Genomic DNA, 144,179 nt, shown 5'->3' with positions numbered 1-144,179 from the left:
AAAATTAAAGAAATGCAGTCTGGAAGTAGACAGCGTGGATAAGGAAACAAACGCTCCAAACAGAATATGGTTACATCCTGTTATCGTTCATGCAGGTCAGTATTATATATGATAATAGATTCAGGCTTTGTGCTGTAATATATGCAGAAACGAACAATTTGCATGATGTATGGAGTTTAAATCATTTGATTCACATTATTTCATCCACAGTATATTACATATCTTTGCACTGTATGCTCCCAGTAACTAGCAATGATATGGTAGGCTTGGAAGCTGGGCACACTTAATCCTGGCATATATTTAAAGGTGGTCTTTTTCAAAAGGGGATAGGGAAGCTGTGCCCCTCCAGGGGTTGTGGGGCTCTCACGCCCCCCCCCCTGCCTCAGCAGGCCTGGCCAGTGGTCTGTGACAATAGGTGCTGGAGTCTAGAAACATCTGGAGGGCCACAGGTTATTCTACCCTTGTTTTAAAATAGAATAGACTGGAATATCAGAGTGATTTTTTTCTTGGAGCTGCTAAACACACTCTAAACTACCAAACAGGATAATTTTGAACATTGTAAGCAGATACAGTGGTACCTCAGGTTAAGTACTTAATTCGTTCCGGAGGTCTGTACTTAACCTGAAACTGTTCTTAACCTGAAGCACCACTTTAGCTAATGGGGCCTCCTGCTGCTGCCGCGCCGCCAGAGCACGATTTCTGTTCTCATCCTGAAGCAAAGTTCTTAACCTGAAGCACTATTTCTGGGTTAGCGGAGTCTGTAACCTGAAGTGTATGTAACCTGAAGCATATGTAACCCGAGGTACCACTGTGTATACCGAGACCTGCGGGTATAGAGCAATATATAAATTAAATTAATAATAATTATAAGTGTTTTTCTTCTAGAAAAAAAGGTGCCAGCACCCTTGAGTACCCCCAGAAAAAAGCACTCATCATCATCATCATCACATCATCATCATCATCATCACCTTGCATAGATGTTAGCTGATATGGGAGCAAAAGTCGGTTTGGGGCATTTTTATAAATTCCAGAGCCCTAATCATCATGTAAGGGACGCAGGTGGCGCTGTGGGTTAAACCACAGTGCCTAGGACTTGCCCATCAGAAGGTCGGCGGTTCGAATCCCCACAATGGGGTGAGCTCCCGTTGCTTGGTCCCTGCTCCTGCCAACCTAGCAGTTCAAAAGCACGTCAAAGTGCAAGTAGATAAATAGGTACCACTCCAGCGGGAAGGTAAACAGCATTTCCGTGTGCTGCTCTGGTTCGCCAGAAGCAGCTTAGTCATGCTGGCCCCATGACCCAGAAGCTGTACGCCGGCTCCCTCGGCCAATAAAGCGAGATGAGCGCCGCAACCCCAGAGTCGGCCACGACTGGACCTAATGGTTAGGGGTCCCTTTACCTTTAATCATCATGTATATATTGAGGAGGAAGCTTCCCAAGGGGGTTCACTGGCTAGATTCCCCCCCTTCATCCAGCCAGTCCATGATATACATAAAAAACACATCTTCTAGATGACATCCTGGCCTGCATTCCAAGTTCTTGGATCCTTCAACCGATCACCAGTTAAGCAAGCACTTCATCATCATAACCGTACTTCATTGTTAAAACCAAAGTTACAGTGGTACCTCAGGTTAAGTACTTAATTCATTCCAGAGGTCCGTTCTTAACCTGAAACTGTTCTTAACCTGAAGCACCACTTTAGCTAATGGGGCCTCCTGCTGCCACTGCACCACTGGAGCACGATTTCTGTTGTTATTCTGAAGCAAAGTTCTTAACCTGAAGCACTATTTCTGGGTTAGCAGAGTGTGTAACCTGAAGCGTATGTAACCTGAAGCGTATGTAACCCGAGGTACCACTGTATAATGAAAAGCATGAACCTTAGATTACGAAGAGGTACCGTATTTTTCGCTCTATAACACGCACCAGACCATAACACGCACATAGTTTTTAGAGGAGGAAAACAAGAAAAAAAATATTCTAAACAAAATAGTGGATATATGATTTTTGTGGTTCATGCTGTGGCCACAGACATGTGATCTGACAGTGAGTTTGGAGTAGCCCAGTGCAAAAATCCTGAGGATCCATGTGGATCCATGCTTTGTAACCACAGAGGAGGGAAGGAAGGGGAACCATGGATCCTCTGCTCATGACTGCAGCAGATCCCCCCTGCCACCCGCAGGCATTCGCTCCATAACACGCACAGACATTTCCCCTTACTTTCTAGGAGGAAAAAAGTGAGTGTTATGGTGCAAAAAATACGGTAACCATTCCCAGCATAAACGGCAATAGTACATCTTCAGCATTTGGACAGCAGCTGGAGGTCAAAGGTGAAAACCAAGAGCAAAGTGCTAAAACCAAACAGATGCAATAATGTCCCAGTGTCTCGTGAAAATATTGTCCGAATAAACTCGTTTGGAATGAAGCAGCCATTTAGCCAGTGCTGGGAAGGGCCAGCTTAACTTTCCTCCACTCCTGTTGCAAGGATAAGTCGCAACTTAACAGCTGCCCTGTGGTGATCTCCCTTAATCTCCAAGAGAAGCCGTGAGAGCCAAGACGTTGAATAAATATATAGATGATCTATGATTCGCTCTTCATTCGGTAAAGCCAGTCAAGTTAATTAGGAGTAGGGGAAGGATTGATTAATGGCCGTCACATAACATCGAGTTGGCCTTTCCTGCATAAATGCGGCATTGCATTTAAGCAGCGGGTCCACTTTTGACGTTTAAAAGGGGGGAAGCTCAGTGCTATAGTAGCTGTGGTGGAGAACAGGCGTTCTGCCAACCTTCTATGATCTGGTAGCTGCCATGTTTGCCCAGCAGTGTATAGACTGCAAGTGACCTCCAGCCTTAGCTGTGCTCAGAGCAGACCCACTGTCCATTAATTTCAGCAGGTCTACTCAGCATATTTTGCAGCCTTTAGTCAATGGACTTAAAAGTCCATTAATTTAGTGAGTATGACTTAGTTGGGAATCACCCGTCATCACTTCTGAATCCCATTTTGGGGCACTCGGCGGGTCTGGGGCATAGCAAACACCTGCAGCAGACAGCCACAAAGTCTGGAGATGCAGAGGGATAAACTGGTGGTGTCCTGCAGTGACAAGTGAGGGATAGAAGCTTTAATAGCAAGCCTTGGCAGATGATTGGCTCCTGGCTGTCACCTGATCATAGCTGTGACCCTCCAGGTGTATTGTTTTCCCCAACACAGGCGTATCTATCTGATCCCGCCTCAAGCGTATTGATTTGGATCCCGCTGCTGCCGTCGCTTTTGTGATGGCTAGTTAGCAACAATCTAAATATCCCACCACAGGGTATTGATTGGATCCCACCGGCGTATAGGTGTGATCCCAACACTTGCATACCACTTTTGTGGTGGCAGGTATTGATGTTATCCCACCGCTGCTGACACTTTTGTGGCGATCACACAGGGTCCCTGGATGTTTGACAGTCTATTGATCCCTGTGCCACCACTGTGATTGCTTCCCCGCTGCCACCAACCCGTTTCTCTCGGGTACACACAGAGTCCAGACAGTTGTTAACATTAAATCAAATAAGCAAGTTTATTTTATAAGCCTTAACAAGTTTATGGTTTCAGATAATTTTTCTTGTCAGTTTCTTAATCTTAGTTTCTATACCGGCCTATACCTTTCCTAATAACTGCTAACTGGTTATCCCAACTGTCTATCTGACTCCTCCTATCAGTTTCTCTCACTCTCTCACAACACAACTCGACCAACCCACAGACTTATCCTCCCTCTTCCTTCTCCAACTCCCAACTGACTTTCCAACACCTCCAACTCTCTCTCTAACTCCTCCCCTTGGGTTCCCACTGGCCAATCACTACACACTCATTTAACCCTTTCCTTATGACCCACCTAGGAGGGCAAACGCCACAATGGGATGCTTCCATCCTGCTATTATTATAATTTTGTAATGTATGAAGCTCAAATGTGGATCACCATGCGTTGGTTTGTACATCTGGTGCAATGGCCAACTGCAACTTCTCTCCATAGTGTGAAACATACTATGTTCTGGTATTGAAATAAATGCAGGTTTTCTGTGCAGGAAAGACATGTCAGGTGTGAGGCACCCTGAGCTGGGAGGGCACTTGGCACCAAATGCAATTGCACTCTGCAGACTGTATCCTATTAAAAATATTGCATTTAGTGGGGTGCAGTAAATATTTATTTGTAACTTTCAGAGAACATTAAGCTGGGAGTAAACATTTTGTTGATGGCTACACTCTGCTTTTATTGGTAATTTTCACATAAATCAACTTATATATATGGAAAATGTATTCATAATCTGAGTTTTCTCTATAGTGATAAAATGTTTCTGCTTCTGGGGTAGAAAATAGCTTATTATGCAAACAGCATTGCCTGTCTTACATTATGCATGGAATTCACCTGGCGAACATCAGAAAGCTTCAACCCAAATGTGTGTGTGTGAAGAAAAAATAGTGAGTTGCATTTACTGAACCACTTGGCAGTTATAATTAGTAGAAAATGAGTTGATAGCTCTATTTTGAAATGTATTTCATATTTGCCTTAGTAAAGTCACAGGAAAAACAAAAATGAAAACAGATATCACAATGCATGCCTATGGATTTTGAAATGATAGCCTCCAGAATGTCATTCCCAAATAAAACAAAGTAAAATGCAGGTGACACAGTTTTAATTGCTTTTAGTAATTTTTACTTACAGAGTGGCTCAAGGCTATGATTGTGTTCACTCATTATTGCATTATCTTCTCTGTCGCTCACTTGATTTAATTAAGGGATTTGTGCATGTATTCTGGATTATCAGTAAAAAGAATAGCGTTGTTAAGGAAGGTGGCCAGTTCTAAATAAACCTAAACTAAATAAGACATATGGTACTGGTTCAGATATGAAACAGTGGTCCTCAAAGGGTCAGTGCCCACAACTGAGTAGATGTATTCAGGCCTGGCAAAAGACGATGAATAACTCATGATGTGATGTTCAGCTGCGATGTGTCTCAGTGGCCATAAATGAGATATTTTATTCAGAGTTTCTTTGACAAGTTATCCAACACCCCTTTCCTGCCTTGGCTATGCAAAAGGCCAACAAACAGAACGAAAACTGCAATCCCTGGGAACACAAGCAGTGTCAACGCACAGCTGTCCTGCAAGCTCTGCCTCACACTTCCTCAAAGTCTCAAGATGCAAAATGCCATTGCATCCCCCAAAACAATATGCACGCCGTTGCACAATGCACGGGCACTTTTTATATTTTTGCAAGGAACTTGCTGCTGAGACATCTCTCCCTCTCCTTTGATCTTCTTGCAGGGAATCTTGCGGAAGAAGGAGCTCCAATTGCACACCAGAGCCCTTTCCCCTCCACTGCATCCTGCAGTCTGCCTTGCACCATAAGGAATCCTACAGAGGAAAAAGTGAATCAGAAAGGCTTGGAGATCCATAGACAGCCCTTCAGTAGGGACATAGGAAAGGGGGGGGGCAGACTGCCCTGAGTGCCCTCACTGAGTGGGGTGACATTCGGCATGCTGCCCACCAGTGACTCCCAAGCCTACCCCGAGCCGTTGGGGTATGGGGCAGGAGTTGCACCGCTTTGCCAGCAGCATTCCCTCCCTTCCCCCTTCATTTTGGCAGCCTGGGGGAGGCTTGGGAGTCGCGGGGGTGTGTGTGCATTGAACGTTCATCATGGGCGGCTCGCTCCGCTCCCGGCTGCAGGGTGCACGCGCCGCTCCAGGCACCCAAGCGCCTATCCCGTGCCTGGAGGGCAGTGTGATGGCCTGGGATTTGGACTCGGATGCTGAACTTGAGGGATCCCAGCCTGCACAGGATTCCCCGCCTCCAGAACCAGCTGAGCCGGGGCTGGGGCATGAGCCTGAAGGGTCCTCACCTGTGCTGGATCCTCAGGTGCAGGCATCAGCTGAGTCTGCTCTTGCTCCTGAGGTGATGGAGGACCCATTGCCTGCAGGTGCTCCACTCTCAGCCCCGTCAGGGGAAGCTGAGGTTGCCTCTGGGTCCGGTAACCCTCCAGCCTCTCCTGAGTTGCAGAGGCTCAGGGCAGAGAGGCGGGGGGAACTAAGTTCCCGCAGGAGGAGTGCTCGCCTCCAGGCCAGGAGAGGCGAGTCACCAGAGGACCGGGGCTGCCCCATGCCTCGGGGCAGATAAAAGCCAGCCAGCCCCAGTCCCAAGTTGCGGGAGCAACATTGTTGGTTGCTAGTTCCTGCCTGAACCCTGTTCTGCTTTGCTGCCTGAGCTCCTGACCCACCCTGGCTCCCTGCTTGCAAGCCTGTTCCTGACTTCACCCGACTCCCTGCCCTGTACCCAGCTTCAGCTACTACAGACTGCCTCCATGTTGCACCTTTGACCACAAACCGGACTTGGACCTCGTCTCTCGGGTAGCCCACGGGACCAGCACAGGCACCCTCCATGCCACGCACCCCTTGGGAGCATGCCTGCCCTGAGAAGTGCGGGCATATGTTCCGCCACTGCCCTTCAGTGGCAGGTTGCTTGCTTCCCTTCAGCCCAAATACCAAGCCCCTGTGGCTGTGAGCTCATGCCTATGTGCTGATCTCCACTTTCAGAGTTCATGATCAGCATAAGGGGAGCATTCATGCCTAGCCTCAATCCCCATGGGTTTGGGGAGGGGGTTGTGTATGTTAGGATATTCTGTTCCACCTTAAGTACAGGCATGACCGTTGTGCGTCACATGCCTGTTTACACCCCAGCACAGCTTGCTGGGAACTTCCGTTTGTGTATAAAAAGGTAAAGGGACCCCTGACCATTAGGTCCAGTCGTGACCAACTGTGGGGTTGCGGTGCTCATCTCGCTTTATTGGCCGAGGGAGCTGGCGTACAGCTTCTGGGTCATGTGGCCAGCATAACTAAGCCGCTTCTGGTGAACCAGAGCAGCGCATGGAAATGTCGTTTACGTTCCCGCCGCAGCGGTACCTATTTATCTACTTGCACTTTGATGTGCTTTCGAATGGCTAGGTTGGCAGGAACAGGGACCGAGCAACGGGAGCTCACCCTGCCGCGGGGATTTGAACCGCCGACCTTCTGATCGGCAAGTCTGTGGTTTAACCCACAGCGCCACCCGCGTCCCACCCGTTTGTGTATAGCTTTCGCTTTTAGCTGCTTGCTTGGACCCGAAGAAGAGAAGACATGTTTACCTCTTGTCCCGATGTATGCTGAATAAACTGCTTGTAAATATGCTCATCACAGCCTCTCCCTGCCACTTCTGTTGCGTAGTGTTTACTCTGCTGAGTAGCGTGCTCTAGCTTCTGACGCTCGAGTCACTGATGCTGCACCAAGGACTGGAGATCGCCCGGCGCACTGGCCAGTGGGCTGGAGCCAGCTGGGGGTCTGCCATTTGCCCCCAATTCCTTGGCTGCATCCCAACCGTGCATGCACAGACAACGCTGTAGACTCCTCCTGCCCTTCCCTGCCCCCCAGTTACCTAAGAGAGATAGCAACAACAGTAGCCTACCTTACAGGACTGCTGTCAGGATTACTTAGATAATGTGAGTAAAGCACTTGCAGCATTTGAAATGTGCTATACAAACACTAAGTACTCTTCTTATTGCGACTTTGCCAAGAATTTAAACCAGACGGCTCGGTTTGAAAATATCTGAAAATGCTATGCAAACCAGTGTATGGAGATTGATTGCTGCTGTCTGGCTTGATCATCAGCAATTCTATTTCTTTGGCATTTCTGATGCGATACCAAGGTGCGGAAAAATTGATAGTCGGGAAACGTCCTTGAAAATGGATCTACTGGGTCATTCATTGCCTCTGAAATGTTGGGTTTTTAAAAATGCCGGCTAGGATGAAGTTTGGCATGGTATGCGTTAGAAGAAAGGCTAACACAGGGTAGTCCTGCTCAGAAAAGATCCACTGAAATGAATGAACATGACTAACTTAGCTCCATTCATTTCAATTTTATCTACTCTGAGTGAAAATTCGTTGGCATACCACCCGTTGCTCTCATGGAGCCACATTTTAGCTATGCCTGTTAAGAGTCCAAGCTGCATCTGTTTGTCGCCCACGTTTCCTTTCCTGTGGATCCAGTGCAGGGTTGCCAACCTTTTTGGGCCACTGGGCATGTGTGCAAAGTGGAGAAATTGTTTTGGGTGCTACACACATGGTGGCTGCTGCTGGTAGGTCAGAAGCCAGGCAGGCCAACAGTAGATTAAGCCAGAAACAATGACAGGCAGAACCACCCCCTGACTGCTTATAAGTAAGAAAGCAGCAGGTGGGGGTTAATCGGAGAGCAAACTAAGGTTGGTGGGGCAATCAAAGGAGCCAGCCTACACTGTCTGTAACCAAGCACACACCACAACCTATTATATTAGGTTGCTTCTTTCTGGTATGGACCCAATAAGTGACAGGGAATGTTTCTATGGGCTGATGCGCAAACATGGGCACCATGTTTGTGACAGCATTGGACTAAGCATGGTTTAGCAGCTATTCTCTCTCCACAAGACATCCTGGAACTGTAGCATGGGTGGGAGACTAGGGAACGTGGCTCCCTCAACAGACTTCAATTCCTAGACTTCCTTGGATATATCAAAATTATCTAAAAGGCAGGAAGAAGAAGAAGAGAAGAGTTTGGATTTGATATCCCGCTTTATCACTACCTGAAGGAGTCTCAAAGCGGCCAACATTCTCCTTTCCCTTCCTCCCCCACAACAAACACTCTGTGAGGTGTGTGGGGCTGAGAGACTTCAAAGAAGTGTGACTGGCCCAAGGTCACCCAGCAGCTGCATGTGGAGGAGCGGGGAAGCGAACCCGGTTCACCAGATTACGAGACTACCGCTCTTAACCACTACACCACACTGGCTCCCTGCTCTTCCACATATAAGTATAATTATAAGGATATAAGTATAATTAAATAACATACCGTAAATATTCCCTTTGGATGCAATTTGCGGCCACTAAAATTGATGAAAGTCTGCCAGCGACGTCCGTGAGGTTCATCCTCTGATATTCATGATCAGATTAGTGTACTGATCTCTTGCCTCCATTGAGGTGAATAAAGCAATGGACACACAGCTTTGTGTCCTCTGTAGTAGGTTCCCAAAGAAGCCAAAGGAAAATAACAAACACAGACGGCTGTTAGAAGAGGCAGGAGAAGTCATCCATCCCATGGAGACTGGCCACCTCTCCGGCTGGAGCAAATTGAAGCACAACCATCCCCTGGGAACAAGAACTTAGTTTAGCTGTTTTTCAAAACCAATGGTGAACTCTTCCTTTTCAAAAAATAAAAAAATTGTCCAGTAGCACCTTAGAGATCAACTAAGTTCTTCAGAAGAAGTGTGCATGCACATGAAAGCTTATACCAAGAACAAACTTAGTTGGTCTCTAAGGTGCTACTGGACAATTTTTTTATTTTTTTGATATATTTTGACTGCGTCAGATCAGACCAACACGGCTACCTACCTGAATCTTCCTTTTCAAGTTTAACTCATACTGATGAGGATACCTAGTGTAAGCTTCCTCTCTCATGCTTGCAAAAGCCCTGTACCTTGCACAATTGCCTGTAGGATGCAGCCCAGGGAATTAAGGAATTAAGGGACACGGTCTGAGTGCCAGGAAGAATAAAGGTAAAGGTAAAGGGACCCCTGACCATTAGGTCCAGTCGTGGCTGACTCTGGGGTTGTGGCACTCATCTCTCTTTATTGGCCGAGGGAGCCGGTGTACAGCTTCCGGGTCATGTGGCCAGCATGACTAAGCTGCTTCTGGCGAACCAGAGCAGCGCACGGAAACACCGTTTACCTTCCCGCCGGAGCAGTACCTATTTATCTACTTGCACTTTGACATGCTTTCGAACTGCTAGGTTGGCAGGAGCAGGGACCGAGCAACGGGAGCTCACCCCGTTGGGTGATTCGAACTGCTGACCTTCTGATTGGCAAGTCCTAGGCTCTGTGGTTTAACCCACAGCGCCACCCGCGCTAGGAAGAATACAGGGCGTTAAATGAGGCTGCAATCCTAGGCAGACTTGCTTGGCTGTTAAAGCCACTGGGATTTATTTCTGAGCAGATGTGCTTCAGACTGCACTGTTAATAGTGTTATGAGTTTTTGGGGGGAGGTAGGCTGTATTCCTGAGCACTACTTCTAATTCCTAGTTCCAGCACAGATTCAATTTCTGGAATAGCCAAGTCAGCCTGGTAATGGCCTGCTAAATATGGGTCGTTAAGGGAACAAAAGGAGTGGCTGTGTGCCAGAGGGCCAATGGGTAAGCCTTCCCTCCTCAATGGTCTGTTACTTAGAAAGACAAAAGACCAGAATTGAGTTATGTGGGCTAGAAGCTGGATGCAAAAGTAGCAAGCAGGGAAGGGAGAGAGTCAGAGCCATGCCTGTTATTTGCTGAGATCCAGGACTGCAGCTGTGGGAGAAGCAAGACCCTCTTGGGGGTGTTTAATGCTGTGAACCCCTCCATTGTAGGCTCAGGCTGTCTATATGTGTAAATAAACCATATATTATAAAGACGCCACACTCCCTGCTGTGCCTCATTTCCAAAAGGAATCACAAACTCTGGGTAAGCATGTCTGGAATCTTGTACCACCTGGAGATTGGGCTGGTGTGCAAGAGTAAGTTTGCATGAACATAAACTACATAATCTTAGCTCTGAGATGGTCTTAACTTCTACTGTACTCTCAGTGCAGCTGGTAAGCTTCCAGCTGAATATAACCCTATCCCAGTTAAGAGTTCCGTCATTTCTCCTCCTCCACTGATGTAAAAGCCCTTCATCATACAAATCACTTTGTTAAAGTGCAGCAGAAAAATAATTCTAAGCTGCAGACCACATAAGTGATAGCCATAAAAAGCCAATAAGAGTTTCGAGATTCACTACTTACCACTGTAATATGGTCTTTATGCTTGATATTATACCTCATGCCAGCCTCAACGTTGCTTTGACTTTCTCTTGTATTATATTGAGGCCTGGTGTAGCATATTGGGTAAGGCTGCAATCCTATGCATGCTTACACGGGAGTAAGTTCCAAAGAACATAGTGGCATTTACCGTATAGACTCGAGTAGAAGCCGACTTTTTCAGCACATTTTTTATGCTGAAAAAACCCCCTTCGGCTTATACTCGAGTGAGGGTTCTTTTGGGCTGCTCCTTCTTCCTCCTCTGCCTTTGCTGCTGTCGGTGGCGGAGGAACGAGCAGCCCTCCGCCGCTGCCGCCACCACCAGGTTTGTGGTGTGGTGAACCAGCTTATACTTGAGTCAATAAGTTTTCCCAGTTTTTTGTGGTAAAATTAGGTGCCTCGGCTTATATTCGGGTCGGCTTATACTTGAGTTTATGGTACTTCTGCGTAGACAGGCAAAGGATTGCCCTTTAAGACACTGAGAAAGTCCCTTTTCTTTGAAAGTTGCCACTGTCACAAGCTAACTAACACCTCAGTCCTGTTCATTTTTACTTGGGAGCAAGTCTTACTGTGTTCATGACCCTTAACAAGGTTTAAAATTTCAGCTGCCAGGGCAAGTCTCTACATCAGTGGTGGCCAGACTCCAGATGTTTTGAGACAACAACTCCCATTACCCCTAGCTAACAGAACCAGTAGTCAGGGATGATGGGAATTGTAGTCCCAAAATATCTGGAGGGCCGAGTTTGGCCACCATTGCTCTACATGCTAGCTCAGAGGGAAGCCCCATTGCCTTAAATATGACTTTCTCCCAAGTGAGTGTATACAGGAATGCAGTCTAGCAGTGCACCCCTATGCAAGTCTATTCAAATGTAAGTCCTGCTGAAGGCAAGTGGATAGGTTGGTATAGGATTGCAGCCTAGGTGCCCTTTGACAACCTCAGTTTTCCATCTGTAATATGGGTATAAAAATATTGGCCCACCTTATAGCAATGGGGCCTGTTTCAGCAAAAACCAACAAAAAATGTGCTTGTTACTCAAAGTAGTTTCCTCTGTTCCATTAGGTGCATGTAACTTATTTTAACACCTGTTAACTGATCAAGATTCTCAGGAGTAGGCAGTTAGCAGGCAAAAGCACTCATGATCCGACTAGCAATGGAAGAACGCATGTTTTTTGAGCGCTAGAAGAAGGAACATAGCGCTGGTGTTGCACACACAAGGTCAGGCGGATAATAGCCCACAGAAGTCAAACTGCAGGCAAATACATTGTAATGCTGCTAGATAAGAGTGATTTGCAGTTGTTAAGAGAGCCAATAATTTATATCTTTGTTATGTGGAGGGCGTTTTACAATCAGAGTTAATCACATTGCTTTATGGTTCCTCTGCTGGCTCAAAACTCGAAATACAAGGGAGAGGTTGCTAGATCATTATAGTAATTGCAACAAGGCCATTTCCATACTGAATGCCCCAAAACAACAAAACCTGTTACATGATGAAGGTACCCTCGAATGGGATGAAACACCTCCAAATTTTGCAGTCGGTACACAGAAACAAACAAGCAAATCACTCTCCCAGCCTGATAGTGAAACATTTCTTGTAGCCAAAGTATCTGTGTGACTCTAGCTTTAATATAATACTGTTTTCAGCATGGACCACAAGTTCATTATTCATAATGTTGGGCTTCTGGAAACATATTGCATCATTGGCTCCAGTTGTTTCTCAGACAGAACTGTAAAGGTAAAGGTAAAGGGACCCCTGACCATTAGGTCCAGTCGTGGCCAACTCTGGGGTTGCGGCGCTCATCTCGCTTTATTGGCCGAGGGAGCCGGCGTACAGCTTCTGGGTCATGACTAAGCCACTTCTGGCAAACCAGAGCAGTGCACAGAAATGCCGTTTACCTTCCAGCCGGAGCGGTACCTATTTATCTACTTGCACTTTGACATGCTTTCGAACTGCTAGGTTGGCAGGAGCAGGGACCGAGCAACGGGAGCTCACCCCGTCGTGGGAATTCGAACCGCCGACCTTCTGATCGGCAAGCCCTAGGCTCTATGGTTTAACCCACAGCACCACCCGTGTCCCGACAGAACTGTAGATACTGTTAAATGCCACCCCAATCTCTGTGTGGTGAGAGACTCTACGGCAGGCATGGCCAAACTTGGCCCTCCAGATGTTTTGGGACTACAACTCCCATCATCCCTAGCTAACAGGACCAGTGGTCAGGGATGATGGGAATTGTAGTCCCAAAACATCTGGAGGTCCGAGTTTGGCCATGCCTGCTCTATGGGTTTCAAGTGCTTACCTCGGGTTTGGTTTCCTTGGAATAAAGGTCAGCAGAGACTGTGGTGCTTTTAGGATATATTGCTTTATTTACACATATATACAACCTGAGCATTGGATGGAGGAGCTCATGACACTGACCCTCTCATAGATCTTGCTTCCCCTTTAGGTTTCCAGGGGAGCCCAAAAAGTCCAGCACAGAGCAAACATGTCATTGCATCTCTAGCTTCCAGCCTCCCTTTGGCTTCTTGTTCTTGTAGCTATTGCAGCCTAGCTCATCCGTTGAGCTGCTGATGAGAGCACTTAAGTGGCCAGCTAAGGCCATTGACTTACAAAGAAACTTGTCATTCAGTATCTTCTTCTACTAGGCATGTCCAAAGTCCGTTTCAGGGGCCTAATCTGATTTAATCCGGCCCCCGTGGCAGTATAAGTCCTGGGGTAAAATCCTAAAAAAAGCTCAGCAAGTTAAATCCTAGAAAAAGCTCAACAACTTTGGTTGGCCCTCACATATGTTCACTTCATCAAATCTGGCCCTCTTTGAAAAAAGTTTGGACGCCCTGGTACTAGATTCTAACCCTCACTGGATACAAGATCACAGGCCAGGCAGAGTTCTGAATGTGTCATTCAGACCAGAAGTGCCAAGATCTGCCTAACATGGGGAGGGCGACTGCGCGTGCTTATGATGTCATGCGCGCAACTCTGACCTGGAAGTGACCTAAAAACATCACAAAAAGTCACAAAAACGGGTGGAATGGGGCAGGGCAGAGGCGGGACGTTGGCAGGTTTTTTCAATGGTGTTTCAAATATACGCAATTTCACTGACGTGCACGGCGCCTTGGAACATAACCCCTGTGTAAATGGGGAGTTGCCTGCATATGAACTAAATACTGAGAACATCTAACCCCGAAAAACCAGACTACGTATTGGGAGATTCTTAGCTGTTTATGTCGGTTATCTGGTTTGCCTATGCAGCTATCAAGCTATCACTGGCTGGAATCTATGGGGCTATTACTTGGTTTGTGGTTGGACACACAGCCAGAGATGCTAGCAGGGCAGGACTTTGGGGGCAAAGGGTAGGGTCCCACACAGGGGGATGAGCAGTGCAATTTTAACCAGCAGCCTGACATTACATTTCGAGCTATGCAAGCAATGCTATCTAAAGAAGTGCCCCCTGTAAGACCATTAAGTCTTATAGTACTGTTTCTCAATCTTGGGTCTCCAGTTGTTGTTAGACGACAAATCCTATTATCCCTAGCTGGCAGGGACAGTGGTCAGGGATGATGGGTGCAGTCGTCCAACAACAGATGGCGACCCAAGGCTGAGAAACACCGTTATAGGAAGGGCCACAGCTCTGTGCTTTGATTGCAGAAGGTCTCAGAGTCATTTCCAGTTAGAACTGGGAGGGCTGGGAGAAGCTTCCTGTCTGAAATCCTGGAAAACTATGGCCTATCAGCACTGACAATACTAGGCCTTGGTCCAGTATATCTGAAGGAGCGTCTCCACCCCCATCGTTCTGCCAGGACACTGAGGTCCAGTGCCGAGGGCCTTCTGGCGGTTCCCTCATTGCAAGAAGCCAAGTTACAGGGAACCAGGCAGAGGGCCTTTTCGGTAGTGGCACCTGCCCTGTGGAACACTCTCCCACCAAATGTCAAAGAGAAAAACAACTACCAGACTTTTAGAAGACATCTGAAGGCAGCCCTGTTCAGGGAAGCTTTTAATGTTTAATAGGTTATTGTGTTTTAATATTCTGTTGGAAGCCGCCCAGAGTGGCTGGGGAAACCCAGCCAGATGGGCGGGGTATAAATAAATTATTATTATTATTAGGCGGACCCATGGTTCTGACTTGGTATAAGGCACCTTACTATGTTCCTAAATCCAGGGTTTAACAAAATCTAACTGGACCACTGCACACACAAGTGTCATTTGATTGAACTGGGCCTCCCATTTAATGAGCCTCCAAGTTGGGAGCACCCATGTATCTGCCATGATGCTCCTTTTTCTAAGCCACCATATTTATGCAAATCTCAGTGGTCACAATGGGGGAATTAGTTCCTACCAGCTGTGACCCTGGTGACCTGGAATAATATTGGGGACAGTAGTGTGGAAGCTACTGGGTACACGAACCAGCCCCAAATCCAATGTCTAGCAGGCTTTAGGCTGAAATTAGTATGAACGTGTGAATACTTGTCATTTTCCTCCCTTCAAAATTTGACAGCTAGAGATGAGAAGAGGTTATTTTTGCATCACTCCTCCCAACAATGGATGCGGCTGCCTTTTCTCCTCCCGTAATGCGGTGTTTTCTTTGGTGAGAGAGTTGATTTCCAGTCACTCTCTTTCGGCCAAGGTGAATGCTCAGAGATAAGGGTCGCCTGATTCCCCTTTTATTTTGCGCATAGGGAAAACTCTTGTGCAAGAGTGAGCTGCTGGGGGAAATTCATTCACATCGGGAGAGTAAATCCTGTGGCAATTGGCATGGTAAGTGGTTAAAATGAATATGGACCCATTGCCTGCTAATAGCACGTCAACCTTGGGACATATTGATTATAAATGTAGATGAAAGTGGCTTAGAAGTACTGTACTGATAAAACGGTCCTTGCACATTTCAAAATATTAGCTACATCCAGCTAAAAAGGGCAGGGAGGAGGGGGTGAGAAACGAAACCCACCGCACCTATCTATTGTGTATGCTAGACTAGATTTGTTCTGATAGATTGGGTTCCCTTTCCATAACTCTTTGCCTGGTTTAATATGCATGACAGAGAAAATGCGTCTCTGCACCAACATTGCAAAGATAACCTTGAAGAGTATAAATGAATGCACGTATTGATGGAGCAATTTGTGTTTTTATTGATTTCTTACTGCGTCTCACTGAATTCTTAGTACGAAGACTAGGCAATGGCGATTTTGCTATCAGGGATGTGCAGAATAATATTTTCTTTCACAGGTTTTTAACAGCCTTAGAGAATGTACTTTTTCTATTAAAACAAAACAAAACCTGACAGACACTCTCTGATATAAAATGCATGATGCCAAATGTGGAAACAGTAAAAATTCATCAGTAGATAGGAACCCAGAGAACATCAAGTGGCAGCTTAGGAACATACTAAGGACCCCATTCCAATTAAAGATGTATTTCTTGTTGCAGGAATTTAGAGTTACTGTCACAAATTTTGGTATGTTTCCTGTGCTGATTCTGATCACCCATATCGACAAGCAGCTATTGGAAGGGGAGCGGTCCTTTTCCAAGCAAGCAAACATTTATATATTACTATTCAGATGTAGGCAACCTCTCAAAGCAGTTTACAGTAATCTTACAACAAAGCATGAACGGTCAGGCCAGAGGCTGAACTACGTCAGGGGCAACTTAGTCATTGCTGAACTACTAATCCCATCTTCCCTGCCCATTGGGTATGCTAGATGGGGCTCATGGGAGTTATGGTCCTGCGGACCTGGAGAGCAACATGTTGGCTACTTCTGAACCAAGTGGTTAGACCAGAGAGCTAAGTTTTATGAGGGGAAATCTGTCCCACGCCAAGTATGAAGAATTTGACAGCCTTGCCAAATCATGGGGCTAATGACATTTCAGGAGCAGATGTCCCAGGAACCACAGGCAAGCCACCACAAGGAGATTGTGGTTTCCCCTTCTTAACAATCTTCTGGCTTTTCTTTAATGTCTTAGGGGCAAACTGCATGTTGCATGATTGATGTTTATTAAAAAACTGTCTTAACTGGCTCCATTTATTCTTAAGAAAAAGCAACTGCAGGATCCCAATCCAGAAACATGCTCCTTGTCTAGGTTGAGGTCTTGCACCAATTTCCTGTTGAGGAGCACCCCCCTGACTCTTGTCCCTGAGGGTGCTGTTGATGGTCAGCAAATCTGGGGAGAAATTGCAGCAGGGACAATTTTCAGAAGGAAATTGGTGCAGATCCTGTCTGGACTGGCAATACAGTGGTACCTCGGGTTAAGTACTTAATTCGCTCCGGAGGCCTGTTCTTAACCTGAAACTGTTCTTAACTTGAAGCACCGCTTTAGCTAATGGGGCCTCCTGCTGCCACCGTGCAATTTCTGTTCTCATCCTGAAGCTAAGTTCTTAACCTGAGGTACTATTTCTGGGTTAGCGGAGTCTGTAACCTGAAGCGTCAGTAACCTGAAACGTATGTAACCCGAGGTACCACTGTATGTACTTGAACAGAGCCTCTGAGCTGCTTTTTCTTTTTCTTTTAAAGGCCCATTGGGTACTGCTGAATGATGCCCAAAGGGCTATCACATGGAAGATGGCTTCAGACTTCAAGAAAGGAGATTCTGACTAAACATCAGAAAGTAAGACCTGATCGACAGTGGAACAGTCTCCCTCAGGAGGTCGCGGACTCTCCTTCTCTGGAGGTTTTTAAGCAGAGGTTGGATGGCCATCTGTCATGGATGCTTTAGCTGAGATTCCTGCATTGGAGGGCATTGGACTCGTTGACCCTTGACTCTACAATTCTATGATCATAAAGACACTACAGTCTGTCTACAGGCTGTGCCTCATTTTCTAAAAGGAAAATACAAACCCAGGGCAAAGCATGCCAGGAACCCCTGTGGAGACTGGGCTGGTGTGCAACAATATCATATGGTTGGGTCCTTATTGGGGGGGGGGGAGTAATTGGCACTCTGATTATCCACAAACCTGTTTTTGTGAAAGTATCGCTAGATCATATCTCAGCTATGAATCCATATCAGTTTTGTGTCTTTGCTTCCCCCAAATAATCTTGCAGACAGTGCTAGGAACTGTCTGTCGTCCCTCAAAGAAGAACTACAATAGGAAGATTTCACGGGGAGAGGACACGACTGTTAAAATGCTAAAAGGCTGTAGTGTAGCCATGCTGCTAACAGTCTCAGTTATTCAGGGCACACTGTCTGCATATCATACATGAATAAACCCTGAAGAGGCTAATATATGCCTGTGCATAGTGAGTCTCTGTGCAACATGTAAGAGAGAAAAAGTCAATATCGTTTGATTTCTCCCAAGACAGTGTGAGATCGCTAAAATTTAAACAGACACCACCTTTTTTTTAGCAGCTCGGACTAGTCTCTTTCCTCTTATGCTATCTGCTTGAAATCAAGGCTTAATTTAAGCAATTCTATTACAAATCAAATTTCTATGCCTAGGCGATGCTTGCGGGGAACGGGAAACGTTTGCAGAGTATTTTTATGTGGGTAAATGCTGTTGATTCTCACCTCCTTATTTGTTCTATTAAAAGTATATTCTATGACAACTCATCTGTATTTGCTTTAATCAAAACAGGATTTCTGAAAAGCAGCCTATACAAATACATGAAAGAAGATCGCCTGATACCCCCCTTCTCCTTGCCATCGAGCTACACATCTGACTCTGGCGTTCTGCAAAAGGAGACATTTCTAACAGCACAAATGTTTGGCTAGGAAACCTTTCCCCCCCTTTTGGTCTCTTAAAGATTGATTTTCAAAGGGACTCTGTACTCACTGTGCACCCAAGATTCTGGATTCATTAGAAAATCAGGTTTTTGCAGATTTTTTTCTTTTTAACCTTCAGACTACCTTGCCACACTCCTGCAAAGAATGACACATGAATGTTGATACAGCACACTTTTTTTTCCTCCTAGAGACAAAATCATGCTATGTATAAATAGTGGATGCACTCCCTGAGCACCTATTCTTACGTAGACAAAATTGGACTGCCTATGGACATGAGGGACGTATCAACATGCTCAGGGGAATCTTAAATTTGCAGAAGTACCAAAAATCTTGGGTGAGCGGAATGAAGAGAACCTCTTCTCCCCTCAAATACTCCAATGAGGAATGAGCATGTTTCCATGGTCACGGAATGTTGATTGACAGTTGGGGTGGTTGTGGAATGGAGTATTCCGGAAGAGGAAGGCATGGCTGATTGGCAGCAACACTGAACAAGGGCATTGCATGCTGGAACATTCTGTGGCAGGTTGCAGTTGAATTAAAAACCATGCGTTGTCTATTGGATGCACCTTTTGTCAACGCTCACAAAGGCCAACTCTGTTAAATAACGTGTTTAGAAGAGAAGGGTTTCACTCAGAATAGAAAGTAGAAAGTTGGGGAGTATTTTAAGGATAAGGTAAAGGTAAAGGGACCCCTGACCATTAGGTCCAGTCATGGCTGACCCTGGGGTTGCGGCGCTCATCTCGCTTTATTGGCCGAGGGAGCCGGCGTACAGCTTCCGGGTCATGCGGCCAGCATGACTAAGCTGCTTCTGGTGAACCAGAGCAGCGCACGGAAACGCCGTTTACCTTCCCGCCGGAGCGGTCCCTATTTATCTTCTTGCACTTTGACGTGCTTTCGAACTGCTAGGTTGGCAGGAACTGGGACCGAGCAATGGGAGCTCACACTGTCGCGGGGATTCGAACCACCGACCTTCTGATCGGCAAGTCCTAGGCTCTGTGGTTTAACCCATAGCGCCACCCACGTCCCATTTTAAGGATAGGTGATTGCAATAGATGAAATGTTAGCCGGGGATACTATGCGGTTTGTTTTATATGCTGCTGTGTCCATCATGTTCCATATCATATTAAAGCTCATGAAGTTCTGAAGAGGTTTTTCAGGAAGGCACTGGAGAAGGGATGGATGGATAAAGGCAACCTTTTTTTTTTTTTGATTGGTACTTCCCCTGCCCTCTGCATTTTCTTCATTTGTAGCTACAAAGCTCCTTTTTATGTGAGGGAAAAGAGAACTGGAATCCATCTAACTAAACCGGGGGTCCCAAATTCTGTTTTCTAAATCCTTCTATTCCAAGTGATGATCTGTGTGAGTGACTGATTTTCACACTGGTCTCCCTTGATATGAGCAACTTTCTACAGAGGAACCTGCCTGCCTACGAACCAACCAACATTTTAACTTTTTGATTGTCAGTTTATACCAAGTATTTAACAATGTCTGGATTGGAGTATGTGGCAGAATTAAAACCAGAAGAGCAATTATCTATTTTTTTAAAAATGGTAAACCTCCTGGATGCAATACAAATGCTAATTGCTTGAAGGGCTGGGTCTCCTTTGCATGCTTATTAATAATATAGTTCCTTATTGCAGGATACATCATTTATTTAGATTGTATTATAGTTGCAGATTTGTCTCCCCTTCCCTGCATCGCTTTCTGCCATCTATTCATAGGCCTGTATTCTTAAAACTGTATAAAACTATTAAAGAAAAGTAAATACACAAGAGAAGATTGAGAATTAAATATTGCAATGAGCACAAGAGGTAAATACAGACAAATGGAAGATAACCAAGGGAAATTAAGTTGTGGATGGTTTTTGGGAAAAGAAAATTGATATTGTTAGCAAAAGCATCGGAGAATTCTGAACAAATATCATGAATTAAACAAAAAAAGACAAATGCCTATTATATTTTCAAAATGGTCAGACAGAGAGGGCCACTTTCCCTAGGATAGCTTGCCTCTTGTTTCTTTGGCAGCTATCTGCAGGGAAGATTTTGGGTACCACATAGGAGGATGGAGTTTCGAACAAAGATGTGCTCTCCCAAGCCCACAATCCTAGCATGTTTGCACTCCTGTCTCAGCGACGTCTATGCCCTGGCTCGGTCATGACAGTAGAATGGAAGATGGCAGGATCCCCAAGGATATGCTGTTATGGGGAACTGTCTTCAAGCACCAGGCCCGTTGGCAGACCAACTCTGCTACAAAGATATATGCAAAGGGACATGAAGGCTGACAACACTGACCTTGCCCTGTGAGAATCCCTTGTAGATGACTGCAGTGACAGTCGGGTTGTGCATCCATAGCAGTGACCGGAGGAGGAATGACTGCTGGGACACATGCACCAGCACAACTGGACACCTTCACTTGCCCCAGCTGCAGAAAAACATGTCTCTCCCATATCGGTCTCTACAGCCACAGCAGGCGCTGCAACCTTCCAACAGTTTGACTTCACCCCCCAAAGGCGTACTCTTCCATTGTCTCCTGAGACAGATGGACGCCAACAACAGTTATCTGTTGGGATTGTGGAAATGAGATACGGAGAGCCAGTTACATAGCAACCAAAACCTTAGTAGTAGTAGTAGTAGTAATAATAATAATAATAATAATAATAATAATAATAATTTATTATTTATACCCCGCTCACCTGGCTGAGTTTCCTCAGCCACTCTGGGCAGCTTCCAATCGAGTGTTAAAAACAATACAGCATTAAATATTAAAAAGTTCCCTAAACAGGGCTGCCTTCGGATGTCTTTTAAAGATAAGATAGCTACTTATTTCCTTCACATCTGAAGGGTGGGTGCCACTACCGAGAAGGCCCTCTGTCTGGTTCCCTGTAGCCTCACTTCTCGCAATGAGGGAACCGCCAGAAGGCCCTCGGCGCTGGATCTCAGTGTCCGGGCTGAACAATGGGGGTGACCTGGTCCCCCTAAATAAAATATTTGAGAGGGCTTCCAAAGTTGATGGGTATTGCCATTCAAATGGCTTACCTGCCCCCCCCCCCAATATTGACACACCTGGTCAGCTACATCCTTTATCTAATTCTGGGGCCTTCTGCCTCCAGCCCCACTGAAGATGGCAATGTGATGTTTTTATGCTTGCGTTAGGAGACAGCTGTCTCTTGCTATTATAGGTGTATATGAATCACTGCACAACACTGGGGAAACAGCATCCAACCTTTTTTTACTTCAAAGCCCTATTGAAGTACTGGGAAGTGCTTACAATGTTTTCCTTTGGGAGTGTTTGGTTTGGGCATTTTCTCACCATGGTTCTGTTTGAAAGACAGTGACATTAATTGTTATTTTAAAAGGTTAAAAGTAATTTTGCACATTTGGCAGTAAAAGCAACAAGAACCAGCGGGCAACTCTACTTCATGCCTTAGTTTGTGAAGAACATGAAAAACATTGTCCTCACCAGCACAACTTGTTCAACATGCAGAGCAATCACAGGGGCAGGATAATTTTCAAAACTAAGGTGTTTTCAAAACAGCAGGTATGTCGCTGAAGACAAAACGTTCTGGCTCTTGAACAGGCGCTTCAAGGAACGAAGAAGAGGATTCCTCGTTGCAAAGCAAACGGCCAAAACAGGATTTATGTTCCTAATTCAGATTAGAAATTAAGTGATAGCCATTATTCTCATTGTCAATAAGAAATCAATACGAATTCTGTTCCTCTAGAGGGCACCATTAGATTCCACTTGAAACCTGTCAAAAAAGCCGGCGGCTGTGCTGGCCCGTTTGCGGAATGGGTGAAATCTGCCATAATACATAAAAACAGTGAGATAGCTTTTAAGTTTCACTGTTCAAGCAGTTTTATTCTAGGGCAACGTAGACATTTTCGTGGCATGACGCAAGTGACGGAAAGTGAACCGTGCAGGTTTCCTACACAACATAGCTCAGTCAGTAGAGCACGGGACTCTTAATATCAGGGGTGGGGGAACTTATTGTGTGGCACAGAACACTTTCTCCAGCTGTATTTATTTTTCCTACTGTGTGCCGTTTCTAGTATTGGACCTTAACCAGAAGAAAAAGCAGCAGCTTCAGGGAGAGAAGCATGAATGAGGGAGGGCTTAGCATTTTCCTCTCTTCCACCTGCTCTTCCTGGCAGTGGTGTAGGAGTAGATTTTGAAGGACAGGAGCTCATCATTGAACACCACCCCTGGCCATGCCCCAAAGAAAGTCCACAGCCACACTCCCAGGGAGAGGCCAAAAATTCAGGCAGCCATGTGGGTTCATCATATATTATACACCGTCAAACACACGTACACAACAGCACAGTGGTGTAGCATGGGTTGCCACAGCCCCGGGGCAAGGCAAGAATCCTTAGCACTGCCTGCCAATAGGCTGGAACAAAGGGGTAAGAGTTTGGTGACCTACCCAAGTGGCAGCCACGGTGCCCCATGAGCGTTGCATATGGCAGGATGGGGGATTGGTTGAGAGCAGGTATTTTTCTAAAGCATGTGCAGAGTGCGCCCTAGCCAATTTAGAACACTGCCAAACCAAGCCAGACCACACCATTACACCGGTGGACAGCAGCTTTCTGGAATTTCATGGTATGAACGTGTTCCATGCAAAACGTATGTTCTAATGCTGACTGAGCTATTGCCCTCCCACCCCATAAGAATCTGAAAGAACCCTAATGCTTCCCTGAAACTTTTTAGACCTGGTGTGCATCCTTGCAGAACCCCATATGTATGTTTGAGCTGTGAGCAGGAGCTAATAACTCAATTACCCCAAAGAATCCTTTTTACCAGCTATGCTGCAAAGGTGAGATCAACGCATTTAAAAGATGTACTAATATCTCATTGAAGCTGCCAGAGCAGTTTCATTTTCTTAAAACACGTTGGAATTGTTTGCACACATCAACAGTACAGACGGTATGCTCTAATGAGCGATAAGTGCAGGTCGTTTTAGTAAATTCTAAGATTTGCACATGCTGTTTCTCCTAAAAGGAAGCACATCTCCTCCACCTAATAAATTTTGCATGCAAATATAGGCTTGTTCATTTCATCAGAAGATTCTAATTCATTTCATTTTTTATTCATTTTGCAGCGTATGCGAACTTGCATGTGTAATTCATCAAGCGTGGAAGCAATCTTTTACATTCTCATCACTTGTGACATTTTTAATCAATGAGCCCCTGCCTAGCAGTGATTAAACTTCTCTTTGAATGGAAAAGGCTATAAGGCTTTGAATGGAAAGTCAGGAGGACGTGGGCAGTAAAAAAATACCCTCATGGATTGTAAGGTATCTACAGCACCCAGGTATTTCTACAGTGAAAGCTCTTTAAGAAATCCAGGTGGGGATTAAAATGAAGCAACTGGGCAATGGTGGGGTGCAACTAAGGCTGAGTACACATGACCAGTGCTCTTTTTCTACAAAAAGAGGTGCTGGAACTCACCATGAATTCACTCATTCTCTTAGAATGGCAATGGCACCCACCTGAGAGGTGCCGGAACTCAGTTCTGGTGAGCTTTGGCTGGGGAAAAAAGGCCTGTACAGTGGTATCTCGGGTTAAGTACTTAATTCATTCTGGAGGTCCATTCTTAACCTGAAACTGTTCTTAACCTGAAGCACCACTTGAGCTAATGGGGCCTCCCGCTGCCGCCACACGATTTCTGTTCTCATCCTGAAGCAAAGTTCTTAACCTGAGGTACTATTTCTGGGTTAGTGGAGTCTGTAACCTGAAGCGTCTGTAAGCTGAGGTACCACTGTACATAGCCAACTTAAAACGCAGTTAAGGCTGTGTTATATTACCATTTCAAACTCTCCAAGTGCCCCGATTTTCCAGGAAGAGTCCTGGTTTTACAGAAGCTGTCCCGGTTTCTGATTTGATCCCAGAATGTCCAGCTTTTATTTCAGATGTCCCTATTTTCACTGGAGAAAGGGTAACGGAGCTATGTGACTCCCAATCGCAGGAGATAAGTAACTATACAACCTTTAGAAGACTTCTGAAGGCAGCCCTGTGTAGAGAAGCTTTTTTAATGTTCAATGTTTAATTCTGTTTTTATATATGTTGGAAGCTGCCCTAAGTGGCTGGGGCAACCCAGTCAGATGGGCAGGGTATAATAATAATAATAATAATAATAATAATAATAATAGTGGTGTGGGAATGTTCAGGGATGCAGGAGAGGATATATTGTTTGATTATAGCCTTTCCAACTTGTGTTAACAAGTTCACAATTTAGCAGAGTAACATCCCCCTTTTTAAACTCACAGCGGATGTGTTTGCTCAGGCTCGCTAAAGCCTCTATAATAACTGTCCTGGTATTTCCCCCTTATTCCCTCATAAAAGATAAGACACGACACAGTCTTCTATAAAAGTATAAAAAGATTTTACTCACATTCTGTTCACAATTCAATCACAGAAGCAGACTTATCTTAGAAAAGTAACATACACCTGGAAACTATCTCATAAGGAGACAGTCCCTCTGTCCTCTCTTGGCTGGAAGACAGCAACTTTGGCTAAGCAGATGTTGCTTCTTCGATGCATGTAGTCAAAGAGAGAGAGATGGCTGCCCTGCCCTGTGCTTTTGTTGTTACCTGCACAGGTGAGGCCACACCCACCTCTAGTCACATGCAGAGGAAGTCTGTCCCAGCCCAGAAGGAAACAGGAAGTTTACCTGCTGGCTGGACAACATTCCTCCCTATGTGTAAACATGTTCACTCTAGGAATGTTTTACTTGACTGCTCTTGTGTTTCACATCCCACAAATGGAATAGGATGTTCCTATTTTCATCAGAGATATGTTGGAGGGTATGCAATTTACTCTGGCTCCTGTGTAGTCCCGCTACTGGTGTTTGAAGCCGAGTACACATGGCGTTAGCCACAACCGATACTGCTAATTGACTTGTTTCCCTTCCAACCAGTTTCCATCTGATTTGAAAACAGAAGCCACAGTTATGGGCATCTGAGACAGCTGCTGCACATGTGCAGGCGACAGTTTCACTGAAGAGGACTTTGGTGCAGTGAAACAAGTCAGGTAATGCCTTTCTGGAGTTTGTAGCAACGTCAAGGCAAGCGACTTGGAAACACAGAGGGAAGGAAATGGCCTCGTGGCCTTTTAAGCACTAATGTGTACCTAGTCTAGGTCATTCTTCTTCTCACTTCCAATCAAAGCTAGTTTTCAAGGGAAATGCAGGAAAACACAGTGTTTCGTAAGAAGCGACCGGATGGATGCAGGATAAATAGGGGTTGTGGCTAATGTTGTATGGACAACGCTTCTCAAATGCAGCTGTGGGAGGGCACTGGGTGCAGAGTAAACAGGAGTGCAACCCAGTTTCCTGGAAGTAAGCCCTATTTACCTCCCAAGCCAGGAGTGGAGGCAGTATGACTAGTGCCACCAGACCAAGGTCAGCATAGCTGCCCAGAACACACAGTGTTAAGCATTGCTAAATGCCATTAATTCTGACGGGGGAGATACTTTCCATGTGCCAAGTCATCCCACCGAAATTAAGGCCATTTCAAACTGCTTAACTATGGTTTGATTATACACATAATTTATTTTACTGAAGGCTGTTATTAAGGAAGTGCTTCCTTATCACACGGTAATGACATCTACTGAGTATTTTAAGTGTTGATACTGGCTATTAATAATTACCCTAACCATATTCTCTTTTTGGAGTCCAGTTCCCCCTCCCCCTCCCTGCATTTGATATATTTACCATCGTGCATGCCAGTTTCCTGTTTTATTCAACTTCATAAATATTATTTGAGGTTATTTAAGGATTATTATTTTTTTGCAAAGATAAGGACCACAGACGGACTGGATTTAGGTCACATTTCTTTCACATTAAACATTGTGTCCCTTGGGCTAAGACTTACTCTAGGCACACAAAAACTATGAGACTTATGCTAGGCTGAGGGTGCCAAATTAGGCCGTATTGCTTATGTTACCAGAAGAAAATGGCAAATGCATTGAGACCATTGAACCAAGGTGAAGGAAAATAATGACTTAGTCAGGTCTCATATGGGAAAAGACAGATAACCGACTGTGGCGTTTGCCCTCCTAGGTGTGTGACATCATACTGGGTCATAAGGAACGGGTTAACTAATTGTAAAATGACTAACCAATAGGAACCCAAGGGGAGGAGTTAGAGTTAGAGTTGTTGAGAAGTCAGTCTGGAGTTAGAGAAGGGACAGAGAATAAGTCTGTGGGTTGGGCTACTCTGATGTGGGAGAGTGAGAGAATCTGTTAAGAGGAGTCAGTCAAACAGTTGAGATAATCAGTCAGAAGGTATTAGGAAGGTATAGGCTGGTAAAGAAACTAAAGTTAAGAAACTGACAAGAATATTATCTGAGAAACCATAAACTTGTTAATACTTATAAAATAAACTTGTTTATTTGATTCAATTTAAACAACTGTCTGGATTCAGTGTGTACCCGAGAGTAACGGGTTGGTGGCAGCGGGGAAGCGGGCACAGTGGTGGCACAGGGATCAATAGACCGTTAAACGTCCGGGGACCCTGTGTGATCGCCACACCGACCCACAGTTTTGTCCTCAGTGATACGTCATTTCATATACCTTTGTCAGCATTTGAAAAGATCTCACTTTCGCAACTTCAGAGCTGTTTCCCTTGCATTCAGTTCTGTGCAGGCTCAGTTTCTGCACTTGGGCAAGCGTGGCTCTTAACGCACGCAGAGTACACACAAACCTGATGCAGCCAAAGATCTCAAGAGAAGTTCATGGAAGTGGTGGACCTTGGGGGGGTCTCAAATTTCGGCAGTGCCCTGTGCGACGCCCAAATTTGGTGCCCCTCCCCCCTTGCCTTCCATCCTACAACAGTCCATTCTACCAAACCAGTCGTCCTTCCCTAAATCCGCCTCTGTTCAAGGAATAGATGGCGAGTTCCAAAGAAAGTTACTTTAGTCGATGGAAAGATATCCTGGGTGAAACCATGCTGGCCTTATGGGGATGGCACAAGAATTTCCTTGTTACAGAATCCTCTCCATACTGCTTCTTTCAAAGAAACTGGGTCTGACTGGTTCAAGCGGCCTCTCTCTTCCACTAGATCAGGGGATGTCCAACAGGTCGATCGGGATCGACTGGTCGATCCCCGGGAGGTTGCAGTCGATCGCTGTCGATCGCGTGCTCATTTTCCTTTGCTTTTGCCTAAGAGCACCTGGCCCCAGCCCCTCTCACCTGCCTGGATTTTCTCCTGACATCTGTAACAGAAGACAGAGATTTTGATGTGAGGCAAAATGCTTTCACAACGCTGTTTTTGTGAGCGACTAATCCCCTTCCCCCTTAAAATCCCCCCCCAATGGAACCCCAACAAACACCTCCCAAAAAAGTGCAACAACTTTGACCTGAACCCCTAAAAAATGAGGGTAGATCACTGGCAGATGTTAATTCTGAAAGTAGATCACAATCATGGGTAGGCAAACTAAGGCCCGGGGGCCAGATCCGGCCCAATTGCCTTCTAAAACTGGCCTGTGGACGGTCCAGGAATCAGCGTGTTTTTACATGAGTAGAATGTGTCCTTTTATTTAAAATGCATCTCTAGGTTATTTGTGGGGCCTGCCTGGTGTTTTTACATGAGTAGAACGTGTGCTTTTATTTAAAATGCATCTCTGGGTTATTGGTGGGGCCTAGGAATTCATTCACACACACACCCCCAATATAAACCTCCTTGATACACGATCACAGGTCTGGAAGCAAGTCATGTGATACCGCTCTCCCAAACTGATAGATGAGTAAAGTACAGCTATCTGTGGAAACGTGCGCTTCTTTCAGTTTTGTGATTCAGTTTGCCATAGGAAGCTGCATTAAACCAAGGCAGACTATTGACCCAACTAGCTTGGTGCTGTCTGCACTGACTGCCAGTGGCACTCCAGGATTTCAGACAGGGCCTCACCTGGAGACACTGGGCACTGAACCTCACACCTTCTGCCCGCAGATGCTCTGTCACTGAGCTATGGACCGTCTAGTCCGGCTTCCTGTTCTCACGGTAGCAAACTAGGTGCCTCTGGGAAACCCACAAACAGGAACTGAGCATCACAGAGATCTCCCCACTTGTGCCCCCCCAAAAAACTGGAATCCAGTGGTGTTCAGTTTCTGGCACTGGAGCAGCCTTATCCTACCTGGGCTGCTGCACCTTGTCAAGCAAGGTTTGGTGTTAAGCCGAAACCAAATTGTTTTTGACAACGAAATAATTTGTAAGTGCTCCCTCATTAGTTGGTAATTGGCTTTTGAAGGCGACGCAACCGAAGCTTTGATTACAAGCTAAAAGAAAACATATCTGTGAAAATGAAGGCTTACTCTTTGCTGAACTAAATGCTGATTAGCAGAAGAATGACTGAAGTGCTTCACAGGAAGCTGAGCAAAAGTGGCATTGTGTCAGCACTGGCAAGTTGAGAAGCTGCGTTTGGTGCTAAGAGGTAGCCTATTCTTCTGATGGATGATGTTGTTGTTGTATAGTCGTTTAGTCATGTCCAACTCTTCGTGACCCCATGGACCAGAGCACGCCAGGCACCCCTGTCTTCCACTGCCTCCCGCAGCTTGGTCAGACTCATGTTTGTCGCTTCAAGAACCCTGTCCAACCATCTCGTCCTCTGTCGTCCCCTTCTCCTTGTGCCCTCCATCTTTCCCAACATCAGGGTCTTTTCCAGGGAGTCTTCTCTTCTCATGAGGTGGCCAAAGTATTGGAGCCTCAGCTTCATGATCTGTCCTCCCAGGGCTAATTTCCTTAAGAATGGATGTGTTTGATCTTCTTGCAGTCCATGGGACTCTCAAGAGTCTCCTCCAGCACCATAATTCAAAAGCATCAATTCTTCGGCGATCAGCCTTCTTTATGGTCCAGCTCTCACTTCCATACATTACTACTGGGAAAACCATGGCTTTAACTATACAGACCTTTGTTGGCAAGGTGATGTCTCTGCTTTTTAAGATGCTGTCTAGGTTTGCCATCGCCTTTCTCCCAAGGAGCGAGGCGTCTTTTAATTTCGTGACTGCTGTCACCATCTGAGGTGATCAAGGAGCCCAAGAAAGTAAAATCTCTCACTGCCTCCAATTCTTCCCCTTCTATTTGCCAGGAGGTGATGGGACCAGTGGCCATGATCTTCGTTTTTTTGATGCTGAGCTTCAGACCATATTTTGCACTCTCCTCTTTCACCCTCATTAAAAGGTTCTTTAATTCCTCCTCACTTTCCACCATCAAGGTTGTGTCATTTGCATATCTGAGGTTGTTGATATTTCTTCCGGCGATCTTAATTCCAGCTTGGGATTCATCCAGCCCAGCCTTTCGCATGATGAATTCTGCATATAAGTTAAATAAGCAGGGAGACAATATACAGCCTTGTCGTACTCCTTTCCCAATTTTGAACCAATCAGTTGTTCCATATCCAGTTCTAACTGTAGCTTCTTGTCCCACATAGAGATTTCTCAGGAGACAGATGAGGTGATCAGGCACTCCCATTTCTTTAAGAACTTGCCATAGTTTGCTGTGGTCGACACAGTCAAAGGCTTTTGCATAGTCAATGAAGCAGAAGTAGATGTCTTTCTGGAACTCTCTAGCTTTCTCCATAATCCAGCGCATGTTTGCAATTTGGTCTCTGGTTCCTCTGCCCCTTCGAAATCCAGCTTGCACTTCTGGGAGTTCTCGGTCCATATACTGCTTGAGCCTTCCTTGTAGAATTTTAAGCATAACCTTGCTAGCGTGTGAAATGAGTGCAATTGTGCGGTAGTTGGAGCATTCTTTGGCATTGCCCTTCTTTGGGATTGGGATGTAGACTGATCTTCTCCAATCCTCTGGCCACTGCTGAGTTTTCCAAATTTGCTGGCATATTGAGTGTAGCACCTTAACAGCATCATCGTTTAAAATTTAAAATAGCTCAGCTGGAATATCATCACTTCCACTGGCCTTGTTATTAGCAGTGCTTTCTAAGGCCCATTTGACTTCACTCTCCAGTATGTCTGGCTCAAGGTCAGCAACCACACTATCTGGGGTGTACGAGTCATCCATATCTTTCTGGTATAATTCCTCTGTGTATTCTTGCCACCTCTTCTTGATGTCTTCTGCTTCTGTTAGGTCCTTACCACTTTTGTCCTTTATTATGGTAATCTTTGTACGAAATGTCCCTTTCATATTTCCGATTTTCTTGAACAGATCTCTGGTTCTTCCCATTCTGTTGTTTTCCTCTATTTCTTTGCATTGCTCGTTTAAGAAGGCCTTCTTGTCTCTCCTTGCTATTCTTTGGAAATCTGCATTCAATTTCCTGTATCTTTCACTATCTCCCTCACATTTTGCTTGCCTTCTCTCCCCCGCTATTTGTAAGGCTTCGTTGGACAGCCACTTTGCTTTCTTGCATTTCTTTTTCATTGGGATGGTTTTCGTTGCTGCCTCCTGTATAATGTCGCGAGCCTCCATCCATAGTTCTTCAGGCACTCTGTCCAGCAAATCGAAATCCTTAAACCTGTTCCTCACTTCCACTGTGTATTCATAAGGGATTTGGTTTAGATTGTATCTTACCGGTCCAGTGGTTTTTCCTACTTTCTTCAGTTTAAGCTTGAATTTTGCTATAAGAAGCTGATGATCTGAGCCACAGTCAGCTCCAGGTCTTGTTTTTGCTGACTGTATAGAGCTTCTCCATCTTTGGCTGCAGAGAATATAATCAATCTGATTTCGATGCTGCCCATCTGGTGATGTCCATGTGTAGAGTCGTCTCTTGTGTTGTTGGAAAAGAGTGTTTGCGATGACCAGCTTGTTCTCTTGACAGAACTCTATTAGCCTTTGCGCTGCTTCGTTTTGATCTCCAAAGCCAAACTTGCCAGTTGTTCCTTTTATCTCTTGATTCCCTACTTTAGCATTCCAATCCCCTATAATGAGAAGAACATCCTTCTTTGGTGTCACTTCTATAAGGTCTTGTAAGTCTTCATAGAATTGGTCAATTTCAGTTTCTTCAGCACCAGTAGTTGGTGCATAAACTTGGATTACTGTGATATTAAAAGGTCTGCCTTGGATTCGTATCGAGATCATTCTATCATTTTTGAGATTGCATCCCAGTACAGCTTTCGCCACTCTTTTGTTGACTATGAGGGCCACTCCATTTCTTTTATGGGTTTCTTGCCCACAGTAGTAGATATGATAGTCATCCAAACTGAATTCGCCCATTCCCGTCCATTTTAGTTCACTGATGCCCAGGATGTCAATGGATGGATGATGGATGATAGCTTCACATTAAAAACAGATGTACTAACTAGATCAGGGACATCATCATCATCATTATTATTATTATTATTATTATTATTATTATTATTATTTTCAGGGCTTTTTTCAGCTGTATCTCAGTGGAACTTAGTTCTGGTACCTCTCAGGTGGACACCACTGCAATTCTAAGAGAATGAGGGAGGCGTTTGTGGTGTGTTCCAGCACCTCTTTTTCTAGAAAAATACCACTGATTTTATTATTTATATGCTACCCATCTGCCTGGGTTGCCCCAGCCGCTCAGGACGGCTTCCAACAAAATATTAAAACACAAAAAAACCTCACTATTAAAACACCATTAAAAACCTCCCTGTACAGGGCTGCCTTCAGATGTCTTCTAAAAGTCAGGTAGTTGTTTATTTTCTTGACATCTGACGGGAGGGCATTCCACAGGGAACTACTGAGAAGGCCCTCTGCCTGGTTCCCTGTAACCTCACTTCTCAGTGAGGGAACCGCCAGAAGACCCTCAAACCTGGACCTCAGTGTGGGATGATGGGGATGGAGTATACAGGGCCAAGGTCATTTAAGGTTTTAAAGGTCAGCACAAACACTTTGAATTGTGCTTGGAAATGTACTGGGAGCCAGTGTAGATCCTTTAGGACCAGTGTCCTGGCAGCCACTCCCAGTCATCAGTCTGCGTTCTGGATTAGTTGTAGTTTCCGAGTCACCTTCAAAGGTAGCTTCACATAGAACACATTTCAGTAGTTCAAACAAGAGATAACCACATCATGTACCACTCTGGTGAGACAGAGTGCAGTCAGGCAGGGATTCAGCTGTTGTACCCTGGATACAGAATTCACCTGTGCCTCCATGGACAGCCATGAGTCCAAAATGACTCCCAGGCTGCACACCTGGTCCTTTAGGGGCACCTTTACTTCCATCTGCTCAGCTCAGAGATCACGTGTACAGTGGTACCTTGGGTTACATACGCTTCAGGTTACATAAGCTTCAGGTTACAGACTCCGCTAACCCAGAAATATTACCTCAGGTTAAGAACTTTGCTTCAGGATGAGAACAGGAATCGTGCTCCGGCGGTGTGGCAGCAGCAGGAGGCCCCATTAGCTAAAGTGGTGCTTCAGGTTAAGAACAGTTTCAGGTTAAGTACGGACCTCTGGAACGAATTAAGTACTTAACCTGAGGTACCGCTGTATTTGGTTCCTCCTCTCCCTAAACACTCTCCATTCCCACCGGCCATTATAAGAAATACTATATCACTTTTTAATATGCTGCCTGTGTTTTCTCCTTTTCCTCCTCTATCCTCACACCTTCTTCCTTTTCTGCCACATCCTTTAGGTTATAAGCCTATAGGTAAGGACTCTCTTGAGCCTAGGACCACAGAGCCTAGGACTTGCCGATCAGAAGGTTGGCGGTTCAAATCCCCGTGACGGGATGAGCTCCCGTTGCTCGGTCCCTGCTCCTGCCAACCTAGCAGTTCGAAAGCACGTCAAAGTGCAAGTAGATAAATAGGTACCGCTCCAGCGGGAAGGTAAACGGTGTTTCCGTGCGCTGCTCTGGTTCGCCAGAAGCGGTTTAGTCATGCTGGCCACATGACCCGGAAGCTGTACACCGGCTCCCTCGGCCAATAAAGCGAGATGAGCGCCGCAACCCTAGAGTCGGTCATGACTGGACCTAATGGTCAGGGGTCCCTTTACCTTTATGGACTCTCTTGCTTTTATGAGTTTTATGTAATACAATTAGCTGGAAAAATGCTTTAGGGAAAGAAATTATGTGCTGCACAGAACCCAAATTTGGCATTGACTAGGTTCATCCACGCTTCTGCTTGCCCTATACCCCCCCCGAAAACCCGCTGTTTACTGCAGAATCAGCGCAAACATCAATAATATTTTCTCCACACTGATGTTTGCTCCAGTTTAGAGCTAAAGGGTGGGTTTTCCAGGGGAAAGCGGAGGGGCAAACTGCTCACATCTGTGCCTAGAAAGCACCGGATGAACAAAAAACCACTTGGAATTGTGCTTTCTAGGCACTGGGAAAGCAGGAGTGCGGCTGAGCCCTCAGAGGCACCATTGTGGTATGGAAATCACCTTACCAATCTTTTATTAAGCATTGGTTGCAATGACACAAACGGAGCACTGGATGGCAATATCCAATTACTTTTACTAGCTTCCTTACTTCTAAACTAGAATCCTGTTGCATTTAAAGAGCTCCCTAATGGAAGAAAAACAACAACTCGGGGACCATCGGTTCGCTGAAACTCTTAGTCATAACCAAGCCAACTTTCTAAAGCACAATCTGATCCTGGCTAGTTCGAACTACAGCTGTACCTTGGTTTTCGAACTGGTTAGTTCTCAAACATTTTGGCTCCCAAACATGGCAAGTCTGGAAGTGACTGTTCTAATTTATGAACTATTTTTGGAAGCCGAATGTCCAATGGGGCTTCCGCGGCTTCCGAATGGCTGCAGGAGCTTCCTACAGCCAATCAGAAGCCATGCTTTTGTTTCTGAACGTTTTGGAAGTCGAACGGACTTCCGGAACGGATTCCATTCGACTTGCAAGGTACGACTGTGCTAGATTTTAAACTATAACAAGAAGCGGTGATCGTGTGTGTAGCGGGTAGTGTGTAGCAGCTGCTCCCCCCAATCATCAATAAAAATACATTGTTAACTAATATTCTGCCCCCCTAAAACACCTGGCTACACCCATGGCGGCGACTGAATTTAAACTATAAGTAAAACTAAGTAAAGCAAGATGTTTAATATAAAGGAAACATGGAGATGGTGGGAAGTCAGATTCATGTAGAAAGCACATAGTTGAAACTGTATGTGTCTCTTGTGATATTATTACTGGATTGATCAAAATGAAGATGACTGCCTGTTGTGTATATATATGGAAAATGAATAATAAAGCATTATTATTATTATTTTTAAAAAGAAGTGTGTGCCTCCAGTTTCTTTCTCAGTCACATAGTAAAGGAAGAGGGGGTCAGGGAAGGTGTAAACTAAAAGCTTGCTCATGGCTGGTGCAGAGGAAGAGCTTGGTGGCCTCTTTTACGATAAACTATCCCCCCAAAAGAAGGAAGGAAGCAGATCTGGGTGTGTGCATAACGTCCATTAGAATCAGATCAGCCATCCAGTGTCACCTAGGAGAAGGGAGTGGGTGAGGTTAAGGCTTGTCATGGGTCATGCACATGGGTATGTTGTTGTTGTTGTTTAGTCGTTTAGTCGTGTCTGACTCTTCGTGACCCCATGGACCAGAGCATGCCAGGCACTCCTGTCTTCCAGTGCCTCCCGCAGTTTGGTCAGACTCATGTTGGTAGCTTCGAGAACACTGTCCAACCATCTCGTCCTCTGTCGTCCCCTTCTCCTTGTGCCCTCCATCTTTCCCAACATCAGGGTCTTTTCCAGGGAGTCTTCTCTTCTCATGAGGTGGCCAAAGTATTGGAGCCTCAACTTCACGATCTGTCCTTCCAGTGAGCACTCAGGGCTGATTTCCTTAAGAATGGATACGTTTGATCTTCTTGCAGTCCATGGGACTCTCAAGAGTCTCCTCCAGCACCATAATTCAAAAGCATCAATTCTTCGGCGATCAGCCTTCTTGATGGTCCAGCTCTCACTTCCAAACATCTCTACTGGGAAAACCATGGCTTTAACTATACGGACCTTTGTTGGCAAGGTGATGTCTCTGCTTTTTAAGATGCTGTCTAGGTTTGCCATCGCCTTTCTCCCAAGGAGCAGGCGTCTTTTAATTTCGTGACTGCTGTCACCATCTGCAGTGATCATGGAGCCCAAGAAAGTAAAATCTCTCACTGCCTCCATTTCTTCCCCTTCTATTTGCCAGGAGGTGATGGGACCAGTAGCCATGATCTTCATGGCACATGGGTATAGCCAGGATTTTTGTTGGGGGGGGTGCATGACTTTGTTAGAGGGGGCAGAACTGATGTGATTGGTCAGTTAGTTAAGTATTTCTATTGTTTTACTTTACGGGGGGGGGGGGGCAGTTGCCCCTCCCCAGCTATAACCATGGTCATGCACATAGCAGAAAAGGATGGCTTCCCACTGCATAGTGTCACAAGCACACACAGACACACACTCCATGCAAGTGAGTTTAACCAAAGGCACGATCAGCTCATTAGGTTAAGACACTTTTCAAACAAGCAGTTTTGTCCCTCTGTATATCGCAGGAACTAGGGATGCGGGTGGCGCTGGGGGTTAAACCACAGAGCCTAGGACTTGCCGATCAGAAGGTCGGCAGTTCGAATCCCTGCGACAGGGTGAGCTCCCATTGCTCGGTCCCTGCTCCTGCCAACCTAGCAGTTTGAAAGCATGTCAAACTGCAAGTAGATAAATAGGTACCGCTCCGGTGGGAAGGTAAAGGCGTTTCCGTGCGCTGCTCTGGTTCGCTAGAAGCGGCTTTGTCATGCTGACCACATGGCCTGGAAGCTGTACGCCGGCTCTCTCAGCCAATAAAGCAAGATGAGCGCCACAACCCCAGAGTCGGCCATGACAGGACCTAATGGTCAGGGCGCCCTTTACCTTTATGTCTTGGGAACTAGTCACTTCGTTTCAGTAAGTCTTGTTATAGATTTGTGGGATACACCCCCAAACCCCTAGAAATTAATAACTGGTAGGATTTTGATCATTTCGGATGTGAAGGGAGAGATACAAGCTGTAGGATTCCCTGGGCTAGCTTATGCAAAATGACCTTGCCAAGCCAGGGCCGTTAAGAAACAATACAAGACCATTGAGAGCCGCTGGCAATGCAAGAGAACTGTCCTTTGCCCTCTGCCTTGAGGTGTGAACAGAGGCAGGGGGGTTTGGAAGATTGGGGGGTTGTGAGGTGACAGGAAAAGGGAGTCTGGTAGCAAGGGGTTTGGGGAAGAGGAGAAGTGCCCTACGTGGGGCTACCTTTGAAGGTGACGCAGAAACTACAACTAATCCAGAATGCGGCAGCTAGATTGGTGAAAGGGAGTGACTGCCGGGACCATTTAACACATGGGTAGGCAAACTAAGGTCTGGGGACCGGATCCGGCCCTGTCGCCTTCTAAATCTGGCCCACGGGCGGTTCAGGAATCAGTGTGTTTTTACATGAGTAGAATGTGTCCTTTTATTTAAAATGCATCTCTGGGTTATTTGTGGGGCATAGGAATTCATTCATCCCCCCCCCCAATATAATCCGGCCCCCCACAAGGTCTGAGAGACAGTGGACTGGCCCTCTTCTAAAAAAGTTTGCTGACCTCTGATTTAACATGTCCTAGACCTAATGGATATTCATTGGCTCCCAGTACGTTTCCGAGCACAATTCAAAGTGTTGGTGCTGATCTTTAACGCCCTAAACAGCCTCGGACCAATATATCTAAAGGAGCATCTCCACCCCCATCACTCAGCCCAGACATTGAGGTCCTCCTCTGAGGGTTTCTGGCGGTTCCCTCACTGCAAGAAGTGAAGCTACAGGGAACCAGGCAGAGGGCCTTCTCGGTAGTGGCGCCCGCCATGTGGAATGCCCTCCCTTCAGATGTCAAGGAAATAAACAACTATCTGACTTTTAGAAGACATCTGTTTAGGGAAGTTTTTAGTGTTTGATGTTTTATCCTTGTTATGTACTGAAGTTCTCACCCTGGGCCAGCAGGGGGATACTGTAGATGTCCACATATGCAAATAAGGGATTGAAAGTGACATTCAGTGATTGGATAGTTACAGAAAGTTGTTACAGTTGCGTTGTAGTGGAGCTCTATATAAGCAGGCTGGCTGAACCCTTCAGTTCAGTTCTGTTCTGGCCTGTGAGTAAAGAAGAGCTGTTTGAAGAACCACTCTGTCGTCTGATATGTTCACTCTCAACATAACAATCCTGTCTTTACTATTCTGCTGGGATCCACCTGGAGTGGCTGGGGAAACACAGCCAGATGGGTGGGGTATAAATATAATCACCATTGCCATCATCTTGGGCAGGCTAGCTGAAGGCTGGCTGCACTGCTGTGGGGGTACAAGGCGCTCTTGAAAGAGCCATGCTGTAAGATTTGGACTCCTTCCATGCAAACTGAAGGTGTAAATAGGGGAATAAACCATCTTTCTTAAAGCTACAACAGTCTCTGCTGTGCCTCAATTCTCCAAAGTAACACAAGTCCGGGGTGAGTGCCTGGAACCCCCAGGAATCTTGCAGAGATTGGGGAAGGCACCCAACTTTTGTAACAAGCAATTTATTATTGGAAAAGTGACTGGGGTTTGAATTGGCTGCCCCATGCTTTCAGAGCTGCAGAGAAGAACAGGCTCATTGGTTAGCTCGCACCCGGCCAGCTTCTTTTGCTGGGAGTGCCTAAGCCTCCCCAGCTGTTTTTTTGGCAGTCAAATGAGCCTGTGTCCTGAGCTGGGAGTCTAAAGCCTATTCTCGCCCCATTCATGAGGGCAGTCATTGGAATCACTGTGGCTGCTTTGTGGCTTAAAGGCTTTTAGTCTAGCCCATGAAGACATTCCAATGGCTAGCCTAACATTGGATCCACAAATACCTGCCCACTTATCAGGCAACTTCTTGATTTCATATGGTTTGTGTATGGGATGCCATTGTCACCAGTGAGGTCAGCCCCATTCCTCACCGTGGATATATGGATGCACCACAATGCCTTAAACTCACCGAGAGTGTTACACCAAAACTGCAATTCTTAGCAACTTTGCAGCAGACCTTTCTGTCATCGTTGATAATAATCAACAGATCAGTCCAAGCCACTTTAGCACTGTAGTAATGAAGGCGATTGGGGGGGGGCCTGCGCAAATTTTAACGCAGGAGTTTCAAAGTTTCAAACAACCTCCTAAAACGCAGCAAATGCAGCCCTGCAACATACGCAGCAGAATCCTATCTACGTTTGTTTCAGAATTAAATCCTGCTGTGTTCAGTGGGGCTGACTCTTAGGTTCATCAGTTGGCAGAGCTTTTATTTTTGCTATTTAAGCCAAATGCGGAATAATACTTAGCACTGACATAGTTCTTAAATGCTATGTATGATATGTGGATATGATCAGGCCAAAAGTATGTATGCCATTAATTTGACTCTGAATTGATTTTGGAATGAATTGGTTTTAGCATGTATTTCAATTAATTGATTGTGATTTTATGTAAACTGAGTTATTTTTACTGTTGTTAGCTGCTCTGAGCCCAGCTTCAGCTGGGGAGGGCAGGATATAAATAAAATATTATTATTATTATTATTATTATTATTATTATTATTAAGTTCCCTTGATTTCAATGTGATACAGCATGCGCTTACTTTTTTTAGCTGAAATCAATGAAATTGAAAGGTGCTTAACTTGATTTGTATCATTATTCCCTTACTCCTGCAGTCACCAATGTGGCACCCTCAGGCACCCTGCCTCTACCATATTTTATCTTTAAAATGAATGAATAACAGCTTTGCAGGGATTGTTTGGCAGCTGGGTTGACTCTCTTTGGTCTGTTTTATTAGTTTTGGGGTGTGTGGGTGTTTTGCCTGTTTGTAGGGGGAGGAGTCTTGAGCATCAGCAGTTTTTCTTATGTGAAATGGGTATTTTGCAGTGCCCACAAAAGTTTAACCTGACATGTAAAGTTGATGTATACTTTAATCTGTAATTTTAGCTTATCACGTATACTTTTGATTTTATTCTTTTGCCTTTTTATAAACCTATTTTTAGTGTCGGTTTTTTGACTATTTTAATCTATTTTTAAATTCTTTTGTTAACCGTTTAGAGGCTTAGAGGTACACAAATTCTGTTAATTAAAAGAAATTTTCAAATGTTTCCGGGCCCAAAAAGGTTGAGGAGCCCTGTCTTAGAACAACCTGATAAGGTAGGCCAGTGTCTAAGTATTGCAGCCGTGGGACTGATGCAGAAAGATGTTTGTGGCTGAAGTAAGATTTGAATGGAAGGCTTTTAGGCTCAGTAACAGCTCTCGTTCTTAGCCATTGTACTACCTGGATTCCCAAGAAGAGCTGGAGAAAGCAATGAAGAGGAAGAGCTCTGCATAACCCCAAAGTTTGCCTGCACTAACATGAAAGAGCAGTTGGCCCAAGAAGTGGCAATGTCTTGCTTGGTCTATAATTCTTGACCCAGCTGCCCAAATCAGCAGACAATTACTCATCCATTTCTGCCAGGGATTGATGTGTCTTTGTTTTACTACAGCAGAACCTTAAATGCCAATTTGCATTCATTTTTGACAATACCATTTTCCTTCCAGTTTCACTTGAAGTGAAATTTCAGGGCAACTTGATATTCCTCCACTGGCATTCGAAAAAGCATGGGCAGAATTTCAGATGCAAAAAAAGATTCATTCGCCCTAGCAAAATTTCTCACGGTGGGGCTTCTATACAACCACCTCAACTCATGCTAAAAGGGTCAGGAATGAATTAGACTTTCATTATCATAAGACTGCCTTTTTGTCCAGGCTATTTGTGGGTTAGAAACCCATCGTATGCTTATCTTTGTAAAGGAAAAGCGATGGCAAGAAGAATTAGAACAGCTCTTTATCAGCTGCAAACAAAACAAAACAAAAACCAACATTTGAGGAGAAAAGCAAACTTTTCCTTATTTCTATGATGACGCAGGATGGAGAGAGAAAGTAGCCCTCGCATTGCAAGGAGCTTGAGAAACAGCCGAACTTTTTTTTTTGACAAACATGCTGCTGGTCTAGAGAGTTTTATTGCTGGTACACAGCACACTTTGTTCTTTTTTGTTTTCCTTAACCTGCTGGTGGTTCAAATTAGCAACGCAGGCGTCTGAAATGTTTGACAAGTGGTCAGATGGAGAGATCCACACCCATATTCCCACCGTGAAATGACGGGAGGAGATTTAAGAGGAAATGAAAATAAAATGCATTTGCCCCTGTTCCCCCAGACAGGGTTTTAAAAAACACAGCACACAGGGACTAAAACCATCCAGTGGAGTTCAGTGATAAATTACCAAAGGTGCTGAAATCTGCATCAGCCTTTGGCAAGTTTCATTCTTCTTGCTCTAATTAATATATACATGCATTTTACAATTAGAGAGAGGAATGGGACATTTTCGCTGTGATTCTTCTTAGCGCTTGGTTTTTCCCAATATTTTTTCTAGAAGAAAAAAGGATCAAAGGGGCCACTAGAACAGACTTGCCAGTTCTCCTTAGCTTCATTCTCTGTGCACCTCGGTTAGAAAGTAAAGATGACACATCTGCTGTAATCTTAAAGAGATTACGGGAAACGTTTCATATAGAACATATATTATCACCAGGAAATAAGGTACACATATATGAGTCCTGGTAATAAGAACATTTGTGGGTATATTTCAAAGCATGATCTGAATATTTATATTATTTTTACTAAAACAATACATTGTTATTTGACATAATTCGTATGCCGCTTAAAGAGTAAAACTTCTAAGCGGTTTACTGAAACTATTTTACTAACAGATATAACAGCAAAGATAATATTCCCAGGGACCAGCCTATTCTCCAGAAGGCGATTTGGAGGCTAGAAGAGGCTTCTAACTACATCTTTATTGAAACCTAGTCAGTCCACCCAAAAACAGATAAAAGTGTCTCCAGAGGGCCAAACCTGGCCAAAGGATGCCAGAAAAGGTAAGAGACTATTTTGCTGGGAAGTGACCTCCTTAAAGAGAAAGTCACTTTCTCCAATAATGGCACTGCCTATATCAAGCTTACTGCTTAGAATAGCAGGCCAGGGCATCTACCAGTGAGAAGGACCTTAATGCTTTGCTGTGTGGACCCCTGCCTCTTGGGGATTAGCTTGCCAAACAATTTGCCGCTCACAAAGATATTGAAAATACAAGGCTATTAACTCACAAGGAATTCCTGTGCTTCTAACTGGATGTGGGTGCTGAAGACGTGTGAAGAGCATCATAGGAATTTCTGCTGAGCAGAAATGTTTTGCATACATTACTTGGCTGTATCTCATGTATTGTTTCAGAAAGAGTGAACCAGGTTAAGTTCACAGGTTTCCCAAACCAGCCTTCAGAACAGACTCTGAAACGTTTCCAGAAGGAATTATTCCACACTCCAAACAATGATCAGTCACCAGTGGCCCTTGAGAGAGACAGCTCTGCCCCACAGTTGCCATCCCAGAAGCAAGAGGGGTACATGAAGAAAACAGTAGCCGTGGTCTTGGAATCTGCCAATAGCCCATTGGGGGGAGAGGTAGCAGAGGCTCGGTTCACCATGCCTTCTTCAAAGCAACCATAAGGCAGTAAAATTGTTCAGTATGAACATTTACAACACGCTCCTTGGCCAGTGCTTCCCATTTCCTGCTAGTGTCCTTCCCCAGCCACAAAAGCCTTATTCTGGGGAAGGAGCATGGGACAGCAGGCAACAGAGGAATCCCTTGGAAACCTGTGGTACCATCTGAGTAGAGCTTTCGGGCAGAAGTCCAGATCCCAGCTCAGCAGAATGAGGAGTTACTAAACGCTGCAAGGGTGGCGTAGCACATTTTGAAGGAAGTGGAGTCATACACACCATCTAAAGAGGGTGACCCCTTAAATACAAAGTCTAAAACTACTCAACAGGCAATAATAGCTGTCTTTATTTTTCTTTTCTCTAGTGTCCTCTTATTGCTCCTTTTCTCAAGAATGTATAGTGGAGATGCAGGTGACCCAGATTTCTTGGTATGTCCATTAGTTCTTTATTAATTCTAGAATGTTGTTGGGTCAGGGAACAGGAGGGAAAGTAGCTTTCCCCAGTCCTCACATCTCTGTATTCACCCCAACTCTACCTGATGCTCAGAATACGCCTATTCTGCTCCACACATACATGTTCAAGGCAGACAAGTTCTTTCCAAGAAGTGTGGAAGCACTAGCAGCCTTTCTCAACCTGTGGGTCCCCAGATGTTGTTGAACTACAACTCCCATCACCCCTAGCTAGCAAGGCCAGAGCTCAGGGATGATGGGAGTTGTAGTCCAACAACATCTGGGGACCCACAGGTTGAGAACCGCTGTGACTAGAGGATGCTTGCAGGAGGTAACAACTTAGATGTAGCATCATCTAGGCTGCATAATAATGCCAACACTGGACACAGTGCTTGGTTATGCTGAGGGTGATATAGTTTATTAAACCAACCCCTCTTCTTAGAGGATTTCCCAACCTTACTTTGCCTTTTGCAAAATGCTCAGTTCCCACTCGATTAACCTGCAAATCGAGGGGTGTTTTCGTTCGGAGCATTCTGTATCAATACATTGGTGTGCATCAGGTTCAGACAACAAGGCTGTCCCGCTACAGACCTGCCGAAATACAGGCTTAAGCACCGTTGGGAAGTCTTACAAGACCTACTTGTGCGGGCTGGTGAATTTTCAGTGAATGTGATGGAACTTCATTGTTTTCCTTTGTTCCCTATCTGAGTCTTTGGCGTGGGGTGGACATCCATATAAAATGACAAAACAATTTGCCGTTGACTCAACGTGCCTTAAAATGGACTGACAGAGTTGCTGGCAGAAGTGGGAAAGATGTCTTGTTTTAAAAATGCATGGAACGGGGAAATCGGCCAATTCAAATATGTCATACTTTGCTTTGTTAATATTGCAATACTCTTCTCAATGGTTTAACAGGATCACTAGGCCTGAGCCTTGGAAAGAGACAAATAGCCCTTAAGTCATTATTACAAAAGGCTTATCTATGGAGATGCAATGACAGAAGAAATACTGTGACAAGAGTGCATAGCAATGTAAGCATCAGAGCATTGCAAATAGGAAGTGACTGGGAACCTGCCCAGTTAACAACACTGCTCTTTGTATGACAGCTGTATGTGACAATTACTCAGGACAGCCAAACAGGAGACAGAAAACATATTGGAAACACAGAACAGCTCTAACTCTTGGTTTCTGAGCAATTTTCAGGCTGGATTTGATTGTATGCATGTATTTTTATGTATGTATGTTGTAACTCATAAAAGGGTGTTTCCCCTTTCCATTATTTGTCAAAGCAAATCACCAAGCTCAAACTCCAATAAAATTCTCTTTTTGGGGGATGGGAGAGATGAAATATGCTTATGAGATCTCCTAAGTTATTGGAAAATACAAAGCTAAAAAGAGAATCCAGGCAACTGGACTTTTATCACAAAAGCTGCATTTTGTTAATTATCTGTATTAGTATGTGTGGCATACTAATTACTGGTATTAGTATGAATATCATTAGTAATACCTGAATGACATTATAATGCCAATCTATTTAATTTCTAAAAGTGAAAATATAGAAGAAGCCAAAGTAATCAACTGGGACATTCCCCGTCATAATTGCAAACCTATTATTGACCAAATCAGGGAAGAAAGACAAAACAAAACTGAAAATGGACAAGATGTTCTCTCTTAGACTTACAAAATATAATAGGTTAATTTGCATTAATACATTCCTGCTTGCATCTCCTTTTTGCTTTTCCCCTTATCCCCCTGCCTCCCCCAATCATTTCTTTTAATCATTACCTCATTTACTTTCCCAGATTTGCAAAGAACCTTTATGCAAGAGTCTGTTTCCACAGACTAATCTTGACAGTGGGTTGTTGTATACCTATAAACACTAGCATTATCATTAAGTTTCAGTTACTCATCTTGCCCTTTCTAACTGTCCTATAGATTTGTTTTAGGCACTGGAGAACAAGTAGAGAAAGGGCAGAATGGGAGATTGTCCATTGCAATTAATTGTTGGCCCCACAATGTCTGCATTGCTCCAGTTCCTAATATATGCATATTTTCTTTTTTCTTATTCTACTCCCCTCTTCTCAACAGAAAGCTGAAGAGAGACCAGGCAGGCATTCAGAATTAACTCCATCTTTTTACTGAGGTAAATAGAACATCAACTTTGTCAGGAGGAAGACAGCTTAGCTTGTCAGATACCACTGGCAGCTTTCATCCAAGGGTTCCCACTGTGTGATAAGCATCCTAGGCACTTTTTGACTTGATTCACAATTTATCTGGAACATACAGAAATAGGCTTTCCTAAATATTTACCTTTATGGCCTGTCATGCTTGAAGCTGTATGCATTCCATAACCTGCTGGGTTTGTTGTGCAATACCAGGCTCATGAAGTGTCATGTTTAGCAGATTAATTTTATTAAAGCAAGTTTCTAGTCTTTCAGACCACTTTTTTTTTGTAAAAAAAAAGTGTTGGCTCAGTCTGCATAGATTTCAGAAGCCAAATGCAACCATGGATTCGGTTCCAAGTGGGAAGGGGATGCATGAGTCTTCCGACACAGTTAAAAAATAAATAAGAAAAAAGGATCATAAGATATGTCATTGAACAAACAGCTTGATACAACAATGGCCACTTGTTTTTGATGGACTTCTGGCTAGGATTTCTCCCCCTGGGGTCTTGGGCCTCCTTCCTTTGAGGTTTTTAAGCAGAGGTTGGATGGCTATCTGTCATGGAAGCTTTAGCTGAGATTCCTGCCTTGCAGGGGGTTGGTCTAGATGACCCTTGGGTCCCTTCCAACTCTACATATGATTCTATGAATTGTTTTACACATTGCAAACAAGCTAATGAATGTTTGTACTGTGCATGCATACATACCGTGCACATGCCAATCCCCGCTCCTTGGTCTATGGACATGTTTTGCAAGGGGACCTTTTGCAGGCAAAATTGGATCTTATAATTCTGCCCCCTCCTTTAATCATACCTGTTTAAACATTTTCATCCCATTTTGGCTGTACCAAACTTTTAAAGAAATGGCTACAAAAACAGTTTTGGATGAGGTGCCTCTAGGCAGGTCTGACACAGGTGTTTCAGTGTGAGGGACGCATGGCAAGTGCCCTGAGCGAGGACAAAACCCCACCGCTTTATTGTTTTCGCGACAATTCTGTTTTTATTAATTATTATTATTCTGTGCCCCCTCGCACTGCCCTAAAGGCATGTTTGGGTCAGGGAAGCAAGTGGCTCTGTGGGCCTGGTTACAGCTCTCACACACTTGGGCCTGCTTAAAGGCTTGCTGGAAAGAATTGCATTTACTTACAACGATTACACCCTCAGTTACAGTTTTCTATGTAGGTAGCAAGACTTTTTTTCCAAGCTGGAACTCATGGGAACTCAGTTCTAGCACATCTCAAGTGGGCATCAGGTGGGCACCATTGTCATTATTACACACCCTCCAAGTGTCCCTATTACCCAGAAACAGTACCAGATTTACAGAAGACATACCGGTTTCTGATTTGATCCCAGAATGCCCCACTTTTCCATCAGACGTCCCTATTTTCATTGGTGAACGGTTGGAGGGTATGGAGTTATGCGACCCCCCAAGCCAAGCAGTTAAGTAACCTATAAAACCTTTAGAAGACAGGAAGGCAGCCCTATATTGGGAAGTTCTTTAAATGTTTTATTATGCTTTTATGTACGGTATGTTGTGAGCCACCCAGGGTGGCTGGGGCAACCAAGCCAGATGGGCAGGGATATAAATAATAAATGTATGATGATGATGATGGAATAGGACGTCCCTATTTTCATGCTGGAGGTTACGTAAATCTGGGACTCATCACATACCAACAAATCACGGGGGGAGGGGGGGGAAATCAGAGCCCAAGAAGAAGAAAAGGAAAAACATTAAAAATTTAAGGATGTCCAGGATAACTCACCACACGTGGTGGAAACTTTTAAATTTATTATCATCTTCTGCCACAACTGGAACAAATAAATCTGGGACTGCCCCTAGGCAATAGGGACAATTCCTTGTTTATTTATTTATTGTTGTTAATTATTATTATTTTGCGCCCCCTTGCACTGCCCTCAACGCCTATTTGGGAAAGGGAAACAGGTGGCTCCATGGGCCTTCTTGCTGCTCTCACATGCTTGGGTCTGCTTAAAAGGCTGGATGGAAAGAATGACATTTACTTATTGCGATTACACCCTCAAGTTATCATTCTATGTCGTTAGCGGTTCTGTTTTCTCTTAATAATTAGTAAGCCGCCTTGAGCCTGTCAAGGAAAAAGGCGGGGTATATAATACAGTGGTACCTTGGGTTAAGTACTTAATTAGTTCCGGAGGTCTGTTCTTAACCTGAAACCTGAGGTACCACTTTAGCTAATGGGGCCTCCCGCCGCTGCCGCGCGATTTCTGTTCTCATCCTGAAGCAAAGTTCTTAACCCGAGGTACTGTTTCTGAGTTAGCGGAGTCTGTAACCTGAAGCCATAGCTGTCAACTTACAGATTTGAAAATAAGGGACCAGCAGCCTTGAAAATAAGGGGCCAGCAGCCAAAATAAGGGACCTGCAGCCTCACCTGTTCCAGGCACTCCAGTCTTCCTGACCTCCTGAAGTCTGGTCAAACTCATGCTGGTAGCTTCGAGAACACTGTCCAACCAACTTTGTAACCAGAGGTTCAACTGAATAGAATCTGAATCACATGCACCACAAGGCCTATGCAGCCTCAACTTAAGATGGCTCCCCGGCCTGGCTTTGCACTGCAAAGTTTGCAGCAGCACGTGCAACAAAATGGCGCCCAGCATTCAAAAAACCCCTCAGCTTGCATTAACTAGCCACACACAAGGCATGCAAGCTCCACCCCCCAGTCGTTCTTAGACTTCTTATTGGGTGAGCAACACAACCAAGCAACACAGTTGGAGCCTCCCTCCTCCCTGACTGGCAGGGAGGGAGGGAGAGGAGCTGCTTCCTTTGAAATTTAAGGGACATAATTTAAGGGACATTTAAGGGACATCCATCAATAAGGGACAGCAGCGGGACATAGCTCTGGAATAAGGGACTGTCCCTTCAAATAAGGGACACTTGACAGCTATGCCTGAAGCGTCTGTAACCTGAAGCGTATGTAACCTGAGGTACCACTGTATATGTAACCACCATCATAATAACAGCATAGAATGGGTTTGGCTAGAGCCATGGTTCCCAACGTGGGGCAATTTGAATTTTAAGGGGGGCAATTCCAGAATGAGTTATCAACAGTTAATGGCTTTTTCGGCTTCCTCCACTTGAACAGGAGTTCACTTTTTGAATAATATGTCACGTGGGGGGGTTGTCAATCAAGATTTTAGAGATGCTTAGGTGTGGCATGGCCCTCCCCCAAAAAGGTTGGAAACCACTGGGCTAGAGGACCCTCGTGGTCCCTTCTAACATACCCCGGAGGACAAGGCGAAAACCACCATCCCCGAGAAGGGCGCGAAGCCCACCCTGAGGCGCTCTCGGAAGGGGGCGCCTCGACGTCGGTGGCCCAGAGGCTTCGGCGGGGAGAGGAGGAGCGGGAGGGGCCGGCGGCGGCGGCCTGGAGCGCCGTCCCCGCCTTCTCCCTCCTCAGGGGGCGCCTCGGGGCGGGCAGCGGGAGTCGCCCGAGGGTCGGCCATGGGCCCGGGCGCCTGGCTGCGCTGCCTGGCGCTGGGCTGCTGCTGCTGCTGCCTGGCCGGGCGGTGGGGCGGCGGCCCGGCGGTGGCGGCGGCGCTGGGCGGCGGCGAGTACTGCCACGGCTGGCTGGACGCGCGCGGCGCCTACTCGGCCGGCTTCGCCTGCCCCGAGCGCTTCGACGCGCCCGACGCCGCCATCTGCTGCGGCTCGTGCGCCCTGCGCTACTGCTGCGCCGACGCCGGCGCGAGACTCGAGCAGGGCGGCTGCACCAACGACCCGGCGCAAGCGGAGCAGCCGGCCGGCAGCGCCCGTGAGTGTCGGCCGGGAACCGCCGGGCGAGGAAGGAGGGAGGGAGGGAGGAGTGGGGTTGGGTTGCGGGGGAAAGAAGCGGGTCCCCGGTGGCGTGGAAACGCGGACTCGGAGTTGGAAGGGGCATCTAGTCCACCCCCGTGCAATTCAGGACTGAATGCAGAGTTGGAAAGGATCCTGAGAGTCATCATTTTAATGTTGTGTTTTAATCTTGTTTTAAAGTTGTATTTCAGTTAATTGTTTTATTCCTGGTGTTAGCTGCCCTGAGCCCGGTCCTGGCTGGGGAGGGTGGGGTATAAATAAAATTTAATAATAAGAATAAGAATCATCATCATCATCATCATCTAGTCCACCTCCATGCAATGCAGAACTAAAGGCAGGGTTGGAAGGGATCCTGAGAATCATCATTTTAATGTTGTGTTTTAATCTTGTTTTTCAGTTGTATTTCAATTAATTGTTTTATACCTGGTGTTAGCCGCCCTGAGCCCGGTCTTGGCTGGGGAGGGCGGGGTATAAATAAAATTTAATAATAAGAATAAGAATCATCATCATCATCATCTAGTCCACCTCCATGCAATGCAGAACTAAAGGCAGGGTTGGAAGGGATCCTGAGAGTCATCTAGTCGAACCCTCTGTGATGGCAGGAATCAATGTGATGTGTTAGGATCGCAGAGTTGGAAGGGACCCCCGAGGGTTTTCTAGTCCAGCCCTCTGCAATGCAAGAATTTCAACCAGATCATCCATGACAGGTGGCCGTCAAGGAAGGAGAGCCCATCATCTCCCAAGATTTGAGGCCGTTCTCCTGTCAAACGGCTCATACAGTCCAAAAGTTACTATTAATGTTTAGTCGGAATCTCTTTTCTTGTAAATTGAAGTCGTTGGTTAGTAGCATCCAAAGCAGGAGAAAACATGGGGCAGCCGTTTAGATATTGGAAGATGGCTGTCGTATCTCCTCACAGTCCAACCCTCCTGCCCTGGCGCCTATGGATCCCACTACAAACCGCCTGTTTAGATTTTGCCCTTCAGGCTGTGTGGAACCACAAGCACCTTCAGGGAGAGCAGACAGCTTATGTGTGTATTTCCTTGGGCATAAATTTCTGCGGAACTTAGTGCGAAGAAAGTGGGCGCAGGTTGGCAGTCTTAAATATTCCTCCTGTATGGGTCCCCACCACATGCCTTGATGAAAGGAAAATTGCTGGGCTAAATTTATTTTTCACGCCAAGCCCTGAGAGTGGCTGCTCAGAAGTCCCAGGACTTTATTCCCAAGAGAGTTTGGGTAGCGTTGAAATCCGCCTGTCTTTCCGGAACGCATTCTAGCAGTTGTTGCAGGGTTACCTTTAATCTTAAGAAAACCCTGATGCCTTTTTCTAGCAAAAAGCTCACTGTGGTGTTTTAGAAAGCCGCTACATTGCATAGTCCTTGGCACTGAGCTATTCTTTCTTTAACAAAATTTTAGGACTGTTTAATTAGCTGAATTCATTGTAAAAGTTTTTTATTTTTTAAAGTGGGGGTGTCTTTAAGTCTGTCTAGAAGTGAAGGGCATTTGCTACCTATCCTAGGAGGTCAGGATCTGCCCCAAATCAGATGTGGGGTCATGTGTGGCACTGCTATTTTCACCAGTTATTAAGGGACAAAGGCTGCAATTCTGTGTGCATTTACAGAGGAGTATGCCCCATTGGACACAGTGGGACTTCTGAGTAAACTTGCACACGATTGCGCTCAAAATGTTATTCACCAGCCAAGCAGGTGGGCTTGGTAAATCCTCAAAAATATAAAGTCTGACAAGCATTTCCCCCCTTTCTATTTCATGCTTTTAATCCGCTGAGAGAGGATCAGAGTCGCAGATAAATAGCAGAGCTCATGGGCGATGCTTGGGAGAACTTTACTGACTCCCTAGACTTTTAAAAAGGGGTAGAAAGCAGCCCTTTCATGGGACACAAACATATTACAGAGAGATCACTACCTTTCTTGTTCAGGTACGTAGTATGGACTTACTACTTTCAAAGCTGCTATCTTGGGTAGTCAGTACTTGGATTAGAAAACCTTCAACCCATCATAAACTTTGCTGCTGTCCAGTCCAGGAAAGCAACTTCAATAAAATAAAATAGAATCCCTTTAAAGCCCACCCCAAATATACTGCAGTAAAAGAAGATGCAATACAACATTATTGCAGCTTTTATCTTTCCTTTTTGTTTTCCTAGATCTTCAGAATTGGATCACTGGTTAAATAGGAAAATATTCAGGTCACATTGTGAATGTCAGTTGCTGGAAACCACAGGAGGGAAGAGGTCTCTTGCGTTTGAATACTACTAGCTGGTTTCCCACAGGCAACTGTGAGAACAGGATGCTGGACTAGGTGGCCCATTGGCCTGATCCTGCAGGCTCTCCTTATGTTCTTACTATTGTCAATGTCCCCCAAAGCACATTGTTGATGTTTTGTAGGAAAAAAACCCAATTGCCCCACCTAGTTTGAAAAGAAACTCCCAAGCACAAAACAAAAACAAAATATAGAACAGTCCCCACTGAAATCACAAAGATTGACATCAGATCTAAGCCCCCATAACAAGTAACGGTGCACAAGGCTGTAACCTTAACATTCAAAAGAGCAGAATTGGTCTACTATCCTTTTCAGAGTCAGGATCCCTGTCGAGTCAGTGCACCCGCTGCCCCGTTTTCTGCATCTTGTAAAAAAAATTGAAGAAGTTTGCAAATACAGCCAGCAAATTATTTGCAGCCAAATTTAGGGCATCTTTCCTCCGACTTCCTATGAATTCGTTGGGACTTATTCCCAAGTTAAAGTGTGCCTAGGTTTGCAGCTCCATTCACCAGTCCCACAGCAATGGTCAGGCCTGCAGATTTAACTTTGCAACAAAATCTTTATTTCAATGTCTTCATAAAAAGGCATTCTAGAGCTCTGGCGCTGTAGTGTTTTGGTTTAAGACATTTCTAGTTTTGGAATTTACACGTTCATTTCATATAAAGGAGGGAGAAATTGCTGGAAACCAAAAGCACTTCCTTCACCCTTGAAAATAAGAGAATTATCCCGGGTTCTCTAGTGCAGTACTTTTCTTAGGACCATCTAAAAATAATAACCACGAGCGGTGAGATAGCCTTATGAATTTCACAGAAGTTTTTCTCAGAGTTAAACAGAAAGGAGAAGAAATGGGGAGCAAAGAAAAAGGAAGCATTTTGTAGCAAAGTCGGTTCAGATATGCCAAGTGGAAAAAATATTGTTGGAAATAGTTACTCTTCTAACAACAAACAACTTTCAAGTAAGGAAAGTTCCCTGAATGGAAATACAGGGTTAGAGTGGCTTGAACTAACTGGGGAATTCCAGTAGAGGGTGGAATCATTGATCGCAAACTTTTTTTTTTTAACTTGTCCAGTGAGATTTTTGTTCCATGTGTAGAAAGTGGAGGCTGACCAGAAAAAAATATGGATTGGTGCAGGAATTGGTTGAGACCTGACTAAGAAGAATTTAGATGCTTGCAGTTAGAATTTTAGCTGGGGTTGGATCCAGACTCAGTTTGTTGAATGTAGGCATCATCAAAATCAATCGGACAAGCTCATCTTAGCTTAAATTTTCTCCCATTGATTTGATTGGAAACGAAGTGGAACTAATTTAGTCTGGCTCCAACCCATTAGTGAGTGACCCAGAGAATTAGTGTCAGGTATGCTATTAAGACTGATTATTGTGCCATCATCTTTGTGAAGCCCTTTGTCCGAAAACGGAAGAATATAAAGCAATGATTTTCTAATGCACAAAGCCTGGCTATATTCTGTTCATAATTTACTTTTCCTGTCTCGCTCAGAACCAGTCTATGTGCCATTCCTGATCGTCGGATCAATATTCCTCGCCTTCCTTTTCGTGGGCTCCTTTGTCGCCGTTTATTGCTGCACGTGTTTAAGGCCAAAGCAAACGCTGCCACAGCCGATCCGGTTTTCTCTCCGAAGCTACCAGATGGAGACTTTGCCCATGATCTTGACCTCCACTAGTTTAAGGACTCCATCGAGACAATCTAGCTCTGCCGCCAGCTCAAGTTGCACGGCCGGCTCTCTCGGCAAGTTTTCATTTGCCAGGCCAGAGTCTAGCTGTACAGCGGCACCTTCACCTCCACCTTACACGCCAGGCTGCTTGCAAATGGGCCACTCCGTCAGCCTCTCTCCGCCCTCTGGGTTTTTGGTGTCGGGACCATATTTCTCCTATCCTCTGGACTCCGAGCCGTCTCTAACTGGGAAGAGCGTTCCGGAAACTTAGCCAGAGCTGAGCGAAGCGTTCGAAACAGTGCTTTCGCTAGGAAGCACAATGGACTCCTGTGTTACGTGGTTTTCATTGTGGTGTTCTCTGCTTACGGAACTGAAAATAACGTGAATGGGTGAGTTACCCTTTAGAAAAAGTGTCAATTATTGCAGGAATTTTCGTTTGGTACTAGGACTTGCCGATCAGAAGGTTGGGGGTTCGAATCCCTGCGACGGGGTGAGCTTCCGTTGTTCAGTCCCTGCTCCTGCCAACCTAGCAGTTCAAAAGCACATCAAAGTACAAGTAGATAAATAGGTACCGCTCAGGTGGGAAGGTAAACGGCGTTTCCGTGCGCTGCTCTGGTTCGCCGGAGCAGCTTAGTCATGCTGGCCACATGACCTGGAAGCTGTACCTGGCCAGTAAAGCGAGATGAGCGCCTCAACCCCAGAGTTGGTCACGACTGGACCTAATGGTCCCTTTACTTTACCTTTGGACTTGTTGGAATAAAATGCACTTTCCCAACTGATGTTAATTTGGAGCATATCTGCATTCAGAAAGTGTCACCTGACCAATGTGTGTCATTGTGTGAGTAAAGCTGCACATTCCTGCCTTGCAGGGGGGTGGATTAGATGATCCTCAGGATCCCTTCCAACTCTACAATTCTATGATTTTTGTGATCTAATATGAGCAGAGTTCTGGCGGATACAAGGAAAACATTGTTTGGATAATTTATTTAGGCAATAGGTAGCATTAGTGATGGTTTCAATGTGAACATATCAGCTCCAGATAGTGGGATATCTGACTGGATCGTGCCCTGCATTTTGTGTGTGTTTTAAATATAGGCTTACCTTAAAAAAATTCACCAGCATTAGTTTCACTTATTATAAAGGGAATAGATTTATTCATAGATATTGGAAGATCATGTCACTAAAAGAACAATAATAAAATGAAAGAAAATTAATGATTATAAGCCCCATTTTTTATTTTATTTTTAAAAAAGGGTATCTTAACACTGAATTAAAGACACTAACCAATGCCAACATTTGTAGGGCCAGGAAAAAAGTGATGCACTGTTTTGAATGTGTGATAGCATAGACCGTTGTGCTAGGACAGTTTCACATGTGATGAGATTGCTGGGTATTTCACTAATATGCAAGCTTTAACTAAGAGTTTGTACAAAATTTCTCACAGTCAGGAGAATAAGTTGTAATAACATCTAAAAGCTATACAGTAATTTCACAAATGTGCAGCATATAAAACATTAAAATGCTGAAGTAGCCTTGCCTATTTATTGAGTTTTTGTCCTGTGACTTAGAAGACAAAGCTGGGTAAATAAAAGTTTTATTTTGTAAAATCCGCACTATCTAAAATAATGTTTAAGAACTGTAACTTAAAATGTATTGACAAGCTTGACAATGTTTTGTAGTCACAGGTTTTCTCCCAATAAAACGCTCCACGGCTGAAACAATATTTTGGTTGTCCAATATGTTTATGTTTTGAATTAATGGAAACATGGGGTGGAATTCAGAGTTGCACTAGGGAGACTGTTCCATTAGGCCAGTAGAGATGCTTCCTCTGATAGAGCAATATCCCCTCTCTGCCCCTTGTGAGCTGTTTTGGGGGTTCTCCTGACCCCCACAGAGCTGTTTATGGAGCTTGTGGGGAGGAGGGAAACCCCCATGGCACTAGTGGGACTCATTATGCTGGCTCCCACTAGCATAACTAGTTTACTTTCCTACAATTGCTTATATTTCTGAATTGGCAAAATGGCCTGTAAGACTGCTGAATTTATTGGCCTGCTGAGAGTACATGAAAACTTTTTGCACAACTTAAAATGGTCAGAAATCAAAATTAACAGGTGTGTAAACTATTTACACTGGGGGTGGCTGACCTTTGCCCCCCCCCAAAGTTCCTAGACTGCAGCTCCCATCATCCCTGACTACTGGCCATGCTGGTTGGGGCTTATGGGAGTTGGAGTTGAACAACAGCTGGAGAACTGCAGGTTTCCCATCTCTTGTGCTGCATCTTAATTTTAAGAAATCTTTTGTTGTTTTTAAATTTTCTATCCTGCCTTTTCCTCCCAAAGGAGCCCAGGTAAAGCAGCGTGTTTTTAATTTAAGAATATATGTAGACGCAAGCTCCGTTATAACAAATGTGACGCCAGAGTTTTGTCGAACCGCAAACACTGTTGTGTTCTGTTGTGTTTTTGAATACACCTCTGAATCTGTTGAGTAGCCAATTAAAGCAATGATTTCCTGTTTTTAATGCTAACAACAACAACAACAGTTTATTTTTTATACCCTGCCCATGTGACTGGGTTTCCCCAGCCCCTCCGGGCGGTTCCCAACAGAATATTAAAAACACAATAAAACACCAGACATTAAAAACTTCCCAAAACAGGCTTGCCTTCAGATGTCTTCTAAAAGTCAGATAGTTGTTTATTTCCTTGACATCTGGTGGGAGGGCGTTCCACAGGGCGGGTGCCACTACCGAGAAGGCCCTCCGCCTGGTTCCCTGTAACTCCATTTCTTGCAGTGAGGGAACTGCCAGAAGGCCCTCGGAGCTGGATCTCAGTGTCTGGGCTGAACGAAGGGGGTGGAAACGCAGAAATATAGGGTGGTTTTACTCAAAGTAGACCCATTGAAATAAATGAACATGACTAAGTTAGGCCTGTTAATCTCCGTAGGTCTGCTGTGAGTAAAGCATAGTTGAATACCTCTCATAACAAGGAAACGGGTGAAACATACCCACATTTCTGCACTGATAACGATTTTTCAAATTTTTGATTCTAGCTACTTAAATTCAGTGTGCTTGAAGTAGTTTGGCATTCCCATTTCCCCGTGTGTAAATATAGGGCTGAGCATGACCTGGATGTGGGGTTATCCATGCTGTTTGTGCAGTTGGTTTTTTCTCCCCTGTGGGAAATGTGCTGTGATGCAGACCCCTGCAGCTAGCAGGATTGAACCCATTGCTCATCAGCTAGTGAGGAGAGGACTCAATCCTGCTGGGTGCTGCTTTGAAGGGAGTTGACCCACAGGTCAACTTTGATAGATGGGCAGGACCTCCCACTTAACAGTCACATCATGGGACAAGAATCAAGAGTTGGCCTCTGGGTTTTGGAGGGATTTAAAGGTGAGGCCTTCTGGGCCAAGAAACTTCCCCATCCCTGGCTTAACCAAGCAACCAACAAACAGGTCTCATTTCTTTAGCCCTCAGTCTGATCAAGAATAAACACACCACTATGTAGATCTGGGGAACCCAGTGCCCCAAGAGGATTTCTACAGCCTTTCTTTCCTCTGGCAGTTCCTTATATCACCTGCAAAGTTGTCCCTGAGGGTCAGGTGACCTTTCCCACCCAAACCTTGTTTGTAAACTCGTTGGATGCCAGTCATTGGAACGTTCATTACGTAATTTCAGAAAAGCGTGCTGAATTTCACTGAAGTCCTCCACATCACATTTGCTGTTCAGAGCATGCCACCACTAAAAGAAAAGGTTCCTTGTATCGTAAATTGAGTTGGTCTTTGAATATTGTTTATAAACCCAGATTTGGATTACACTGGAAATGTTGCACAGGCCTCCGAGTCCAGATTTGAGCCAGATATGGAGAGGAGATGGCTGCCAGGTTATGAAACTTCTCTCTTTGTCCGTCTGTTATTTGACATCTGTCACCCAGTATTGGGAATGTCATGAACCGAGCAGCAGCAAAATGCTCTCAAATAACAACAGCTTGGTTTTTGATTTGCTTTTACTTAAAAGTAAAAAGGAAATCCTCTCAGGTATCTTCTATGGCTCTCAAGCATCTTATATGGCCAAGTCCACAGGTGAACAACTCATTGAGAATTTCAGGATTTGTTTAATGATTGTCACTCAGCAACTGCAATCCTAAACTATTAAGACACAGCTTGTGAGGATTCAGTGGTATAGCATTAAGTTCACCCTGTTAAGATGCAGGTACATTAACAAAACAGCCTTGCCAATGTGTTGGAGAGGGTGTAACACAGTTGGCAGAACATTCCACATGTGGTCATGTGAACATGCACGGTCATTCTGGGACAGAGTATCTGCAGAAGCAAGCAATATTCCCAATATTGGGTGACAGATGTCAGATAACAGACGGACAAAGAGAGAAGTTTCATAACCTGGCAGCCATCTCCTCTCCCTATCTGGCTCAAATTTGGACTCGGAGGCCTGTGCAGATCCACCTCTTTTGCTTCTTCCTTTCTGCCTGAAGGAAAGAGACATTTTGGGCCCCTGTGCTATTGGGCCTGGCCTGAGGGACCACAGATGCCAACCTGAATAAAATATGGTAAGCCTTGCCCCACATAACTGATCACATGACACGGCACACACATACCATTTGAATGGCAATGCTCATTTGGGGAGGGGGGCTCAAATATTTTATTGGGGGGCTGAAGGGACCTTGGCCCTTAGGAGTTGGCTCCTATGTGGGGGCAATGGTCCTACTTCACTCATGTCCAGGGTCCTTGAGGTTCTTCCTCGCTCTGTGGGAATTTTTGTTGTTTAGTCGTGTCCGACTCTTCGTGACCCCATGGACCAGAGCACGCCAGGCACTCCTGTCTTCCACTGCCTCCCGCAGTTTGGTCAAACTCATGCTGGTAGCTTCGAGAACACTGTCCAACCATCTCGTCCTCTGTCGTCCCTTCTCCTTGTGCCCTCCATCTTTCCCAACATCAGGGTCTTTTACAGGGAGTCTTCTCTTCTCATGAGGTGGCCAAAGTATTGGAGCCTCAGCTTCAGAATCTGTCCTTCCAGTGAGCACTCAGGGCTGATTTCCTTCAGAATGGATAGGTTTGATCTTCTTGCAGTCCATGGGACTCTCAAGAGTCTCCTCCAGCACCATAATTCAAAAGCATCAATTCTTCAGCGATCAGCCTTCTTTATGGTCCAGCTCTCACTTCCATACATCAGGGGAAAACCATAGCTTTAACTATATGGATCTTTGTTGGCAAGGTGATGTCTCTGCTTTTTAAGAAGCTGTCCATCATGTGGCTTCATCATGGCCTGCACTTCCTCCCAGGGCTCCTCAGAGGAGTGGCTGGGATGAGGGGGTGACGAAGATGAAGATGAGGATGAGCTGAACCACCCCACGCACTTTATCCCTGATTGAAGCATCAGGTTAGATCCCCAACTACTTCCTCATTCAGCCGCTTAAGGAACTTGGGGTAAGGCTGCCCATCTCCAGAGAAACCAGACAGGGCATTTCAGAGCTGGGCATGATGTAGGTGCTCCCCTCAGTAGATCTCTCAAGACAAATCAAAGATGGCAGCCAGAGAGGCCTCCAGGGCGGGTTCCACTCATGAACTCCCTTCCTTGCCCTCAGTGAGGGATACAATGCAGATGCTGGGCCAGGAGACCTACCACCTTCCATGTGTCCCAAGGTAAAAGACTTCTGGGAAAGGATTTATAATGAATTGAAAAAAGTGTTGAAAAACACATTTATTAAAAAACCAGAAGCCTTTTTACTTGGTATAGTGGGGGGTAAAATCCCCAAAAAGGTTGTTACTTTTTTTCTGTATGCCACAACAGCTGCGAGAATATTGTTAGTGAAGAATTGGAAGAAACAAGCTTTACCAACTATCGAAGAATGGCAGATGAAGATGGTGGAGTATATGGAACTTGCCGAACTGACCGGGAGACTGAGACCAGAGAGAAGAGGCGGTGGAAGAAGACTGGAAGAAGTTTAAGGAATATTTGAAAAAATATGTTAATATTTAAACCTTAGAATAGCTTTGGAAGTGGTTATAGGCTGTAGGGTTAGAAGTAGAAGATAGGGTATTTTAAAATAGTATTATTTGTAAGTGATAAAATGTGAAGTTAGAAATTATGATACAGTGGTACCTCAGGTTACATACGCTTCAGGTTACATACGCTTCAGGTTACAGACTCCGCTAACCCAGAAATAGTGCTTCAGGTTAAGAACTTTGCTTCAGGATAAGAATAGAAATCGTGCTCCAGCAGCGCGGCGGCAGCAGGAGGCCCCATTAGCTCAAGTGGTGCTTCAGGTTAAGAACAGTTTCAGGTTAAGAACGGACCTCCAGAACGAATTAAGTACTTAACCCGAGGTACCACTGTATATGTAAACTGCTAAAGATGAAGTAAAATGAAAATCAGATAGGTGGGACTTGGGGAAACCAACTTAACAATGGTTAGAAAAATAAGGATATGACAAGAAGTTGTTCGTATTGTTTGTCCTTTCTGACTGTTTTTTATTTGTGTTATAAAAAGAATAATTTTTTTTTTGGAAAAAAAGGAGACTTACCACCTTCCTTCCGACCAGGAAGTTGATGTTTAATTTGTTCCTTGTTGGACAGCCAAACAACTGTTGTGTTCTCTGCTCATTTCAGCAGCCACACTCTTTTAAAATAGCTGTGGTACCCAGAGCACAGCATGAAGTGGGCAAATGGAGAATTCCCTGTGAGCCCAGATAATAGGGCTCGGCTTCCAAGAGCAATGACTTGGGGTGGAGTGGGCTTGGGACACTGGCCAAACATTGCAATTCTTTAAGCACATGTGAATAATAATAAAACAAATCTCAAGAGAACCCCAGCTAAATCACTTGTAACTTCCAGGGTGCGTTAGAACTGTCAGGCAAAAGCAAGTTGTGGTTACCAATCAATTGTAGTAAGTGGATTGCTGTTTTCAGGGGCGCTTGTACTGCATACTGGTAGAATTTGGAATTAGCACTTGATGATCAGCTTCTTCAAGAATGCAAGAAAGCCAGGAATGGCTCCGACGGATAATTTTGTTCAAACTTGGTACCTGTTTCTCTGTTGTGCAGCTCCAGTAATAACTTTCTTTCTGGAGGGGCACTTTCATTGCCAGGATAAGCTCCAGTGTTTACATTGTATTGCACAAATGTAGGACTGTGGAGACATTGTAGTTCCTAATTTATTTATTTTTTGCTTACATTTTCTTCATTGCCTAAAGGAAATCCTTAAGGAATATGCATACTATTTTTATTTAGAAGATATATCCATTTGTATTTTACTTTTATAGCAGGCACTGACTTTTTAATGTTGTAGCTTGTTTTTTCTTACCTCTTCTAAATGTTGGTTTCTGATTGTTTTACACTGGTATGTTCATGTTGCATGCTTTTAAAAGTCTACATATTCTTAGGCAAATAGTGTTCCTGTGTAATAAATCATCCTTTGGCTATCAAGCTGTGTTATATTTTAAAAAATTGTCTTCATTATACCGACTTACACTCTTCTATGAATGCCTTCACTGAATAATGTTTTTGATAAAGCATTCTTACTGCCCATGCTATCTCAGGTTTCTAATTATTTAGTAAAAATTGCACAATGTCACGTTAGTTAACTAAGGGACATCAAAACTAAGCTTTTATCAAGAGGATTTTAATTGCTCAAAATCGGACTAAGGGAGTGTGCTTCTGGGAGAGGGTTGTATTTAAGATGCGGACAACGCTTCAGAGTTTATTTAATGGCAAGGTTTATTTTTGAACAATTAGAAGACAAAACATTTAAAATTTGCAGTTCAAAACATGCACATTCACAAAAGGCCAATGACATGTAACACTGCATAGAACTGAATATATTACTAAAATTTAATAACGTTATAAAACAGTGCATTTGACATCCATTTAAAACGAAACCTGAGAAAAACTACCATAAACACGGAGTCAAAATCTCTTCACTCATGCAGCTTCACAAATTCCACAGCAGTTTCAGCAGTAATGGTTCAGTGGAGCTGGAAAGTCCTACTTTGCTTTGAATGCAGTCTTTTGATACAGTGCCTTTCAAGACAGCATGAAAATCAAGTTGCAGTAGAAAACTAATATTCATGTATTATGGCTTCAATTGTAGAACAAGAAAAAACACGGAAACATGATTTTGCTTTTACACATTCGGGCCACAGTTTCGTAGTTACAAAATATTTGAAGGGATGCAAAAGTCTGTGTTGGAGCAACCTATAAAACACAAAGTGACTCGATTGCCTCTTTTTACTGTTCTCTTACTGTTTGAGTAGTCCAATTAGTTCAGTGGGTTGTGCACAAATTTGGGAATGCTACCCTTGGTCAACTTGTGTATGATTTTCCGAGTTCACATTCAGTACTAATAGAGTGAAGTTGTTAATTTAGTTGTTGATCCAACACTTGCTTTTGCTTACTAATACACACATGGTTTGATGCATGTTTGAACCGAAGGAAAAATAAATCATGAGCTTTACAGCACAGACATGCACCAGCTCAGATTCACACTGTGACATTTTAACTCATGCAGACAGATTGATAAAACTTACTAGAACGGCACCTGTTTTTTGCACAATACATAAATGGGCAGAAAAAGAGGGGAGCTAAATACATGGTCCAAGACTCTAAGCAAACAATTCAAAATTAATTAATTGATGAAAACAGATGTTTTCCCATGTGAGACAGTGCAACAGGAATCTTTCACCATTGCATTTGTTTAAATATTTCCTCTATTTTTATACAACTAGAAAGTTGCTTATAAATTTGTCAAAATTTCTCTGCAAAAATAAATCTAATACTAAGAAAAAACAAGTCCACTTATGGCTTCTCAAAGTGATTCCAATTAGCTGATGTTCTGGTTACTACATTCTCACAAGTAATTAAAATAATACCTATATGTAGGCGTTGATCTCTGAATGGCACCTTTTCATTCAATTAATGATTTTTTTTAAAAAAAAACAAACAAACATTAGCGTGAAATTGTTGCACAATACACCTAATACATACAAAACATACAACTTCCTTTCTGGATTTAATTAAGAGAAATGTAAAAGTTTAGAATTTCAAAACAAGTACATTATAGTAAAGTACTGTAACTTGAGTAGAGTATTGTTTACTAAAACATTTCAACCAGTAGTCCCAAATATATCTGTATTATAATATATTCCTATATTATAATGTAATAAACCACTTATATAGCCTTTTGTTATGAAATGTGTTTGTTTGCAAATAACGTATGTATTGTATGTCCTGACTTTTGTTTAAATTGGGTGTTATGTTCTTTAGGAACTCTTAAGTTTTTATTTAGATTTTAATATGGGGTGGGGGGAGCAAACTATTAAAGACAGAACAAACACACAATCATCGGGTACTGTGATAATGACTGCTGTTAGAAAAAATGACATCCAGTGTGTGAGGAATAGTATTTTTAAAAAGTTAAATGACATCAGAACAAAGATTAATTCAGAAGGGCAAAAATGAAAAATTAAGATGTGGAGCACTTATTCAGAATAGCCAAGATAAGCTGAATAAGCCTACATCTTCCTTAGAAAATTAAACATTTTTAAAAAAATAAAATAAAAGATGTAACATAATCACTGAGAGTTTAAAATCCCATGATGAAGAAAATGTGCTAAGAACAGTCTACTTTTAGGCAGCAATGACAGCCAAAATGAGTACCTATTGTGTCTATTTTTTTGCAAATAAGGGTGGTCATGGAGTTTCCTGAACTATCACTAATGTGACACCTATGCCTTCACCTTGATCCAGCAAGGGAGATCTGTTTGAAGTAACTGGATTGCGCGTGTGTTGAAATAGGTATCTGCATGCAGATCATTCTCCTGTGTCATTTGCATGCAAACTGCCATTTCATGCTTCAAGGGAGAGGAGGAAGGGGACACACCTGCATCCAGCACCTGCGATTTACATGGTGCATGTCAATTCTGACTGCTTAGCTGGGGTGCGGGAAATGAATGGAGAAGACACTCTTTTCTGATTACTGCTTTCAGATGCCCTAAGAGGCTGCATGAGGCCAGAAGCAAAGAACAGGTTATATGAATGAGCACATCGTTTCTGCTGAATCACGACGGATCGACTTCATTCATTGATTCTAAAAAGAAATATGCACTGCTTAGAATTGTACTTAAGTATTCTAAAACGATTATCATTTTTAATCGTTCACTTGGGAAATCTGTTGAAGGAGACGTCTCACTGAGAAAGGACAAGCCCCAAATTTTTATGTGTGCTCCAGGTCAAGTGATTTGGCCCTCCTTGTCGATTCATTCATTATCTATGCCTGAAGTAGCTTTTCTGAAGGCAATTTTGGGCTGCAAGATGGGAAGCAAGGCTGTTTTCAGCAAGGGTTTGTTTTTCTCTTTTGGACTCCTTTCTTCTTCAGTTTTATTTTCTGTTTAAATATCACTTGTGAAAAAGAACAGTGTCCCTGCCATTGTGAATGAGTGCAACTGTGTATCACAAGTATATAAAATGTTCTACGTCATTTAATAAATACAATGTTCCTATTAAACTTTGCTTTTCAAAAGTTGGACCATCGCATACAAATATTTCATTTATAAGAATATTTATATTTGTCTTTCTACAGGTAGAACAGTTGTACAGTGCACTCAAATCAGAGGTGAAACCTACTATATAAAATATGTATTTTAAATTAGACATACTGAAACGGCTTTTAAATGGCTTCATAGCAGAGCATATATTAATTTGCAGTATTGTATCAGATTCTGTTTCTCATCCTGATTAGACAAACTTATTTAAAAATACTGAATTACAATATTTTGGGGGGTGAGAAGTTGAAATCTCACATTCCTGATTAGAGTATGAAACCTTTTTTGTTAGTTTACTTTCCTTGCTTTCATTAGCAGTTTTAAATCTTATGCCTTTCAAGATCTACACCTAAAAAAAGAAATTTTGGTTAAAATCCTCAAACTTCAGCATAGCCTACTTTAAATCAAATTTGGGACTGTACACATATATTTGACAGCAAGACTAAATAACTGTCTTGTAGTGCAAACAGAAAGCAGTGCAACGCTGATGACTCTGGTTCCTCGTTCTTGTGAAAAACCACCAAAATGAATCATTTTGTTTGTAGCAAGTTGCTCTGGCAACTTAAGTATGAACTGAAACCAGCATTTTCAAGTACACTACTGCTCCAATCCAGTAAGAGCAAGCATTTGCATGTGTGCATGATACAACATTTGGGTTTGGGTCCTATAAATGCAAAAGAAGCTTGGGAAGAAAACTCACATGGGATTCATGCATGGTGCTCTGGCACTAGGTGTGAACAATGAGCAACATGGCTGGCTCTTTCCTCTCTGTTTGTCAGAAAGGAAACTGGAATCAAGTCACCACCTTTTCCTTTCTGCCTGGCCTTACAGGTAACCAGTGCCATTAAAATGAAAGTGTGCTAAGTTGGGGATGGTGGCAGGGAAACACAACACCTTTGCCAACAGCCCGTTTCTGTGTACAGGTTTCCCTGGATCAGGTCCTTAGGTGTATGGAAGGATATAAGGCAGACCAGCATTTGTCTATAATTCAAAGACACATCCCCCTTACATAGAAAATGACTGCTGTGTTAAATGTACACATTTCTGTTAAATGAACATGAATGAAAGGCTTGTATAAGGCCAAAGGTGAAAGTGACCGCAGATCTGAAAAACCAATGCAATACAAAGCAAACAGTATCAAGTTCACATTATTGTAAAACTTTTCAAGTACAGAGTTTCAAGCATGCAATTCTTATATCACACTTGACGTCGCCACCCTTTAAAATTTCTCCGCAAATGATTACTAAGATGAGAAATATGGAAATTCTTTGGCAAACTTTTTAGGCTAGTTTGACACGTGTACCTTTAAATGTCTTGCTTTGAAATCTTACTTCAACACATAAATGAATATTTAAAAATTGTTATTTAGCACTTGTTGAAATCAAAGGCTAGGTACTTTAAATAATTCACCGCTCGCAAACCTTTGCAAAGGCGATGGTTGTCAATGTATGCTATGTTGAGTAATCTGGCTGTTCATTATGTCCTAGATATACATATAGGAACGTTACGTATTCAGCATCACTGTAAATAAGTAGTTGGCAAAGGCTGAAAGCTATTTTCAATCTCTGCTTACAAAATCCAAGTAACACTTGTTGAAAAATTTGGAGATGGTGTATTACAGTATAGTTGCACAGTGCTTATGTCTACTCAGTATGTGAACTCAAACTTCAGGGAATAAGAGTAACAACACACATCTTCCTCTAATCTGTTGCTGGACCTTGCTAGCAGACCCAGGAAATATATATTACTTTGCCATACTATGGCAAGTATTAGGGCTCAGTGTCATAGTCCTTCACCACTCATCAGGTCTTTGCTTTGTAGTATCGTAGGCTCTTATTACTTCCGATTGTGAAACAATCCCATTTTCGTCTTGAGAGAAGGCATAACCATCTGCAATTATAAATGCAAACCGGAATGAGGAACAAGGACTACAGTTCTAGTTCGGCTGAAATATTTTCAAAAAGAATCACTCAGTTTAAATACTAACATGCTAAGAAGCCTATTGCTAAGCACAGCCCTGACATATTACAGAGAAGCCCTGCCCTGGGTTTGTCTATTCTGAGGGAGCTTTTTAGCATGTTCAGTCATTCTTAGATGCCCCCTTCAGACTCTTCAGGAAAGTTTGGGAAAGGAACGAGCTTAGATGCTGTGCGCAGGGATGTTGGAAGAGGGAACCAGCAGTTCCTGCTCTACTGACTGAGCTGACAAATTTATGCCTTCTTGCATTTGGCTGAACACCAAGAGGGCTACAGTCATTGATGGATATGATTAATGGTATAGCCAGTGCTCCCCCCCCCCCCAGAAATAGAGGTGGAGGAATTATTCTTTTAGAGGGGAGCCAAGGTTGTTGAGGTTTTTTTGGGTGGAGACTGTCCCACAACCTCTGACACAAAGCCACAAGCAACATGCAGCCCACACACAGCTCTGGGCTGCTGGTACGCTACAAAGAGGTGCTGGAAAGCAACGAAGAGGTGGCAGAACTCAGTTCTGGCTGAAAAAAAGCCCTGTGTATATAGCATTGGCGTTGTTTTTATTTGGCTTTTAATTGATTTTACTTGTTTACATTTTAGCTTATTAAGTTGCTTTGAGACTTTTTTTTAACATAAAACAACAAAAACGCAATAAAACAAAAACAAAATGAATAGAACTATTGGTGCAATCCTATACATATCTATTAAAATTCATCAGAGTGCAATAGTGCTTATTTTTGGGAAAGTTGGTATATGATTGCAACCTAAAATAACTGATATATGTTCTCTATTCTAAAGCAATGTTTCAAGAATGAATTCAAATTCCATTACTCATTTAAAATTATGAGTTGGAGCCACATGGGACTCTCTGAACGGGGCGTGGGGCATGTAGTGGGAGTGGACAAATGGGACAATTCAGAGCAGCTACCTTGTGCTAGGAGACCTGCCTTTCCACTGTGCAAGGCATTCTTGGATTCAACCTTATGGTTCCAATTATGGTCCTTTCTTGCTTTCCTATTTACTCTCTTTCATGTGATTAAATCTTGAGCAAGGGGAGCCAAGCACGCAGGATCTATTATTAACAGCCCTCTAAAACCCATCTTGGCATATTTTTTTGGAAACACTTGTATCCCTCTTTTTCATTTTGAAGTCTTCAAAGCATCTCACAGTAAGAACCAATAAGCTAACAATAATAAACCATTGTTAAAAATCATGGTGCGTGTGACTAAAGCTATGCAGTAAGAAATGTAATTTAACGGGCCAAACATAAATATGAAAGCAGAACCAAGTGTATTCATGCTCTGTGATCCTGTTCTTTCTGTCTTTTGGATTTGTACTTATTTCTGTCAAATCTCGAATACTTACGAAGCAAGTTTTGTTGCAGAGACTCAGAGCGGTACAAGTTGACATGGTTTTTCTTGAAGACATTTTTCAGTAGCTGAGCTGTTTCAGTTAAGCTAAAAAATAAAATAAAATGTCAACACACTAATATCTGAAATAATGACCCAGTGCTGTGAAACAATATTCAGTGTTCAGCAGGGGCTATCAAGCAGGGTGTGGCAAGTTAACTAAAAGCACAATCCTAAGAATTAAGTCCAACTGAGTTCACTGAATCCTACTCTCAGATTAGTGGATATAACCACTTTTGTCTAGGGTTGCAGCCCTATACCTACTTTTCTGGGAGTAAGTCTCACAGAGCTCAGTGGGACTTTCTTCTGAATATGCATGAATATGCCTGAACTGTAAAATAGATTTAAATTCCTACTTATGGGAGAACCTAAGGCACAGCAATGAATGCAGAGAACCATCAGACATGCTAGTAACCTCTGCTTTTCGAATGGGATCTCCACAGTGACATTTATGACTTGAATCCTTCACAATTAAGAAAGAGCAGAGTATCTTAAAGGAAACAATGAAAGTCAAGATTTTGCTGGCAAGGGTGGATCAGCCCTAAGGTATTGCAATGCTTCATAACAACATTACAATGGGGTTCGACTTGTGCAATGATGTGGATTATTTACAGGTATTATTGTACCTTTTCCCATGAACAACTGCTCCTGGATCTTGAGATTTTGCTTCCAACTCCTGAACTTCATCTACCAGTGTTTTAAATGCTGCTCTTTTCACTCTGCAATGAAAAATGCTTTTGGGTAACTTATACTGAAGCTGAAATTTGAGAGAAACTAAAACAGAAATCTCCAGTATAAAAATCTATTTTATACACCAGTATAAAGTTAAGCTTCAAAGTAATGCTACATAAGAATGCACATACGTGTTACACTTCAGTAGCTTACACAGAGGACAGACTGTAAATAAAATTTTAGAATTAACGGTTGGAGAAAGGTTATAAAAATAAGCATTCAATTCATAGGTGTATACTTCAGAAACCATGTCTGCTTTGTTTTAGCATTTTTTATTAACTATGAGATTATAATTTATATGAAAAACAATTAAAGAATTAATATCTGCACAAATTTGCATTAATAGTCTATAAACCTTCTATAAAGGTGAATCATAATTTAGTAGGAAAAGGCTGCAATCCTATACCCATTTACATGGGAATGAAGACACTGATGTTAAAGGGTCTTACTTCTGAGTAGACATGTACAGGATTGAGCTGTCGGGCTACAATCCTACCCTCACTTACTTGACAGTAAGCCCCAGTAAGTAAGCATTCTAAATACAACTTTGGGTTACTAAGACATGGATGTGTTAATTTCTTAAAAATATATATATAAAGAGTTTTATACTTACACTTTATATGCTACATCGAAGATCAAAGCTGTCAGCGGAATGCTTAGTAAGCCCATCCAGAAAACACCAGAACTGAACATCATAACTGCCTACATGGATTTAAACAACGGCGTTATTTTTAGAAAAGAAATACGAAACTTTTCAGATGAAGCTAGGTAATATGGTGAAAAAAATTAGTAACCTATTGAAAAAAGCCACTGGGAATGTGTTCAGTAAGGGGTGTCAATGAGGGAATGTTGGTATTCCTTATAGACTTATGTAAAAAAAAGCATTGCCAGCAGCTGTCTATCACTATTCATCCCCCAATGCACACGAGAGCAGGAGAAACTGGTTTGAGATTTTTCCTTACAATCAAACCGCATATAAATTTTATGAAATAAGCAAATAATAAATAAAGGCACTACCGGTTTTGGGTTAACAGGCACTTATCAATTTAAATTTCACAATTCCTTCTTCACCTTCAGCTGTAGGAAAAGGTCAATTAAAGAGCTATGTCCTCATTTCAAGGGAGATGTTTACAAAAATCCCTTTCCCAGAAACTTTGAGAATTCAAGGGGTCTTGGGGCCAGTGATCAGAACTGCTAACCCTATTAATTGTGACTAGGGCGGAAAACAGGTACTTGTAGTCACTTGCAATTTGGCTACGTTTGAAACAGATATATAAATCGCTTAACCTACAGTTCCAAACACAGGAGAATGACAATCGAGAGATGTGCATAAGAAATTCATATTAAACACTTTTGCAGGCACTAGAAGAAGCATCTTCCATGCAATGAGCATTTGGATCTAAAGCAATGTTTATTTATTAGACTTATCGCTCAGAGCCTTGTTCCTAGCGCTCAGGAAAAATACCAATATGCTGATTATTCTACTCAAATGCCATCTGATATAAAGAGCAGCTTATGATTCTTGCAGGAGGGAGGCTATTTGGCAATTAACCCCCACCTCCCGCCAAAAAAAAGGCCAAGTTTGTACGTAATGCTTTAACAAGCACCTATGTACAAGGAAGATCGCAGCATTAAGACAATAATATATAAAAGTAAAGCAGGATTAATTTAATGTCACAAGTGCTAAAGTGAAAATTCAAATAAAGCAATTTCAAAAAGTGTTTCAATACTAAAAATCAGTTTTAAGGAAAAGTGGATTTACAAGCAAGATAAAGATCATAATTTAACTTATAAACAATGTTATAATGGAAAACGTGACTTTTGTCATGTTAGACAACATAGCCAATTCTTAAAGCCACCACTCCCAAGCAAACACTGTGAGGTAAAACTTTTATAGATTGCAATTAATAAAGTCCTGAATAAGAAAACAGGAGACAAAAATGGATCTAGATGCGATTTAAACAACATACTTTTATTTTTAAATTAATGACTTTTTAAGATTAGGGTAACAGAGCAAAGAGCTATCGTTCTGTAAGCCACCCGCTATTAAACGTTCCTGGGTGAAACAGCAGAAGTGATAATGTAGGTCTTAGGATGTTAATTCTTACCATTGTAATGCTAACTATGAAAGAAGGAACAAACTGGCGCCTACCATTCAGTCAATCCAGCCTTTGGCTTTACAAACGAAGAACATGAATTGAAGGGGGAAAAAGTTTTTCTGCGTCATATTTGAAAGCCTGTCACATTTTTTTCTTTTGCAGAGTTAATCCAAAACTAAAAGATTTAAAGCCGACATTCGCATTAAAGACAGAAGGCCTCTTTGTATATTTGGATGAAGAGGGAGAAAAAATAAAATCCCACCGAGGTATTTCCTTCCTTTCTGTACAAGAAAGCTCCCTCCTTGATCAGTAGAAGCATTTTTGTCTCAAACTTTTCACATCTCTCTGCACATAGGCAGGTCAGCTGGGAAATGGCAAACTGATCCATTTTAGACAATGGCGCTAACAGGGGCAGCCTGTTCTGAGGACGGATTCTGTTTTCTTCAGTGGGTGGTTTACAAATTTATACTAATGTATGAGAGTCGTGGTTTATGCCAAGTCTCTTCTGGTTATAACCCTTCCCTCTTGGTCTTATGAAACCAAATGGAATCTGATGCAAACTTGGCTCCCAGGGATATATAGCCAACAATTTTAAATGCAAATTACAATTAACTGGTGTTATTGGTCACACACACACACAAAAAAAACCAAAAGACTTGTCAGTGCTTTTAGAACTTGTGAAAACCTGATACCTCAAAGCCAAAATGTCCAAAGTCTGCTTGTTCTGAAGAGATAATAGGCTGCACGTCATTAATCTCAAACCAATCAATTCTCAAACAAAAATAAAAGTATGGTTTTACATAGAGATTCAGAAATTAGTTAAAAGGCGAATATTACCTCCCCAGACATATCAGGGGCCATAGGAATTAGAGGCCACAAGGAAGAGTAGATTCCGAAAAATACTACCCACAGTGCAATGCTGCCCCATATTGCTATGTGGCTGAACTGGAAAAGAAAGAATAAAAATCAAACAGTCAAACCTGCAAAATAGGTCAATAGGAGAAAATATGTTTCCTTTATGGTTAGAGCCAGACTAAGGTTGCATTCTATTTACCTGGGAATTAAGCCCCACTGAAATCAATGGGAATTACTTCTGGGTAGGCAGGTTTACAGTTCTAACCCATTCCCTCTTTTCCTTGGTTTATTGCTATCAGAATTTGCAGATTAACATGCCTATTTTGTCTATTAATATTGCCGATTTCTACACAGGTGTTCTTTGAATAAACCCAACCCAGTTATTAACCTCTCATCAACCTATATAGGCCAGTACTCTGTTACATAAATTACAGTAAATTTACACTTATCGCTTTATTATATATTGTAACATGAGCTATTTTAAAAATAATTTCTTACCAAAGTCCAATATGAAGTCTCTAATCCAGCTTTTAAACACACAGTTATTACTACAAACTAAAGAGAGAGAGAGAAATTAGCTACTTTTCCTTAACCAATATAACAGTGCTTCAACTCCAAGTGAAGTATGACGTTTCAAAATTTGCTTTTGGAATGGCATGCAAAAGGTGAACAGGTTAAATCTGTCTTAAGAGGTATGGATGACTCTCCATTTGGAGAGGAATGGGCTGGCCAAGATGTAGCACACTGAACCTGACAGGCTGCTGAAGGGAGGCTACCTAGGCTTCTTATGAGAAGTTGTTTTACACCCTGCTGTGATTGCCCAGGGTGCACAAATTTAAGTTTTCTGATTTTATAGTTCATTTTAATTAATTTTATGTATTGTATTGATTTTTTTTGTGTTAACCTTATTGTACACTGCTTAGAGACTGTGCTTATACCTTGTTAAATGGTATATAAATTGGTTAAATCAATCCATCATTCAACCAACCAACCAACCAACCAACCAACCAACCAACCAACCCACAGGCTAAAATAATAATATTAAGACTGGAATAAAGAATCACCCAGTATCAAATTTCTAGCATACTCTTCTGCCTAGGACACAAGTTACATTCACATTAGCAATACTTACGGTATATACTGTGTTTCCCAAAAGCAAATAGTCTGAAGTTTTACCACTGGCAAATACAGTATCTGTAAGATAACAACATTGGAAATATTAAAATGGGGGTTATTTATGGAAATGATTCTATAATATAAATTTCTGCTTAAATTGCCAAAGAACTGTTTCCCTTGAGTTTCTTTCCATGGACAAAACAATTTTAATTTGAGGCAGAATATGGTCAGTTTGTTGTCCCCATCAAAGAAGACCTAAGTAACTACTGACCGGTCAGCTTGGCATCAATACTATGTAAGGTCCTAGATCAGATAATTAAATGGTTGGTCTATGAGCACTTAGAAAAGGATGCTGTGGGTTTCTCAAAAACAAGTCATGCCTGATGAATCTCATTTCTGTTTTTGTTTTTACTACAAGCTGAGTAAATAAGGGGAATCCTGTGGACTTAGTGTATCTTGATTTCAGTAAGGCTTTTGTATGATATTCTTGCAGAGAAGCTGGTAAAATGTAAGCTGGATGAGGTAACTGTTAGGTGGTTTGACTGACTGAACCCAAAGAGTTCCCATCATCCTGGAAAAAAGTGGTAGGTCAGATGCCACAAGGTTCTTTCCTGAGTCTGTTGCTGTTCAACATCTTTATAAATGACTTGGACAATGGAACTGAGGCTATGCTCATCCAATCTGTAGATGACACCAAACTCAGAGGGGTAGCCAATGCCACAGAAGACAGAATCTGGATTCAAGATGACCTTGACGGATTGGAGAACTGGGCTCAAACAACCAAAAGCATTTAAGTAGGGACAAATATAAGGTTTTGCACTTAGGTAGGAAGAACCAACTGCACAAATGTAAGGGGGGGGGGACACCTTGTTTGCCAGTAGCACATGTGAAAATGTTCTAGGGGTCTTCATAGAATACAAGCTTAACCCAAGTCAGTAGTGTGATGCAGCAATAAAAAAAGCTAATGTTATTCTAGGCTGCATCAATGGAAGTATAGCATCCAGATAAAAGGAAGTAATAGTACTGCTCTTTTCTGCCTTGGTCAAACCACACTTGGAGTATTGTGTCCAGTTCTGGGTGCCACAATTTAAGAAGGATATTGACAAGTTGGAGGAGGGCAACCAAGATGACCAAGTGTCTGGAAACCAAGCCTTATGAGGAATGGTTTAAGGAGATGGCGCCGTTTAGCCTGGAAAAGAGGAGACTGAGAGGAAATATTACAGCCATCTTCAAATATCTAAGGGGCTATCATGTGGAAGAGGGACGCGGGTGGCACTGTGGGTTAAACCACAGAGCCTAGGACTTGCCGATGTGAAGGCTGGCGGTTTGAATCCCTGCGACGGGGTGAGCTCCCATTGCTCGGTCCCTGCTCCTGCCCACCTAGCAGTTCAAAAGCACGTCAAAGTGCAAGTAGATAAATAGGTACCGCTCCAGCGGGAAGGTAAACGGTGTTTCCGTGCTCTGCTCTGGTTTGCCAGAAGCGGCTTTGTCATGCTGGCCACATGACCCGGAAGCTGTACACCGGCTCCCTTGGCCAATAAAGCGAGAGGAGCGCCGCAACCCCAGAGTCAGTCACGACTGGACCTAATGGTCAGGGGTCCCTTTACCTTTTTATCATGTGGAAGATAGAGCAAGCTTGTTTTCTTCTGCTCTGGAGGCTAGGACCCGAACCAATGGTTTCAAGTTACAAGAAAGGAGCTTTTGACAAAATATCAAGGAAAACTTTCTGATGGTGAGAGTAGTTCAACAGTGGAACGGGCTCCCTCAGAAGGTGCTGAACTCCTTTTCATTGGAGGTTTTTAAGCAGAGGTTGAATGGTTATCTGTCATGTATGATCTAGCTGAGTTTCCGGAATTGCAGGGGGTTGGACTATATTACCATTGGGGTATCTTTCAACTCTAGAATCTGATGATTCTATGAAGTGCCTTGTACAAATGGTAAAGTTCATTGGACAAAAATGTGTGGGTCACTGCACTTCTCCTGTTCGACTCTATGGATGTGTTTGGTGGTAGTAATCAAATATGGTTTATTGTTATCGGAATAAGTCTTAGGTAGCTGTGCAGAAGATACTGAAAGCTTTCACTTCCATTTTTTTTAAACTAACTGCAGATTGGTGTTATGTCCAAACCAGAACAAACGGTGGTTGACCTTAACTATGTTTTACAGGGGGAAAAAACCTTCAAACCATAGTGTATGGTTTGTTTCAATAAGTTTATAACTTGTTTCAACACACCACAGTTAAGATTAACCACAGTTTAGGATTCAACATTAAACTGTAGCAAAATCTTCCTATCTCCTCCTTGAAGCTGTGCTAGAAAACAGAGGAGAGGGGAGCATGTGAACCCAAGGCTCATTCCTGTAACAATAAACCAGTTTATCGTTATTTCCAAAGACATCTTATGGCTTAGATCCAAGAGTTCTTTTCCTCTGACAGGAGACCATTTCTGCTGGAAGAAGTTAATTCCATTCACTGAAGAAAACAATTGCATCAAACTCAATGGTTTTTATTCTGCCAGAATAATTTCTTTTAATTTACCAACCACTAGTCTGATATAAAGCTGAGGTTTTTGGTTTATAACCTATTGATCTACTTAGTTTATCTCCTTTGGCTTATAACTAATTCAAACTTGGGAAGATACATACTTGTATTTGGAAACACACTTCCAAATTAACCTCTACAAGTTGAATAAACTCCTAGTTCTCCAGCAACACAGTTTGGAAAAAGACCCTCTATGCAGCTTGAAAGAAGACAGATCCGAAAAGAACTTCTATCGATATGTATTAAAATAAGACTAGTGTAACATTGTTGCATTATTACATAACAATTATACCCCAAATCACATGACACTAGCAATTTAAAAAGATGTTTTAGCTCCCCAAACTGAAAAAGGGACGATATTGTATAATGATCAACTGTTAGAAGTCCACATTTAAGATCACAATACAGAATTTGCTTTAGTGTAACCCTGGATATTGCCATTTTAAATACATACAGTATTTTCAAATTCTGTATTTCATTTACTTACCATACTGGATGGCTTTTAGTGGAAACCAAAACAGAATTACTGAGTGGAAGAGGCCATTTAAACAATGAACCCAGAAAACCTAAGGGAAAACAAACATTCCTGAGAACCATTTGAGGTAAAACTAACTGTGTGAACTCTGACCTTCTTTTTATCTTTTAGTTAGATTCAGAAAATGTGTTTTTCAAACCGCTAAGAACCACCGCTAAGAACTAATATAACTGATGTATTTTCTGCCTCACAGCCCTTCATGGGTCATTTATTTATGTTTATGTTTCTCGAAAGATGTTCACTATCTTTCACTTTTAATTTTTTAGTTTTTAAAGAAATGAATGCCTTCTATAGAAAAAGCAAAGCCAAATTGTAAAACCATCTTTGTTCTACTAACTGATTATGCACTAAATTAGCATTAAGCATTAAGTGTTTGTGGTTTTATTCTATATCCTAATCAGTATAACATGAGGACAGATGATAAAACAACAATTTCAAAATATAGAGTGAAAAGAAAAAAGAGAGAAACGAATTAGTTGTTGGCACACACAAACACACAGACGTTTTCTTCATTACACATTTTTTTCTATAATTGTTTCTTTTTACTATATGTGTGTTAGAAACACCTGCTAAAATGTGTCAAGTCTAGTCAAACGCAGAAACCCAGCATTTTGTACATTATATAAAAACAAAGTAAGAAGAGAGCTTTTGGTAAATTCTTTCATATAATAGATACCCATGTTTTATAATCAGATATACTTTCCCAAAACATAATCTTTATTGTGTTGAACAGAAGGGCATTAATAGTTTTAAGTTGCTCAAACAACAGAAATTGAGTTGCCTGCCTCAAAAAATGTTCCACTATGTCTCCAACTTCTTTGTTACTTTCCCCAAGTAGGTAAGGTTGTATGATCCAATTTACGCCACAATACTTTAGCACATTTGAACTTGTGTTGTTCATTAACCTTTCTCTCTCCTCCTTGCTATGCCATTGCCACAAGTTTTATTTGACAGAAGGCACAGGTGGATGCAAGAAAATTAGGCCTACTTTTCCATTTTCCTGACCAGTACTTATTGTTACATGCTAATCCTTTAACCTCCGTAGTGGCTCCACAAACTCTGACCCTTTTTAACATAACAAACCCACGCAACAAATGATTCCAGATCCTCTGCACATCAAGCCTGAATCAACCATTCTGTCTCCGCAGGTAGCTTGTAAGCGTTTATTCAGAAAACTTACTCAAAATAAACCCAGCAAAATCAAAAGCTTTCTAAAACTAACAAAGAATTAAAACCATCACAACGGAGAGACTCGCACAACTAAAAAGAATCTTCAAATATTCTGCAAAAACACTGTTTATCATATGAATATGAGAACATAATCCGAATTTGCTAAAAGTTTGGAAACGTTTATTTAGCTTTCACATTATTTGTTGCACTACTTGGGGCATGTTTAGTCTATATGGTTATTCTCCCATCATAAGTACTAACCAGGCCTGACTATGAGCAACTGACCATTGACCAACAACAAAATAAATGCAAAGAACAAAAACATACTCTATGAATAAAAAACCGAGTGTGCCTTTTTTGTTTTTGTTTTATGCTCTGTACTGATTGTGTAAGTCACTTCGACATACTTTGTAAAAAGCAATTTTAAAAAGCTTTAAAATATGAAAGTTTAGGCTGCCCGGATACTGTTAACCCAAAGGTGGAAAGAGGAAGCAGTCCTGACCAAAGAAGACTGGCAAACCAAATTAATGGACTACGCTGAAACGGCTAAATTAACTGGAAAGCTCAGAAATGAAGACGACAAGAAATTGAAAAAAGAATGGGAAATGTTTATTATGTACTTACAAAAGTACTGTAAAGAGGCTAATACATTGGCAGGATTTTAAGAACACTTGTAATTTTAGAAATAATGTAAGAAATTTGAGGTAGAATTTGGAGTAGAAATGATATGCAGTTGAAAAAGAAAATTAAGGAACCGGGGGTGGGGGTGGGGAGATGAGATTCAGAGAATCCCATTTTATGGATTGGATATTGCTTCTATCTATAGTTTTCTTTGTTGTGTTTGTTTTTTATTTTTGTTGAAAAATTAATTAAAAATATTTAAAATAAAATATGGAAGTTTAAAATTCAAACTTTGAAAATCCAAAATACCATAGAATAAATGGGAATAAAACACAAAAAAGATTAAAATATGGTATCAAACATTTTAAAGAAAAAATCCAATACCACGAATGACAAATATGAAAACATGTGCCATTTTCATTTTAAATATGGTATTCAATACTGTCCTCCCCACTGACAGACAGAATCCATCCGGCAGCGGAAGAAAGGAATTCGAGGTCTATTTCACCCATGCTTGTAGTCAAGTTGCAGCCTTACCTGGCCTCCAGGACACGGCATAGTCTAGTGTCCATGTGGCTGCAAGCAGCCCTGGCACAAAATTCATGTATGCTACCAGGTCCAGAGTTAAGGTGTGTTTGAGGCTTGCTGGGTCTCTACTATTTATGCAGTCGTTAAGATGGAGGGGAAAATTAGTGCAACATAGCAATTTGTGGATTGCATTTTTGTGACATTTGATTCAATTATTTTACAGCCTGGTGGTGATGTAAAATAGTTTCATTATTAATCATATATTTAATCCTTTTTAATCATGCAGAACTGAACAGGATGTACATTCATATGATGCTATTCTAAAGATAACTAAACTATTTTCTACCTTAGAGTTGAAATCCAGGGCATTTTGAGAAGTCTTGTATAATTCGGGGTATTTTAGCATATTTTCTTTTCGACAGGATCTCTCAAATATTCCAAGAGTCAGTGGGGGCATGGCTGTAAACATCTAACATATAAACGAAACACACCATGGGATCAATTTGTTAAGAAATCAGTGTATTTTAACAGTAATTAAAATGTCAGACTAAATAGGGTACAATATCTTACCACATTGTAAAGTCCTATGCACCATCTTTCAAACAGTATTTGTCCAGAAAATCCATTAACGAATGCAAACCATATCTGAGGAAGAGATTTTTGAAGCTCGTCAGTCTTATTTGGACACATTTGGTGTTAACTCTTAAAATGTGTTGTTAAATTTGAGCAAAGTTTCAATTTCAGCAAGAAAAACAGGGGGAAATAACACTTTAGTATTTAATTAGACCATACAATAAAACACAATTGAGGAGTCAATTCTATATCCATTTAAACTAAATTTTTAATGTGTAACAAACCACACTCACTTTAAATGAAAAAGCACTAAAATCCTTATAAATTTAAAATATAACAATAGTAATGGCTCACAAAAAGACAATTCCAATCAGAAGTATACCTTACCATTGTCCATTTTTTTCTCTTTTGAATTCAAAATATATTATATTGATTTAAAATATTTCACAGTACAAATATTGATATATGTTTAAAAAGAGCAAGTTAGTAAAATGAAATTAGCAATCAATGTGACACAGACTTAGCCGTGGTCCATGTTTTGTTTAACGTCACAATTGTATGCATTGTTATAAATTCTCAGTTTATAAGGATGTGACTGGTTTCTGTGAACAATTTGGTCTTTTAACGCACAATATTTTGGGGGGGCCACAAGGGAACCTGGTTCTAATTTTACTTTTAAAATAGTACATTTCTGATCCTCATGGATGCTGAACAGACACGTAGGAATTCAAATTGCTAAAGGATTAACAAAATGTAAGGATTACTTGATTTAAATAGGCAAGGGCCTATTAAAGTTTTCCATGTACGGCGGTACCTCAGAAGTCGAACAGAATCAGTTCCAGAAGTCCGTTTGACTTCCAAAACGTTCAGAAACCAAGGCGCGGCTTCCGATTGGAAGCCCTGTCGGACGTTCGGGTTCCAAAGAACGTTTGCAAACCGAACACTCACTTCTGGGTTTGCGGCGTTTGGGAGCCAAAACGTTCGACTCACAAGGCATTCGGGATCCAAGGTACGACTGTGGACGACACCTTGCTCAGAGTAGTGGGATGGAAGGAGACAAACAAGGTCTCAGTGAGACGGTGTGGTTTGGTTCTAACTATGCTCTTTTTAAAGGCTCTGCACATGTCAACTGAGTGCCAGGCCTTTTACATGAGGTAGGTCAGGCATAGGCAAACTCGGGCCTCCAGATGTTTTGGGACTACACCTCCCATCATCCCCAGCTAACAGGACTAGTGGTCAGGGATGATGGGAGTTGTAGTCCCAAAACATCTGGAGGCCCGAGTTTGCCTATGCGGTCGGTGCCTATGCACCACAATTCCCATATTGATCCCACATTTGTGAAAAATGCGTCCTGCTGGAGATGAAAATTAACTGATTTCCTGCTGAAGTATCTCATCATCTTTAGAAGATGAAGCACAGCGTATATATATTTATTTTTATTCGTTTTAATTATTTTAATTATGTTATTATGATGTGCCTTAGACACAATAAACCATAAAACAAATATGTAAAAATGTGTGCTGCTTTCATATTGGCAACCAGTAATTAGTATTTCTATTTTGAACTGGGTTTTACATATCAAAATAGAATATATATATATATATATATATATATATATATATGGGTTGCCAATCTTCATGGACCAGTCAGTACATGTAGAATTTTGAGAAAGAGCCGTGGGCAGCAGTCATAAAATGGCATAACATAAGATGGCTGCTATGGGGGCATGTAGGAGAGGCTAAGTCAGTGAAAATAGGAGCAGAGCAGGAAGAGCAAGCAGCCTCATGTACTGTGGATTTTTGAGCAGATTTACTGAAACTATTCACAGTTGGCTAGGTATGGCAAGAGGAAGTACTTGTGAGCGAATTGGAGCCTGCAAACACAGTGCTGGCAACCCGTGTAAAATGCACAAAAAATACACACAGAATAATTCTACACTTCGTAGATGGTTTTTTTTTAAAGTTCACAGATTGCTCCAATTTGAAAAGAAATATTCTGGCATAGGATGCCATAATTACCTCAATAATATAAAGGACAATATTCTTGTAGAAGCAGTATAGGATGCATTTAGCAATTCTGCTATAATTCCAGGCACCATGGACCAATAGTAAGTTCTTCAAGTACTTGAACTATAAATGATAATGGAAATAAGTTTAGGTACACAGCATCTATCACTTGAAACAACTGTCTTTTAAAAGTTCATTTATCAAGGGATTTACCTGAGCTATTGAATAATCTGAAGAATTAGCTGCTTGTAGCCCTTCATTGCCACTAATGCCAACACCCACATGTGCTGTTTGTATCATGCTAACATCATTTGCTCCATCGCCAATTGCCAGTGTTACCACTTTTACCTGCTTTTTGACCATTTCTACAACTTCAGATTTCTGAAGAGGTGAAACTCTATAAAAGAAATGTTTTGAGAAATTCCATTTTACCATTTTATTTTTCTAAATGTAAGGCAGCAAAGAAAATCACAATTGCTAATGCATGCTTTTTATGTAACTTCTATGATTTCACATTACACTGGAAGCCATTGTTTTTTCATGTAGTTTTTTTTTTAACAAAAAGATTCACAAACTGAAAAAGAAATGGAGGAAACTGATTGGAAAACTGAGAAGCCAAAAGAAACCAAAATCAGTAAATTATGGTAGCCTGGCACCAGCATGAACTGAGGCCATTCTCCAAATTAGTTGGCAGGCTTTAGGAAATTTAGGAAATATGCTATTGCTAAGAAATTATGACTGTCGATCATATCACATGCAATACAAAAGAACAAATGTTTCATATAACTATATTTTTAAGTGTAGGGTTGCCATATTTTGAAGAGCAAAATGGCCATTAAAAGCAAATAAATGCAGTTTGTCCCAAATTTTACCCCCCAAAAGAGGTCATGTCCTGGAAAAAAAGGACACATGGCACTGTAGCAGACTGTTAAAATTATGCCCTTCCCCCCCATATGGTACTTTTTTAAAAAATCCCAATCCAAAAACTACTTAATATCCTAAATTATTCTAAAAATAGATAACACTTTTTGAGGAGCTATACCTTTCAAAATTGTATGAATGCTTTGTTTTCAAGAAGAAAAAGTTTTACCTGCAACAAATAACAGCTTTGCACGACAGAGCCAAATCGAGGAAATATTGCCTTACACCAAATGTCAATGCATACTTCAGTGTTTTGCCATCAATAATAAGAGCAAAATCATTTTCTTTCCTCAAAGCATCACCAAGAGTGCTGCAATGATTGCTTAACGTCTCTCTTGTTGCCTATAAAAAAAAATCACCACCAAAAATATGAATCACTTCAATTCTGTTGAACAGTTTTATACTTTTGATATACATTTATCAGTTAACTATGAAACTATTATATTCTGCCTTGATGTAACCAATACATCAGTAGCTTTTAAAACAACAAAGATGAATAAGGACCACATCAGTATTGCCACAAAATAGCCAGGGAAAATGAAAATCCCACTGTAAAAGCCAGGAGACCCTCTTGGGATGATATTTAGTGGATGACTTTTTTACCACATACACAGGTATACTGCTATCAAGTTCAGTGGGATTACATTGATGTAACCTGTTGCCTTTTATTACAGATTCATTAGCTAGGAGTATTATTACCAGTGCCTACTGACCCAGAAAGCCTCGTGACCACTGACCTACAGAAATGTAAATTCCATGATTTATAACATTTGTAGTTCTTTCATTCCCCCCATCAGATGAATGGCATTTACTATTTTAGCCATGAACCGTATGGGTGCAAGCTATCTTAAAATCAGATTCTCAATGTTCATTTGTGTTCTCCGTTTTCAGGAACTGATCAAATTATGCCATTTCAGTATAATGGGACCCACAGCAAGGAATTCAATTTTTAAGCACATCCTACTACTAAGAAGGGACTTGGGTGGCGCTGTGGGTTAAACCACAGAGCCTAGGACTTGCCGATCAGAAGGTCGGTGGTTCAAATCCCCGTGACGGGGTGAGCTCCCGTTGCTCAGTCCCTGCTCCTGCCAACCTAGCAGTTCGAAAGCACGTCAAAGTGCAAGTAGATAAATAGGTACCGCTCCGGCGGGAAGATAAACGGCGTTTCCGTGCACTGCTCTGGTTGGCCAGAAGTGGCTTAGTCATGCTGGCCACATGACCCGGAAGCTGTACGCCGGCTCCCTCGGCCAATAAAGCGAGATGAGCGCCGCAACCCCAGAGTCGGCCACGACTGGACCTAACGGTCAGGGGTCCCTTTACCTTTACCTTACAACTATGAAGAATAATGTTACGGAAATCCACAGAATTTCCAAGTATTAACTATGCCTAGCCTTTCTTCTTCTTTTTTTGCATTTTCACATTATTGTACAACATTAACATTTTGCAATTCAAAAGTATGTCACTTAAAACATCTTCAACATCCATGTAAGGTAGGCTATTATTATTATCCCTATATTGCAAATGGGGATTGAGGAGATGAAGCTAATAGAGTAATAGCTTGCCTAAGGCCACCTATAAAGTTTATTACGGAGGTGAGATTTGAATGGATGCATAGCTCTTACTCTTAGCCAATATACTGTATCAGTACTTCAATTTGTATCACTTATCACTTGCTATTTTTACATATTGTCCCTGTCTTACTGTTCTTTTTGTATGTCATTTAATTTCAGTAACTCAGTACCACCCTCTGGTGGCATACAAAGAGTCAGCTACGTTGAATCTCAAATTAGGAAGCATCTGAAGTGAGGAGAGACGAGTCAGGGATTGGCTCGACTTTACAAGGATGCATCGCTGTCACCGACCCATGATAAAACCTAGTAAAATAAACACGTGACACACCATCATTGTGTTCAGTGTTATCCTGCCCCCTCCAAGCAGAAGAACAAGAACTGGAGCAGCAGCAAGAAAAAGCTGAATTCTTTTATTAGATGCTATCAGGGGATATATGTGTCAGCCACATACATGCTTTCCTGCATGTTGTATATTTTTAGTTTTTTATATATATATAAATTTTTATTAGTTTTTTAACGTATCATTTTCAACAAAAATTAAACATACTTTTACATCTTATTCAAAATTTTTTTACTTCCATCAGTCCTGTCTGAATTTTTTTTAGTAATTTGATCCAAACACATACTGACGGTTTAAAGTTTTTCCAGAGACCCATGCATTGTAAATGATAGCACATAGGCATTAGCGCATTTTTTTCAATTATACCTACATCGAGAGAGCCTTCGTTTATGACGAGTAGCCCCATGTTCTTTCTCAAGAGTTTACATGAGTGTCCTGTTAGAAAGAAATACAATATTTTATTAAGAGAACTTAGTGTTGGTGTTTGACTTTTATGCCTGGATTTATGGGATTGTCTGCCCTTTGACCTATCCCTGCCAGCAGGGCCAGCCACCTGCACCATTGGATCTTCAATGATATTCATGTGTGCATCCTTGATAAGACTATGGGGAGTTCCCACTGCAGGGGAAGGGGGAAAGCATCTGTTTGTGAGACTCTGGGTGAGGGAGACAGTACAGTCTAATCTCTCGCCCTCTTTCTGTCATGCTGTAATGTGGTGAGCCAGCAGGGGCGGCCATAAGGAGAACAGCTAGATGCTGTGCATCAGACCAAAAAAGGCACAAAACTGACAGAGTCATGCTCCTCTCTGAGCTAGAATCAGAGAATGCACCTCTCCAATGCCTGTCACAAATGTGATCCCGTATTCCAGAGAGTGCGGGAATTGTGAAAAATGTGTCTCTTAATACAGACTTGCCCTATATTGCAAGTATCGCAGCGTAAGCTGAGCATACCTCTGGTCTGATCACAGTTATGGCCCCAAAGGGCACAGGGCAAACCCCGACTGACCAAACCTACCCCATAAAGCGACCAACAACCTGATCTCCCAAACCCACAGACACAAAAAGGGAGAGGGAAACAGTGACAAAAGAAATCAAACAGACACACCAGATGGAGTGGGCAAGCAAGGAGAGAGAAATAGGTGAAGGAAGGGATCTGAAAACTCACAAATGTGCATACCCACCTAATATAACAACCACCAACAACAACAACAACAAGAGGAGAGGACAGATATGAAACTCATGAAAAGGGCAGAGGAAAACACAGGGCACCTGAGGACCTGAAAGGACCCCAACTACCATATTTTTCGCTCTATAAGACGCACCAGACCATAAGAAGCACCTAGTTTTTGGAAGAGGAAAACAAGAAAACAAATATTCTGAATCCCAGAAGCCAGGACAGCAAGCTCTTCTGGCTTATGGGACAGCCACGCGCAGCCTCTCCCAGGCTGGGGAGGCTGCGCGCGGCTAAGCAAGAGCTTGTAGGGGCTGGAGGGGGAAGCCCTGGCTGCTCTGCTGGCACCTGGGGTTTCCCCCGCCAGCCCCAAAGAGCAGCTCAGGAGTGTGCCGCACTCCAGCAATTTAGCTCCAGGGACCACACATTCGCTCCATAAGACGCGCAGACATTTCCCCTTAGTTTTTACGAGGGAAAAAGTGCATCTTATGGAGTGAAAAATACGGTATCTTCGACCATGGGGAGGGTCACACTGGGGGGCAGAGCAACTCCTTCCCCTGGGAAGGAGGAGAAAGGCATCCTGAATCTGGACCCTGTGAAGGAATGTCTGCCACTACCAACGGGCAAAAGATGGTTTGATACTTGTAGTCAGGCTCTCTGGATCATGCCTTCCCCAGGCAGGGGAGAGAGGGAGGGGCAGTGTGAATAGTGTCTTGCTTGCTCCTCTTTATGGTGAAGTGGCAAGAGAAAAAGCCGCTTTGGGGTTTAGTTTGTGCCTTAGCAATGCATCTACCTCAGTGGGGGGTGTAAGGGGGAGAGGAGAGGCAGCACGGTGAATGGCATTATTTTTTCTTTCTTAAGCCAGAAATATCCTGTTGCCTTCTAGCTTGGCAAGGGCACTCTGTCTCTCATCTTTGCATCCTAGCCTGTAGCCAAGAGGAAGTGCTTTCTCATAAGTGACACCTGCATCTCAGGGCACCTTAGGGTAAATGCAGGTCTAGGTCAGAAAGAGCAGCACTCACTTGTTTCCAGTACACAAATGCATATTTCTTTCCATTATTATTATTTTACTATTATTAAAAACTTAAAAGAACAATGTAGCATGAAGACTGAAGTCTTACACATTACCAATGTTAATAGCAGTCTCTTGCTTATCTCCAGTAAGGATCCAAATTTTAATATCTGCTTTCATTAGCGTTTCTATTGTTTCAGGCACTTGGTCTTGTAACTTATCTTCTATGGCTGTAGCTCCAAGTAGCTGAAGATTCTTTGAAAAGAGCATATCAGAGAGATTTTTAAACAACAACAACCACAAATACAGTTTTGAATGTAAAAATAAATAAATACAGAAACAGGGACTCTAGCCAAATAAGCATAATCTAAAGAAGCATTTACTTTGAAATATTTCAGTGACACTTATTTTCAATGTTTGCTTAGAATTGGGCTCAATGCCTTAATGTATGATTTGCAACTCTTTGCTCTTCATGTCTATTTTGATTTGTTCTTACAGTCATTCTTTCTGGGAACAGCAATAGCAGCAGGAGGAAATCATCTGGATCTTTCTGGCCTCCTTACCATTTTTTAGAAGTGATCATTCATTTTGAGGCAGTTCATTCTCTTTCCTGCTACTCTGGAAAACCATGGGGCATTAGGCATTTTATCAGTATAGTATTTTTGAGCACAAGGGCAAGACATTTGGGAAGGGATGGCCTTAGCAGGGAAAAGCTTCAGCTCTCTTTCAAGACTTTCTTGTATATAACTGACTAGGCCCAGTAGCTTTATTTGATGAAGCTTAACAAATTAAATTAAAAAGGCTTTGTTTCAAATCAGTGTGTTGGCCATATTTTGGGTTTTCCAAAATAGACTTATGGCACAATTCAAACCACTTCCCCTCCCCTCCCCACATCTTTAGTAGAAGGTGGAGAGGCTGGATCTGGACTGATCTCTGCGCCAGCTCAAGGCTAGCACAGTATGTCCAAATCAGGTCTGATTTGCAGGATCCAGCCTGGCTCAGTTCTGCTGCCTTCCCACCCATGGAACACCCTATTTGGGGGCTTTATGCTGGCTACCGATGACGGGCAACCCACTGATCAAACTCCTGATCATTTGTTCACCAGCCTCAACCAAGAGAGCTGGACTGAGGGATGCCTCCACATAATTTACCACCTTTCAGCTCAGTATAAAGGGGCACTGGGCTTCTTTTTAAATTGTTTGAGCAAACTGAGATGCAATAAAATTCTAAATATGATCAGCATTAGCTTCAAAAGATGCAAGATATGGCAGATACAAGTAACATATTCAGGCAACACACAACACCTACTTTTTCAATTAGCTCATAACTCTCTTCAAGTTTCAGTGCTCTATTTTGTACAGCAGTTGCAGCTCTTTGATAGATGTTTAGCCACTCTCGGTAGTCGTTTTCTGAAATCTCAGCAACAGCAAAACAAAGTGTTCTCAAGCCTAAGGAAATAAAATGGTCATACAAGGTTCAATAATTATTCATTTCTTTATCATTTTACAGTATTGGTTTCATATGGTACCTCGCATCACAAATATCCTTTGTCATCTGAGTTTGTAGTAGAGTTTAGAATCTGGAAACAAAAAATGCTTCCTGAATATATAAAATAGCCACAGAAGCCACAGAACCATTTTTATCTTACACTGATATCCAGACAGAAGCAACATCTACACCTCATATGATGCACCCCCTGCTTCTTCTAAAAAACAGCACATCATAACTCCAGATTCTTTCAGTATATAGTAGCTTCACGTTAGTGTTTCAATCCAAATGTTCACAGGTATTCAGGTACACTAGAAACAATGGGAACTACCATAACTTTCAAATCACCCCACCCCTCCTCCTATACAGTATTACAACTCAAGTCAAGAAAAGATGTTCAGAACACCAAAGCACAAACTATTCTTCCTAAAACAAAAATAAATATTTAGGAAAGCAGAATAAAGACATAAAAGTAAATCATACAAAATAAACACAAAAGTATTGTGCTAATTTGATTAATACACCAACATATGGAAATGAGAAATGATATTGCGTCTGGATAATTAGTTATAATGAATCCAAAAGAATGTGACCACTCCATTACAAAGACAGTATTCCTCTCAGAGGACAGCCAGCTTGTATGTGAGCATCTGACAACATAATTGCAAACATTTGCCACCAATCTGCTACTCTTCCATGAAAAATCACCACCCCCTTTATAAGAGAAGTGCTCCTGGTTTGGGGTATAGGTAATTGCTAAATGTATCAGATGTTTTTGAACCAATCAAAATCTTAAATTTCAAGATGAACTAAAATTTTGTATTTGTTCGCACAAGCTCTTTTTCCTTTGATAACTGTTGCATCGTATTGCTACTTCCATGTGTGAATGGACCAACAGGAGCATAATACCCACAGACACACCTTTCACATTCCCTCACATTATCTCAAACACCATGCTTCTCAATGAGATCATTTCACACATTCATCTACCAAACTAATGTAATCAAAAGCAGAGAAATTAACGGAAGAGGAATCAAGCTATGTACATGCGTAAAGGCATCTCTCAGTCACGATGAAAAAGGAAGAACCACTACATTACATTGCATGAACTTCAATGAAGAAAGTGAGGGCTCTTTTACAATAACCACCAATTGTTACAAAATCATAGTATTGTTATTACATTAATGGTTTTATACATAACCAACTATTATGCAAATAATAATACCTTCTGTAGCAAACAGCTCTAAATGTTTCAGGGTAATTTCCTTGTATCTTGAATTTTCAGCCAGGCGATCATAAATTACTGTGTCCTATAATGGAACAAAACAAATTGAAGCAAGATTTCTTTTACAAAGCAATGGGGAAAAAATTAAAAGAGGAAATGCATTTCTGTAATAACTACAATCCAACTGTAAATCATCATACTGTTATTAATTTATTTATTTATGCAGAATATTCGTATAACGCTTTTCAGAAAAAAGTCACACACAAATGTTTTTTAAGGTTATGACTGAAAAGCGGATTTTTGATTCCTGTTACTCAACAAATTCTGTAGCAGTTGTATTTGCACCAGTGCAATACACACAATATACAGCCAATATTCACAGCCTTTACTGTAGTATGTGGGTCAGTTGCACATGTAACTGATTTATGGGATCTGTACTGCAAATGTTTGGTGCTTATGTCACTGGCGGATTGTCCCAGGCTATATACTTCCTTATTAAATAGGTACAGTCTACAGGACTCTTTAACCCACAGTAGTGCCTCTATTTGACACACACCCTAAACCTGCCATTTAGCTGTCATTTATGCCATTTGCCTTCCCTTTATCACCCTTTCTTCTCATATATTTGATGACTTATCCAACTGGTCTGATATTTCATCAGTACACAATAATGCATTTCTTTTTAAAGTGGTGGTTGACAGACAAGCAAATCCTAGCCGTAACTTAGTGCAGGATAGGCAAAAGAACCAAACCAAACCAAACCAAACTAAAAAGCTTAAGATGCCAGAAAAGGGAAAGGACCAGACCATGCAAAGCACATGTGTAATTCAACCTGAGCGTACAAACATAACCTGAGCATCCTGCAAAACACAGATAATATACACTATCCCCATTATGGTAGCCTTTGGTCCTTAATATATTGTGGGACTACAACTCCCATCAGCCCCAGCTAGAGCACGGCCAAAGGTTGGGGATGATGGGAGTTGTGGCCCAATAAGCCAAAAGTTTCCCAGTCCTGCTTTAGGTGTTTATGTTTGCTCACTGCTGCTGCAGTCTACAGCTCGGAGCACATAGGAAACTAGGAAACAGGATGAAGACTTAGAAGGGCTTGGGCCAAGGTAGACAGACAGATGGAGAGATCAAGGAATAGGGAGGCAACAATATACTATTTTTAAAAAGTCTTTAAAAACACAGGCTCTACAAAATGGGGAATGTACTAGAATAAGAAAAATACAGTAGCAGGATGCTGAGGGTAGATAACACCAGGACCAAGAGTGAGGGAACTAACATGGAGGAGAAACATTTAAACCACAGTCACCAAGACAGGACCAAAGGAAAACAGAGACAATGACTAATGCCACAAAATAACAGAAAATTGAAACAATAAAACATAATTACGCACACTACACTACAGTGGTACCTCGGGTTACATTCGCTTCAGGTTACATATGCTTCAGGTTACAGACTCCGCTAACCCAGAAATAGTACCTCGGGTTAAGAACTTTGCTTCAGGATGAGAACAGAAATCGTGCTCCGGCGGCGCGGCAGCAGCAGGAGACCCCATTAGCTAAAGTTGTGCTTCAGGTTAAGAACAGTTTCAGGTTACTGTTACACTGTTAAGAACAGACCTCCGGAACGAATTAAGTACTTAACCTGAGGTACCACTGTATTCAGGCCTGAGCTACAGAAGACAAGACTGAGAGTGTACCCAGCATCTGCTTCATGCAAAGACAGGAATGAATGAATGATTCAGAACCTCTCTCAGTGTTCCTGCCTCCATCCACGAGGGGAAGCTCATTCCAACTGAGAACATCTTACATGCATGGGAGTATGGGACTGACTTTCTGTGATTCAGATTTCAGTGAGAAATCAAGTTCAGAGCGCTGATTGAAAGGTAGGCCCCACAGACCACCATCTCAGTATTGCTGTAATGCACCAGGGATGCTGGGATGTAGTCTCTAAAACTGTATTATGAGAATCTATAGTTCAAAGGAATTATCTTCCCCACTTAATGTCACCTGCCATGTATTAATAATACAAATAACCACCACTGTAAATGCGGGGACGTCTTTCCACTCCATAAAGCGGTAATCTCTATTGGGCCTACGTCTAACATAACGCTTCACAGCCAATCCTTGATAGCAAATAGTGCAAAGAAATGGAAAATGAAAACAACAACAACATCGCCAACAACTTACAGCCCCTTTGCAGTAAAGTCTTAATTTTCCTGTAGGTGTGCGGACAATCACAGACATTCTTTTCCTAGAACTGAATGAAAGGCATGTTCCATTTCAAACAGGTTTTAAGCAACTTAGTAGGGTGTGATAGACTTATACAATAAACATATATAAGATGGAGCATAAGCATTGATTCCACATATCTTGAAATGAGAAAATGTTTACCAGAGAGAAAAAATAAATATCCTCTAAAATATAAGGCCTACCCCCTCCCCGCCCTACAAATGTTTGCAAAATATTCCATCTATGAAACAATGTAAGTTTTGATAAAATAAGAGTGGTCTTTTCACACATAGGTTTTCTGTTTTAAAAAATGAGGGGCAGAACTCCCCCCCCCAACATTAAAAGACCTGGGGGAAATGGTATATGACAATAGAATTATAATTTATTTGTAAATTATGTACTATAAGAAACACTGGGAAGGATGAGTAACTAAAAAGATTCAATATAATGCTGTTTTAAATTTATGTTGTTGGAATGAGAAAATTAGCAGTATGAGGTGTTAAGGGTTATTTAATAATTAATAAATGATAAATAGGATGGACTTTACAGCTGTACTATTTCTGTGGACAATGAATTGCATATTTTCATGTTTTTGTTCTTTTAATTTCTTTGTGCTTTCATCAGTCTCTTTAAAAATCTTATTTTGTACTTTATCGCTATATTACACTCTTTCTCTCTCACAGAATGTCCTACTCTAGTTTTCTAGCTTATTTTGTTGTGCTTAAAAGCCCAAATATAGGACGGCTCATGAATTAAATTACGCTTTGAATGTCCATTTTCTCAAACTTTTCCTTTTCAAAAAGAGACTTCCTTTACCTAAGAAAAAACTGTTTCTTAAATACTAAACAAGAAATAAATCACAGGTGTTTAATTACCTTGTAAATTCTAGCACATTTAGCATTTCATATCTTTCTTCCTGTCCAAGCTAGGGGAAAAAAATGAAATCATGATTAATTCAGTCTTTTAAAAATGTTTTCCAAAAGTTTTTTCTCTACTAATAAAACTATTAGCAACAACAGTTAAATCTTTACTATTTTAGATGTACTTACAGATTCTATAATCACAGAGTCTGGTGTTCTTCCAGTGAAAACAAAATGGAGGTGCTTGGCTGCTCTAACCAATGCTCCTTCATCTGTAACAAACCATTCCCTGTTATTTGACTAGCAAATTGATAAAAGTGAAAACACTGACATCTCAATTTTTATATACTCTGCAGTTCATGTCTTAAATATTGGGAAGAAAAATGACACATTTAAAGTTTCCTGGTGTATTTACTCTTTAATGCGTGTGATTAATGTTCCTGGTAAAGCCTTTCAGCCTCTTCCTACCTCTGTTACTCAGTTTCCCCTTTGTCTTCTGTATGTGAAAGAAATTCCTTATCTGGCATCTCTAAACTAGGATATTTCAGTTCTAAACTGAAAGTGAGTCAATGGCTTTTAAATCAAAGGCTGTTCCAGCAAGTAAGGGTGTTTCCTGCACATGAAGCACTGCTTAGGAAGTGATCCATACTTTTAACCGTGCTTCCACATCCCCCACAAGAACAGAGCATACATAGGGTGAAAGGCTGTTAACACATGTTTTGCAAACTTGCTGTTGGAGCTGTGGAGCAGTGGTGTGACATTTGTGTGTGCCACCTCAGGCTGGGGTGCCACCACTGCCGCTAGTTGTGCTGTCTGCTCGCTTCCCCTGTTGGCGGGGGATGCCGTACGGCTGAGAGATGCAAGGACCCGTCCTCTCCCAGCTACTGCATGGCGGGCTGCTCAGGTGAGGCAGGCGGGCAGCGCCTACAGGCAGGGCAGCAAAAAACTATTTTTTTGTGCTCAGGGCGATAGCTCCCCTTACACTATGCTTCTGCTTGCAGTTGTGCTAACTTGACACAAGCAAGTTGTAATTTTCTGGGGGTATTCAAGGGTAAGCAGAACGGGCATCTTTTCCTAGAAGAAAAGCACTGGTAATAAGTACCTAAGAAAATCCTTTAGTCTAGTGATTTACCAGGTGAGTCGCCACTATGATCTTATGTGTTTACAACAGAGATGCATTATGATCAATAGAGGAGTGTAACCTGCTCATTAATAATATGCTGACTTTATGTCACTTTTTAAAAAAACTTTTTTGGGGGGGGGATCAACTTAGTCAATCCGCTCAACAACGTTCTTCACAGGTTTCAATGACCTTACCTGGAGATGCTGCTTGATAAATGATCTTATCATCCTCTCTTTCTGGAACTGCTGTATGACACACTGCCATCATAGTTAGAAACTCACAAATTATAGGTGCAGTTGGCTAAAACAGACACACATAAAACAATACAAATTAATTATGCCTCATTTCAAAATTTAAAGCTATAAGCATATAAGAATAGTTCAAACTGTAGCTGTGGAGAGTATATTATTTTTTTATCAGACTCAAGACTTGTTTTATTTTCAGTCAACTACAAGGAGACATGGGAAGGTATTAGTGGGACACAGACTTGTTTTAAACAGTATATTGTCTTAAACAGTATATTCTCAGGGCATGTATTTCTGCTATTCAAGGAAAACAGAGAGTCAAGCAAGCTAATACAGGGGACTAGTGCTCCCAAGATGCACCAGTTAAAGGATTCCTACTGGAATAATTATAACAGACTGAATGTGAACATAAATTGAATTTAACATAATAAACCCCTAAGCAGGCTTAAATCTAAGAAAGACAAGGAACAGGAAAGGGACACAAACGAAAGGAAAGGAAAAAAGATAAGGGAAGTTCAGGGTTTAAGAAATTGAGAAAAGAGATACTTTAAAACACCATTTAAATATTTGCAAGGGAAGATGTCTGGATGTGCAAGGAGTTAAATAAAAGTGGACAGCAGGAGAGAAAGGATCAAGGTAATGAAACAGAAGGGTCAAAATACATTTTGTGTTGGTGACGTGTTTTGTCTTTAACTTCAAGACACTTTTTCACAAAGAGCCAGTGTAATAGAGCCCCTGAACCTGCTACATGTGTGTGTGTAAAGGTAAAGGTAAAGGTAACGGGACCCCTGACAATTAGGTCTAGTCGTGACCGACTCTGGGGTTGCGGCACTCATCTGGGTGGGGGAAAATATCCTGCTGGAGTGAAGGGAAGGAGAACTTTCCTCCATGAAAATAACAGGCAGGCATTGGAGCCTAATCCAGATTGTATGGGTAGATGGGCACCTAAAGTCGTGAAGGGAATAGGGTTTTGTAGTAGAAAAGGCTACCCCTCTGGTCACTGGTTCTTTGCTCCAAACCACATCCTCCTCTTACAAAAGTGGCCACCAGCGTTTTACACACATTTACTTGGAACTTTTAGTTAGACCCTTATGAAAGTAAATCTTATTTAAATCGATGTGGCTTTATTGAAAGTACATGTGCAGATGACTGGAATACGAATTAAGTTTCCTGTTTATGATAGGCTCCTTTTGCTTTGCTGAATTTCCGTTTTTTCTTCATATAAACGTAGTATTTATTTCTATATCTTACATGTTTGTTTTGGAGGTTTTCCAGTAATGATGAATCGCTAAACATTTTTTCATCTCCAGGTTGTGAGCTCTGCCTAAAAGAAATAAAAGAAAAATGAAAGCATACAAACATGTAATTTATCTCTTAATAATACACATCCTAGCACCACACGCTATAGAGCAGACACAGGGCTTGATTACACTGTGTTAGTATTAACTAATATAGTATTAACTAATATGGGAATACAATCTGTATTTATTAAGGAATCCTGAAATTTTAATTACTCTTTGTTTGAGTGATTGTTTGCGTAGTTCAGCTAACTTCAACAAAAGAAATGCCCATATGCGGGTTCCAGATAGGATCTTGATATACAAATACACATAATAAACAAATTACAACTTTGCTAGTTTACCCATGCATATTAATAACTTGACAACTACAACATCAAATCATGACTTGCATGTGTAAGTTGCAAAGCAACTTCTGCTATTACCAGGTTTTCTACCAGGCAAGAATTTCACTTGGTTGGACTCTGGCACTTATGAATGTTTTGCTAACAAGGGAACTCTAAGCTCAGGGTATTTATGTGTTTAGAAATTTAACAGGTTTATAGAAAAATACACATTTTACTGTGTAACCAATACCTGCGTGACCAGTAAAGCTTCCAATGCCTATATCCTCAACAGGGAGATACCTGTGGCTACCTGTGGTATTCAAACTTTGACATTGCATTTAGAGGTACTCTCCTTCAGAGTCAGGAGCTGTGCCACTTATGTACACTATCAATTTCTCTATGTGGTTGGGGGAGTCCAGCCTGAAGGGTGGGGTATAAATAATAAATTATTATTATTAAAGTATTATTATTTAATTTAAAAAGTTGTTCTATAGTTAATAAGAAAGATACACATTCATATTCATCCTCCAGGTAACCCATTTATTGATTTGCTTCTACAAAGCTTATGTGGAGGTTAGGATAGGAGCTTATTACATCCAGTCTTTACTGAGCGTTTATTCTGATTTTTTTTTTTTGTCAAGAGGTTAAATGACAATGAGCATTCATCCTGCAGTGCTTGTGGGGTGTGTGTGGGTGTGTGTCTGTCTGTCTGTCTATCTATCTATCTACCTATCTCATGATCAATCATTCCTTCATTCTACACTTTTCATTTCATTTCCCTGTCACTTTCCTAACCACAAAAAGTCTGTTTCTTTCTTAAAGAAGATTTATTGTGCCAGGGCCACAGAGTGTTTTAAACATGCAGATTTCATTTTCCTGCTCTGCACTTGAGTCCTACTCACAAAATACTGACAGTCTGCATTCGCCCAAGCAAAAACAACCAACGCTAGAAGAAGGTTAGTGCTTACCACTCGTCTGTAGCATAGCCATAATCCTCTGATTCAGGAGAATGGCTGTGTGGAAAGAAAGGAGGTAAAGAAATAGGAAATAGCTCTGAAAGGCGTCAAGTTCAGGTGGCACATAAAGGAGAATTTAATGAAAAGGAATTGAAAATAAAATGAACACAGAAAACAAAAAGGATTGTGATATGAAACACACTGTGGAAGTCTGCTGAGAGCTAGTTAGTTCCGTGAACAAAGTTTAATATGCCAGGTAAGGTATGATGTCTTAAGGTGTGAAGATGCTGTAGGGCAGGGTGGGGATATGCAGGCCTGCAGGCCAAATGAGGACCCTCCAGGCTTCTCTATGTGGCCCTCAGAATTTCCAGGCTGTACCCCTCACTGGCCAAACTTCATATTCTGAATGTCTTTTCTGGGTTGAAATGTATCCTGGAATTCTGATAATGCCTCTTGCTTGCTGGCATGGAGGACAGAGATTTGTGCATGTGTAGAAATAAGCCTATGCATAAAACCGTAAATAAATTTACATTGACTATTCCACTCAGTGTTGCCCCTGAGCCTGCCCACTGCTGGCATGTGGCCCTCGGATGGCTGTCCAGAAGAAAAAGTGGTCCTTCAACTGGAAATGATTCCCAACCCCTGCTGTAGGGAGTGTGGAGGATGAGAGGATTCTTTCAATCAACCTGTCCACCCTTTCCCCTGCAGGCCTAAAAGCATTTGCTTAACCAAAATATACAGCCAATTGAAATAACTTAGCTCCAATAGTGTTTTTCATTTCACTCAGTTATTCAGTAATCAATTGCAATTATATACAGTGGTACCTTGGTTTTCCAACAGCTTAGTTCATGAACAACTTGGAACCTGAAGGCTGCAAAACTGGAAGCAGGTGTTCCGGTTTTCAAACTTTTTTTCGGAAGCTGAATGTGCTCTGCTTTGCGTCCCCCTGTGTTTCCTCTTGCACTGCTAATTTGCATCCCCCCATTGTAATTCAAGCCTTCTGTTTCTGATTGAAGTGTTCGGAGGTGATATTTTGGAGCTTATATTTGGTGCTTTTGTTTTTGCTATTTATTTTGTTTTGAGGCTTTTTCAGTTAATTTGTTTTTGTGACTGTATGGAACCCAGTGCAGCCACTGATTGATAGATTGATTGCGTGACTGCAGAAATGGATAAAAGCCCCCCATCCAAACAATGACTATCATCAGTGCAGGTAAGTAAAAGTTTTAATTTTAATTTTTATCTACAATACTGTTTTATTTATTTTATAGTACAGTACATTGGTTATTGCTTTCATTTTATGGATTAATGGTCTCGTAAGATAGTAAAACTGATGTTAAATTGCTGTTTTAGGGGTTATTTCTAAAGTCTGCAATGGATTAATCTGTTTTGCATTACTTTTTATGGGAAAGTGCACCTTGGTTTTGGAATGCTTTGGTTTTGAAACAGACTTCCAGAATGGATTACGTTTGAGAACCAAGGTACCACTGTACTCAACTCATCAAGACAGAAATATCTGTGTATTCCAGCTATAGCAGTCATTGGAGATGGAGTGGCTTGTCCTATGCCATCTAACTCTCCAACTTTGTATCCTTATGTAACCAAAATGGTTTGGAAAACAACAACAACAAAGAAATATTTAGGGAAGAAAAGAAACTCCTGAGGGACACAAACACATGAAATAGTTCAATGAGGAAGGATCATGTTCAGGAGACACGGATGAGGGGAGAGAGCAGAATAAATAGAAGACAAGGGGCCGATGAGAAGAAATGGAAGAAAATATATTGGAAGAGAGCATCGCTTGTGGGCTGGCTTGAACCCGAAATAAGAGCATTCAACATTGCAACATTTCACTGCAGATCTCAATGGCCAGGTTTCCTAAATTGAAAATATTCCACTTTGCTTGAAAAGCCTAAAGGTACTTTCACAAGAAGCATCAAGGACTTACACAGTCCTCAATTATGCAACAACAATTCATTTTAGCAGTTAAATAGGAAATATTTTAAAATCAAAAGACCCTTTTTATTTTACTTTTCTGAACTAGGACTTCTAAAGATACTTATTAGTCTTATGGTTACTATGAGGTGTCTTAATCCAACTGCTCAAAGTCTCAATTATAATTTCTGCATAGGTATAATAGGTATATATGAAACATCCAGATGTCTGTTCATGTGCTATAAAGTGAAGGTATTATTAAATTGCTTAAGAACCAGTAAAATAGTGCTGAAATCATAGTAATTCATAGGTTTCTGGCCTTTTTAATTGCATTTTGCTTTTAACTGCTAAAGATATATTCCAATTTGAATTGATGTTTTAAATTCTGACTTGATTGAAACCCCAAATAATAAAAACTATTTTCACTAAAGCAGCAAAGAGTACAAATGCAACTATATTTATGGAAAAACTTACCCATAAGCGATTCCTGCAATAGTACACTTCTTAAACTGCATTACGTTGCATGTCAGGGTGCCAGTTTTGTCAGAAAATATGTATTTGACCTAAACAAATGATAAGGCTGATTAAGACTTCTCATTAAGCCTACATTCCTATTATTAATGTCTCAACTGTTAAAAACTCTTCATGCTTTAACATGCTGTATAAATAATAAATGTTGAAAATGCTAAACAACCTTAGCAAAAAGAAGTATTACTGGCTGGTTTGGATGGAATGTTTGTCATTTGTTCCTCTAATCACTGTGTCCCCTCAGAACTCCTGTTTCACCTCCAATGCTACCAGTTGTTCAGTATGGATGTAACTTTCTGCAGCAGCCTACATGCCTAAAAGCTCAGACTACCCAATGGATTCCCAATCATATGTGATAGAAAACACACAACTCTCCTTTTAATCCAGCTCTGTTGTACCATAAAGACAAGAGTTAATGTTTTTAAACAAGTGACACGCCCCCCCCCCCATGCTCAGACGGAGGTCTTTCCAGAGCTTTTATCACCATATTTAAACTGCATGTAGGAAGATTCAGAAGGGATAGAGCATGGGTAGGCAAACTAAGGCCCGGGGGCCAGATCCAGCCCAATCACCTTCTCAATCTGGCCCACGAACGGTCTGGGAATCAGTGTGTTTTTACATGAGTAGAATGTGTCCTTTTATTTAAAATGCATCTCTGGGTTATTTGTGGGGCATAGGAATTCATTCACCCCCCCCCCCCCCAAATAGTCCGGCTCCCCCACAAGGTCTGAGGGACAGTGGACTGGCCTCCTGCTGAAAAAGTTTGCTGATCCCTGGGATAGAGTCCTCTGCATCCTAGTCTAGGAGTGAAGTAGCTCCCAATCCTTTTTTCCCAGCTAAAAAGAGCTTGTTTTGTTTTTCTTGTTCTTTCATGCCCTCTAGTGGATACCACTGGGTTGCTGCAATTCTAAGCCCTTTTATAGCAGAGAGCGAGGCTTCTTACTGTTTGGGATTATGTAGCCCTTGCCTGCCCTTCTCACAAAAAAATGGGAGACCGAATGTTTATTTTTTGTCTTGCTCATTGGTGATGTCTCTTCATGAGATGTGAAGAAAGGCCTGCATGCAGCTGATAAACAGGACGTCTCCCCTTCTCAGCCATGCCACAACAGATTGCTGGGTTTTCGTGTGGAATTTGCACTTCACTAAATATCTATTGACATAACTGTTGAAAAAGCCCTACCCTTTATCAAGAGAGTTCTCCATTCTCTTAGGAGGGCATAGAGATATCTAATCAGGACAGAGATGGGGTGAAGTGTCTCTTTTGGGCCACGCCTTCAGATGAAGTGTCTCTAATCTTTAGGGCTAGGGCAAATATTGGTACTGCTTTACCAACATTGGGGTGGTGGTGGGGAGACACAGCTCTTTACCCTGGTTTTTGCCATGTGATATGTTTATTTTTAGGACCCACCTTATGTTTGTAATCGTAAGTAGTTTTAAACTGTTTTTAACGTTGTGTTTTAATGGTTGTAACCTGCCCTGGGACTTTAAGAGTGAAAGGTGGGTAATCATTATTATTAATAATAAATATAGGCGATGTAAGAAACCAGAGGAATGTTTCAGGGTGTTTCGAAGCAAAATATAGCAAAAAATTTCTAAGGGAAAATACTGAAATCTAGGAACCTATTAATTTTTCATGGAAACTTTTAATAACCAATTTCCATGAATTTCAAAACCATTAAGTGTTAGGAGGGACAACATACCTGCCCAAGTTCTTCATTGAGATTGGAAGTGCGAGCCATGGCAGAAGTGTCTGTAGGTTCATAGTGCATGTCAATATCCTATCAAAAGGAAAAGGCAACATTTAAAAAGCTGATAACCCACCATTTCATGTTGTTACATGAAAATAATGTTTCTTGTTGTCAGTGTGACGTATTTCATGCAGATACAGTTATCCAGAATTCCGTATGTATGCTGATCTCACTTAGCAAAAAAAAAAAAATCTACTGGACATGCATTAGAAATAGAGTAGCCAACAGTTGCAGGGGGAAAGTCAGGCTGGCTAAAGCTCAGAATGAGCTCAGGCTTGCAAGAGAGATTAATAATAATAATGAAAGTTTCTTCAGCTATGTCCGAAGTAAGAGAAAGAACAAGCAAGTGGTAGGTCCTCTGCATGGGGAACATGGAGAAATGCTATTGGGTGACCAAGAAAAGGCGGAACTACTCAACACCTACTTTGTCTCTGTCGTCACCCAAAAGGAAAGCGATGTCCACCCTGATAACAGAATGATGTAAGGAGGGAGCTGCAGCCCAAGATAGGAAAAGAGGTAGTAAGGGAACACTTTAAATGAATTCAAATCTCCAGGGCCTGATGAGCTGCATCCAAGGGTACTAAAGGAACTTGAGGATGTAATTTCAGAGCCTTTCTCTATTATCTTTAAGAATTCTTGGAGGACAGGTGAGGTCCCGACAGACTGGAGGAGGGCAAATGTCCCCATCTTCAAAAAGGGGGGAAAGGAAGACCCAGGTAACTACTGACTAGTGAGCTTGACGTCGAAACCAGGGAAGATCCTAGAAAATATAATTCAACAGTTGGTCTGTAAGCATTTAGAAAAGTATGCTTTGATTACTAAGAACCAGCATGGGTTTCTCAAAAATAAGTCATGCCAGACCAATCTGATTTCTTTTTTTGATGGAATTACAAACTTGCTGGATCAGAAAAATGCTGTGGACATAGTGTATATTGTTCAGTAAGGCTTTTGACAAAGTCCCCCATGATATTCTTGCGAGGAAGCTGGTAAAATGTGGGTTGAATGAGATAACTGTTAGGTGGATTTGTAGCTGGTTGACTGACCAACCCAAAGAGTACTCATCAATGGTTCCTCGTAATCCTGGAAAAAAGTGACAAGTCGGGTGCCGCAGGGTTTCGTCCTGGGCCCGTTGTTGTTTAATGTCTTTATAAACGACTTGGATGAAGGAATTGAAGGCATGCTCATCAAATTTGCAGATGACACCAAACTGGGAGGAGTAGTTAATGCCACAGAAGACAGAATCAGAATTCAAAATGACGTAACGGATTGGAGAACTGGGTGCAAGCTAACAAAATGAATTCAATAGGCACAAATGTAAGGTTCTGCACTTAGGCAGGAAGAACCAGATGCACAAATATAGGGTTTGGGCCCCCTGATTTGCCAGTAATACATGTGAAAAGGATCTATGGGTCTTGGTGGACCACAAGCTTAACATGGAGCTGGGTATGTTTAGCCCAGAAAAGAGGAGAATGAGAGGTGATATGATAACCACCTTCAAATATCTTAAGGGCTGTCACATGGAGGAGGGAGCATGCTTGTTTTCTCCTGCCCTGGAGGGTAGGACTCGAACCAACGGTTTCAAGATGCAAGAAAAGAGTCCCCGAGTGTCAAAGTTAGCTCTCTGGATCCCTTGTTAATTTCCCCCCTTCAAGTGACATACTGTCTTGCTCAATTAAAAACTGCTTTGAAACTCCATTCTGTTTAGAAAGGCAAATCCAAACACCCTTGGGCATGTGAAAGTAGCTTTATTTGGATCTAAATCTTATTGTAGATGCAGTATACTGCATAGTGTTATTCACTTATCAGCTGTGCTCAGCATGTAAGGGCTGTTCATCTCCCACACTGCATATAGCAAACGAAGGAGGAAGTGGAACTGCCCCTGCTGGCCCCGCCCCTGACATCATCATGTTCCCAGGTAGGCCACCAAATTTTGTGGGTTTAGTTGAATGCTGGCATATAGCTCTTACCAAGATACCACTCAATGAACAAATGCTGGGGCCAGGGACAAGTTGAGGGCAGGGGGAGGGCACAATTTTCCTTCCACACGTTCAGTATATGTGTGGAGGAGTTATCTGAATGCCATTACTATTGCACTTGTTTCTGAAGTTTCTATGGGCAAAATAAAATCTCACAGGTGGACCCTGGGGCAGCATGTGCTTCCTTTGCACAAAATGCACAATCTGGCCTCAGATTCCATATTAGTATGGTGTATCAGGTGGTACTAGGACTATGCAAGTTCCTTTAGGCTGCAAACTCAGAAAACTGATTCACAATGCTGGGTTGAAAGGGATTTCAACAATCCATAAAATTTAAAGCCTATGAAATTATATATGAAAAGGTGCATGATGTTGCAAACTTTAAATTTTATAAAAAACATTTAATCTTGTAATTAAGTTTGCATTACTTTAATAAAGCCTCCCTTTCATAGCAAAGAGAAGACATATATAACATTTATTATTGAAAGCACTTATCAAAGCTCTGCAAATAGCACAAAAATTGCTTGTATTTACCCAGTTTATGAAATATGCTTGAATAAATTTAACCACTTCTAGTGTAACTAACAGGCTAATTGGAATGAGATTGTTGAAAAGAATGATAAAGGTCAGGAAATTCAGTCCAAAATTATTAGCGCCACCATCTGTTTAAAAAGAAAGAAAGAAAGATAATAAGAATATGTTTATAGTTTAGGAAATTAACAGCAGTAATGCCAAAAGTTCATTTCTCAGGTGGCATTTTGAAAGTTTAAGGTTTGAAAAGAAAAAAACGATAAACCAAGTTCAACCTGTGGTATCTATAGTCCCAACAAAATCATCCCTGTTATATTCTCTGGGAGGAAATCAGCTCAGGGGTAAAGGGGAAGAGACAAATTGCCTCAGACACCCACATGGCTGCCCAGCAATATTCCCTAAGGTTAGTGTGACAAACAAGGTTGAACCTGGAAGTATTCTCTGAGTCTTCCCTCCAACAGCAAATAGCTTGGGGACACACCTTTCACAAGGACCATGGCATGAGTGTAAAGGAATAAAGCTTCTCCTCCATGCCTGCTGCTTTTTAACCCCAAAGAAAACAGATACATGAAATGTAATCAGACATTTCCCGTATCATAATTTGGTCCTGAACAAAACTTTTCTCTTGTTAATTTCTAGCAGTGAGTGCAAGTATATTTTATATACACATTTTGATGTAAAAACCCTTATTCTATATGAACAAAACTGTACCTTAACGATATAACACATTTATCTTATTTTATGAACACAAGCTAATTTAACTATCACTGTACTCACAGTTTAAATTGATATACCAGTCCCGCTCCTCATGTTTTTTATTCCATATAGCTGAACCAATGGAACAAACCAAAGACATTGCAATGAGAATGCAGAACAGAAACAGAATTTGAATATTTGTAATTCTTTCAACATTGGATAGTTTAAGAGGAGGGCTTGTTGAGTTCTGTGGATGGAATAAGAAGAGTTCATAAATAAGAGAAGACATATGCATGTGATTTCCCCCCACTAGATAGTACTGGAAATCAAAGACAATCATATGTGTTGCCCATCCCATAAGTGTGATTACCAGTTTTTACACCATGAAACAACATTTTGCCTAGGCCCTATACAGTACTTTCTAATGAAGGCAAACAAGAACAGAAAAGCATTTTTTTGCTATGACACACATGAAGTACATTTAACCATTAATTTATAACTAGCAAATCAAGAACTCCTTTCACATGTTTTAATTAATGCAATTACTGTATCTTTCCATCTATGAGACGCCCCCATGTATAAGATGCCCCCTATTTTTGGGGACTCCAATTTAAGAAAATGGGGGGAGGAGATCTATCCGTGTATAAGACGCACCCAAATTTTGGACATTATTTTTAAAGGAAAAAAACCTAGTCTTATACACAGAAAAATACGGTGTATTTGCCAAATAGGATTGGTGACCAACACTATAAAGTCTACAACATTAGCTTGTACCACAGTTCTACATATACAACTCCTGTGATTTGTGATGGATTGGTCTTTAGTTTACTGAGCTTCAACAGCACTGCACTGTAGGCAGTAATTACATTTTAGGTATAACCCTGTGCTACAGGACCATGGTCCTTGCTACTTGTGTCTAGATTTCTCACAAATGTACAGTTTGAAATTGGTACAGGTAGTACCCATGAATTAGAATATCCAAACCAAAAATAAATATTATTCATTATTATAAGACAAACCTGCATGAGTTTTGTATCGTGCCCTGTATAGACAACTATACCATGAACCCATTGCGTATTTCTTAGCTGAGCTCCACGCAGAAGAATTTGATCAGGACCCAGTGGAACAGTGCTAAAAATAATAAAATAAACATTGACTTAGGTTGAGTTTTAAGTAAAATACCCACTTGGGGAAATACCAACTAATGTCTATTTTATTTCAATTTCTGACATTATCAACCTGAGACATCACAATATAGTAATGGAAAAATAAGGAGTTAGAAAGAAATTATATGTTCCCTCTCCATAGGTTTGAAAAAGCATTCTACGCTGGAGAACACTTAGATGAAAAGTGTAAAAAGAAAAAGACAATACACTTCAAGGAATCCACATCTAAGTAACATGCAATTTTATACTGGGTTTACTTCTATTATTGGATCATTTTGATTTGAACAATCTATATTTAACGGGGTGGGGAAGTGTGGGCTGCTAGTTGGATGAAGAGAACATTATGCGGATGACACACACACACACAAACAAACACACACGAGGTACAAGCAGCTTCATAGCCACACTAAACTCTTAGGAGCACAAAGTTGCAGTCTAACTTCCACTGCAAGGTAAAACCATCTTCAAGTTCTCAAAAAAACCTACACAATGCAAACCGCTCCAAGCAGAGATCTACTGCACTGCTGGAAGATGCTAAGTAAATAACTCTAATCAACATAAGGCAGCCTGCTAGCCAAGAAAAAGATCACAAGGGAAGGCATTGAGTACTCTACGGGTACTAGCTTGGACCATTTTATCCAACATTCTCTCTCGCGGCAACTTTCATATCCTAGTTTTTCTAAATGGTTTAGAGGTTTTATTATGATCAAGCAGCATATAAATGCTGTGAAATAGAAAAGAGCTGATAAGGTAAAAGAAGATGCTCTTCACAGGTGAGACAAGGAAAAGAAGCTGAAAAAGGAATCTGCCTAGCATACAGTTTCTCAGAATGTGTCTCAGCCTCTCCTAGAATCACTTTTTTTTTTTTTAAAGTTTGAAACAAAGCACTGAGTTCTGCAGAAAACATCCCTCTCTGTCTCAGGTAGGAAGATAATCTGCAAGGCTGGTGGGTAGCTTAGAGCCAGCAAGAAGTAATGTTTTCAGCCCTGCTTTCCCAGCCCTGAAGGTGGAGCCTAAATGATTTAAGAGAGATCCTTTGGCTAAAGTTTATAAAGGGGAACCAGAATATTTAATTTACTTCAAAGGGTTTGCAATTCAGCTGCATATGGTAAGCAGCTTGTTCTCCATGAAAGCACAAAGCCTTGTGAAGACTCATACCTCTTCTATGTATTCATAAAGTATATATAACTTAACACTTGATGTTTGCTTATTATCTGTAAAAAAAATCACTAATAATAATAATTTATTATTTATACCCCGCCCATCTGGCTGAGTTTCCCCAGCCACTCCGGGCAGCTCCTAATCGAGTGTTAAAAACAATACAGCATTAAATATTAAAAACTTCCCTAAACAGGGCTGCTTTCAGATGTCTTTTAAAAATAGGATAGCTGCTTATTTCCTTGACACCTGATGGGAGGGCGTTCCACAGGGCGGGCACCACTATCAAGAAGGCCCTCTGCCTGGTTCCCTGTAATCTCACTTCTCGCAATGAGGGAACCGCCAGAAGGCCCTCGGCGCTGGATCTCAGTGGCTGGGCTGAATGATGGGGGCGGTATATAATTTATATTCTTATATCATTTATATTCTCATATCATTTATACATTTATACTTATATCATTTATATCCTCTACAGGTTTTTAATGGCATGATGAAAAGATACTTAGATGGTTACATACCCATGCTCATCTAATCTGATATTTCCCACAAAGTCATAAAGATGTCTGTTAGGACTTTCACATTCAATTCTTCCTGAAAGTCTCATCAAGCTGTCAATGTCCTTGATATCCGATGTCAATGGCAAACCCTGAATCAACAAATTTTTATGGAACACTATAACCAAATCAATACAGGAAACATTGAACACAGCAATATTTGCTTTCTTAGTCTGGGACAATGTCCTATATCAACACAGAACAACTGTACTGTCCTACTCACTTGTTTTAGCAGCATGACTAGAGAATGCATGAAGAGCTATATTTGCTGTTATAGCTAACCAAGAAAAACGGCTTGTCTTTGTTCCTCCAAACCAGGATTACAAATCAGCTTCAAAATACTGTTTGAAAACCAGATATCTTTGATATCTTACAATCTTTGATATAACAAGAACCTATGCTTTGCTGCAAACAAAAAAGGAAGTTACCGTGGATGCACAGAGTTCATTCCTATAGCATTAATCCAGCATTTGACAGAACAGATGGTTTCCAATCTTATTTTTACTGATGAAGTCCTCTTGAAATATTAAAATTTAAGTTGCCAGCTATGAAATTTGTGGCTAAATTGTGCCCGAATAATCTGAACATTGTTACCTTGAATATTTCTTACAGTTTTCAGTAATTTGGCTCAAATGAAACTGTTTTTGGTTTAACAGCGAGTTCTTTAGAGAGCACACAGAGTTAAATTCTATTAATACAACGTATTAATGTATTCAGTAATATGATATGTTACTGAACCAGAGTTGCTCACACTACTATATTTTCCTACATTCTGAAAAAAAGCTGTCACAAGTGCCCATCTAAATATTCACAAATATTAGATACAAGCCTGAGACAATAAGATTCGTTAGGCGAACGCCAAAACATTCCTAAATTAAACAGTGACAGTAACTATGGTAGCTTTTTAGCAACCTTTCTTCATGCTTTTTGAAAAACATGTCATCAGCATCAGGTTCCCCAGAAATCCTAACCCTCAATCTGGAGATGTAACAAGTTACTTATTTCTCAGAGTGTGTGTGTATGCGTGTGTGCCCTGGAGTTACAACTGCTGGTTTGTGTGACTGTTACTCCTTCTCACACTGATTACTAACAGTGAGTGACACAAATATTGCTGTAAAAGACTTCTGTTTGCAGGTGTGCTGCTCACCTGCAAAAGCACCAGGGCAGCTGGGAAGAGCTCACACTCCAAAACTTCCAAAGACACAAACTTGATATTGAAACCCAACTTCTACTTAACACACATTTATGTGTTAACCTTTCATTACTAAAATATTAGCAAGTTACAACCCAATTTGCAAAGGAGTGGTATGGTTTAAAATATGGGATTGAAAGTAACAATCCCTTTACCACACTGTCAACAGCTGGTGGATAAACTATAAGCGTCTTCTAGTTGGGGGTACATGTCCTGTTCCACAATACAATTTTCCCAGTCCCAGTTTTTGCGGCGTAGATAATTGAAGGGTGGTACTGAAATCTGTCCTCCTGTTTTGCTCAAATGGAGACAACAAGAACACTTGATACCCAATCATTTGGCATTATGCAGTCCAGAAGAATTGTATGCACACCTCTGGTCCTGAATGGCAGTTCGTTCATATATCTTATCTCCCATTCACTATCCATTAGTGACGACAGAAGCAACACTTTATGGCAACATAAACATTTTTAATTGATGGACATCAACTTACCTGTCGTATTTTTAGATTGGTTTCGCCATCTAAATTTGATGTTTCAATGTAGCACATAGCTTGTGGTTCACTTAGAGGGGGGAAAAGATTCATTTTTGTGAGTTGATCACTTTAAAAGTTATATCCATTCTTTAGTATGTTATTTTCAAAAATAAATTATATTTATAATCAGCCATTCACATTTGTAGAACATGATTATCAAAGTATGAGCTTTGATACTAATCCATATATAGTAAGCCACACAAAGTTGATCAGTGATCATACTGCCTTATACTTTAAGTAGAGAAAATATTCCAGATCTTAAGAGATTCTTAGAAAAATATTAAGCAAAGAATGCTAGCCAAATAAACATATTTGACACCATGCTAATACTACAATCTGCAGAATCACATACCACAAAACAATAAAGCACTCTGCAGAGATAGCCAAACTTTTGCACTTTGAATTTATGCAACATGAAGCACATATGGAAAAAAAACTGACAGAAGCAGAACCATTATTCCAGATGCACTGCCTATCCTATGCTTTCAATGTATGCTGAAGACCTTTCAGTTCCCCAAAGCATTTCCTGACTATTGGGTGTATATTGCTGGTAACTGTGGAAATTGTATTTTATTTTGTTTCCAATTTACTATTATATTTACTATTATTGTATAAATTTACTATATAGCACACCACTTTGCAATTCCTAAATGTTAAGCGGTTTAGAAGTCTTTTAAAATCAACCAGTTAATAAAGAAATATTCTTATTAATCTGATTCTGAAAGACAAGCTTCAAACGGCTTGGGGACCAATTACTTGAATGAACCTATACGTACTAGCCTGGCCATATCTTAAGCTGCTCCAATGGGGCTTTTCTCTATGCCTCATCATTAAAGGAAGTGAATTATATGGTGACACCGAAGAGGGTCTTTTGTGGAATATCCTCTTTAGCAGTATAGCAGACTTAGTTGGTCTTTAAGGTGCTACAGGAAGGAATTTTTTTATTTCGACTATGGCAGACCAACACGGCTACCCATCTGTAACTCTTTAGCAGTGTGATTGGTGCCAACCTTTAGTTGAATTACAAAATGTTTCCACACCACATTTCTCAATTTGATATTGAGCTATCTTCTGGCCTTCTTTTCTTTAAGTGTAAATGACTGAATACTGATTAGAATTTAGACTATTTCACTATACTAATTAGTTGATACATATTTACATTCTGTCGTACTTCATGTGTTTTTATAAATACAAAGTAAGGCTGTAATCCTATTCACAGAGTAAGTCCCACGGATGTCAGTGGGCTTACTTCTGAGTTAACATGCATAACATGGGGCTGCATATTTTGTATGGACTTTGAAAATAAACAAGGCAGCAGAAACATTAAAAAGAAAGGACACATGCTCCACTAGAGACATCAGATTGGAATTTGATTAGTGAAATCAAAATAAGATGCAATCACAGCACAAAGACTTTCAAAATCTGAAGGATACCAAGTATCGTGCAATATTTCTACAAAGAAAAATATGACTATTTGCTAACTGCATGCAGTACAAAATGTGCAACATTTACGTTTGTATTGAGGGTCCACTATAAAAGCTCAAGTATAATAATTGCTAATTTTTGAGTGTTATATAAAATTACTGAAAGCAGGTTCTTTAGAATATAAATATGGACATTAGTTAAAACTTTAAAAAGAATGTATTTAATGATGTAAAGATTTAACTAATTTCAATACAGGCAGCTGCACATTGAACCATTTCAAAGAAACAGTTTCTTTTATAATATAGAATTATTAAGTATGGTGTAATTACATACGTAACAGGAAGGCAAGAAAAGCAAATTCTGGATGTTCAAATATGCTTGCATTTGTGTTTGTTACTGCAATCCTATGCATGTTAACTCAGAAGTATGACCCATTTATTTAAATGGGGTATATACCACAGTAAACATGGAAAGGATTGCAGTCTTAATAGTCTTTAAGAACTCAAGCTAAAATAGTCCTTTTGCTTAAGCCGAGGTAAACCTCTCTTGCTCTCCTATTTTATACGAATGCTGCATTATTTCTAGAATTCAATTTCTGTACACAATTAATATGTAAATGGTTGATGGCAGAAACACTGCTTTGGCCTAAGAGGACCCACATACACATTTGTTCTGAAACTGGTTCATTCTAACCTTGAAGACAGACTGATGAGATCAGCTGGGAGGTGTTCCCCATTGGTGACTTTCACTATTTCCCCTACTGCAACCTACATATCCCAATTTAAAATTTTTAAAATGATTATAACACAACAAGTAAAGGGCAGGAAATCAAACAGACAAAAGACAAAAAGAGACAAAAAGTTGGAAATTACTATACAAAGTATGTTAATAAATGCTTGATGGCTTTTTTTTCAAAATCTATTTTAATAGGATCCAGGAAAATATGGTAATGATATAGACATATCAGAATTAAAATATTATTTAATAAATATATATATTTAGGTACAAACTCTTAAGGGAAAAACAACAACCCTTAGAATAGTTAAAATGTAAGCATCTGGTTATTTAAGATATGCAGTGGCAAAGACATGATACTGTAGCTCTGAGAATTATATTGAGTTATGGGGAAAGGCTATGGATGCTTCTGGAGTCACTTCTGGAGGATTCCTCCATTACTACTGGAATCCATGGTTCTCCAAGGTTCCCAGAAAAGTATTCCCACATTTTCTCAAGAAATTAAAATGAACACTAAATGTAAAAATAAAAACTCCCGCTTGAATTGATTTTATTTTGAAATTAACACCTTCTTTTAGCAATGGAATAGGACATGAGGAGAATAATTATAATAATAATGTTGCCAAAATTCTGGGCATCGGCTTTTTAAAAATGAGCAGGATTCATGTTCAATTAAAGCAAACACGCTTCCAGTTTAGAATGGTCCCTGAAGTAGTTATTTCCTCTGCAGCTTTTTTTCTTTAAAAATATCCATTAAGAAACAAAACATAAAGCAATTCTTCTATTGCATGAGATGTGGGATGGGTACCAGAAGAACCTCTTCTCTATTTATTGGGCTAGTTGGCAAGGCCAATCTATAAAAGCTATCTCCTAATACAAGCATCAAATGGAACAATGGTGGAACAATGACTGTCCACTTATTAAAGGATAGTAAATCCAAAACTGGTTGTCTGCTAGGCACAGTCCGGCACCAGAATTGATGAAAAAATAATAATTAAAAACAACAATAAACTGAAACCAGATTAAAACACATGACAGCTTCTATATATCTGGATAGGCTTGGCTAAACAAAAGTGTTTTTAGCGTATAATACAGTGAAGCTAAGGGACACGGGTGGCGCTGTGGGTTAAACCGCAGAGCCTAGGACTTGCCAATCAGAAGGTCGGCGGTTCGAATCCCCGCAATGAGGTGAGCTCCCGTTGCTCTGTCCCAGCTCCTGCCAACCTAACAGTTTGAAAGCACGTCAAAGTGCAAGTAGATAAATAGGTACCGCTTCGGCGGGAAGGTAAATGGCATTTCCGTGCGCTGCTCTGGTTCGCCAGAAGCGGCTTAGTCATGCTGGCCACATGACCCGGAAGCTGTACGCCAGCTCCCTCGGCCAGTAAAGCGAGATGAGCGCCGCAACCCCAGAGTCAGCCACAACTGGATCTAATGGTCAGGGGTCCCTTTATCTTTACCTTTTACAGTGAAGCTGCCTGCCTGATGCCAGTAGTCAGGGAGTTCCAAAGTAAGGGTGGCTGTCTGAGTCTAGACTTTTCTCATCACTTTCCCTCATACTAGAATTACTGGGAGAGGAAAAAATCCAGCAAATGGATGTTCTCACTTCTATCCTGCCAGTGAGAACACAGCAGGGCTCTGGATGAGGCCTTTGATTCCTTCGCCCTGCACCTTAGAACTGCAGCCCCAAAACACTGAGACTTGTATTGAAAAAAGAACGGCCATTAAGACAGTAAGCCGAGCAAATATGGTAATATATATACTGGCCTTACAAGCCAATTCATACTGCAAAGTATAAATAATAGATGCCTCATTTTAACAACAACAACAAAAAAAAAAAACCAAGTAAACATTATGACAAATTGTTCACTTAACATCTTAAAAAATCTTCTTTTAAGGTTATTAAAAGTTCATATAATGATATGGTCTAATAGATTTTGAAAAAATTGCATCCTCTAAATATTTGGTCTGGACTTGTAAATAAAGTTTTTCAAGGAAATAAAGATAAACAACCTCCATGATTAAATCTTTCAAATATTAAATGTAATATTTGGCATGCTGATGTTATGAAGAAACTGGATGTTTTTTCATGTGTGAAAACAATCGCCTCAGAATACCCCCAATGGCATGCTTTCTGGTCTTCTAAATAACTTTAAGTATTAAAATACTTTTTGTGTAAATAGCATCAGACTGATTGGAAGCCTCTGTCCTATAAAGGCCTTTATCCAGTCATTGTAAGTTAATTTTGTTTAGCTTGTAAATCAATAATTTCAGTAATGCAGTATTTCAGTACTTTGAACCAAACTGAGAATAGAGGTAAAAGGTGCTTCTGTTTATTCTTTATTTCCTTGAAGCATTTATAAAGTCAATGCAAGGGTAGAGAAACCAGCCTCTACACCAGAAGCGTTGATGGGTATTCTCTACCTTGATGAGAGTAGTACAGTATCAGCAGGTATATATTCTGTGCCTTTAATTAAAACTATATCTCCAACATCTACCTGAAAGAAAACTAGGATTTGGTTAATAATCTGAGACTAACAAACAGCTCTTAATCTTTTTACTATATTTAAATATGTGTTGCCTAATAAAACTGGTAAACTACTTAAACTGGAACTTGCAAAGGTGTTCCAAAAATACCAGTGTTCCACTGAAATAAATTGGAAGTGAAATCTCATCTGTCTATATTCTTTCTATACTTAACAGATTGGTTTTCCTCTGCATGGCACAGGAGTAAAATAAAGACCAGGGAGGAGCAACATGATTACACCTTTGGTCTGTTTAGACTAGTATTGTCTACTTCAACTAGCATTTGTTCTACAAAGCCTCAAACAGATATTATTTCCCAGCAGTAATACCTGGGATCATTTTAATGATAGGATTGAATCTGAGACCTTCTGCATGCACACCATGTGATCTACTATCACTGAGCTATGGGCTCTTCCAAGCAAAATTACTGTATTGGAGTCCCAGGAGGATAATTATGATAATGGTTAGAAAGATCTTTCCTGGCTTCAGTCAAAGCATATAACGGAGAAAGCCCAGCTGAAACTTCTGAAGGAGAGATCAATCACTCTTGTGATTATGTAAACTTGATTAAATCATATTTAGTGAAATTAAAAAATACATAACCCATTTTTATTTTATTCCAGCAGTCCATTTCTTAGTCTTCCCTAACTATATATTGCAGTCAGGTTACATGACTCATTTAATGGACAACAGAATTGGCTTGTACCAGAATAGTTAAGCAAGTGAGGCAATAAATTCATTATTGTGGTGTTTCATTAGCACAAAGTTGCATTGACACTAAGGGGAGGAGGCCACTTTGACCAACTTTGGAATGAGACAAGGAACCGTTGGAAAACCATTACCTCCCCAAAAGTCCTTTGGTGGCAGAGCAACATTGCAGAAGGGTTTCTTTGAATGCTCACAGTGTTGATTACTACTGCTGTTCCAACACAGGGACTCGGTCCAACTCACAGCACTATGAAAGGCACAAGTTATCTTTTTAAAGAGGCACTGGGATGCATTTGTGCCAGATTCAGTATTAAACTGCCTCTATGTGGAAATGCATGAAAATCTATATATTTCATATATTAAGCCATACAGAAATGGTCTTAAATAAAGAAATAAAATTCACATTTAAAAGTAGCTTTTCTTTTCTAATTTACTTTATTTCTATTGTTGGTATCTTTCTTTGTGCAGAAGTTGCACAAGAAGACAGAGATGAAATACTAAGATGTTCTTCCATTTGCACAAAAGCTTGTGTAAGCTCCTGCATTAAGACCGGAACTTCAACCTCCCTAGTACTATGCCTAATCTGGTGCCAGAAATCTGTAGAACAGCACCATCAGGTATTTTCCATCTCTTCTATTTTTGGATCAAATCCAGTATTTACACTTTTATGCTGAACACTAAAGAGATAACCTACCTTTTCCCAGTGCACAATTTCCCAAGCTCCATTTCTCAGTACTAAAAAATTAAAAACCAGTGAAAACACAAATGTTGATATTAAATAAAACCAAACTATAGGAACGGTTTAACAAAACGATTTATAAATAACTACAAAAATGCATCATAACCATGTCACACTATCAATAAAAGCAGTCCTACACTTAACATGTGTCAACACAGAGACCATGCTTATTGACTAGGAAACGTTTGTGGTTCACCTATTTTTATTTTATTTTCGCACAAAATTCTCTCTTTCAAGAATGGAGCAAAGAACTTACAGAGCAATCCTAAATCACAGGTTGACTGGAGGGGGTTAGGGTTTTACGGAATTGTCCTGCTGTCAGCAGAGAAAATGCTCCCTGGTGGGTGGGTGATCACGTTTGCTGCAGAGGCCTATATTATGCCCAAGAAAAGCCCTGCAGGCATAGATCTGTCATCAGTGGTGTTCCTGCTGGCAATAGCCAGGGTTAGGTCTCAAAGTGGACTTTCTAGGAATGGAATGGGGACCCTTCATTAGACAATGAGGCCCCAGGAGCAGGCTGCCCATCTACACCAGCCTGAAGGTGGTGTAACCAATTGTCCAATGGATTCGGGGGTGGGGTGGGGACACTTCCTGACCTGGCTGGTAGATTTCCCATCATTTCATTCCCTCTCCTTCCCACTTAGGACTGCACTCTTCTCAACAACACAGATGCTTTTATCCACAGCCACATTTTAGAGATGACAAATGAGGCTTAAAGTAGCCAACTTTCTAGGTAGAGCACATATTATTCAAGTATCTATATCTGCTTTTCAAAAGTAGTCATAGTAACAATGGAAGCCAAATTAATTCATATGACTTCAATTTTCTTCACTGTACATTTTTAAAAATTGCTGTGGCATGTCTTTACCTTGAATTTTCTTCTTGTTCACAGCATTATCAGCTTTATGCCTTTTCTGAAACAAAATTGGACAATGTTAGAAGCTACTGTACTGAAATATCAGAATGCTGCGCTATTTTGGGGGTGGGGATGGGTAGAAACTAAAAGTGAAAGCCGCTCATTTAGGAATCTGTGTCTGGGAGTGGGGGATTGGGGTTCTTGTTGCACAATGGTACACAATGGTACATTTGCAACAGCACTGCCACTAGATTCTTGCCCTATGGCAGGATGGGGAGCAGAAATATAAGCTCTGCAATCACTCTCCACTGCCTAGATAAAGGGCCAAATGCATCCTTTCAGGACAGTAGAGAGTGATTGCAAAGCTTATATTTCTGCTGCCCATCCTGTCCAGCTAGGAATAAGGTACTCATTCTGAAAGAGGTTACCCACCACTGGCTTTCCTTGATTCCCAACTAACAATCCAATGCAACAATGAAAACCTGATGGTGCAACTTCACATCAACCTACATCTTGTCATCCTCTCCTAGTTGACTGCATAGGAACAAATACACCTGCCCATATCCATCATATTCACACACACACATACCACAAACAAGGCAGTCAATGGATCCATAATTCTAACAACCTTTCTGTTTTTTCAATAGCAGCTTTTGACCCTAGGATGGGGACACACACACAAGTCCCACTTACTTCCAAGTAAATATGTACTGTAGCTTGTCACGCTTAAGATCAATTTAATCTAATTGCTCTTAGCACATACAATATTATATCTAGGATTGCAGCTTTAAGAATTGATAGCATTTATTAACACCCCCGTTTCTAGAAATTTTATTAATATGAATATAAAAACAAAGCAGCATCCCAGGCATAAAAGAGTTACAGGTCTTTTCAAATGAAATATATCAAAAAAGAAAGGATATTAGAAGGGTATGAGAAATGTATTTTGAAACAGCTACTACAAGATGGCGGCATCATTTTAAAAAACTTGTAGGTTGGATCCAAATATAACCTTCTGCACAAGGGTACCTTTGGATTCAACCCAACGTAATTTAAAGAATATACATTATTTGAAGATAAATACAAGGATTTGATGCTATTTGGAAAAAATACTTACAATATCTTCTATTATTTCTTTTACAGCTGCTACAATTAAAATAAATAAGAGCGGAACCAATGTTGTATAACGTCCAGTTGGAGAAACATCTGGAATTTGCTAAAGAAAAAGAGAGGACGGAAATGTAGACTTCATTGCAAAAAAAACTGTTTAGTTGTTATAAGCAGAAATAAATAACCATACAAAACCTACAGTTTAATACAAAAACCCACTTTTAAATGTAAAATGACAATTCTCAAATACATGCTGAAAGTTTGAATGAAGCAACAGGCATTTCACTTTTAAATGGGAAACCCTGGGATACTGTTGTTATTGTTCCTAACTGCTCACTACTCAGCTTTTTCCACTTGCTACCATACTGGCCCAAATAGAAGCTGCACCCGAATATAAGCTGCACCTTTAAAACTGGAGGGGAAAAAAAATACCCGAATATAAGCCCATCCATTCCTCGCTGCTCCTGGCTGCATACAGGATGGCTGGGGGGGCTGCGCTGCGTTGCCGTTGGCCTTTCCCCTTCCTCATTCTCCCCTTCCCGGTCTTGGGGGAGAGGACGGGAGACTACTCACGGGGTGGGTGCTGCTTTGCCAGGCTCCTGGTGCTGTTTGCCCCGCGCTCCTGGCTGCATACCGTAAGGTCGTGAATATAAGCCACACTTTTTAGTCAGAATTTGGGGAAAAAGTGAGGCTTATATTCAGGCCAATACGGTATCTCCTATCACCTAAGCTTCTTTCTCATACAAATCTTGCTAGATTCCCAAACCTTGGGATAAAACCAACTTTGCCCCTGCAATGCTTAGAACCTCCCATATTGTTCTTGGGTATTTCTTGTCTCCTGCTTCTTCGTACCTTGAAAAGCTGACTCAAGAACCACCCGGAAGCATGGAATAGAATTGATGTCAAGTACTATCCAACTAGGGGACGCGGGTGGCGCTGTGGATTAAACCACAGAGCCTAGGACTTGCCAATCAGAAGGTTGGCTGTTCGAATCCCCGCGACGGGGTGAGCTCCCGTTGCTCAGTCCCTGATCCTGCCCACCTAGCAGTTCGAAAGCACGTCAAAGTGCAAGTAGATAAATAGGAACCGCTCCTGCGGGAAGGTAAACGGCGTTTCCGTGCGCTGCTGTGGTTCGCCAGAAGCGGCTTAGTCATGCTGGCCACACGCTGGCTCCCTCGGCCAATAAAGCGAGATGAGCACCGCAACCCCAGAGTCGGCCACAACTGGACCTAATGGTCAGGGGTCCCTTTACCTTTACTATCCAATTGCCCATCACTGTCATACGTTACATTCCTGCCACACTACTGCTTCCAAATACTCCTGTCACCCTACTCTTCTGCTCTCCCAACAACCCATATCTGAGGAGCAGTTTGCCAGCCTACTTTCCCAGACACAGGGGAGGAGGAAGGGGGGTGCGGTGGGGGCGGTCTGCCCCAGGTGTCACCACTGAAGCTGGTGGCAAAATGCCGGGTGGCACTCATCGCGCGGCCTGCAGAGTGACCGAGCCACGCGTCTCTCCAGGGAGTGATGCGGTGGCTTGGGCACCTGCAGGCTCTGCGCTACCCCAAATGGTCCGCCCGCCACCTCCCCCTCAGCTGTAGGGCGGCTGAGTGGGAGGAGGCAGGCAGACTCCTTAGGGGGCCCTGCAGAGTGTCCTGTGCCGGCTCGCTCCGCCCCGTGGGGCGGTCGGCCCCACCCCCGGGCGCAGGACACATGCGCTGCCCCAGGCGTCTGATCGGCTTGCTCCGCCGCTGCCCAGACACTGTCTTATTCCCCTCTATCCCCAGGTACCCTATTACTTTTAGGGCAACTCCTTGCAGAAGAAGCAACTGCAGTGAGAATCAGTTTCTAGAATCGGTTACTATGGCAAAGTCCCTAAACAGTATGATGAGTAGACACATAAATTTCCTTTTCTCCTAGTAATTCTTAATTTTGGGTCAAGTGTGAAAAATACAACTGTTAAAGTGAGTGTACAGTAAGCTTCTATTACAATGTGACTGCATCAGTAAGAACATAAAACCATGGTTTAGTGTTATGTAGATAAGCTGCAGTGAGCCAAAGCAAAGAGCTGGGCTTATATGCTCCCCGCTCCCCTTTCCTCTTCCCATGTGGCAGAAGAAGGACTTTGGCAAAGATCAGTTTCACTTTCAGAGAGTGTCAGCTTGTTCTGTCATATGCACCAGGTTTTTAAACATAACAATTTGTTGTGAGCCAGGATTCCTTGTCCATATGACATAACAAGCCAACATTCTTTGGAAGTGACAGTAAATTTGTGGGAGAAGAGGGGAGTGGGAGAGCATATGAGCCCAATGCTATGCTCAAGTTTTCTGCAGCTCACCTAGATAGTTGGCTCAGCATTACATGTGAACACAGACATTATGCATTTGTAAAAGCATCACTGTTTATAAACACGACAATTCTCCAGTGTTAAAACAATGCATTTCAAAGACATTTTCCATGAAGTAGTACCACACCACTCAAATCGAATAGATGAGGACCTGGCATTTCAGGGACATTCAAAGCAATTTTACTTTTGACATATAACAATTGAATATTATTAAATATATATTTACCTCGTCTAGCTTACCTGAAGCAATGCAATGAAAAGAAAAAAGGCATTAGCAGCTCTTCTGAACTGGGAATAGAGGAACCTCGGCAGGAATGTGATTAAGTTGTATTTTGCAGTGCTAAGAAACAGAGATTAAAACTGTATGTAGTTAAGAGATAGAGATAAAAATCACACAGCACCCTGTATTCAGAATGCACTAATCCATAAGATACCTTTCAATACTGTGGAGGTAGTATTATGGAACAGTCAATGCTCACAATCTACAATTATTTATTTTTGCTTTTGTGGTCACTGCTTAAAACTATTTTGCAGTTTCTCACAGTGCTTCAAATTGTATCCAAGAAAACTCAAAATGAGCCCAGGACACAGCCATTTTCAGTGCCATATACATGCGTAAGTTTTGGTGTGAATGTCATGGACACTTTAAAAAAAAACTACATGGTGTATACTTCTAAAAAATTTAAATTAAAAATGCTCCACTAAGTCATTTATCAAATACAAAACACAAAAATATTTGCAAACTAGAGGTTGTGCCCCTGCTCATTCTACTCACGAACCACACCACCATCCCTCCACTTTAACCTCCTAGAGTTTGCCCTTCTCACCCCATACAACTACCAAGTTCACTTTTCAACTTCCCAACCCATTTCTGAAGCCACTTCTCCCTGCTGTTCTGCAGACCTACTTTGCAACACGTTCCCATCTCCTTATTGCCCTCCTGTTGTTCAACCCCCTTTTGCACACAGACCACTCCCATGGTAACCTCCTGCATCCTTCTGCACATAGCAACGACTTAGCACTCTTTTCACCTTCTGCCCAATTATGATGCCACAATCCCCTCCTATTTGTCAGACCCTTTCATGCCTCTGCTTTCATCTTCAACTACGTTCCCATGCCTCCTACTCCCTGCTTTTTTGTAACCACTTTTGCACCGTTTTCACATTCAATCCCTCCCCCCCCCAACTCCACTTTCCTCCTCTCTTTTCTCAACTCTCCCTTACGCACATGCCACCTCCATTTCCATGGCTCCTCCTCTCTCCTATTCTGCAGCCACCTTTGCAAGTTTTAGCAAGGATATGTACCCAGGGGAGGTCTGTCCCATTTCACTGCCTGGGGCAAAGTGGGAAGGTGCCCCCGCTGCAAAGCCTTGGTTACTGGGGTTGTGTGGCTATAGAGGCTTTCGAGGAGATTTTGCAGAACTCCTGCAAAACCTTGAGGAACTCTCGCACCGCCTTGTAGGATCCTGCCACCATAGGTGGCTGCTTCAGCCCCCTTCATGTGCAGGCTGGCCCTGGTTGTACCCATTTCTGCTATAACAAACAAGCTAACACCAAAAGGCCTTTAAACAGGGCCTTTCCTAACCCCCTTCTCATTTTACTCAAACTTATATTTTAAACTGCCACCCCATGCTTGCTGTATCCAAATTTCTGCCTCCTCCATTCCTCAGTTGCCTCATGTGAGAGAGATCAAGGATGCAGAGCCATCAAATATTCCAAAGTATTCTATGCAAACCTCTGCAGTAATTTAAAACCACTGTTTTTCTCGCAGTTTCCTCCATCCCTACTCAAACTGTTATTTTGTTTTAAACCAGCACTTTCCCCCTCTGTGCTTCTCCCTTCTCACTCCTATTGCCACATTTGTGCAGTCTACCTTCTCTTCTGCTTCCCTCCTGTGCCCTGACTTCATGCAAATCCAGGATCATGATGTAACACCTCAAATCCTTCCATGGGAGCTGTGTGATGATAGCCTTATGTTTTTATGTATATATGGAGGAAGAAATCCAGAATGTATTTCAAAATAAACTACACACAGTTGTTTAATCATGTGATATTAATGTCATAACAACTTGTGCACATGTAATTCAAATTGTTTTAGGGCTTATGTGTTTATACTGAAGCCTCAAGGTGTTGTTGCTTCAGATAATGCTACTCTGCAATGTCCCAAGCTCTCATCTGAGGTAATTTTGCATAAGAAAGTCTATTGTACTTTCTCTCCATGGCTCTTCATCAAATGTTTGTTTTAAAATCTTTCATTTTATTTCCTTCAATATCCAGTAGATGGCGTTAACACATTAGATACTACACTTTTGTTGGATGGAAAAAAATGGGATATCGTCCTCTCTCCTTTGAGCAGGTGTCCACAATATAACTTGCCAGCATGCCAGGAGCAAGTGTCCCATCAGCCTTCCCTTCCCTTTTCCAAAGTGAATCTTTCTTCCAAGTCCTCTGTGCTTACTAAAGAACTCAAAGACACAGTCTTGTCTCATATGTGGATGTTTGAAGTACATAAGAAATAGTGGGAGAATCCCGTGCTATTTATAACCTTCTCCAAACTGCTGCATAAGTGAGACAGGTCTTTGCTTCTTCCAGAGAGTTGAATGCCTAATGATACGAAGCTGGCACCCCCTACAATAAGTTTTAAGTACCAACTTGAGGCTTGGTTATTTCAGCAAGCCTTCCTAGGAAAATGATTTATTTTTATAACCTTATTCTTGAATGAATGAATGAATGATCTGACCAGTTTCACTAATACACCACTGGCTTTGGAAGCAGCTGCAGTTAGGAAAAGCAGCACACCATTTCCTTCCACAACAGAGTTCTGACCATCTCCACTGCATTTGTAGCTACTGTATAAAGCTACTGTTAGGGTTTGATCCCACCTGAGGCCCAGGGAGCACGCACTCTCAATATCCTCCCATTGAGGATATCCCCACTAGGGAAGCTATTAATAAATTAGCTGCACAAAATGCTCATCCCTCCCGCCCCAAAGCTACAATGAATGTTTGCGTTTTGAGAACAAGAAAGAGATGAAGGCATATCCAACAACAGGTCGGATCCGAAGCTTTGGCAATTTGAGCTCCATTTGCACAATATGCCTCTGATTTGGAGATATTCTCCTACCCCATTGCATCTCCCTGAGCTAATACATTCTTCAGGTTCCTCTGATCCTCCAGAGAAACTTGGGAGAGGACATGGAGGTTGCAGGGAGGAACAGAGAATAAGAAAGATTCTTATAGGAATGGCTTTCTGGATCCCATCCAATATTTTTATAATGAATAATAACCATTTATAATAATAAATGAATAATAACCAGTTTAGCACTGGTGCCTGGGTACTAAAAACAAAAAATAGCAACATCAATCTCAAACACTCTAGAATTTATTGTAGCTTTGTTTGGAAAACATTAGGAATGTTCTTCTTTCAGGCATCAATTATTATTAACTTCCAGTTAACTGATTTAACTGCTAACATGAATCTCTTTTTACAAGTCCCCATTCAGAGTGAATTAACTTTTTCTAAGAGTAGGTAACATGTCCTGCCAGATTTTTCTTAACACTCCCATTTCTTTAAAACTGTACATAAATCGTGACAATATAAAATTGTAACTTAATAAAAACAAAATTAACAACTGCAAATTATAAAGAGGTTATAAGAGTTAGTTATAAATACCTGACGTGATTGTTACAAAATTTAGAGAATTGTGGTTGATTGATAAATATAGTTCTCACTTCTTCCTGATCAGCTAGTGAGGTCTTCTCTGAAACATCATCTGTCTTCTCATAGCCTGTAAAATATTAGCCACTTAATATACAATTAAACATATTTATAGCACAATGACCTACATAAAAACCACTGGGAGAACTAATCCAGAGGTTTGGGTTGCACCATTTATTTACATGCAAATGACATGCAGCTCTGCCTTATATCCCAGGAAGCTTTGGACTTAATGAATTGGTATCTGAAGGTAGTTTTGTTTTGGGTGAGAGAAAACAAGCCTATGATAATCCAGACAAGCTGATAGCACTATGGGGAAGAAACCTGATGTATCTGGATGGATGTGTGCTACCAGTCTTGGCACTATCTGTGAAAGCATTACCGAGGAGTGCATTTTACCATATTGCAACCCTATCTAGAGAAGGGAGATCTAAACTGGGGGCTCATGCACATTTCCATTTGTCACGTACTTTCAAGTCACGGGTTGAGAGGTGGTAGGTTTTTTTTTTTTGTCCTGTTGCAAAGCCACTGCAGAATCTGAACAAACATCAATCAGGGTGTTTGCAGATTAATGTCTGCTCAGATTCAGCAGTAAACAACGGGTTTTTCCAGGAAAAGCGGCAGGACAAAAGAACCTCTTGGACCCATGACTCGAAATCACGAGACAAACGGAAGTGTGACTAGGCCATTGGTTACCCATGTACTAGTGACATCCAGACTAGACTACAGTACTGTAATGTAATGTATTTTATTAGTCTAATGTGATCTGCATTTTAAAAGGGTCCAGAAATGTTAACTGGAACAAAATGTGGCTGCTCAGATGTTGGTGGAGCATGTCAGAGCATGTGATGTGGCTCTTGCATAAACAGCACTGGTTGACAGTATGTTTCTGAAGTGCGATACAACTTTAAAACAGCCCCCCCCCCTTCAAACCCAGCCCACCTCTAGTTTCAGCTTCACCCAGATTCTTGCCTTGCCATTCCCAAGACATTACCCAAAGACTCCCCTAATTTTTATTTGGGACATCTCAATGATTTCCCCTCCCACATTTCAGATTACTGCATCATTTATACTTAATCATTAAAAGCTCACAAATCAAGTTCTGAGAGCATTATTTAAGCTTTCACTCCCTACTTGTCAGCATCCAGAGGCATCTGGCTGGCAATGGTTGGAAAAAGAATGAAGAAGATTTTATCAAATGGAGAAATTCTGGTATTCATATCCCTTCTTATGGCCTGCCTCATTCTTTAGCTTTTAAAGTGCTACCACAGACTACAACTTCCATTATTATCAATGGGAAACACATTCCGTTATTTTCAATGGAAAATACAAACACTCAGGTATAGGAAAACAGTTACATAAGTGAGTCACCCTCACATAACCTCAATGATGCCATCAGGCGCATATTGGGTAGTACTGTACTCCCCCCCCCCCCCAGGAAAAAGGTTGCTGGTACTCATCGTGATCCCTTCCCCACACTTTTCTCTCTCACACACACTTTCTCCTATTCTCCCTCAATTAATTAAAGCCCCACTTTGCACACCACTTCCCCTTCTTCAGCTTCCTCCCCAACTTGACTCCATCTGCTCTTCACACCCACCCAGCATCCCGCCCTCCCTTCTCCTTCCTTCCACTCCTCCCAGCCACCAGCCACACCATTTGCGCTCTCCCCTATGACTAGCCCTAGCCACAGCATGGAGGACAGCATGGCTAGCAGCAGAGGCTGCTGCCTCCTTCCTTCCTTCCTTCCTTCCTTCCTTCCTTCCTTCTTTCTTTCTTTCTTTCTTTCTTTCTTTCTTTCTTTCTTTCTTTCTCTCTCTCCCCCCCCCTTGCAGTCACGGAAAGAGCAGAGACAAAAGGCAAGCAGGCCTTGTGCTCACCCAGCCACTTGTGGCGCAGTGAGGCAGCAGCATAGCAGCACCTTCATGGGGAGAGCATGCATTGTGGGGCAGCCGAGGGGGAATGGTGCAACCTGTTGACTGAGATCAGCAAGTGCAGCACTGAACAAGGGCATCCTTTTCCTCACCACTGCCTCAGCCTCCTGCTTTTCGCAATCTCCCTTTTAGCCACAGTTGCTCACATGTTCTCTCCACCGTCCAATTATCTTATTGCAAGATTTGACGGGGGGGTGGGGAATTGTGCTGGTACTGTGATACCATTGAGTATCACTAGAAAAAAGTGCTGAACACACAGAGGTTTCTGAGAGTGCTTCACGGTCCATTCCTACTGCCCCCACCATCCTACGGTCATTTATGGGGTTTGGAGGACATCTTCCACACCAGCATAGAGGCAAGAGGTACACAGACCTCAGTTTCTGAGCATGCACCAGCTAAAAAGCCTCAGGAAAGTCTAGGGTTCTTTTGGACCTTTTCAACACCCTTATGCACTGGTTTTAACTCTATGTCTAAAACAGGATCAAAAGAAGGAATCTCCCCAATCCACTAAAAAATACAGGAGGGAAATGGAATTCATCTACAGCTGTAGCAGGGAATTAAAACCCCAATTTGAACTAAGGGCACGTGGGCCTTGCAGATTTATGTAAGAATTCCAATAATAAAGTACTATTCCCTCTCAAAGTTAGTCCCAAGATGCTGCTTTAGCAGAAAGATTTCAAGGACAAGCCTTCCAGGAAATTCTTGGTATCAGTATACCAAGTATACCAAACCTCTCCCCTAAGAAATTAAGCAGTAGTTTGGTTCATTGTCATTCTTTATCAACTGAACAATTATACAGAATGAAATGTTTGGCATCAAGAGACAGTTAAGAGGGCTTATCTAACTGAGTAAACATTTGAAGATTTTCTCCTTTAAAGATACTGCCATTGTCATATAAGGACTTAAGAAATACTAGAAATATTTCGTAATTCTAATGAGTAAATCCAAATAAGGGAAGGGGTGGTGGGGTGGTGAAGAGTAAAGTTCAATACTGTTATTATTCCATGGTCTGTTTTTTAAACAATGTAGAGACACTGTATATATAGCTTGTTTGGTCACAAATCACAAAGCCATAGTCTTGTAAAAGTAACATTTGTTTCAATGAAACTAATACACATTGCATCTTTCTGTTATTAATATATGTAGGGTTCTGCCAAGTATCAGTTCTACAAGAGTAGTCTCATTTAAAAAAATGTAAACTTATTTAAGTCATTTTAATTCTCCTTTGAAACGTGAGTATTGTTCATTCTAATCATTTATATTCTGTTTTAAGCATGCTTCTTGAAAATATGGGGTAGATTATGTTGATAAAGTTATTGAGGCTCAGTTGCAGGTTTAGCTTCTGCAACAGAAAAATATACATTTGGCCTCTGCAATACAATACTATTTACAAAGCTTTTCTGCATTAATTTTTCCTCATTGTTCCTCACATTACAAATTGCATTCTTTGACTGACTCTATGCACATAAAGGCCTTGTAAGCCTCTAACAAGTAAGTTATAGTAATCAGAATAAAATTACTAAAATAAAGTATTATCTGTCTTAATTCTGTACAAAATTAGACGAGGGAAGAAAAGTACAGTAGTTGTTAACTGTAGCTAGATCAGTTTCTTTACGTATCTGTAGAAATTCTTTCTCTATCCAGGTTAATGTTTGAAATGGTAATATTTTGAAGATATCATGACATATTATTTATAATTTATCACAGCTTCAAATGTAAAATATATAAGCGCTGATCCACTTAGTTGCCAGACGTATAGGGAACCTTTTTTCCATGCATGTATGTATCCCTAGCAGCAACAAGAACAGTGTGTGCTAATAGGCAATGCACTTGGGTTTCTACTTTCCAATGCAATTACCGGCACACACAGAACCCTCTTTAAAAACCAGTAGCCATATCTATCAGCTGTTGGGAGAGGGAGTTGGATTTAATTCTGCCAACTCATCAGCATGATTACTATTTTTTTTGTAGAGGATTCCAGGCACGCTGCACATGCGCTGTTAGACTGCAGCCAATCAGCAACCTTATGTAAGATATCTGTTGCTGAACCATAACATTTTTGACAACAGGTTTATATTAAAATGAGCTTTCTGCACATATAAAAGTAGTGATCTTGAGATGAAGAATGAAGACAACAAGGCATTCAAAGGAGGTTTTGAGAGTAATGGGAGATTTCAATTACCTTCACACAGATTTGAATAAATGCATATTCGAGTCATGACAAAGAGGTAAAATTTCTAGGGACTCAAAATCAAGGGTGGAAAACCTGTGGCTCTTCAGATGTTGCTGAACTCCCAACTTCCATCAGCATATCCAGTGCTAGGGGGTGATGTGAGTTGTAGTCCAGCAACAGGGCACAGGTTCCCCATATGTGTCTTAAATGACTAAACCCTGGATTTGTTGCTCATGGAACTGACCACAGGGATACTGACCCCGGACTTAATCCTAAATGGCACAAATTAGAAACAGTGACTACAGTGGTATCAAATTTAACTTATAGTAAAGTGGGAAGAAGTAAGGGAATTGGTGAAAAGGAAGCTGAAAATGAAATTGAACATACTTATTTAGATATTCTTTATTTAAATCTCTCTAGAACACCTGCAGTTACTCAAAACCATATTAGATGCTCTGCTAAAATGTACATCACAGATCATGACAGGTCCCATCAAGTCAAGGAGGTTCCCATCTCATCTCCTTGCTTAACAAGCCTAAATGATTGCCCAATTGAGGAAAACAAAAAGGAACGCAAATTTGTGTTAAAGAAATGCAAGAAGGCAATGATGAAGGCAAATATATATATATATATATATGAATGAAGAGCATATTGCTAAAGACCAACAACAACAAAAAAAATCTTAATACATCAGATGCAGGAAACTGGATAAGGAAGCAGTTGAACTGTTGAATCCAAAGGGTGTGAAAATTGTTCTAAAGGAGATTAGAGAGATTACATCAGTCCTCACTGGAGAAAATGTAGGGCAGATACTCATACAGGAATGGACATTTTCAGGAAGGAAGGAACTGAAGAAGTACAAGCAGGAGAGTGTCATTGTGCTTATGTTCTGCTTGTGGGCTTCCTGTAGGCGTCTGAGTGGAAACAGAACAGTGAATTAGATGGGCCTACAGTCTGATCTAACAGGGCTGCTCTTACGTTCTTATGACACACCTACCTATTAGCTATTAAACAGCATAAAAAGTCTCATGATTCACTAGTACTCTAGATAAGAAAACGTACATAAGAACATAATTCAAGGTCCATCATTCTGTTTCCAACTCAGCCAAGTACCCAAAAAAGCTAACAAGCAGGAAATGAAAATGGTAGTTATATTCTATTGTTCATTTCCAGCATTTGCTAGGAGGCTCAGGTTAGCTGTTATGGATAAAAGCAGCTGACAGACCCAACAGGAAGGGTAAAGTCAGCAATATTACACACTCCAGTCAATAGATAAGCAATTTTACATTCTTTGTGAATCCAATTGTGCTCTGGTGACTTGTTGGTTTTTAAAATTGTTAATTGGTTCTAAAATTTCACCATTTGTCACTTCTCTTTGGTGTACTCTCTGAAAAAATATTTTTAGATTTTGGCATATTTTCAGGAAAATCATTTAGTTTCACTCCTATTTTCCTTCAGCACCCCCTTTCATCTGCACCATTCAGTAAGCCTCCTGGATTTTTGTTTTTAAGTATTTAAATGTTTAGTAACTTTTATATTTTCAGAAATTTGCTCATTTCCTTATTGTCAATTTACATTTGTTTTTCTGGATTTTGTACCCTTTTTATTTGGAAACTTTGTTACCCCTTGATTCTGCTATGTAGCCATGTTGGAATATTTTCCCTAACCTGTGAAACTATATAGCAATATAAAATAAATTCTATTTTATATTCCTAGATCACACTGACACTCATGTTAGCAGTTACCATCATTGCTGTAGACTATTTTATTTGCCTCCATATTTACCTGTATCTTGGAAATTACTTTGTTCCCTGTTTCAGTTGTTACTACCGTTCTGCTAATTCACAATCACTTCGTGTATCTGATGAAATAGGTTCCAACCGTTTAAACCACATTAATATGTTGGTCTTTAAGGTGGTACAAGTTCTGTGTTGGCATTGGTACAACTAGAAATAATCATTAAAGCTTTCCCAACACCAGACTTCCTCAAATTTGAAAAAAGGGAGACAATATTGAACACATAACTTTTGGGGATTCAGTTCAAATGTAGGTAAATTCTCTGTGCAAATTATTCTTGTTAACATTGTTTGGCTTAGCCACCAATAAAACTTTTTAAACCTTTATTTATATAACTTCACAAGACATTGTCAATAAATAATATATCATACAGAGTCTTGGTTTCCCTAATGTTTTAGTAACAATCTAACACAATAGCTGCATTCAGGCATAATGCCAAAGCATACATGCACATGTAGGAAATTATGATCTGCTCACACCATAATTTGCCAGCAAAACAAGATCAAACCCTATTTTATAAACAAACCATGGTTTGATATCTTTCCATGCAAGAGCAAACTGTCGGTTTCCTGAGAAATGTTAAGTTCTTCAGAAAATCACACCATAGGAGGAAAAGAGGAAGGGTGGGGGGGGGGAGGAGGAAACCCAAGACTTGTTACTGTTCATTCATATAACACCAAACAGTGGTTTGGAATAACATCTTAATGCAGCTAGTATTAGGTACACTTAAGTTAACTGCAACCAATGAGGTTCAATATAAATTGTTAGAGTATGGATTTGCATCCCTTTGCTAGCTAGCTATATTGAACACGCTTTCATGCAAACAAATGAAATACTTAATATTAACCATGTGTAGCCTCCAGACCTGACTGTCTTAAGATTCATTCAAAGCCAGATGTTTCTGGTCTTACTTGCTGAAAAAGTTACAGCATGTCTGAGTCTATAAAACACACATAGTTTATTTGTAACAATCAAATATTATTTTAGTTGAGAATATATTATTCCATATGGTCTTGCAAAAGCCATTGTTGTTAAAAATATTGTGTTTCTTGAATGTATGGGTCTTGGATGAAGAAAAAATTATGAAGAACAAGAAACACATCCTAGTATATTTAACTTACATCTTCACAATGACAGGATTTTGGAGACCTTAGTACAGGAGTGAACATTACAGGGCATACAAAATTCTGAACATATCTGATTATAAGAGATAAAAATGTTCTATTATTTCATCATTTAAATACTATTCTCCCTAACAAATGAAAACCACAACTCAACATAGAGGTGGTTTTGTTGGAAAAGGAGTATAGGAATATGATCTCTTATAACCCACGGATCCTCAGACTGTCCAACTCACACCCAGGCCTCCCTTATGCAAGTGTTTACATGCAAATAGGCATAAAGACAGAGACTATGTGTTAAAATAAAGACTGGTCAACTTTATTCAGGGAGCTGAATAGAAAAATAAAGATCAGCCATTTTTTACAGACATACATATGAAATGACAAAATCACACAAGTCAGCTTTCAAGTTACAAATTAAAATTACAATTGTGAGCTTGCAGGAAACTACTCTGAACATTTTCTGCTGACTAGCATCATTACATATTAACACGAGAAAGTGGTGAGAGCGTTCCTAGCTCTATCGTTAGGGAAACAGTTAAGTTTTAAGGAAACAGTTCAATTTCTATCCCAAATATATATAAGCTTTTCGTTTTCACCAATTACTGAATGGAAAAGGATATGAGGCTGATATCAGGTAGCTATGTTATTTGCTTCACTGCTTCGTTTGAAAAACTCAAAAGAACATATAAGGTGGTTTCATAGTTTTGTCATTCATGCACTGACAAGGTCCAATCTTTCTTAGTTTTATCACTGTAACAGGATTAGGAATTCCAAGGCCAATCATTAGCCCTGCAGGGAACATAAAGCTGTGCAAAATACTGAAACTGAACCATCTGAATATTAGACTCCTGATTACTCTTCCTATAGATTCTGAGATTTTACCAGACATACTCTATGTTTTAAGTCAAAGTTTATTTCCATAGTCATAAGAATAAAACCCTTTTGTTTTTTAAAGTGTTTTTTTAAATATCTCTGAGTATAAAGAACATAAAAACCACTAGAGATGTTATATAACGTCTGCCCGCCCTTACTTTTCAACATTTACATTAATAATGTAGTCAAATAATTCTGCAATCCTGATTTCACACATACATTCCCCAGTTCAGATTTATACAGTACTGATTGTTCTATATGTTGATAATATGGCATTATTCTGTTACTTTAGTTAGAAAAAAGAATATTGAAAAGGTTTTAGGAATACTGCTTACAACTGTCAAATTATAAATTATTGCAAAACTAAAGTTCTGTGTTTTGGCAGGCACTCAAAAACAACATTTGAAAAAAGCAAATTTAACCCACCCTTTACTGTTAATATATTGATATTTGTTTTAGCCAACCCATCTTACTGAAAATAGATTTTGTTTCCTCAAAACTGTTTGATGCAGTGTTCTTAGGCCATAATATAAAGACAGAAGAGTCTGATTGGTTTGAAGATTTTTGGAAGAACACTTCTGACTATATGCAACAGAGGTTTGTGGCTTGGGAGGCAATAAAAGTTTGGAAATGTTACAAAATCATTTCCCAATAGCCTTATTATCCCTGTCTCCAATGACTCCTAAAGCACACCCACAACCACCCACACCCCACAAACCTTACTGGCTTGAATTTTGTTTTAGAAACAGTTTTACTGTAACAAACAAGGAAGTTAGCTTTCAGAACAAGAGCAGAAAGTTCTAGCATCTCATGGCTCACTCACATAGCACCTTGTTTTTACCAGGGGTTAGCTGCATAACTGATATCTGTGAAAATTCAAAGACTAGGGACAAGATATACCATTTATGGAAAGAAACACTTTCAGATTATTTCTTGTCCCACCCTAAACTTCTGCTATAGGAATTATGCTCAGTCATGCTCTCTTGGCTGAAAACAATCTGCCTGAGTAACGTCTGTGATCCTCCTTTGATGTGGATGGCAGAAAATTATTCTATTCCATTTGAGAGCACACTTTTATTTCCCATACCTTCCAATGAGCATGACTAATTCAAGTGATTGATAAGTTCAGGAGAAAGCAGACTTTGTGGGCCTCATTGCTGGAGAGTGAAATAATTACAAGGAAAGAAATAGGATCCTTGGGGAGGAAGGACAGGATATAAATATAATAATAAATACCTAATTTTATTTTTTGCTTCCAAAATAGAATTCTTAAAACTGAGAAATTAAAATTGTTATTGTTTAATTGGGACCTTAGCTTCCTTTCACTGTGAATGGCCAAGTCAAGGCAATATATTATTTGTGAATACGGTTTCTAAATATGTCATCCAGTCATGCTTGCAAAAATGAAAGGGAAAGCTGGCAGTCATTCATTCAAATTTATATCTTCCAGTGTTATTATTACAGTCATACCTCGGGTTGAAGTAGCTTTGGGTTGAGCGTTTTTGGGTTGCGCTCCGTGGTGACCCGGAAGTAACGGAACACATAACTTCCGGATTTTGCCGCTTGCGCATGCGCTCAAAATGATGTCACACGCATGCGTGGAAGCGGCAAATCGCGACCCGCACGGGTTGCGTTCGCTTCAGGATGCGAACAGGGCTCTGGAACGGATCCCGTTCGCATCCAGAGGTACCACTGTATTTCAAAAAAATTATACACTGCTTGATTGTAAAAAAAAAAAAAAAATCAAAGGGGTTAACAAAAAGATAAAACTATAACATCAGGAGAAATTTACAGTACATTAAAACATGCATATTAAAATTCACATCAGCTTTTCTAAAATAGCTCCCACTGGCATTTATTATTATTTCTTCTATATCTTACCCTTTATCTGTTAAGTCCATATAAACTAACATGGGGATACTAACTACATTTAGTAATATAAAGCAATTATTATAGCTACTGCGGAAATTGTTTTGATATTCATATAACTGCCAAATAATGTGTTAGTTTTTACATTAAGTCCAGTAAACCAATGCTCCTCTATTGTACTATTACTCCAATACACTGGTTCATTATTCATCTTATCAAGTGGCTCATGAATCCCAACAGATCTTCAAATATTAATGTCCAAAATTTTCAGCCAAGTTTCTTACTTCATATTTCCCCATCCATTTTATAAACTGATTCACATCGTTTCCAATATGAAAAGTTAAGCAATACTGCTTGTGCCTGCTTTTATCTGATTAGTGCTAACAAGTATACAATTCTTCTATGCAAAAATGTGAGACAACTTGTACTGAAACAGAGCATGACATAAGCCTTTGTGCCAATATTGTGTAAGCATTCAAGATATGGTAATACGATACAAAAGTTGTGGAGCTATGAGTAATGCTATACTAAAGATGTAAACACATCATTGAATGAATGACTTCCAGGGCTCCCTTTTATTTTTGTGTCTGTAACTGCATGCAAGAGTACAAACAAAGCAAAAATCCAAGCAAACAAAAAATTTACTTTCATTTACAGGTTTCAGTTTATTATTTTTATTACCAAACACTGAGACTTAATGTGTGAAGTTTTGTCTCTCTTGCTACATATTAGATAAATAAAAATAAATAAATAAGCAAATGAATGAAACCTTAAAATCATCTTCAAAAATTACAAAAAGTAGACTAGATTGCATGCTGAATTAGAGAGGAGACATGATTTGAACATTTTGAAATAACTTTAGTTGCTATTATTATGGAACTTATGGGTAAAATGCGAATCTAAATCCTATAAAGTAGGATGTCCAATTTATGGGCCAATGAGGAACTATGGGATAGGTTAAATTATTGAAAAATCATCCCCATAGTGCAATGGTATGAGACTTCTGAGCTTCAGGGCAAGATGAGTAGCTTCCTTTGCATCTAGCCCTGAGCTTCAGCAGTTTGGTGCTGCAATGCAACTGCCCTATAGTACTGACTGAGGTTTAGGAATAGATGAGCAGAAAGCTCCACATCTACCCCAAAGCTAACTGAACGGAAGCAGGTGTTTTTCCTCCCCGCCTTCCTCTGCTGTACTAAAGAGCTGGTGAAGGAGAGTTGGGGTTGAGAGGTGTAACCTCAGTGCACACATCCCTATTTTTACAAGACACTTTAAACAGTTAGGAGTTCTGCCTCCAAGTCTATAAAATCAGTCTCCTTGTACTCTATTAACTTCAAAAGGATCAGTGTCTTTAAAAACTCATACTGGTAAGGAGAGGGAATCATGGCTGAGTGATGCTCTTTGTGAGATATACATTCCAAAACTCACCCTGCTTCAGGATATTACAGGAAACTATTAAGGGTTTGAGCAGGCCAACCCCCCCCCGCCCCGTTGCTCAACTGCCACCAACATTATGCAGCCCCTGAAGGGCAATGAGCACACCCAGTTCTCTTTGGATTTTTTCCCTTTTTTAAAACAAAACAAAACACTAATGCATTTTCCCCTGCATTGCTTGGAAATCCCGGAATATGTAGAAATGTCATCTTTGTCTGTGGATTTCATGGACCATGTATAAGACCATCAACAGTTGACTGTAAGGTTGCGTAATGACAGGGGTGCCAACTTGAATAAAATATTGGAGGGGCAGGTAAGTCCCACACCACATAATCAATCACATGACACAGCACACACACATCATTTGAATGGCAATGCCCATTAATTTGGGGGTGAGTGGGCTGCCCCCTAAAACACTGATTGGGGGAGGGGGCAAAGGGACCTCAGTCCCTAGAGTTGGCTCCTAAGTGTACTGATGAGAGTGATTTTATTATTTCTATCCCTGCCACAGTAGGAACATGAAATAGCAATTCTCTCCTCCCTCAGCCTGATGATCACAAAACATACAGCAAACAACAAAAGCTGTGGAATATCCACTGTCTATGCTTCCATTGTGTCAGGTATGCTGACTATTTTCTGGATTTTTTTTGGGGGGGGTGAGGGGAGGACAGTCAAACGACAGTCAGATGAACGCAAGCGAAATGCAGAGGAACAGACTCGGAGATGGGGAGGATGGTCCAGACTGTATACCTCGAACAAAGGAGAGTGCAAGCTGCTAGCACAGTTGGAAACGGGACAGCATCTCAGCTGGTAGAGTACAAGACTCTTAATCTCAGGGTCGTGGGTTCAAACCCCCCCCCCCCAATTGCAGGAGGTTGCACTAGATGACCCTCAGGGCTCCCTTCCAACTCTACAATACTGTGATGCTATGATTCTATGCGGAGTGGCTGTGTTGTTGTTGTTGTTTAGTCGTGTCCGACTCTTCGTGACCCCATGGACCAGAGCACGCCAGGCACTCCTGTCTTCCACTGCCTCCCGCAGTTTGGTCAAACTCATGCTGGTAGCTTTGAGAACACTGTCCAACCATCTCGTCCTCTGTTGTCCCCTTCTCCTTGTGCCCTCCATCTTTCCCAACATCAGGGTCTTTTCCAGGGAGTCTTCTCTTTTCATGAGGTGGCCAAAGTATTGGAGCCTCAGCTTCAGGATCTGTCCTTCCAGTGAGCACTCAGGGCTGATTTCCTTCAGAATGGATCAGTTTGATCTTCTTGCAGTCCATGGGACTCTCAAGAGTCTCCTCCAGCACCATAATTCAAAAGCATCGATTCTTCGGCGATCAGCCTTCTTTATGGTCCAGCTCTCACTTCCATACATCACTACTGGGAAAACCATAGCTTTAACTATACGGACCTTTGTTGGCAAGGTGATGTGGCTGTAGTTCTAGAATTAAACTGGTTTGTGTGGGTGTGGGTTGGGGTGCTAGATAAAAAAAGGCTCTTCTCTTTCCCTCTCATAGGAGCCAACTCCTAGGGGCCGGGGTCCCTTCAGCCCTTCCCCCAATAAAACATTTGAAGGGGGGTTGGGCCCCCTCAAAGTTGGTGGACACTGTCATTCAAATGGTGTGTGAGTGAGATTGATTATGTGGGGCGGAGCTTACCTTTGCCCCCACCCCCTATATTTTATTCAAGTTGGCACCCCTTGCTCCCTTTCTATAACATTTCTTCTACTGACAGGAATGGGGTGAAATACATGTGGGTAAAACCAGAAGGGAGCAGGTGAGGCAGTGTTGGGGGGGGGGGGGTTACGTCTTTTGCTACCTGCTTGCTCGCCCAGGCGCCACCGTGAGGGGCGCTTCTGGGGAAGGCGGGGAAACACAGAGAGCGCCTTCCTCCGAAAACGGAAGAAAAGAGCAGCAAAAAGGGGGGCGTGGGACGAGGGGCTGCCTAGGAATCCCTTCCCCATTAGCACGAAAGGCTCCCTTATTGAATGTACTGGGGATGTTTGGGTCTGTAAAATGACAGGATAGCAGCCAAGGGTCGGGGCCACGAGGACTCCCTCCCTCCCGCTTCCCTCCTCACACGCAGAAAAAGCCGCCGGAGCAGCCCCACTCACCCTCCGCCCTGAACCGCAGCTCGGACACGGTTTTCTGCACGACGGGCATCGCGCCTCAGCCGTCCTCTCAGGGCGAGCGAGCCAACAACCCTGCCCGCCTGCCTGCCTCCGACTCGGGTCTTCCTTCTTCTCCCTCACAAAAGCTCCCTCACGGTTCCTTCCTTTCGCCTTGCGCAAAAAAAGAAAAAAAAGAAGCGAGAGGGGGAAAAACCAAAACAAAACACCACCGTTTGGGGGGAATTAAAAAACGGGGGGTAGGGGGGAGGAGATCTCTTGTGACACCAGAGCGACGCCTGCAGTCGCGAGAGCTCCGCGAACATGCGCGACAACACCCCTCTCGCGCCCGCCGCTCGGGCCAACTGACAGCCGGCGCGCGACGCTCACTCTCTCGCTGCTGCTGCTCCTCCCCCCCCCCCCAGCCGCCCTGGAACGTACCAACTGGCGTTCCGCGGGGGGTAGCTTTTGTTCATCCCCCCCCTCCTGACAACACCAGGCCCGAGTCAGGCGCCGCTTCATCCACGGATGAAGGCCTGCTTTCCATTCCCGGCAGATCGAAACGGGGTGGGGGGCGGCTTGCCTCGTTCGCGCCTTTCGTGCCAGCCTCTCTCTGATCGCCCCCCCCAAACTGGGTAAGAATGGAGCGAGCCGCGTCTTGAGGCGGACCCCTTCGCTTGACAATAGGAGGAGGAGGAGAAGAAAGGGGGTGGTTGTGGATTTCAGTGCAGGAAGCATCTGTCCAACTTAGGATTCGAACCCACGACCCTGAGATTTAAGCGTCTCGTGCTCTGCCGACTGAGCACAGGTCCTGTCCACTTTTGAGACCATAACCATCTGTCATGGGTTTAGGCGGGGGGGGGGGGCGGGCAGCTGCCCCCCCCAAGGAAATAAAAAGTAGAAATCGTAGAAGGATATTTGACCTATGTTAAATTTTTAAATCCGCATTAAAGCAATACTGTGCCTATGTCAGGGGAGAAAAATAAAATATTGCAGGTAGTAAAGCCATCTCTGTGTGCCTCTCATCAGTTTTAAGATAGAGTGAGAAATGAAGCAGACTTTTAAATGAGGCTTTTATTGGGTGCTATTTTAGTAAGCTGAAACGTAAAAACACACAATGGCTGTTGTCCTTTCAATGCAAATATAGAAACCAGTCATTGCCCAGGAGTGTCTTCCACCTTTAGGAGAAACGCCCAGGTTTCTTTGGAGATTGACAAAATGAAAACAGAGAAACCAAGTAACCCTTGTGGCAACACAGACAGAGATTAAATTTAGGTGGAGTGCTAGGTAGAAATGTCAATATAAACCACACTTACTTAGCAGTTTTATGGAATGTTCCATTAGAGGATAACAGCTCATCTTCAGGTGATACAAGATAGTCTTCCTTCAGATCAGGATTCCGAAGCTGAATGCCTAAAATCAACACTTTCCAAATCACATGAAAAGGAAAACCAGCTGTTTTGGCCCATGAGAGAAATTAAGCAAGCAAGCAAACAAAACGTTAGGACAATACCTTTATTTGGTCAGCCAAGATGTGGAAAAACTGCAAGCTTTTGAGTTCTTCAGAGCTCTTAATCATGGGCAAACAAAGCAAATAAAAAACAAGGTAGGGGAAGAGATCACTCACAAACGTACACATGCACACAACTAGTGGTGAACATGGGAACTCGAAAGCTTGTACTCAGACCACAGTAACATAGCTGCTACTGAAAATAATTTCTGTGTAGCTGGTACTTCACATAGCTTCAGCAATAGTTGATTTACTTCACATGTTACCAGAGCTTTTTCCCCCCTAGAAAAAGAGGTAAGTTGTTGAGCTTTGTTTAGGGGGAGCAACCAGCCATAGCTGTTGAGTTTTGCTTTTTTTAGGGCAAGGACTTCTCTTCTTTGCCGTGCTGCCTGCCTCCAACACGCAGCCCCAAATGGCACCTCAGCACTTCAGAGGGGCAGGAACACACATAAAAGGTGCTGGAACCCAGTTCCAATGAGTTCTGGCTGAAAAAAAAGCCCTGCACTTTGGCATGGTTATGTATGTGGAAACATGCCTTGAAGGGCATTGAGATAAAGAGTCAGATGCATGCAACTAGATCCTTGTTTGAGAGTTGCCACCATCATTTGCTTAAAGTGATATTTGAGGTTCTTCCTTAGACAGACAGAACATCTGAAGAATTTTAGAAGCAAAAGACTTTCTATACTGTTGAATAATTTTTCTTCATTCTTTCCTGTTTCTCTTCCCCCCTCCCCCTTTGGCTTTGTTATCAAAAGCACCTTGTGGTGAACTTACCCTATTTTGTTCAATCAATCAGTCAATCAATCCTTTATTAGTCATAGCAAACCACACATTATAAAACGAACACCATATACAGATTGTGGAAAATACGAATTTGGCATAACAATTTGCATAAATAATACAGTATAACACTACCACATCACCGACCAATCAAGAACCACTAAATCTCTCTATAATGGCCCAGTCTTTCCACATGGACAGCACTCAATAATTTAGCCACTATTAAAGTAATTTGATTATTCCTGTCCGAGAGCAGGTCCTGAACCGTTGGCAGTATAGAACCGAGCCTGTTAAGTTGTAAGGTCTCTAACAATTGTCTTCTGGCATAAATCCCAAAATCACAAGGTTCCTGCCTACCACATTTGCAGAGACACTCTGCTTCTGGGAGAGCTAAATATCTTTCTATTAACCTATTTTGTTGTTTCTGTTCCTTTTTCCTCGAGGACACATCACAGCCAACCTTAAACCCCTAATTCAAATGTCTGCTCTCTGAAAGTGGTCCTGTATGCAGGAGTGCAACTGTAACAGCGCCTCTCACTTCTCCCATGGAGCCTGTTCAGAAGGAAAGCATCAAAAGCTGCTGGTAAAGGAAAATTATCAGGGTCACACTCTCCTTGTTCTCCTTCCAATACAGCTAATCAACCAAAGTGACCAAAACCACATCTGCAGCCAAATTGAAATGAGTCTGGATAACCAGCTTAATCCAAGTATGCCTGAAGCTAAATGGCTGTCACCTCTTATTACATTAGCCAACTATTTTGAACACTTATGATTGGTAGCTTCGCATGCTATTCCGTTGAGTCCTCTGCATCTGTTTGGTTCAGCACTTGCAGTTGGAACTAGTCTAGGGTAATAATTTATAGTTACCATACAGTATAACTGAACAGATGCTGAACCACAGGTTCTTCTCAGAGAAACTATGTTTGCGTTATGTTCTGAAATTGGGTTTAATAAGCTTACACTAATTTTTGTGGTTTGACTAAGCTTGTGGTTGAGTTAACTAATTTACCCAATACTTATCCTGCCTCTTATAAATGCATAAGTCTGTAGTGATGGATCAAATTTGTTTAACAAAGTTCGTAAGTTGAGGAGGGGGGCAATGGGTGATAATATAAATACTTTATTGATCTTCTACACATTATTTCTTGCTGATTGGACCACTGACATCTGTTTTCTTGTAGCTGCATACAACACCTGAGTTTGCTTTTAATATTTGTTTTAAAAACTTATTTGGTCAATTATCCCCTCTTCCTCAACAATTTAACTGTATTTCTTGCCATGTATCATTCATGGAACTTAATGGGCAGCGTTCAACTGAGTTTTACTCAGAGTAGACCCATTGGATGATATTCATCCGAGTTTTACTCAGAGTAAACCTATTGAAATGGGTTCAGAAACCCCAACAAAACAAATGAGCAAAAATTAAATTACTTTTATGACCATTTTTAAGTCAACCTTGTTTGCGAGTTTATTTGTAATTTCGATTCTTTAACACAATGTTAAATTGAGTTTCTTAAAAAAAAAGACACAACCATTTAAATCTCCCCCAACACATATCCATAGCGTTGACCACTAGTCATTGTGAGAGCTCGGCTAATAGAAGGCTTTTAAACAATTACTCTGAGTGTTATGTTTATGGAAATAAGTCTTTCTTCAGCACCCAGACTTTTCAACCACAGAGTTGTTAGATAACACCCAGATTGCCACACATTGACAAATCTACATTGGTGTGAAATCAAGCCCTCTTTTCCCCAGAAGATAAGAAAAAGAAGGAAGATCAAGCTATAGTTTCCTCCGGGGGAGAAACATCAGCAGCATTTTGCTTTCTGACTTATTTTGACACTAGCTCTGACAATTTGCACAATGGTTAACAGGCAAAGAAAAGCCGATTCACAATGTCAGAGGTGTAAAATAAAACATTTCTAATTTAAGCATGGAGGGCTCTGGTAAGGTTTTTAAAAGAAGTGCTGTTACAGAATTTTCATTCTGCAGGGCTTCTTGATTCTACAGTGTTTGGCAGTTATACCATTAAAACACAAACTATTGCCTGCCAAACTGAAGTGGAATAAATAAAAACAAATATAACCGCTATTGTTCTGAGAAGGTCATCACACTCAGATATGCCTGACAAAGGCTAACATTGTGACCTTCACAAATCAAACTTGAATGTCTTGCATTTTCTCTAAATGAAAGGAAATGCTTTTCTTAACAGAATATGCTAAGCACACCATATGACAGAATCTCAGTGGCAGGACTAGATATGAGAGATATATCTTTGCATGTTCTGCGGTGAAGGGAAATAGTTATGCAAACTGACGTGACATGCTGTGCCAGGTGAAAGATTATGCACTGAGACTGGGGTGGTTTTGCAGACCTTGGGTTTGTTTCAAAAATAATCCACAGTTATCACGAAAGGAGAAGTTGTGTGCTACGCAAATGTGAGATGTAGGTTTGCGGTTTAGAAAGGTAAGTGAATTCCACCCAGGCCTTGCGCCAGAAAACCTGCTAGTAGCAGCCTGCTGCCGGAAAATAATAGGTTATTCTCTGCATCATTAGGCTGCAGTATTCTCAGCTCGGCTGTGCTTCTGTGTCTAGCCGCTCCACAGATGTTAGCATTGCGTGTGATTATTTGTTACAGTCCCTAGCAGGAAATAGGAAAAAGGTACCTGGGAGGTAAGGAGACAAAATCAATATATTTGTTTCTCATGTAAGAGGAGAAGTGGGGCCAGTAACAAAATGTTGCCAAATATCCTCACCTCTCAGCTGTAATGCTCCTATTGAAGAGTTCCTGCCAGACCGTTCTTAGAGGATGCTATAATCAGGAAGGAACTCAAGCAGGGCATCCCATTTCTTCCCCTTGTTTTCTCCCCCCCCCCCCCGATTCTTCAACACAATGTTAAATTGAGTTTCTTAAAAAAAAGACACAACCATTTAAATCTCCCCCAACACATATCCATATCGTTGACCACTAGTCATTGTGAGAGCTCGGCTAACAGAAGGCTTTTAAACAATTACTCTGAGCATTATGTTTATGGAAATAAGAGCCAGTGTGGTGTAGTGGTTAGGAGCAGTAATCTCGTAATCTGGGGAACCGGGTTCGCTTCCCCGCTCCTCCACATGCAGCTGCTGGGTGACCTTGGGCTAGTCACACTTCTCTGAAGTGTCTCAGCCTCACTCACCTCACAGAGTGTTTGTTGTGGGGGAGGAAGGGAAAGGAGAATGTTAGCTGCTTTGAGACTCCTTCGGGTAGTGTTAAAGCAGGATATCTTCTCTTCTTCTCTTCTTCTTTTTCCTTTTAAAAAATCAAACAAAACTCAACATTCTGTGGCTCCTGGACACGCTCAAACCTCACGGGGCTGCTGTTATTTCCCCTACATTATGTATTCTCACATCGTTATTTTTTAATATTTCTGCAAACCATGTTTATCAGCGGCTCCATCTGGACTCCATTTCTGCTGGCGCTCACCCCCGAAGATGTCTATGAGAATGAGTGATACTACAGTGGTACCTCGGGTAAAGTACTTAATTCGTTCTGGAGGTCCGTTCTTAACCTGAAACTGTTCTTAACATGAAGCACCACTTTAGCTAATGGGGCCTCCTGCTGCCACCGCGCCGCTGGAGCACGATTTCTGTTCTCATCCTGAAGCAAAGTTCTTAACCCGAGATACTATTTCTGCGTTAGCGGAGTCTGTAACCTGAAGCGTATGTAACCTGAAGCGTATGTAACCCGAGGTACCACTGTATATCTGCTGCAGATAGTCAAAATTTGGGAAATGTTGACGTTCACATGTGAGTCCCAACACTCAAATTAATTTCGTGAACAAGAGATGCATTTGTCCACTTTTCAGATATATGTGCACATGAATGTTGCATGTAGGTGACTGTCAAAATTCACTGGTGTATCTTTTGACAATATTCATCACACATGAATATCAACAGTCACCGATCTCCTGGCAACTAGGATGACTGTGATCTATTTATTTATTTACTTCACAAAATTGCAGCTTGCTTGGTTGTAATATCAGTAAAGAAAAGTTAAAAACAACTGTAGTTAAAATATTCAAAAAACAATTAAAATCCGCTTAAGATCCATGTCAACATTCTACATGTCTGGAGAGGCTTGCCTAAACAAAAATGTTTTAGCATATGTTGTAAAGACTTTTTTGATGTCCAAAGTGTGGCTCACCTTTTTAACACCCATGCTTAGCACCCATGTAGTTATATGGTACATTCTGAGCTGGTTCAGATTTCTCAAAGAAATGCAAGCAATTATTGCTTCTTCCTCACTTCTACTTTAATATCCAAGAGAGGCTCATAGATCTCAACATGATTCAGATCTACAGGTCATACTTTGCTTATTAGAAGGGAGGTGAGGGGAACAATGATTGTAAAATGTTACCTGTCTGATCTGTGGAGGGCAGTGGCGGTGATGGACGTGCTTTGTGGCAGGGATCAGACTAAACAGACTTCTGGTTCAATCTAGCGCTCTGATTCCATCATCCTAACACTACCTGGTGCATTCTCAGACTGTGCCTCTGAGCAGCAGCTGGGCCACACTCAGAGGAGAGCATTTGTCATGTCTAAATTTAAAACCCTGCCAGTGGCAGCTGTTTAGAGGAACCACTGAACTAGCAAATTTCCCACTTGAGCTAAGGTAAATCCTATTCCTCCGGATAAGGTGGCTTGAACAATACAATGATTTATTATTGATACAAGAATGCAAAGGGTTAATTTGGTCATATGCGTCATCTAGTAAGCATGTGCTTTTGATCAGCATCTTGGTTTCTTCCAATAATTTAATCAGAGGAATACCATGAATCATGTATATGCCAAAATAAAATTTTATTTCCATGTTTAATGGCAAAACAGGAAATCTAATTTGGGAGTATATTGAATTTTTTTAAAAAACAACAACCATGCATTCTAGAGTACCATGAGACCTCGTAATTTGTGTTCATATATATATTACATGTTTAAGCATAAACAATTGTATGAAATACACATTTAAGCAACTTTCTCTAGTTTGCTTGTTTACACCAGGACCAAAGTCTTCTCTCGATGTAAAAACGATATATTATGCGAATTTTGATCTGTTGGAAAATGGGACCTTGGCTTTAATCTGTTGTCATAGTTTCTTGCTTAAGGGGAAGTGTGAAGCAGAGATGTCAAACTAATTAAACAGAATAAACTAAATTGATTTCAACCTCAGACTGTTTTTGCAAGTTTATGTGGCTTTTGTGTGCTGCAGTAAGTATGTTATGCCACTTTCTTGGAGATAAGATGAGACCCCCTAGCTTGTGATTAACTGCTTTCTGATGACTCACGTTCAAAGACAGGAGGAATATAAATAAATCAGTGTTATACAAGCCGCTACATCATTCCACCAACTTACTTTCAGAGGTGAAAGAACTGCTGTATCTTCAAAGATAAGTCACGGCCTTTCTGCTTTCCTTTCTGTGACATCTGACAACTCTAATAGATCTAACTGAGTAGATGCATAAGCCTGGTAGGCATCTACAGTAGCCTGGTAAAACAAAACCTAGTATTGTTTGATGGCATGACTGATTAGTAGATGCGTGCTCATCACTGATACACTAACATGTCACTTTCCAGCATTTGATGGTTCTTGCTTTTAAGGAAGAGGGAGAGATATGAACACAATCAGTTTCTCCCATCTGGTGCTCTGACAAAATGGCACATACAAATAGGATGACCAGTTTTGGGTAGTGCAAAACCCAGGCTGGATCTAGACACACCAAGGAAGCATTTCAGTTAAACGCGTTGCAAAACTTTGCATGAGAAATCGGGTAAGCGAAAAACGGAACTCCACGGCGCCATCTGGTGTTGCAGTGTTAGAATGCATAATCAATGCACATAAAGCGTTTTTTCTTTGCCAATGTAGCTGAGTCCTCAGTCTTTTATCTATTTAGAAAGGTCATAGGTTCTAGCGTCCCATTCCGTGGTGCTGGAACATAGGACAAAATGTATACCTGACTCCCTTTCCACTTTACAGTGGTACCTCGGGTTACATACGCTTCAGGTTACAGACTCCGCTAACCCAGAAATAATGCTTCAGGTTAAGAACTTTGCTTCAGGATGAGAACAGAAATCATGCTCCAGCAGTGCAGCAGCAGCAGGAGGCCCCATTAGCTAAAGTGGTGCTTCAGGTTAAGAACAGTTTCAGGTTAAGAATGGACCTCCAGAACGAATTAAGTACTTAACCCGAGGTACCATTGTAGTTCATATATCTGTATCGCAGTGAAAGACACTGTCTGCCTAGCCAGTCACACAATTACTACATTAGCTACATCATCACCTAATGATTTTCAATGATACCTAGCGACAATCAAATACTTCATAATCAGTTTTGTAGAGTTCTGTTCTCCCTTACTTCATTTACAAAACATGTTCCTTCTAGCATTTCTTTCTTAGGCCTGGTTCATATTGGCCAGTAGCCAGTGCTATTTTTCTTGAAAAAAAGGTGGCTGAGCTCGCCACGAATGCCTCCCTTGTTCTCTTATAATGGCAATGGCACCCACCTGAGAGCTACATCCTGGTGAGTTCTGGAACATCTTTTGGAAGGGAGGGCACCACTACAACTAATCCAGAATGTGGCAGCTAGACTGGTGACTGGGAGTGGCCGCTGAGACCATATAACACCAGTCCAGAAAGACCTACATTGGCTCCCAGTATGTTTCTGAGCACAGTTCAAAGTGTTGGTGCTGACCTTTAAAGCCCTAAACGGCCTTGGGTCAGTATACCTGAAGGAGCATCTCCACTTCCATTGTTCAGCCTGGACACTGAGGTCCAACGCTGAGGGCCTTCTGGCGGTTCCCTCACTGCGAGAAGTGAGGTTATAGGGAACCAGGCAGAGGGCCTTCTCAGTAGTGGCGCCTCCCCTGTGGAACACCCTCCCACCAGATGTCAAGGAAATAAACAACTACAGTGGTATCTCTGGATGTGAACAGGATCCGTTCCGGAGCCCCGTTCACATCCTGAGCAGAACGCAATGTGCGTCTGTGTGTGTGCTGGTTGCGATTTGCCGATTCTGTGCAGGCGTGTGATATCATTTTGAGTATGCGTGAGCGGCGAAACCCGGAAGTAACCCATTCCGCTATTTCCGGGTCGCCGCGGAACACAACCTGAAAACGCTCAGATTGAAGCATATTTAACCCGAGGTATGACTGTACCTGACCTTTAGAAGACATCTGAAGACAGTCCTGTTTAGGGAAGCTTTTAATGTTTGATGTTTTATCATGTTTTTAATATTCTATTGGGAGGCACCCAGAGTGACTAGGGAAACCCAGCCAGATGGGCGGGGTATAAATAATAATAAGAAGAATAAGAATAAGAATAATTACCGAGAAGGCCCTCTGCCTAGTTCAGCTCCATCAGTCACAACTGGCTGTAGTGACTGGGAGAGTTGTAGATACCGGATTGGTGAAGACTGGCTTAAACCAACTAGCCATGTCATTGGCTGCAGTTTCTATTCAAGGCTCTAACATAGGAGCCAGCTCCTAGGGGCTGAGGGGGTCTTCGCCCCCCATAAAATATTTGAGGGGGTAGGTCCCCGCCAAAGTTGATTGGCATTGCCATTCAAATGGTGTGTGTGTGCGCCTCATCATCATAGCTGTCAACTTTTCCCTTTTCTTGCGAGGAATTTTATTCGGAATAAGGGAATCTCCCTTTAAAAAAGGGAAAAGTTGACAGCTCTGCTCATCATGTGATTGATTATGTGGGGCGGGGCTTACGTAACCCCATCCCCCCATATTTTATTCAAGTTGGCACCCCTGAGCACTAGAGTTTGTCACAAATCTTTTGCAAAAAGCTAAAGAGATAAAATGCATTGTCCTAGTGAACAGAATGCCAGACTCATGGCAGCTGCTGCTGCTGCTATTCTTTGAGCAGAAAAGTGACTATGCTCTTTCAGAAGCAATTCATTGGCTGTTTTCCCTCTGACTTGTTTTCACCCTAGACAGATAGCAGTTCCACCAGTCATGCTTCAGCAGTAATGGATTTCTTCTTTTGGAAAGGGAGAAGACAGAGCCTCTGTGTCTTTGCAAGTAATCTTTGTGTTCTGGAAACATCATGGCTGCTCTTTATTCAGATAATACGGACGCCGCCCAGCGTTAGCTGATGCCATTTGTCAAATCTATCTGCAGAGTCAAGTGTCATTATCCTATATCTACAATGGTGTTGTTTTTGCTTAGGTGACTTTTTGAAAATTGAATTAAATTCCTTCTGCAGAGGTCAGCATCATAGCCTCTATTGATCTCTTAGTGTCCTGTCCCCTACACTACCTCAATTAACATGCACTGAGAAATACTATTATATAATACTCCGTTGATACAGCAATGGGTCTTTCCCATTTACATCTCGGTTCTCCCAGTCTTGTCTTTTCTTTCAAGGTCAACATTTCTCAGAAGACATTTTTGTTCTGAGAAAAATTCTGACCCCCCCCTTTTTTTTCTCTCCTAGAAAAGGAAGGCAACTGCTGAATTTTCTCTGACTATTCTCCACCAATACCCTGGAACAAAATTAGTTCTGTGGCATTGCGGAGGATGTGAATGGTTGCCAGGCTGCCACACAGTAGCTTCTCTGTGGCAACCA

The 144,179-nt window shown here is 41.5% G+C and overlaps 2 protein-coding genes and 2 long non-coding RNA genes across 9 annotated transcripts; 2 read left to right on the top strand and 2 right to left on the bottom strand.

Moving 5' to 3' along the window:
* Positions 1-4,377: 4,377 nt before the first annotated feature.
* Positions 4,378-18,733, bottom strand: LOC308484989. Its single transcript, XR_013990272.1, has 3 exons — positions 18,608-18,733; positions 8,881-9,176; positions 4,378-5,388 (listed from the first exon to the last, which is right to left on the bottom strand). It is a non-coding gene; the product is annotated as an uncharacterized lncRNA (long non-coding RNA).
* A 29,297-nt stretch (positions 18,734-48,030) lies between these two features.
* On the top strand, positions 48,031-54,049 carry SHISA3 (shisa family member 3; the record flags this gene model as incomplete). The annotated part of the gene is made up of 2 exons (XM_081020190.1): positions 48,031-48,340; positions 52,152-54,049. 2 exons carry the CDS (start codon positions 48,031-48,033, stop codon positions 52,595-52,597), a joined length of 756 nt encoding a protein of 251 aa, XP_080876316.1. The 3' UTR covers positions 52,598-54,049.
* Positions 54,050-60,032: 5,983 nt separating this feature from the next.
* Positions 60,033-133,912, bottom strand: ATP8A1 (ATPase phospholipid transporting 8A1). Of its 6 annotated transcripts, none has more exons than XM_081019829.1 (37): positions 133,286-133,912; positions 119,931-120,045; positions 116,500-116,599; positions 113,920-114,018; positions 112,815-112,860; positions 111,902-111,942; positions 110,398-110,471; positions 105,775-105,844; positions 104,054-104,181; positions 102,231-102,342; positions 101,293-101,458; positions 100,519-100,646; positions 97,961-98,038; positions 96,207-96,295; positions 93,813-93,857; positions 92,472-92,544; positions 91,170-91,275; positions 90,042-90,124; positions 89,868-89,917; positions 88,951-89,020; positions 86,753-86,837; positions 85,348-85,487; positions 84,156-84,294; positions 82,228-82,292; positions 80,116-80,288; positions 79,239-79,422; positions 79,038-79,148; positions 77,017-77,091; positions 76,793-76,915; positions 74,080-74,158; positions 71,070-71,131; positions 70,436-70,492; positions 69,920-70,027; positions 67,597-67,685; positions 66,878-66,970; positions 66,208-66,299; positions 60,033-64,762 (listed from the first exon to the last, which is right to left on the bottom strand). In XM_081019829.1, exons 1-37 carry the CDS (start codon positions 133,332-133,334, stop codon positions 64,665-64,667), a joined length of 3,495 nt encoding a protein of 1,164 aa, XP_080875955.1. In that variant the 5' UTR covers positions 133,335-133,912; the 3' UTR covers positions 60,033-64,664. The 6 variants fall into 6 exon arrangements, with proteins under 6 accessions (XP_080875955.1, XP_080875954.1, XP_080875956.1 ...); XM_081019828.1 differs by lacking the exon at positions 110,398-110,471 and adding an exon at positions 107,935-108,008; XM_081019830.1 differs by lacking the exons at positions 93,813-93,857; positions 110,398-110,471 and adding an exon at positions 107,935-108,008.
* A 9-nt stretch (positions 133,913-133,921) lies between these two features.
* Positions 133,922-140,777, top strand: LOC308484946. The gene is made up of 2 exons (XR_013990203.1): positions 133,922-134,885; positions 136,013-140,777. It is a non-coding gene; the product is annotated as an uncharacterized lncRNA (long non-coding RNA).
* Positions 140,778-144,179: the final 3,402 nt, after the last annotated feature.

Source organism: Podarcis pityusensis (assembly GCF_964106645.2).
Source record: "Podarcis pityusensis genome assembly, chromosome: 9".
Classification (NCBI taxonomy): domain Eukaryota; kingdom Metazoa; phylum Chordata; class Lepidosauria; order Squamata; family Lacertidae; genus Podarcis; species Podarcis pityusensis.
This window is presented reverse-complemented; position numbering and strand designations above follow the sequence as displayed.

Coding starts and splice junctions, on each gene's coding strand:
- ATP8A1 (XM_081019829.1), bottom strand. CDS start 133,334: ATGCCCGTCGTGCAGAAAACCGTGTCCGAGCTGCGGTTCAGGGCGGAG. Junction 71,132..74,079: donor ACTAAAAGCCATCCAGTATG/GTAAGTAAATGA, acceptor GTTATCTTACAG/ATACTGTATTTGCCAGTGGT. Junction 66,971..67,596: donor TTCGATGTAGCATATAAAGT/GTAAGTATAAAA, acceptor TTTTCATTGCAG/AGTGAAAAGAGCAGCATTTA.